We start from the raw sequence: 144,179 nt of genomic DNA on the forward strand, positions 1-144,179 counted from the left end.
TCGGGCAGGGCATTCCACTCCTTGGCAGTTCGCATAAGAAATGTTGAAGCAAAACGCTTCGTGCGTATTTGTGGAATACCTACCATGAAGCGGTGCCGGAGTGCCGATTGTCTGGTAGTCCGATGGTGAAATGGGGACGGAGGAATAAGGTTGTGCAGTTCCTCGGCACACTCTCCGAAATGTATCCTGTAAAAGATCGTTAGGCTGGCAACCTTGCGACGATGCTCCAGACTTTGGAGTCGAGCATTCGTCAGATCGTCATCATTAATGATTCTCTTGGCTCTCCTCTCAACTGACTCGAGCGCCTCAAGCTGGTATTTTGCTGAACCATCCCACAGATGCGAACAGTATTCCACACACGATCGCACTTGTGCTAGGTAAAGGTCGAGCAGTTGCCTAGGTGTAAAATACTGCCTCACCTTGTTGAGGATGCCCAGCTTTTTTGCTGCTAACTGTGCTTTCGACTCGATGTGCGGGCCGAAGTTGAGTTTCGAAGTCAGCGAGATTCCGAGAAGCTCAAGATGGTCGGTTATCGGAAGGGATACATTTCGGAAAGTAGGAGTCAGATGGAATGGACTCCGTTTGGCGGAGATAAGACACGCCTGGGTCTTACTAGCATTGAACGAGACCAAATTGGCTTCACCCCAATCAGAGACTGCCTTTAGTGACACGTTCATGCGTTCGACCATTGTCTCCCTGAGCGACTGTATTTGGACTCCACTAGCTCGTGAATTGGGTATGTAGCTTTCAACAACCGTAGTGTATCTGCATATCCGAACGTACCTGGTTTCAGCAGGTCGTTTATGTGGAGCAGGAAAAGGGTCGCTGAAAGCACGGACCCCTGAGGGACTCCGGCATTGATTGCCAATTGATCGGACGAGCAGCCATTAATGACCACACGAATCGATCGATCCCTCAGAAAGTCTGATACCCAGTCACAAAAACTAGGGGGAAAACCGAAGGACGGTAGCTTGCTAATAAGGCCCTCGTGCCAGACCCTGTCAAAAGCCTTCGATATATCTAGAGAGACGGCTAAAGCCTCTCCATTCTTTTCTCTAATATCCATTTTTTAAATATTCGGTAATCGGCATATTCGGTTAAGTTTTTCAATGTTCGTAGTTAAAGGTTAAAGAGAAGATTTTTTTTTGTTGTTTGTCTGGTTGCAACTCTGTAAAATGTAAGCCCATCCAGAACATTTCAAGTTACTCTCTGCCTGGATAGGAGTCTTCCAATTGTCATTAAAACGCATGACCTGTTTATTTTTAGACAATTGCCTAAGAATTGGTTAATCTTTAGCTGCTAATGCAGGTAATTGAAGCATTTTCGAATGGTTTATTAGAATGTGATAGATGAACCGAATAGTTCGTACGAATACTCGGTTTGGTTAGATTGGAACCGAACATTTGGTCGAATATTCGTATTCGGCAAACTCCGTATTCATCCCATCTGGTATATTGAACCATGTAAATAACATAAAATAAGTCATGTAAACACAATTGGAATACATGCATCTATTTGCTTACTCTTTCTAATTCTGGACACAAGTATAATTTTCATCAATGCACAATAGTATTTTGGTAAGCTAATTTTACCTACATTAGGTTTTATGAACTCAATCTCGGAAAGTATTAGGACATTATTTGACTACAAATATAATTGATGATCTAATGCTCGATCTTCTTTACAAACTATGAGCATAATTACTTTTTCATGTCTCATGCTCTGACAGTGGGTCGCTGTTGTTCTAAGTATGCAGAAAATGATATATTTCTGCTGTAGAGCACTGTACTTTCTAAGTACGTTTTTTCTTTTTTTTTACAATCAGCAATTAAAATTTTGGCTTTAAATGGTTTTATTTTCTGGCTTTCCATTCTTATAATTCCCCCGCACAACCCATTCGAAACAACGATATTTTATTATTATATGTATACTATTTCAGCATAACAATCTCAATAGTCTTAAACACACAACTATACAAACACGCAAATACAAACAACTCCAGTAACTTAATCTCCAGGAAATTCGATCTTTCATGGCTCATTTTACAAAGTTGTTTCACACAAAGACAGTGTTGTATACAAGGAACTAACATTGTAATGTTAGAGTATTGAAGTCTGGATTATTCTGTCAAAAAAAAACCCTACTATTTGAGATTGTGGCATAAATCCTAGATGCACAATGGAAAGGTGAATAGGAAATTCAAGCCAAGTATGCATAGATCAATGTTAATTAGAATCCTGAATATAAACAATCAACTGAAACATACCAGTAACCCTAAGTCAATTTTAATCAAGCCAGCCATATCAAAGGAACTTAGTCTTATAATTATTATAGGACAAAATATAAATAAATATTATAGGCTATTATTACACAAATTGACTAAGTCCCAAAGTGAGCTCAATAAAACTAGTGTTGTGGGTACTTAATTTTCATAGATGATGTATTTCTGTTGCCGCACTTGTCCAGTTTTTTAGTTTGATTTTAATACAAAAGAAATGCTATTCTATTTTCTAGTACAGCCGCCAGATATATCAGAGTGGCCAAGGTGCTCAGAAATATCGGAACACGCCTCTATTGTCAAGGCATTAGAGTGCGTGTTCAGATATTTATGAACACCTCGGCCGAACCGATATATCTGATGGCGACTGTACCTTTGATTAAATTTTTTTTATATGGTAGCCGCTAGATGTGGATGATTGTGCATTTACCTGCGTGCCTTGATCAGCTGTAGGGCTCTTCCTATGCCCCACCGCAGGCGTTCCCGACCTTGAAGTGCTCTGCTGAGATCCTCCACCAATAAGATCAAGCATCGAACCTAAAAATAAAATAAATATTAACTCATGATCAACAATACTGGTGCTAATTTATTTATTTATTGAAAGCAAGAATGTGATGGAACTAAGGAGCCTAACTCAGACAAGCAACAGACCAAGTAAAATGCGTTTTGCGATTTTCGATTGAGGTTAGTTTTAACCCGTTGATTGCCACAATTCATATACAAATAGGTGTTTTAACAAAAATGTGTAATATAAAGTATTTTAAAATAAGACATTATTAAGATGGAAAATGTCTAATTTACATGTTACATTTTTCAAGAACCCATTAATTTCATAATCCGTTTGAATAAAAATGTAAGTTTTATTTCAAATTCAATGTAAAAGTACTCACTAGAATAAAAAAATAAACACAAAATAACGAAAATTTTACAAGAATTAAAAGGATCATTGTAATAACACTCTTTCAGTAAGCCAATGTGGCTTCAACCCTACTTTGATGCCTTATTTGTGACATTCAAGGGGTTAACAAACTAGTTAGTCAAGTTATTCAAATTTTAGTTCTCTGTTAGAAACACTAGTTTATATACAAATGTAACACCGGCACCCTGTGGTACAACTATATTAGTAACTAAGTGAATGTTAGTAGCGGAAAGATTAAGAATTACTTGTGAGAAAAGTTAATCACTAATTATTATTGTTAGATGTGGGTAGACAAATATAATGGTAAAAGGCATTAATTACTAAGTAAGCTAAGTACATGAGCATGCATATCATGATTAGTTTTATTAATGGTTAGTTCCAAAGCAGACACTTGAAGCAGAGAAAACTGAAAGTATCTGCTCGAGAAATTACAAAAATCGCAATGTAGCATCTGTGAAAGCGGTGGCTTGAAAATAATCTGTTGAAAACCTTGGTCTTTCACTTGGTTGTGGTGGACCACTCCCGATCCGATAGGAGCGGTCATGGGCATGTGCTGCTGTGGCAGCTCCACCGATGTCTGCGGAGACAACTCACTCGTCTTGTTGAGTGAAGCGTGCACACTCCCTGGGAAACCAGCCATGGGGTGGTACTGCGGGTACTGGGTCTGGCCGATGACAGGGTGGTTGAACTGTTGCGGGAACTGACCCGGGGCACCGCCGCCGCCGAGCGACGGCGGCACCGACATCTGCATGATGGCTGGGTCATTGGGCAGTGGGGGCACATTGTTCAGAACTCTGATATCCTTGATGTCTGTGCCCCGGAAAAGGATGTAGTCATACACCTGGCTCTGAGGAGCGACTGGGAATTGCGTCTCTCTATCCTCAGTCCCAAAGGATCGCACTGAAAGAGACAGTAATTAGTTAAGACGTAGGTATTTAAAAAACATGATTATGAAAAAAGCTTTTCCAGGATTATGTTTAAACTTAACAATTTAGATGGTAAAATACGAAAGGGCCCATTGGACAAAGGAAAGTAGTTGTTTACGAGGGAACTAACAGCATTATCAACGTCATCAAAGCCAAGCCGCGGTCACTAAACTTAACATTTTCTGAATGAGGGTAGAGTTAACTACATTTGCCACGTTATAAGGCAATGAATCTACATTTTTTATAGGGAAATGCTATTAAGTGCTGTAATTTGTAATTTTGTAGCTTGCCAATAAACAATGATAAGCTTCTAAAATAATAAAGGAGGGAAAAAAACGGAGCTCTCCAAGGTAGTAGGCAAAAGGTCGGACAATAAATTACATCATCAGTATGCTCGAAATACAATTAGAAAGTGATTACGAGATAAAAAAAGGAAAATGCTATGAAGTATAATACGACAACAGAATCCATTTGTCAAACTTACCACTAGCCAAAGCGATGGTACATTCCTGAGGATCGACGGTGAAAAGTCGGCCTTCGTAACGTATGTCGGCTTTAGATATTAGGCTTATTTTGGAGCCCAATTCAGGCATACCAGAACTCATAATGTCACTTTGTAAATTAACCTCCGATGACAAAGATTTTCAATGATTTTGTCAACCATGAAATAGCAGCCACCGAACAAAATGACTGACGGTGACGGACGAAAAGATGGCAACAACTAGCGGCGTTTACAAACAGCTGAGGTAAATACTTATTTTATAACTGGCAACACCTAGATATAACGGTTAAAAAAATTGCTGTTGTTAGGGTCCAAGCGAAACTTAAAAACTTTAATAAATATGTATAAGCTTTTAATATAATAATATTAATGTCTGAGAACTTTTGAAACAAAAATTAATTCAATCTATTTTGTAATTAAAATACGACCCAGAATGCTTTTTATTGAATAATTCACGTTTTTAGGTAAAATGTACGGTCCGAAATAAACTAACAGATCAGCTAATATATATGTGCTAATGTTTATCTCTTTTGTATATTTGATCCAATCTCTGTTTAAATATTAAATATCATTAAAAACATATTTTATCAATTTATATTGCGCGATATAAATATTGTTAAAAAAAAACGCGAGGCCACCCCGCGGCTGAACGTTTCTTGCCCAAGTCATGAAAAATTCGTTTGACAGGCTTGATTAAAAAAAAAGCGTCTGTTTGTGTCTGTTGTGTCCGTTGAGATTTAATTTGCGGATATTATATAAAATATCTTATTTATTTGAAGTAAATGAACAGTACAGTGCATAAGGAACGCTGAATTTTGTAATATCTATGCAGCATGATGGTGGAAAGCCCTATAACATCAACACCAGACTTGGTGCGGTTGAGAAAAAGTCTTAGCGGGAGTAGTGGTACAAGCTCATTGAAGCGGCGTAGTTTGATTCCTCAAACTCGAGCAGCCAACCCTCGGGATGAGGTTTGTGGTCTTTTTATGTGATTTATTATCGGCTTTCGAACTGAGATAGCTTAATTGTAGCTAAATGTTGCAAAGACAAGCAAAATCATTACAGCTCCTATTAATCATCTGTTTTCAGGAACGAAACGATGATGATGCTGAGCGTTCGTCTCTGGTGGCGTCGGAGCGGGCGATCGCCACTTCCACACCGCATTCACCGCGCCGGCCACGAGATACCATGTCCTCATCACCACAGAAAGAACATTTTCAAGGGTGTCTCAAGCTGTATGCTGAAAATGTTAGTAGTCAGCTTATATAAAGTTGACTTTTGTATGCTATTGTGAGGAAACTTGCCATGGTTATGTGGTACTACACTCTCTACAGCTCAAAAACACATAAACCATTTTAATAGTACAGCAATACTAAGCAATTATAGTCTGAAGCTGGTTGACTCAAGTAAAAAGCTATTACAATCAAGATGAAAATTAATGAATTAGAAAGTCAAGTGACAAAGAGTTTGTATTGGAAAGAGTTTTATGAGTTGAGTCTGCTGTGTTTCAATCTTGTAACTACTAAGGGTGTTTTTACCGATCTGTGCATTCTGATAAGGTTTATGTTGGTGCATTGTATATAATAGACATGTCTTTCAATGGGTTACACAGCTCATAAATCCAGTTTACTGTGGCATTATTTGGCAAAAATGTTTGATAGATAAAATAGATTAAACCTTTTCATAGTACAATTTATCAATCACATGTGCCAACAAAAAAAACTGTTTATTGTTATAGAAACACAATAAATTATATATTTATCTAACTTAGAATTAATCTTATATTTTTAAGATTATATGCACTAAGGCAAGGAATAAAATTTCAACTTTAATATTCAATTTAAGGTTCAAATTAGAATGGACTTGTTTTTAAAGAAATGAATAAATATTATAGGGACATTCTTACACAAATTGACTAACTCCCACAGTAAGCTCAAGAAGGCTTGTGGGTACTCTGACAACAATACAATATACAAATACTTAAATACATAGAAAACATCCATGAATCAGGTATTTCCTGTGCTTATCACGCAAATACATGCCCTCACTGGAATTTACACCTGGAAAAAGGTAAAGCATATAATGTAATCACTAATGTTACTGTTTACTTATTAAGTTTTTTTAACTTTATTGCTAACTATAAAAAATAAGTACAAATGGCGGACTCAATGCCTTAAGGCATTCTCTACCCGTCAACCATAGGGCAAAACAGAAATTCTCAAATGTGTAACTGTGTTACTTATACAAACTACGTCTGACGTTTTTAGAAAATAAACAAGGACAATGCATGGAACCTGCAACTCATTGACTTCATGACATCCATGCTGCGGAAGCATGACTCGCGTATGGACAACCTACAGACGGCTTCAACCGTTGTGGATGCATCTGCCAGGATATACTCGTTCAGGGTGGATGCTGTACATTATGATGTTCTGAAGATGGCTGGGGGATTGAGCAAGGCGGCACAGGTGAGGTGTCTATGTTTTATTTAGTTTCTGACTGGCTGTGATATTGTCTGTTGCATGCCCTTCCTCCTCCTTATCTCCATACGAAATTTCATCTAAATTGGTTCAGTGGTTTAAAGCAACACTGAGGTAACAGAGAGAGAGTTGCTTTCACATATATAATATTAGTATGAATTGTACTGCTTTTACTAGTGATGGGCCGTTCTCAAGAAAAAGTATATTATATATTAATAAATGCAAAGAAAAACAAGTCGAACAGGTATCAATAAAACTTGAAAATAAAGGTAGAAATATGTAGTTAAAATTATATTGAAATAGTATTTGAGTTTTTTTTTCATGTATGTTTTTATTTTTTAATAAGAAAAACACTACAAGCAATAATTATACTAAAATTAGAAATAAAATCGCGAAATCAACAGACATCAAAAACATATGCTAAGTTATTACTGTAAATAGTTTTATTTGTATTATTATAAAAAAGCTACAATTCAGAAAATTTACTAAAATAATGAAAAAAATAAATGAACTAGGTACTGACTCAAATTTATAATACTGTAAAACGTTCTATGATACGAGTGCAAAACAGGTAAATTGCAACTCCTGTTGATTTAAAACAATTCTCACCACTCCTTGAAAATTTCCTACTTTTGCACTTGTATTGTTGTGAACTATTATGTATTAGCTACTAGGGAAACACATTACAGGTTACTCAGGTATTCCCTGTAACGCTATCCACACTTACGAGTATGGGCTCACCACATTGATTAATTCCTTCGGGTTTTTACTTTAACCGGACCCGTCAACTCAACTCTAGATCAATTCTAGATTTTTTATGTGTATTCTGATTTCCTAACATAAAACTTCTAATTTAAAATATATCTTTTGACAGTCTAAACGTGGCAAGAAAGATGATGACGGCTGCACGCAAGACGAGGGTGCGGTGGACGGTGACAATGCAGCACCTACTAGAAAGAAGAAGAAACGAGCTAAGGGAGCCATTGCTCCTAACCCAGAGGTGTTTAACGGAGACTTTGAAGCTAATGACTGCATAGGTTTGTTTTGTTCAAATATGCTTATAAAAAAAATTGTAAAGAAAATTGCCAGCCAGGGAGAGTAGCTAGTGATAACTTAAACGCCACTAGGGAATGGATATTAAAACTTAGCTTTTAAGACCATTTAATAATATTTCTTGAGATATCCCATGCAGGGATCGGAACCGGTTTTTTGCAAAAACAACGAAATAACCATATATTTCGGTTTATTTTATACTCAAAATGTAGGACTCAGTTGTGTTTTTTGATAACGACTTCGTATTATTAGATTGTCCGATTAGGAATGAAATAATTAACAAAGAACGAAAAAATACCGTTTTCGTTCCCATACAAAAAATACCGGTTTCCGATCCCTGATCCCATGTTTATATGATTTTTTATTTCAGATCCTTTTTTCGAAAGATTAGCAGCAACGGCTGGTGATATAACATCATCTAATAGAGCCTTCAACGCAACTCTACCCATACATGATAAGACGTTGGGTCTTATTTTAAGGTAAATTCCAAAAAAAAATTGATTTTGCTGTCTTTTTATTCTTTTAGTAGAACATTCCGACTTCCATCACTAGACAGCATAAGATTTTGTTTTTGTTTATGAGTCACCATCAAATCTATATTTTTTTGGTGATTGCAAAGGTTGGCATTAATTCAAACTTGAATTTTGTATCCAAAGACCGCAAAGTATATTCTAATGTCAGTGGGGAGAGTGAGTGGCAAGACTCGGAACCCGTTTTTAAAATACCGGTAAATACCCGTTTGTTTCGGTTTTCCTCCGAACTTTTATAAGAACGCGAACGTTTTAAGAACTTTATTGTAACCTAAAAAAAACCGGTTTTTTTCGACGAGAAACGCAACGGCCGGTTGGCCTGGTGGTGTGCCACGTAAACAAAGGAAGAAACCGGTTTTTATTGTTCTCAACCAGTTAGTTTGACAAGAACTGTTCTTTTAAAAATATCAATTTTTCGAGTGAAACCGAAATTAAAAGGGTTTGCGCCAAGAACATGATAACGGTTTGGAAATTTAACCGGTTTCCGAGCCTTGGTGATTTGTCTGTCCAGAAAGTGACACCTGGACTGACATGATACAACATGCACAACATAAGTCGCTCTCTGACAACGTCTGTTGGTAAGACTTTATCCTATTGTGTTGTGTGTGCGTGCAGTGTTTACTGCTGATGTTTGCCTCTCTCTCACATACTCTATAATCTGTGACCTCACACAGTCACTAATTATTTTCTAACGTTGTTTTTTACTTCAGAACTGATGAGCGCTTCCTTGAAACTATCAAGGAGAACATCCCCGAAGACCTGGACCTGAGTGAGCAGATCACCCTTGCAGCCAAGATGTTGCCGGCCTTCACTGATGATGACCACATCTGCGAGCCTTTCACTGGCTTTTCTATTAGCAATTGGGATCCAGAGACTGAAAACACGTGAGTTTATAATATAAATATGGCGTTATTCATAAACGGGAACTCATGAGCGCTTCCTTGAGCACATTCATGACGACCTGGGTGCGTAGCCAACATGCCAATCTTTTACGCTTCGCAGCGAACGAAATGCAACTGTCATTGTAGCACTAATATGGATGAGTGATAGAGAAAGATGAGTACGCTAGGTTACGAAGCGTTAACGATTGGCAAGCGTTGGCTAAGCACCCTGAACCTGAGTGAGCAGATCACCCTTGCAGACAATCTGCGAGCCTTTCATTGGCTTCTCGATTGGGATCCGGAGACTGAGATGTGAGTTTAAATATATGTTAACTTCATTTCTAAACTAAAAATAAAACTATGTTAACGGATTTATCGCTTCGTGCGTGTCCTGTAATGGTATTAGCGCATCCCGATCCAGAGGTCAATTGAAATTTACACTGTGTCATCATAATTACGTGTAGTGTAAGTTTGAATTGGCCTCTCGGCCAGAATCCTGCCGGGCGCCGCCTGAGACTACGTCCACGCAGCGATCTGATCCAACTACACCCAACGGCGAACTTGCTTACCATACCAAAAGGGGATGCAAAACATTGTCTATGTTTCAGAGAATTTGTCATTGCATATGTGTTTAACACAGACTTACGGCGTAAGTGGCGTACCGCCCGCGTCAAGGGCGTAGGTGGGGCGGCACCTGACCCCCTGGAGCTCAAATTTTACATACAATGTATGACCTTCTGCCTCTCCCCTAGGCCTCCGGCGATATCAACTTGCCCCCTTCCACCCTAGTTCACTGGCTGACTACGCCCTCGGCCCGCGTACAATCTTCCTGCATACACCGTAAAACCGCGCACACCTACAGTATTCAGCTCAGTAGAACTTACTAGTAGTTCCAACCAAACTCAAAATCCTCGCAACGTTAGAGTTGTAGCGTGTCCAAAAAAAGGAACTGCTTTTTTTATAAGGAAACTAAAAGACTTAATCGATGAAGAATGTAATAATGCGGATACAGAATATTAGCAGTGACATTTGGGTGCGTATTGACCGTTGTATAATTGTTCGAAGAACGCCGCTCGCGCTGTGTAAGGGAAGGGCCGCATCGCGAGCTGATCGTCGATCAATAGACTGCGGCCAGAAGGCCCAACCGGCTCCCACTTGGTCGTAATGATACTGTCCACAGCAGGGGTGGGATGTCTGCGAAAAGTGTTACTGTCAGAACATTTGGCATATGCCTAAAATACATATTAAATAAAATAATCTATAGTCAAACGATGTATCTTACCCATGTTTAGCAAAATTGGTAAACAGCATCACCATTCTGTCCCTCACCGTTTTGTCGGTGTCTGATATGTCGTTAGTGGGTACCACGGCAGAAGGCTGAATGTATCCGGAGTCGTCGCCATGGCAAGCGCCAGGGGATGTAATCCCAAGCTTCACTTTTATATAGTTAAGTTTTCCACTATACGAGAACTCGTATAAGTATACTGAAGGGTTACTTCTCGATATCAACATAGCAGAAATGTAAATGCCGGCAATAAAATCGACATCCGAGAAAAAGTCTATCGCATATTCGTCGTCTTCCCCGTAGCGGTTCTCTGCTTCTAAATATATCTTCTTTAGTGTATCTTCAACTTCATTCTTAAATCCGTTATCAATTTCGAAAGGTAAATGGTCCAAAAATATTTTATCCTGCTTTAATTTTTCCAGCAAGTGCGGAGCATAAAACCTCAGTAAAATGTTCTCTCGAGAGCAGAAGCCTGATATGACAGGGACACGTGTGAATTCACCGCGGGATAATAAATCTAGGGGCGATTTATCCAAAAATGGCTCCCATCCACTAGGTTTTTCAACTGACGGTACAAATCCAAAATAAAGTCCACCTTTCCGTTCAGTAGCTTCCAGAGCTGTCATAGACGCCATTATTAAATCTTTACCAGGCAGAGCCTTCAGTATTTGTATCAATTGGTCATCGTTTGTATTATTATTATCTTTCATTTGTGGTAAATTTTTAATAATATCCCTCATATTTTTATTTATGGCCCAGTTCAGTAGTGTGGATCCAGATTGCATGATAGCTTTGTGAAAAAGACCTTTAGCCATTGGTGACAGTAGAAGATATTCAACAGAAGAGCCACCAGCACTTACTCCAAATATGGTGACATTATTATGATCACCACCGAACTTGCTGATATTTTTCTGTACCCATTTTAGGGCTTGGACTTGGTCCCTGAGCCCCATATTGCCCGGAGCGTCTGGGCGATCCAGATTAAGAAATCCAAGAATGCCCAGTCGGTAGTTAAAGCTGACCATGACGACGTCTTGCTCGACCAGCCAATCCGGGCCGAGGTGCGAGGGGTCGGTACCGTTGCCGAACATGAATCCGCCGCCGTGGATGAACACCATGACTGGCAGCGCTCTGGGCCCTCCCGCCTCTGGCAGTGAGGGGGTGAATACATTTAGGAACAAACAGTCCTCGCTGCCTACGACGGTTTTAGACATTTTGTCAAATTGAATGCAAATGTTACAGTCCGTAGTCCCATCCCGGACTCCCTCCCACTGCTCCGGAGGTGCCGGTACCTAGAACAAAATAGTAAAATGTAAAGATGTTATATTTTGCGTTTCGACTATCGTTTAGTATTGGACCATCTCGCCATACGTAACAAGAAAAAGTGCAAGCTTTCAATTTCTATTAGTTATTTTATTTGTTGCTCGTAAAATAATCACTGATAAATACATTAAGCAGTAAAATTACTATTGCTTTAGCTGCCTATTAAGATATTAATTTATCAATTATTCATTTATATTAAGGACGCATTTCAGAGCTTACATTAAGTTACTTTCTCAATGTATAGGGTTAGAGCCGGCGTAGCTTTATTTGACGTTCATAAGCAACCTGTAATATGCCTACTTGGAAAATAAACTATCTTTATCTTTAATATCATCGGTATTCTAATTTTTAATTAACTGTATTTCGGAGATACTTAATCGAAAATTTGTTAGGGCTAGTTTACATATTGATTACTTGATTAGTGTTAAGTATGAGTTTATGCATTTGATACTTAACGCAAGTACTATCTCAGACGATCAATGTTCGAAATGATATTAATATGTCAAAGTTTTCAATTGTTTGGTAGGTTAAATAACATACCCGTGTTACAACAACGCTATAAGCAGCATTTAATTACTTTTAAAAAAAGTAAATAAAAACGAAATGAACTACCTATGCCATTCAGTTTCCTTAAATGTACTTAGCCATACCTCAAAGTTTACGGGGTTAAAACACCGTTTATATTACATAAATAGAATGCACAATCTAGTACGCTTTAAAAGTTGACCGTAAAGTAGAATCAATCAAACAAGCAATCGTTTACGACCTTAAACCTACACCGTGGGCTAGAGTATCCCAACCGTTTTTACCAGACATTCCTGGGGTTATAAGGAGCAAAACATTTTAAATCAACATTTTTTTGTGTGCATGTGTGTATTCTACACACGACATCTTATTTCTTTTTACATCTTGGCAAAAAAAAGCATTACAACGAATAACTAAAGTATTTTTTTGTTTACTGATAAAGTTTGCGACTTTCCTTTAAAACTTTAATGTCTGTCAGTAGGTATATCTAAAACAAATTTTCATTATCTCTAAAACAAACCGATTCCGAAACCCGACTTTGTATGACAATTTAGTCTCTAAATGCGGTCAAGATAAGTAAGTATAAATTATAAGTTTCAGAATTATCATAGAATACTTAAAAGTACGAATATTTTTACTAGAAAAAGTTTTCTAAGAAACTCACCCTGAACCGCAACTCCCCAATAGGTGGCTTGGCGTACGGAATTCCCTTAAATCCATAGTAAATCTTGTTATTAATTTTCTTCTCGTAACCTCGAATCTTGCCTTCGTTTATATCAACAACAAGGCTTGCCATGGCAACGGTTATAACAGACAGACTGACGGAAAACAAATAAATAACCTCAAAATACACGGTGACAAAGGTCGGTCACAAAGTAATCAGTTACCGCGTCGCGGAGTGGGGAGATTGTGTGTAGGGCTGTACCGCTGTACCACGAGAAAGATCATTTGCAGCCCGATCACTAGATGGCGGGAATGTTAGTATTTTTGCTGACGAATATATTGTAAAGGTGTTTTGTGGAGATATTTAAAAATGATCAGCATTTAAATGCATGAATTACATATCCACAATAATCATTTGCACTGAGCTTGTTCACTCGATCATAAGTATTTTGACAAATAAAAATATTTAAGTAATTTCATATAAACAGTAAATATTTAATCATTACTTCTTCGTACTATAAGTCAGCCTGATTAGGCATAGTTTTTTTTTTATTTTATTCTTAAAAGTAAAACTTAAAAATGTCTAATCTAGTCGCTCAAAAGTACTTTGACACGTATAAAAAAATCCCTAGTCTAAGTGGTAAGATTGCTACTCGTAAATAAAAAACTTCTTCAATATTTCGGCATCGAATCAACTAACTTCTGTATACGTTTGTAAGGTATGTTCTCCCACTCTGTCTTAAGAGCTTGGAAAAAAGCCTCTTTGTTAGAGTAATTTCTGCGTCTTATACTGCGGTTCAGTTCTTCCCATAAATGCTCTATTGGATTGAGATCGGCACTTTGACTCGGCCATTCAAAAACCTTCACGTTTTTCCGTTTCAGGAAAGCCTGGATATATTTGGATTTGTGCTTAGGGTCGTTATAGTGCTGAAAAACCCAACGAGGTGGCCTATTATCTCTGGTATAAGGTATCATGTGTGTATTAAGTAAATCTTAGATCTATAGAAAACGGAAATAATGCATTTTTATCAAAGAAAAGTAATGAGACCCATTGATTGGAATTATGAAGGAACGGTTATATGTAGAATTAGTAAGCAATTCAACTTTTTTAGGAGTCCAGATTGACATTCATTTAAATTGGACAGCTCATACAGAGACAGTAAATCAGTAAATAGCAGAAGGTAAATAGCGGAAAGAAAAGTGCTCAGGAAGATCCTAGGACCTGTCCGAAGTGACGACGGCTCCTAGAGGATCCGGAAAAATGCCGAGATCGAAGAGTTGGTGGCTGAGCCCAATATCATAGGCGTAACTAAATCCCACAGACTTCACTGGCTCGGTCACCTACTCAGAATGGGGGAGGATCGCGTAGTCAAGGAAGCGTACTTGGGGCGACCAACCGGCCGTCGACCGATCGGGCGCCCCAGGTACCGCTGGTGTGATGTCGTGGAGGCGGACCTGCGTCGGCTGAATGCCAATTCATGGCAGGAAACCGCGCTGGATCAGGACAGGTGGCGTTGTCTCGTTTCGGAGGCCAAGATTCTTTTTGGATCGCTGAGCCAAAGCAGTTAGTCAGTTAAATAACCGAATATGTACCTAGTTGGTTACTAATACTAAGTCCAGTTACCAGAGTTTACACTGAATAAAAGGAAATAGGTAGCGATTTTTAATTATTAATGTATACAGTTGTAAAGCTGATTATTTTATTAAATTAACGTTTAATATATGTATAGTTTACGTGGGGTTCTTTGATTCCAAGCCTGCCTCCTGTAAAATAGTATAAATCTCGTTATTGTGTTTACACATACCTTTCGAGCCCTTTACTCAACGAAACAGTTTCCTGTTCTTACTTACCACAGTCCGACCGAAGTTTCGGTTTCGGCATAAACATTATGTTTCGGCCGGATTATCGTCGATGCTCTTCGTCGTTCGTGGAAACGTCTGGATGTATTTTAAATTCATTATCCTTTTGAATACTTTTTTTTATTTCTATGGAGGATAGGCAGGCGTTTGACCACGATCACACCTGATGGTAAGTGATGATGCGGTCTACGGTCACTGTACGGTACTGTGTCTAAGAAATCCAAACTAGGAACCGGAAAACTCTGTGTTTAAAAGTGAGGAGGAGGAGGACTGAAGTAATTCATGTGGATTTAGTCCATCGCCAATTAATCGTTTGTTCCATATGAAGTTATTCGTATTACTAAATTAATATTATGATAAAGGGTTAGAGTATGTATAGGAAAGGGGAGCCGTCCTTGGGACTGTTCATTCTGAAATTAGGCGCTTATAGATGGTGTCATTCAAGATGACGCGTGCCTTGATTCGTATTGTCATGTTATTAAAGGTTAGATTTGCCATAACAAGACGACAAGTAAAACTCGAAAATATACTAATACGTCAGACAGTAAATCAGTACTACAAGCGCTATGCAGCGACAAACTTACTTCAGAGCTTATACTCGAATGTCATCGAATACCATACGTAAAATAGTAGGATTAATTACAGGACATAACACACTAAACAAACACCTACACAATATGGGTAAAACAGACAGCCCCATGTGCAGAACGTGCATGGAAGAAAAGGAAACAACAAAACACATCCTCCTAGACTGGAAACAGGTAGAAGTATACAGGAGCAGGGACCGGAAAACCCGTTCATTTGACTTACCCGTTCGAATGGGTAACCCCTTCATATGATAAGCTAATCGTTTGGGTAACCCGTTCAACCGGTTACCCAACAATAATGATTAACCCGTATTATTCAGATTAACCTAATCAAGACCTTTAAAATGAGCCCTAACTCGATAGCATTATTAGTAGTTATCGATGAGTTCCATCGACACCTTCCGATTCCACCATCAGACCCTCTCCACCATGTGTATCGTAAAGAACTCTTCAAGACCTTTAAAATGAGCCCGAACTCGATAAAATTATTAGAAGCCATTGATGAGTTCCACTGATACAGGAGATGTGCACAGACAGCTAACGATAAAGAAAGTGACTATAATAGGAGTAATAGGTACTAAACAAAAATATACCAAAATCAATGCAACGCCTTACCATATTAGGTAATTTGCCTTAAACTTTAGCATGTGTTTTGAAATCTAATCTACTTGACTTAACGTACACTTTTGTTTGAATTAGCAATATTAGGTCGGCAAATTACAAAGCCTTTGACAAATACCGACTGCCGCCGCGCCGCGCCGCGCACTCGCACGTGCACGTAGGGAATGGAACCGCCGTGTTTCGCGTCGGGCGCTACGTTAATAGACCATATGCAGTTCACGTAAAAGTTAAAACAGCTTGTTCGTATTTAATCAGCGCTTGAAGCGGTAACCCTTTCCCGGGTTTTTAATATCGGTAAGCGCTAACCTGAATTAATTCAAATAAAAGGATTAGTTTCTTAACCGGTAAGCCAATCAAAAGCTTACCGAAATGAAGCGGTTTTTGGAACACAGCTTTACAATAACCCGGGTTTTTGAACGGGTTAGGGTAAGCGGGTCCGGTCCCTGTACAGGAGCCAATACCTAGGGACTCTGTGCTCACTAAAGGAGGCAGTTAGCAACCTGAAAGCCTGGCTAGGCTTTGTGGAGGAGCTGGGGTGGTTAGAGTAGCGCTACCACGCAAAAAAGGCACAATGGTTGTCGATTTGCGGAAAATGCCCAGAAGCACAAACTAACTAAAGGTTAGAAAGGTTGGATACGAGCTATAAAGACCTACACAAACCGGCCGAGCGCAGCGCACAGCACATGAAATTTATCAATGTACTTATGTTTTTTCCTATTTGAATCATATGGCGCCATCCAGTCGGCGATATTTTCTTTACAATTTACAAGTTAACAACTCTTCTACAATCAGTAACGCTTTTATATTATTATTTCAGGGATCAGCGCGTCAACAACTGGGTGGAAGACAACAACCGCCTGAACCTGTCGCAGCAGGCGCTCGCTTTCGATGTCAACGCTGAAATCGAACCGGTCCCTCAGGAAGAGGCCCACAATGACCTATTCGGTGAGTTTGAGGGAGACAGTCATATATATTTATCCCAGTCTTTTATTAGAAGACAACAACCGCCTGAACCTGTCACAACAGGCGCTCGCTTTCGATGTCAACGCCGAAGTCGAACCAATCCATCAGGAAGAGGCCCACAATCCACAATGACCTATTCGGTAAGTTGTCCTAGGATTTATTGTTAGTTTTAACAAACTATTTAACTTTATTTTGACATATTAAAATTAACATAACGGTGCATATTTTGTGAGAAACAGACAATTTAAAATTGAACATTTTTTTATAATCATTCCCATGTAGCATTATTTGTTAGGACTGCAGTTAGAGAGTTATAAGGCCGTTAAATAATTGAACGCAAGCGGCGAGCGGCACATCAAAGAAAAATTAGAAGGGTGCTTGCAAAAAAAATAAAAAATAAAACCTGAATTTGCTTTTGAATCATTCTGCCGCCTCGCCCCTGCGCTCAACGACAATGTTCTGGGCGACATCAAGGGTGGGAGTGGTGGAGCCCCGATTCCTGCGCCGCCGGTCGCATACGTCCAGTCCGCGTGTTAAGACTGTTGATCAAAACAAGTCGTAACCGTATCTCGTTTCAGACGACGAGCCCCTCGGCGGCATCGATAGCGACTCCGAGCACGACGTGGTCATGGCCGCGTGCACCGCGCGCGTGGCGCCCGCCCCGCCGCCGCGCCTCACCGACATGCGGCCCGGCGTGGCGCCCGACTCCCGGCTGGAGTACTCCTACTGCGGCGCCATCGTCGGCGCCTGGGCCGGCCCCCGCCACTGGCGGCTGAAGAACAACAGAGGTGAGAGATTGTAATGAAATCGAGCGACCCCAACCATGATTATACAATATGTGTCGTCGCTCACATGTTTGCAAACCTTTTTACAAAAACATTAGTTACTGTTACTCCTGCGCGAGTTGCAACGACTCCGCTTGCTCGCGTTGCGGACGTTTAGTGACATTCTTAATGTAGATGCTACTGAATAGTGACACTATCGTTAAGATTGTTTTTAGATTCAGTCTATTTTACTTCATAATTCTGAGTAGTCATAACCGAATATTTTACGGAATCCCAAAAGCATTCATTTAGTAAATTGACTGCTGACTATGACATATATATATATATATATATATATATATATATTTTTTTTTTTTTTTTTTTAAATCAGCAGTGATTGCGCACCACCTGTCAGTATAAACGATAGATACTATACTAACATTACTTACCATCTTTTCCTTACCATTTTGTATACCTTACATTCAATCAAATTCCAGTAGAATATGAATAGGATTCAGTAGAATAGAATGAAAAACCAACAATATTCAGTAGAATACGAAAAGTTAATCTTAAATCCTCCCTAGCCTCGGAACGCAGCCAGGCCACCGCGACGCGCACGCTGGACGCGCGCAGGCCGCCGCGCACGAGGCGCCAGCTGGACTTCCCCGGCGCCGGCCTGGCCTTCGACGGCCGCGCCGAGCCCGCCGGCGACTACGAGCCCGCGCCGCCCGCCAAGATCATGATCAGCAGGAAGACGCTCGCCACGGGGCACACGTGGAACGAGGCTAACTTCAAAATGCCTATCGACAGGTCAGTAAAGTTACTCTAGGCTAATCCTTAGAGTTACACAGCTATGAATTTTAGTATTGGCCTCCAAAGAAGTGATCACTGGGAGCAGATACGGAAGTCTGGTGGTAATATAAACGAGATATGCATTTATTATGTCACTACATTTTTGCTCCGAGCGGTAATTGAAGCACAATCTAAAGAGTGGGAGAGTGAAAGAGTGAGTGTTCTTTCCTTGTCAAACATTGGTTTCTTAGCTACGAATCTGTTCGTCACTGGTCTTTTTACTTAGTTGTACGATATTTTCAATCACTCATTCATTCCATTCGTCTCATCTCTTGTGAATCGACCTGTACTAACTATGTTGGAGCTTAATAAAAAAAAGTTCACTCATGGTAGCTTGGTTCGACCAACCATAAGTGAGCTTTTCATTTATTTATATTGTTATGTAATGTAAGGTCAAACCGAACCGTCCATTCCTACAATTTTGGAATTTCATACCTTTTTCTATGAACGAAAATGGTTGTTGATATATTAACAAGAACCCTTTTTCCACAGAGGCCTGGACGAGTCCCACTTCCGCAAGCTGTTCCTGCTGCGCAGCGTGCTCCTGCTGCGCGCGCGCGAGCTGGAGCGAGCGCGCGCGCCCGCGCCCGAGCCCGAGCCCGTCGACGAGCGGCCCTACGACTACAACAACGAGAACGACGCTTCCTACTGCGCCAACGCACAGGTCAGTCATTCATTCAGTTGTTGACTGCACAGGACGCATGTAACATGTGCAATCGCCAGAAACCTGGTCAGTATCAGTCAGCAGCGGCCTCCAGCTGCGCAAACGGGAGTTGAAGCGCAACCGAGCGCCCGTTCCGGAGCCCCCGAACCCGTCGACGAGAAGCCTACACCTACAATAATGGGAACGATACTTCTTACTGTGCCAACGCACAGGTCAGAAATCATTCGATAATTATTGTCAACATCTTTAGCTTCATGTCGACGTTTTTGTTCGACAACCAGTCTGACCGATGGTCCTGGGTTCAAGGGCATTTCCTTGTGTTCCTGATTAAAAGCTACTTTTTATGTATTTAAGTATTTGTGTATTACGAGTCTTTTTTACTATTGGGCTTAGTCAACTAATATAACGATGTCCTAATCACATTCTTTATTTACTTATTTTCCTAGTACATACTAGGGGATTCCACACATAATGATCCGCTCAGGGCTGCCAGTACATAAATCTTGATTATACAGTCCACCGTCAAAAATTATACGTAATTCGTTCTGCAGGACGGCGACGAGTGGGGCAACGAGGACGGCACGGCGGCCGGCGAGCTGCACGAGCAGGCCAAGGCCGCCGAGCCCGAGGAGATCGGCGACATGCTCGAGCCGCCCACCAAGGTATTCAGACTGCTCGTGGGATCATCTGTGGTCACCACTAGCGACGTAGTTGAGCTAATATCAGACCTTTTTTTGTGTATTCCCATTTTTCCAGCCTCATGTGACCGCTGCCATACATGAGGCGGGGACAAATCAGAATAAGAGCTCACTCCAGGAACCCCCCAGAAAAGCAGCCTAGCTGAAATATTCTACTATGAATAATACAATGTCTGTTACCTGGCAACCTTTTGACGACTTGGTGCGATCGCGACCTTATGATTACATACATTTAACACGTCCAGTGCCGAAAACCCGACGTTTTTTATGATTTTGTTACCAGGCCGGACGACCCGATACTCGAGATCGTTGTACCTACGGCATTATAAAACTATTTTTTTGTGGCGGATGTCTTGTTTGGCTGCGTAGCAATGCAGGGGTTAAATTACACCTAACCATTGGTGAACCTCAAGTCGTCGCAATAAAGTTTACTAATCAGAGGTCAGAAAAATTACAGCTTAATTCATAAAGAAGTGATGCGAGATTTGAAATGAACTGTCAATATTCTTATATAAGTTCCGTGCCAGCATTCGTGTTGGTTCACTGTTACTACTACTGTCGAAAACAATTCAAACTAGGATTGCAATATACGACGATCCTCTGGAGTATCATCAGGAACTGTATTACCCTTTATGGTTATGTATTACTTTTACAGTGTGTGTTTTCCTTTTTGTCATCAAAGACAAAGAATTAACAAGTCTATTTTCACAGGTGGCTAAAATCTTCATACCCTATGCTATGAGAGCCAAAAAAGTCGACATGAAGCAACTAAAGAACTGTACGTGGAAGATGTTGACAGATAATTCACAAGGGGACCAAGAAGACGTCACAGAAACCACATTCGCCACGATCTACAACAAGCTGCCGAGCAAACTGTCGACCAACATGCGAGAGTCGCTCAGTGTGCCGCTGGCCTTATTATCCGTGTTACATTTGGCCAATGAAAAGGGATTGATACTGCAAAAAAGGGAAGACTTGAAAGACTTCGATATTGTAGGTCTGATAAAGAAGTGAATATTGTTATGGTATGTCTAATGTGGTATCATTCATTTGTATATAGACTTGCATTTTTAATATTTTTTAAGGTCTTACTAAGGTTTTCTAGGTAATGCAAATACCCTATTTTTTGTTTTTTAAAACAATTCAATGATTATAATGGAACAATGTATAAATATTTTATATTTGATTTAATGTATTTCGTAATTTTTTACGGTATTTTGTCGATTTTCAGTGAGGACTAAAATCCTTTTGTTTTACTAGTACAGTAAGCTGGTCTCGTTGTAAATAAAAATGCTATGATTTATACAAAAGTTTTTTATTTATTTTTAAAACAGTAAACAATCGGAGAAATAAACATTTCACAAACATAACTTATGGCTAGGTTCACACGGTGTTAATTTTTACCATATACCGTATACGGGATTTTTTCTAATACCGTAGTGACGCCAACTTACAAAATCGTTCACACGGCTAGACGGCTTCCCCGCATAGACGCCGTGTGAACGATTTTGAAAGTTGCCATACAAGTTTTGCTGCCACTACGGTATAGTATTCGATAAAATCCCGTATACGGGAAAAACTAACGCCGTGTGCTAGGGCTATTTGCGAGTAACTGCTCTCCTGCATATTGTAGCTGCTCTATATAGATACATTTAAGGTAGAAGCACTAGTGCTCGACGCTGTACGAGTACTCGACATGGGCACTTTATGTCAAAGTGACAAGGATTAAGTTCGAATACAGAAAAATCTTCGTTGTTCAAATTTAACCTATATTTCCATGAAATAAAGTGCCCATGTCGGTTACTAGTGCAGCGTCGAGCACTAGTACTTCTACCTTCTTAGGCACAACACACATTGTTCCTTATTGCTAATCATATTGCTTACTATGTGTACGAAAAGTGTATGGTAACACAATGTGCCAAATTTAAATAAAGAACATATAATCGTATTCCTACCTAACTTAGTAAACATTAAACAACGTCGAACGTAGAAAAATACGAGTATTTACAATGTCACAGTATCAAACTTCAAAGTCTTCAAACGTTTACGTAAATGCTATGACTTAAAGAAATATATTGGAAAACAAACAGATAAAAAAATAATGGGACTAAAGGATTGTAAATAAACAAAAAAAAGTTGTCTTTTACACTTGAATGTAACAAATAAATAAAATTTTCATAAACCCGTTACGTAAGTAATCAAGAAACGTCTTAAATCTAGGATAACAAATTTTATAAAGCATCAAAATGTTTAGAGAGATTATCTAAAACTACAAAAGATAAGGCTATTCAGTCTAGTCTCTGGAAGTTGCGATTTAACACGGAAACTGTACGTGGTGACTGATGGAAGTCAATATAAACGCCTATAATAAATAATCTACTACAAAAACCTTCTCTAGACACTTTAATACAATTTTCACAGAAGCAGAGACATAAAGTTAATCCCTTCCTTAATATCTATCACAATCAGGCATCGCTTTGCATTATTAATATTACAATTAAAGACTGAGATTTTTATCGTACAAGACTTAATTTAAAAATATATCTTATCGTTAATCGATATCGATAGCTTTAATTTCTTCGACTTTACTGACGTCATTTGATTTAACGCTGGGTTCAGTATTGTTCTCTTTTGATTCATTTTCGAGTTCTACTATTGTTTTTCCTACTTTTACATCTGATAACAATTTTTGTGTTTTGAGTTCTGATATTGTCTCTCCTACATCTGATTGATTACTCGATCCCTTCATTGGGGATCCGTCTTTGGTGCCATCACTGCTCGTGTAACCAGTATCCGTGTTTATGGAATCCTTAGAATTGTCTCTTTCTGGAGTTTTTATAGTTCCATTGGAGCTCTCCAAGGTTGATGATGAAGTGTCCTGTTTAGGAGAATCTAGTTGTTCTGCTTTATGATCACCGGAGTCGTTTAAGCTGTCCGGGTTCGCTTCAAATGATTTGTTTTCAATTACGGTGTGATTACTTTCTATGCTTTCGTCCAGATCTGGATGCGACGAGTCCAGCTCGTTGGCATCCTCAAATTTATCTTCATCCTCAGTCTCGTTATGAACTTCGGTTAGCTTTTCATTACTACCTACTAATACTGATTCGGCAACTTCCTTTTCGTCCGCTTTAGATGAGTCTACTTCTTCCCGTGTTTCAATAGGTTTTTTTACTTCTGAAGGCTTTACAACAGATTCGGGTAAGTCAACTTCTTCCCGTGTTTCAAAAGCTTTTTCTACTTCTGAAGGTTCGACAACTGATTGTGTAGGTTCTTTGTGTTCCTTTTCAGTTTCCGAGGTTACATTCTCAGAACCAGTTTCTACTGTCTCTTCAGTTGGTGCATTCGTTTCGGCCGAGCCAGTCTCCTCCTCGGGAAGTTGAATATTTTCTGGGGCCGCAGTTTCCGCCTTTTCCGTTTCACTGGGTCTCGAGGAGAAAAGGATAGTACTAACATCCTCCCCGTTAAGAATGAGTCTGACGAGCGACGGCTCCGAAGTGCTGTCTAGGAATTCTATATGGAATGTCGAGTCGTTAGCCATGAGCTCGTCGAGTTTGTTCCTCGCGGCGTCGTCGTCGACGGCTCCGTCGGGAACGGCCAGCCGGCAGCACTTGGCGAGGGGCTCGATCGCCGCTATGTCCTCGGGCAGCTGGCGGAACTCCTCGCATTTTGCTTTGTTTCCGTAATCCAGGAACTGGACGTGGTAGCTCGCGTCGCAGAATTCCAGAATTTTCCCGCGATACCACTGCTCGTCCTCGGCCCAGTAGGCGGCGCAGATCGAGCCGACCTTCAGCTCCGCCGCCGATTCGAACTCGTCCACGTCGACCATCCTCTCGGTGACCTTGTCGAGGTCCGCGGTGTTGTCGTCAAGGTGGACGTAGAACTCGTCCAGCTTGTGCACGTAGCACAGCTTGCCGCCTGCGCGCAGGTCCTGGCCCTCGGGCTTGGGGCGCTCCGCCGGCGGGCGCTCCTCGCACAGCCCCACCAGCTCCTCCGTCACCGACCTGCCCTCCAGGAACAGCTCCACGATGGAGATGTCGCCGGACGCGATGAACTGCACGTTGAAGATGGTGCGGCCCTCGGCGGCGAGCTCGTTGAACTTGATTTCGGATTTCCTCGACCAGGACTTGATGTCCCTCGGCTTCTGGAGCGCGCATTTGCGCGACAGCGCCGGCTTCAGCTTCAGCTCGTCCGGGAGGCAGCGCAGCTCGGTGGCGATGGAAGCGTTGCCGTAGTCCATGAACAGCACCTCGGTGCCCTCGGAGCCGTCGACGATGACCTGCGCGCGGTACCAGGCGCCGTCCTCGGGGTACTTGGCGGCGCACAGCACGCCCTCCTCCTTCGACGCCAGCTCGGGGAGGGTCTCGGCGTCCTCCATCGCGGCCTCCATCGCCTGCAGTTCCGTCGTGGCCGACTCGAGCTGGACCCAGAACTCGGAGGGCGAGTTGACGTGGCTGGCGAAGCAGGAGGGCAGGTCGCCGCACTCGGTGGGCTGCTCGGCCCTGGAGGCGTGGCCCTGCGCCACGAGCTGGTCGGTGAGGTTGCGGCCGGCCACGAACAGGTCGACATAGGTGGTGACGTCCTTGAGCACGATGAGCGCGTCCACGGGCTGCGCCGTGTCGCCGACGAGCGCCTCGAAGCTCTCGCCGGCCGCCTCCGACCACTGGCCGGTGCCGGTGGGCACGGCGTTCACACTGGAGCGGACGCAGAGCGGCTCTATGGCGCGCAGACTGTCCGGCATAGTCTTGATGAGGCCGGGCGAGTTGTCGAGCACGTCGGTGTTGCCGTAGTCGATGAAGCGGACGGTAGTGATGTCGGAGTCGAGGTCGAGCACCTCGGCGCGGTACCAGAGGTCGTCGGCGGAGTACTTGGCGACGCACAGCGTGCCCACGTCGCGCGCCTGCAGGTCCTCGTACTTGTCGGCGTCGGCCGCGAGCTCGGCCTGGATCTCGTCAATTTTATTGACCTTGTCGGCCATCTGAAGCCAGAAGTGCCCGGGACTGTCGATGTGGCTTATGTAGACCTGCGCGCAGCCGGGCGGCAGCGACACCGGCTCGACTGTCTCGACCGCTGGCGCGGGTTCGGGTGCGGATTCCTCGCCGGAAGTCACCTGAGGGGTGGCGAGCTTCTCGTTGACCAGTTTCATGGACAAGTCCACTCCGTCCAGGTGTAGACTGGCGAGCCAGCCGTCGGAGCCAAAAGCGAGCGTGACTTGCACCTCCTTATCTGTAGTCCATTCGGACAGCTTGGTAACCGCGTCCTCGGTCAGCGCGACCAGGCCTAAGCTCGCGACGAGAGCCTGAGCGCACGGCTCATAGAAGGACTTGTCCAATTTCTTAACCGCGTCCTTGGCGACGGTCTCCGAGTTGCCGTAGTCGGGGAACTGCACGGTGACGTCGGCGTCGGCGGCGCTGACGATGGTGGCGCGGTACCAGTTGCCGTCGGACGACTTGACGGCGCACAGGGACTCGGGTTCGAACTCCGTCAGCGGTTCGGGCGTACCTACAAATAAAATAACAAACTTAATCTCATGACAAACCATTCAAAAGAAACAGAATAGATATGAAATCGTTTCAATTTGCTTAATTACGCACATATCAGAGACCATAATCCAATTCGTGCTTTCATTTTGATGTCAAACTGATATCATTTTGTTTTCAGTCACCTGTGCGTTTTGTCGTGCCAGTATATTTACGAACAGGTAGGGGTACATTGCATGCGTGAATAATAAAAAAATTACATCACTTCAATGTCAAAAATATAACTTCGAATTGGCCTCAATATTATAGCCACAGATTCTCTCTCAAAGAGTCTAAAAAACATAGCTCAACACTAACGTAAGGACCACCTCACCTTCATCATAAACATAAAGCCTATATTAGCAGCTGTTGCACCTTCATAGAGACCATATAGTAGCTTAAGGGCTTAGTAGGGTGTTTTCTATGTATTTAAGTATTTATAAATATTTATATATTATATATATCGTTGTCTAAGTACCCTCAACACAAGCCTTATTGAGCTTACTGTGGGACTTAGTCAATTTGTGTAATAATGTCCTATAATATTTATTTATTATTATTATTTAAGACCTTACTTTTCCCAAAGCGTCTCTAACACGATAAGCTCAAGTTTACAATACGCCAGTTACATTTGGACTGGACCCGTACCTTCATCATAAAAAACATAAAGCTTGTCTAACAGCTGCTGCACTTTGTCGATGTCCGCCGACTTCTGCAGGTAGATCTCGTTGAGGTTCTCCAAGTGCTGCACACTGCAGAGGCCGAAGTTGTAGTTGAAGACGGTGCGCGCGCACAGCGCCGCCACGGCCGGGAAGGCGCCCTCGTCGGGCTCGAACACGGCGAGCTTCTGGCCCGAGCCCGAGTCGTACAGCGTGCTCAGCAGGCTGAAACGGAATAATCGGATTATTCTCACATACCACCATGGGACCGTCTGATGGTGAGCTTACCGCCGGGCGAGCCGTGTGGCCTTGTTTGCTCCCGATGTAGTATAAAAAAATCCGCTAAAAAGCAAGTTGCAAAATAAACAGAACATTTTTTTCAAGAAAGTCATGCCGTCATGCGTAAGCTAGGATATAACGAACTAAGTTTACACCTAAAATGCAATACCATCTGACGAAACACAATTGGTTTCAAATCTTTTTCTAAATATAACTGCCAAGGCAACTTAAAAACAAGCCATATGAAGAGAGACTAAAGGAACTGAACCTCACTACTCTAAAGCACCGCAGAGAACGTGGCGACCTAATAGAGACGTACAAAATACTATCTGGGCACTATGACCGCAAGGATTTCCAAGAGATGTTCAAGCGCAACAACAACAACCGTCTGAGAGGTCATCATTTAAAGCTGGAAAGGCATAGGGCTCATAGTAACCCATACAAACACTTTTTCAGCAATCGAGTGGTGAGGGCTTGGAACAAACTCCCAGAAGATGTGGTTTCAGCACAAAATGTGAACCAGTTTAAAAATAAATTAGACAAGCACATTATATCTACTACTCGTTCATGATAACTATCTTTATGAATATTGGTTACAGGTCATATCAGTTGTCAAACTGCCTGCCTGCTTATTAAATAATAATAATAAATTAGCATTAGGCAAGCCCACATAGGAATTTGGACCAGCTCGGTCTGTGTAAGGGCCTCCGCTAGCTGACGCGGACGCCCGGGTGCTATTTGTAGGTGAGATCCGCCGCTCGCGTCCGCTTCAGTTAGCGTCGCTCAAACTATTTTTCGTTAACCCGCTCGTCCGCTCCGCGCACCCGCGCCAGCTAGCGGAGGCCCTAAAAGTACCTTGTCCGTAGTATCATGGCCGCCCGCGTGTTTGCCTATTCATAATTTACAAATCTTACAATTGATAACTTACGGTATCCCCTCACTGTCCACGTATACGATGAACCTGGTCCCGGTGAGGGTTGTCTTCAGCTCTTCGATCGGCATCAGGTTGGGCTCGGCCGAGTAGTTGTTGAGACGCACAGACGGACGGTTTAACACTTACCGGATCCCGTCAACGTTGTCCACGTATACGATGAACTTGTTTCCGGTGAGGGTGGTCTTCAGCTCCTCGAGTGGCATCAGGATTTTCGACTCGGTCGTGTAGTTGTTGAGACAGCACTCCAGGGACTGGTAGTAGTATACGCTCAGTTCCGTTGGCAGGATCATCAACTGTGGGCAAATAATGATAAACAAACATAATTTATGTAAATGAAGCATTGTTACCTTCATTCATCTTTCCTCAGTTTGGACTTAATCTGTGGCAGTCAATGACAGATGACAGTTTAAACGTCAGAATGTTAGACGAAGTTCATAAAAAGTGCATTATAACGATCGCATATAAGAATTATAATTTAATAGAAAATTAGAAATAAATACTTGGTGGAATAATAGCTTTAATGTTGTTTCTCTTTTCAGATGAGTACCTAAGATATTTAGTTAAGTTCCACTGTAATCAATGTGTTAAGCTAGGTATAAGTGATTGTTAATATAAAAACCTATTCTCTTTTGAGAGGAACACAATTTTGTTTTTATTTCGCCTCCACATATCAAACGCACATTATATTTATTTAAAAACACGTATTAAGAATTATTTATAGTTTACATGTCCCTGAACTATTTCAGGTGAGATTGTATTTAGCTATTGCTATTGGAATTTTATTTAACTATGTCAAGATTCCCAGTAAACACTAACTGACATAAACATACATACATGATAGCATAAAATTCAAAATTTATCTTCATGCCTACGGTACAAGGTTTACTATTGCGTTTAAAATGGTTGTAGCAGTTACAGAGGATAACTTTAGTTTGAAGTTATCCTCTGTAACTGCTATAGGCATCTATTTTTATTATTTCCTTTCAACCTTTACAAAATTTCGTTTGAAATCAATTACGATAGAAAAAAACTAGTTTAGTGTACAACAAACTCAGTAATGTGAGCCGTTATTCTTTCATTGCTCCTGAGATAATGACTTACATTGTCCAATGATGTGGTGACAGTGTTGCCATAGTCGGGCAGCACGGCGACCACGTTTTTTGCGTCCGACGTGTCGTTCAAGATGGCGCGGTAGATTCTACCCTCGTGCTTTACTGTGCAGTGGATGCCGTCCGTTAGAGTATCTTTTGTAAGTGGCGTCAACTGGAAAAAAAACATATCCAAAATCTAAAATGAAAACCATTAGAGTCAAACCATGTAATTGGAGAATACCGTGATACGCAACATCAACACAACACACATGATTTTAAGTTAGGTTTAGTTTATCCAATGTCCCAACTGTTACATACTTTTATTGGCCAGTCCCAAGATACAGGCTCAGCCTAGTTTGGGGCTCACCGGACACCTCTTGTGTATGCTATTGTATACTTACGTTATTCTATAAATTTATTATATTCTGCTCTATTACAAAGCGTATTTTAAACAAAGGGGCGAAAGAGCGCCTGGGGTGGTGCGAGCAGATACTTCATTAACAGAACGGAAGATTATGTTACTAAATAGTTATCGGTGAGAGCAGATATAGTAAATTTTGTCTACTGTTTTAGTTTTTTCAGACCACTTGTTTTGGTTACAGTTAGAAAGTTTCAATTTTTGGTATTGTTTCAAACATATGGTTTGGAACATATTATTTACAAAGTCAAGCTCTCGTTTTCGCGTCAATAGAGCTTGTAAATAATTAAGATTACTTGTCCGCATTTGTTGTACGTACCAAGTTGACGTCGAAGTTGGCGATGGCGTTCTCGACCAGCTCCGCCTTCTCCAAGTCGAGCTGCACGTAGAACTTCTCGTACGACTCGAAGTGCGTCACGCGGCACGGGATCTGCTGCCCCACTATGATGGTCAGGTCTATGGCCTCGTCTGGAAAAATGTGAGATGTTATATGAAGTAACTTTCATCAATCATGTGGATGTTTGAAACTTTTACTTAATAAGAACTTATGTACAACATGAAAGCAAATAAACTACTTGAATACTTGATTTTGAATTTAAGGGGCGGTTGTTTTAAAATTTATATTTCAAATACCCGCCGCAAATTTGATTTGGCCAGTCTAATTTGGTTTTTGTAATCTAGAGCCGCAAATGGGCTGTTTTTTTTTTTCATTTTGCTGTATAAAATTTGGCTGGTTTGAAGAGCACCTCATTCTGGGTGGAATTTGTACAAAAATCCCAATTTGGGATATAAAAAATGTACGTACAGTCAAGTGTAAAAATATGGGTGTACACATCTTACTCAAAAATATGTCCCATAGCATTTTATTCCAGTGTAATAAGAGCGTAGTACCATATTTATGAGACGATTTATTCGATACATATTTTTGCACTTGACTGTACCATACGTTTTCGTAACTCAGTGAAATTGCGCTTGTTATGTACAGAATAGGGAACTCCTGCCAAATTTTATCAAAATCTTAGGAAAGCAAAAATCGACAAGATAAAAATCTGCTCAAATACCTTAAGAGTGACAGTAAGCCAACCCCTGTCCTGTGGGATGACTAAATAATGGTTAGTGCAATAAGAGCTTAATTTAAGTACTTAAAATGAATGAGCCAACTGAAATATTTACCTTTAAGTGCAACAGACGATTGCTGCTCCGACAGCACAGCCAACTGTTTCTCCACCAGCATATCCGTAACACTCGCCCCGTTATTCCACAACGACACCTGATACTGCCCGTCCACATACTCCTGGAACACGCACTGATACCGCGGCGCGTTGAAACACAGGTCTATCTCGGGATTGGCCTTCCATTCGCCTTCTATAGGCGCTACGCCAATCAGCGAGCAATGAATCGCCATTTTAGGCAGCTCTAATAACTGCCTATCCAACTGCCATATGTCCTTAGCGTCAACTAGTTGTTTATTCCCAAAATCGATGTACTGGACTATGAATTTGGAGAACGGTTGGACGGAGACGACTGTAGCTCGGTACAAAACTCCATCGGCGGGGTATCTGGCGAGTACTGAAGCGCCAACTGGTACGATTCCTGAGTAAGATCTGACGCCTTTGTATAGCTCTGGGATTTGGTGCATCATCTCTAGGAACTTCGGTTGGAGGGACATCATTTGCGTGTAGAAGCTCTTTGGGGATATAATCCAGGTGACGGATACTTCATGTTGCGCTTCGGATTCGATTGTTGGTTCGTCGAAGCGGGATTCTAGTGGGACGGGGTCGGGGAGTTCTTTATATTGTACTTGTGTGAATTTGCTGCGGGGTTTGTTTCCGGCGCGGCCGAAGCTTCTTTCTGACCGTTTGTCAGAGTCGGAGCCGAAGGAGCGGTCAGCGCGCTCAGCGCGGTCACGGGGTGTGAAGTTGCTCCTGGTTCTATCTCTGTCGCCGCGGTTATTCTCGCCTCTGTCTCGGAACTCCCGCTTCTGGTTCCAGTCTTTCTTCTCGCCCCACTCTCGGCGCTCGCCCCGGTTCTGTCCGAAGCGGTCGTTGCGGTTCTGTGTGCCGCTGCCCCAGTCGTCCTTCTTCTCTTCCCATTCGTCTTGCTTGTTGAATTTATTCTCACTGCAATGCAAGAGTTTTATGTTAATTTCGTAACTGGTTGGTACAGTCAGCAGACAAGTAGCAAAGAGGAAAACAATGGTCAAAATTGTTTGCAAACAAAACGAAATCTTTATATTAAATATATTTTTAGATAAGAAAGTACATAGTATCTACTGCTGACTGTATTAAAAGGGTGTTACTTCTGTTACATTTAGTATTGTCTGTTAAACTGATAACTAGTTAATTTTGTTACAAAGATAAAGACTTATCCCTGTTATTTTATTTAGGTAAAAATAATAAAAAAAGTGAGGGATAAATGCTCCATCTTCTTTTAGTATGCCAAAACCAGCTGGGTATATAAATGTGTAAAATTAGTTAACAAAAAAGGGTACTTCACTCTACTCAAAACAGACCAACTATTAAAGCCCCACCAGGAATATATGATCATTGTCAAGACTGCGATGTTATTCTCATGTATAGGACGAGAGCAAAGAGAATTGATTGTAGTAGAGAGGTAAAGTCTAAGAAAAAAACGTGTCCCTTAGTTTGACATCCAAAAAAGATGGCGCTGAACTGAGCCATATGTTTTGCGGTCACTGAATTGACAAACGTCAACTTTTGACAATCTGAGTTACCGCAAAATGTATGGAGCTGTACAGCGCCATCTCGTTTACCTGTCAAATCCGAAGCACAACATTTTCTTATAGTGTACGCATCTTACTCAATCTATGTATATTTGATGACAGTTAAGTTTAGTATGAAAAATTTTGTTCCAATGAAATTCCGCAATAACCATATTGCGTGATGATATTACTGGTCAGGCTTTACATAGCTATTATAACGATACATTATAAATAAGAAGCAAGTGAAGTATCCCTGAATTAAAGTGCTTAATTATGAAGACGGTGATATTAAACTGAAAATTAAAATATTCTATCAATGAATGTGCAACAACTACAAAACCACAACCAAGCTGCAAAAAAACAACAGTAAACGAAGGGATTAACGAAACTCAGGCCGAGTGCTGGAACGGTGAACTGAGAGCAGCGCGGAGACAGACAACATGAAGAGACAAGTTTATATAGACTGTTAATGCCATATAAGGTCGTGTCGCTAGATATCATTCATAGAAATAAAAGTGATACTTCGCTATCTATTCAAACACTCTTAGGGGCGCATTTTTAAATACACTAATATTATTAGTGCGAAATTTAACGTGAGAAATGGGTCCCAAAGAGGTCAGTTGCGTTGGCGTTACGATTTTTTTTCCACACCTGAGATCTTTTTAAGTGGTGTAAATACCAATTATAATGAGACACTCGACTTTTTATGGCAAATTAGAGTCTGTGCAGAAAGAGACGAGTCGTGGAAGGTGATACATTCTACGACTCTTCTCTTTCCGCACAGACTAACAATCTGTATTATATTGCTCGTCTTCGTGGAGAAAACATCGACACACGTCAAATAAATTCTGTACAAGAACATCCAAGCGTGACCAAGCAAATAGGTCGGGGAAACGAGTGCAATGCCGATTTAATTATAATGCTTACATCGTGTGCGTTCATTAATTTCATTATCGATCACGAATGTTGAATTCAGATCTAAATGCTGCGAGTAACATGTTAACTTCATAAGTTCGACTTATTTTAATAGTTGATATTATTTATTGGTAGGCAAGTGATTAACACATTAAGTACGTGATAAACACTTAAACAGGATTCTATGATTTCTATTCCTATAGATAGCTATAGGTCGCGGAGGCTCCCCTTTGTTGTACGGGTATACAAAGAGCCGAGGGGAGCTCGAAATAAAAATCAAGAGTATTTATGTTAGAATAAGTTTAAAAATCACACTACATATTTAAAATAAGCACACAGGAATAACTAATAATTAAAAATAAATTACTGAAAAAAAATGAGCTCAAGACACAAGGATGCTTTTATAGTTAAATTGCCCATTTGTGTTTTTTGTTATATTTTTATTTATACCTTTTTAATATTTAGCGTAAATGATATTGTAGTTAACAAAGGGAAATGTAATAAGTGTTGGCAAATTATAATACCACTGGCACCAAAATAGAAATTGATTTTATCTAAACTTACTTGATACCATTTTATTTCGTGGCATCACTTGATGCTGAATTTATAATTGGATATTTAATAAACATAAAATTTATAAAATGTAAACTTTTTAATAATTTTAGTTTTATTTATTTATTGTATTCTTTTTTAATGACATATTACTAGTACTTATTTCTTCTATATTGATTATGTATATTACTAACAAAATTAATTTATCATCAAAAATATGTCTCAATTCTTCAGGTTATATTTATATCATATGGGTGTCCAAATTAAAAGTTAAAAGTGCGACTAATTTAAAATGAAAATACTACTCGCAGCGTAAGCATTAAACGATCGGCAAGCAAGACGGTGTAGGTTGCCCCACCCCCGCCGGTACCGTGTGAGCCGGTCCTGCCCCGCGCCCCGCGCGCCGCCGGCCGCCTGCGTGTCGGCCGACGCCGCCTCGGCCGCCTGGCGGAGCCTCTTGCCCACTCCGGCGCCGTCTTTGTGCTTCCAGCCCGGCTTTTGACCCGGCTTTTCGTTGTCCGCTCTAGGCTTTCTTCTGTTGATGTGTGGGGTAAACTGTTCATTTCTTGGCACGTTTAAAATGTTGACAATTAAATATGGTGCCGGTAACTGGGGTTTACCCTATTTGTATGTCCTAAAAGGCAAACTTATTCTAGTTTTTATAATAAAATTTAATCGTATCTATTGCTATGTTTAACCACTTATTACTCCACTTCAGTCACTTAAAACTCTTATCATATCATAGTAAAAAACATTATATATGACTCTGATAAAAGTTGACAGGCCTTATTTAATTTTTTGCAATTAAGATAGGTAGCAGTTAAGACAGACATCTAGGACAGTGATTTCCAAAGCTGACTGGGCTCCGACCCACCTAACAAAAGCTGCCAAATTCGGGACCCACCTTAAATGCTCCGGGCTGTTAACCCGACCGATCGGCATGTCGTCTTATGTTTCAGGGCCCACTGAAATTTCGCTCTCGACCCATAGTTTGGGAAATGCTGGTCTAGGGGTTTAAGCCTGTAAGGGCCAATTGCGACATCCAACTCGGGGTTAACCAATTAAACGGAGTTACTAGTACAATTTAACCTTGGGTTAAGGGTTAATTCCGAGATAGTTGCTAACCCAGGATTGGTGCAAGTGACCCTAAGTGATATACTGATATATTTGGCTATCATAAAAAGATTAAAAATGCGACGTGGCAAAATTGACAAAAAAGTTTTGCCGTTTTTAACTTCTTAGAAAAATAAACGAAATTCAAAATTTGTACAGAAGATTCATTTTACTACTACATTTTTCAAAATTACCGCCATTTTCTACTGCAAAGCGGGTTTGTTATAGTATATTTTACAGATGTAGTATAATTTGCAGCAGAAGTAGCTAGGAAGGTGCACACCTGTGCACAAAATAACTTAAAATAACTTTATTTAATTGTTAAGAGTTTATACTATAGCGTGTGTAGCATTTTGAACATGGCACCAACTTAGCTATTTCTGCTAACTGTACTTATATAAAAATAAACAGATCTTTCTAACACAGATTGCGAGCTGTACCTCTGCGTAACCAATTACTTTACGTCTTACAGAGATCTGACAGGTTGAACCTTATTGCAGAGACATAAGATCCGCCGATGGTCAGTTAGGCGTCAGCGGGCTGCAAGCGGTGCGAGCATCACCGCTGTCGTCAAAAACAGGTTCATTCATTCGCGAGCGGCAAGTCAGGGTTGATCAAAATGAGACTCTCTCGCGTCGTGCGTAATCGGGTCCTAAAGGCTGTCGGTTGTTGGTAGTACCTGTTGTCTCTGTCCCTGTTGTCGCGGCTGTCCCTGTCGCGGAAGTGCGGGCGCGGGGCGGGGGCGGGCGCGGGGGCGGCGGCGGGGGCGGGGGGGGGGGACTCCTCCCAGTCGTCGCCGGCGGGCGCTGGCGGCGCGCTGCTCTCCCAGGGCTTCCCACGTCTGTGCCAATTGGTTATGGTTATGCTACTGTCAAGATCATTATGTTACCTATGAAAAGAACACCTTGTTGTGGATGGGCTTACGAGTTACGATGCGCGCCGTTGCATTTGCATTGGATCATCGTTAATAACGTCATAAATATATAATTTTATCCTTTTTACTTATGGTATAGAAATGTGCAGATGTTTATGAACTCTGTACTTACGTCAAAAATTTAAAAGCTTTATTTTTATTTAAAAGTCAACGAATAATAATTAATAAAACTGAATCACAATTCGTAACAATATTTAGTTAAGTTTCAGCAAAATAATAATAATAATAATTCAGCCTATATACGTTCCACTGCTGGGCACAGGCCTCCTCTCATGTGCGAGAGGGCTCGGGCTATATAATATACTGTAAAATTATATTCGATAGTAACTCATATTCCGCTCTTAAAAATGGAAAACATTTATACATTCCTTTCCTAATATAAAAACTGGTATGCAGAATTTGGAAAGATACTCATAAATCAAACAACTGAAATAACGGGAAAAATGCTTCACATGCAAATGCAACCGTATTAAACATCGGTATTTCCGATATTGTAGAACATAAACAGTTAAACACCCACCTTTCTCCCTTATCTGGTCTGCCTCCAAACTTGTCACTATGCCGGCCCGGCCCCGATCGATCAAACGGCTCTCTGTCTCTGTAATGATAATAATTTCTCGCCATTGTAGTACAAATCACACACTAACACACATTTGCGTAGATATGAACTGCTCTAGAATACGACAACACCTAATTAGACCTATACATCTACACTTGAAGCCGAGTAACCTAGGGTACAGTGAGGACTGCTCTAAAATTCACCCGCTAGGCGAGCAACGGGGTTCAAAGAACCGAATTCAAGGTCAGCCGTGAGTCACGCAAGCCTATTTCACTAAAAAACTGTGGTACAAAAAACTGCTGTTAAAAATATTACAATTAAGTTTCGTTCTCTCACTCAAGATTAGGTGTGATATGAACTGGATCAAATGATTGGATTCTCTTATCATTGTATTTGAGATATAGTTAACCTATTTCAAAATTGATCTGTGTCAACTAGACTAGAAACGATAATAGTTCCATATCAGTGAGACAAATGTAACAAACATATTCATGATTGAGATAAGTCAAGCAATAAAATAGTAAATGCACGAGACTACTAAAACTCTAAGTAATTATGCATTTAGTGATCCAACGTTGCATTTGAAAGCATCGGTGCGTAACGTGCATTCGTTAAAATTACGAGCTAATTTATACACGCACATGCGAACCATAAAGTAAATAAATTAAAAAGTTAGCTGTTGAACGTTATGTAGGTGAGGTTTTCATATCTTTTACATGTAACAACAAAAAATCTAGATTTCACAGTCAATTTCAGTTCAGGAATCACAGGAATGTACAGATCACTTCTACATCATAAAAATAGATTCCTAGCCCGACCAAAGAGGGTATTACTTATAGTTCGTGTCATCCACGATGGCACGCATGTCAAATTTCAGCTTTAATAGCATGACAATAGGAATCCAGGCACGCATCGTTGTGAATGACACGATCCATATTAACCATTTTCATGCATACTATGAATGAGCATCTTGAATGAGCCATTTACTCCGTTAAAGACAGTAATAAATAACAAAGCGGTACTTAACCACATACAATATTTATAGCGATGCTCCTATGAATGTAAATAAATAAATATCATAGGGATAGGGACATTCTTACACAAATTGACTAAGTCAGGTAAGCGAAGCCACGGTAAGGTATGTACTTTAAGCAAAAGTAATAGGTAAACACTGTAGGAAACAAGGACAGGTTATAGTAGATGTATAATTGAATATACAAAAGCGAAATTATCCATATTCGGGATCTCTTCCATCAAACATAAAAAGTTATTAAAATGTACCTGAAGTATTTTATCGGAGAAATACAAACAGTAAGTTCGGTTTCGATAAATCGTAAAATTTCAACAAGTAGTATATTTTGTAGAATGTTTGTGAAAATCCAATAATAAAGAGAATCGTAGTCGAGGACACCACAGACAATTGTCATGATTTTTCTCACCGCACCAATTTCGTTATCTAAATTAAAGAGAGAATGTGCTATACGATTCTGAAAATAAGCCTCAGAGATAAAAGTTTCAGATTATGCCTAACGTCTGACTAAACACGAGATGAGTATTTATCGCTATCTAATTAGGTATTTGACTGAGATTATGTGCATTATTGGTATTTTAATAAATCGCACATAAATGGCAAGTTTTCAATCAGTCTTCAGATTTTCCGCTTCATAACTGTTATACCGTAATAGTCAATAGTAATAGTTGCCAAGCGGGCCAGTGACATTTCTGTTCAGATCATTTTGAATATCTCGTCTGTACATTTACTTCATTTGTGTGAACAAGATTTAAATTTCTTTATATCACGATGAATATGATACTATAAATTTGCTACGTTCGTCAAAAGCAGGTTAATCTTTTCATCATGATCGTCAAACATTACATTATAAATTTAATATAATAAAATTAATTGTGAAAGCATCTTCTTCTTCAGAACCAAACCTATGCTGCCACTTGTTAAAAAAATGTTGGCCCTCAGTTGCACACTTGACCTCATCGGGGTCTATGTTTTTTACAACCAGTTTACCTTAACATGTGCAAGATACGGTACTTCCAAAAGGTTCGAAGAGTTCTCGGAATCATATTAAAAATTAAAAGAAAGTTTCCATAACGGCATCTTTGTTCGCCCTTGATACATTTTTTCATGTGAAATTCAAGATTCCTTCTTCTTTTCATGGCAAAAATTACTTCATTTGTAAACTCTCCGCCGGCAGTGTGGGCACATTAATAGAACGTCTTGCTGCGACTCCATACGCCAAGTCACGTTCGATGTATAACGTAGCTTTTGCTATGCTCACCTCGTTTTTAGCATTAGAATAAGGGCCGATTTAGACGGCACGCGAACTCGCATGCCATTTTAGTTACATTGCGGACTATTGAGGTTACAACTAATTCGGCGACTGATCAAATACCGCAATGTAATGAAACTCGCATGCGAGTTCTCGCACCTGCACCGTGTAAATGAGCCCTAAGGGTAAACAATCTTGACATGTCTTTTTATTAAAAAACGCTTTTAAAAAATTGTAACTATTACTTATAAAACCAAAAGAATGTAAATATATATCCTAGCCACCTGTATAATTGTTACTGTGTTTTCAATAATCGTTGTGTGATTGTTAACCCATTTAACATTAGAAGAAATGCTAAAATAACGAGTAAGACGTACCGACGTCCACACTTAATTGATAAGTACAAAACCTTATAGCAAAGGTAAGGTAGGAGTGTTGCTGTTGCTATTGGGAAAGTAGGAGAACCCACCTATTTCGGAAGCTGCCACCCCGCTGGCCGAAGTCATCTTCCTCCCGCGGCCGCCGGTCTTCTCTGAAGCTCTTTTCGCGCTTGAATCCTTTGCCGTGGTCGCTCTCTGGCGAGCTGAACTGTTCAGGGGCAGCTTTGCTTACTGGTGTGGTCGGTTTAGTCTGGAGAGAAGATAATAATTGGGATCGATCGAGTTAGTAACCCCATATACACACACTGACCGAGATTTGCTGTGGCGAGTGAAGCGATAGATTAAACAATGTATCTCAATCTACCTACCTATCTACGACTACATCATCTTCACTTTATGAATAAAAAGCACTCAATGATATTAGCTGAAAACGTGCCGAGCGCGAGGTGATTTAGGTACCTATATGTAGCTTCGAGCGCCACGAGCTGTGGTAGGATTCGGTATTAAAGTGGACCTATTTATTTATATACATATGTTCGCTTATCTGTGGGGTTAACCCAAGTGAAAATACTTAACACGTATATTTGTTATGTCTTCTTCTTTATCATTAATTTCATAATAGGAAAGCAGAGCGTTTTCACAACTTAGGGTTTGGGGTAAGATATGGTAATAAACCCGCTCCTATTAACGTCGCCAGCATATACAATTATAACTAACCACCAAATACAAATACCTACCATAATCCGACGATCACTATAATATGAACACTATAATGAGAATAACTATGAACATTGTATTGAGAGATAAATAAACTTAACTAAACTAATGCACATTACGAGTATTTTCACCTCAGCGGCTCGAACAAGGGTGCGTTGATTTGTGAAAACAGTGAGCTAATTCGATTTTGCTCACTGCGTGAGACTAAGAATTTCAAATTTCAAATAGATTTATGAGTTGGGTTAATGGGTGTTTGGATATATGGGTAAATAGGTGTTCAGGAATAAGTATATTGGGTGTATTGTATACTTTTTTTTAACTTTATGTTCTTACTACTGAGGTGTAAAGTTGTATATGCACTCGTCCACAATCCTGTCTTGTCACCTTCTTAACTTGCCATTACTGCCAAAAGGTACACGAATTACACGATATGCTATGTATAATTATTCGTGTTTCACGAACGAGAAATCAACTGAAAGCAGCAGTTTCAACCGATTTTATATTTATGTAAGCAATTAGGTACGTGACCGTTAATGTAAATACTAGAATAGAATTATAGATGTCTAGGAAACAAGTAAATTGATGATTTGATGCCGGAAACTCACTGTTGCTTCGTGTTCAGTTTCAAATTTCAAAATATCGCGAACAAATAACGCTCGCCTAATAAATTCAAAGAGAATTTGAAATAGAGGTGTATTGTCAAAGAAAACTTTGTAGCGACGTAAATTTACTGCCATCTTTCGGCACATAATTAAAACTTTTAGAACGCCATTTGACTTTGATCCTTATTATTTTACTGATATGTGTTCAATTTGTTAAATATCAAAAAGTGGCGCCATCTTACAGGGCACCACCTAAAGGTTATGGCGCCATCGCTCAAAACGATGCTGCTGTACTCCTTTAATCTATTATTGGCGCCAATTTTTAATATTTCACAAATTTAACTCATATCCGTAGACGATAAGGATCAAAGTCAAATGGCGTTCTAAAAGTTTTAATTATGTGTCTAAAGATGGCAGTAAGTTTACGTCGCTACAAAGCTTTCTTAGACAATACACCTCTATTTCAAATTCTCTTTGCTAAGATGTAACTTAGCGAACCATATGCAAACTGCTGGATTGATTGGAGTGATTATTTGCCTTCATTATACGTACTTCCATTGATGTGTAATAAAAAATAGTGTCCGTCCCGACCGAAACCTAAGTGTTTGCCGAAACCGAAGGTTCGGTTTGCTTAAGTATCGGCAGAAAGTGAACCCCCAGCCGGACACTACCGAAAATACAGTTTCGGTACGGATGATCTGTTCGGCAGTTTTTTTGGACGAAACATAGGACGGACGATAAAAAAAAAGCGGCCAAGTGCGAGTCGGACTCGCCCATGAAGGATTCAGTACCATTTATGACGTATTAAAAAAAAACTACTTACTAGATCTCGTTCAAACCAATTTTCGGTGGAAGTTTGCATGGTAATGTACATCATATATTTTTTTTAGATTTATCATTCTCTTATTTTAGAAGTTACAGGGGGGGGGGGGGACACACATTTTACCACTTTGGAAGTGTCTCTCGCGCAAACTATTTAGTTTAGAAAAAAATGATATTAGAAACCTCAATATCATTTTTGGTGAACTATCCATAGCAATCACACAAAAATGGGTTTGATGAAAAAAACATTTTTGAGTTTCAGTTCTAAGTATGCGGAAACCCTAAAATTTATTGTTTTTTTTTCTATTTTTGTGGGAAAATCTTAATGCGGTTCACAGAATACTACTTACCAAGTTTCAACAGTATAGTTCTTATAGTTTCGGAAAAAAGTGGCTGTGACATACGGACGGACAGACAGACAGACAGACGTGACGAATCCATAAGGGTTCCGTTTTTTGCCATATGGCTACGGAGCCCTAATAAAAACCGTCAAGTAGACGCAAATGCATTTGCTATTAGATTTATGCAGATAAAACAAACGAAAACTAGACGGAAAAGACAACAATGAAAAGCAGTTTATTTTTATAACGGCCACTCTTTCCGCTGCAGTGTGCATCTATTCTGAATATACTCAAAATAAATGTAAACGAAAACTAGTCACTTTCTATGAATTGTCAATACAAAACGTTTTCATTCCTCTTGAGTGTAGCGCGACAACATGAGCCGTAAATTGTACGCCTAATCACGATATGAACAAGTCAAAGTTCGTTATTTACTAACATATAATTTATACATCATGAGATTCATGAGTCATGGATTGGAAAGTCTTGTATTACGATGACTTAAGAGTTCTTTGAACCATGGCTGGTTACTGGTTAGATAACATTTGTGTCTGGTAGAAAGGTCGCACTTGTGATCAATTGATCATGAAAGTAACCGCGAACTAGACCAAGAAGATGCATTTCTTGGTTTTCCATGTCAAAAGGTTCGTTATGATTATGACAATTGAATAAAGAACCTTTAAACCGTTGTATAAGTAGGGTCAAAATAGGCGAGTGGGGTGGGTTACAATGTGAGCCGGAGGCACAGGCGTAGGCGAACATAATAAAGGAATACACCACGAGCATTTTTTTATACCTATACAACGTTGCATACAATACTTTTTCTATGAGTCAACAAAAATAATACTTTAAACGAATAGAATCGTACTAGATAAAAAAAAAGCGGCCAAGTGCGAGTCGGACTCGCCCATGAAGGGTTCCGTACCATTTACGACGTATTAAAAAAAACTACTTACTAGATCTCGTTCAAACCAATTTTCGGTGGAAGGATATATTTTTTTTAGATTTTTCATTCTGTTATTTTAGAAGTTACAGGGACACACACACACACATTTTACCACTTTGGAAGTGTCTCTCGCGCAAACTATTCATTTTAGAAAAAAATGATATTAGAAACCTCAATATCATTTTTAAAGACCTATCCGTATGGGTTTGATGAAAAAAGATTTTTTTGAGTTTCAGTTCTAAGCAGGGATCGGAAACCGGTATTTTTTGTATGGGAACGAAAACAGTATTTTTTCGTTCTTTGTTAAATATTTCATTCCTAATCAGGTAATCTAATAATACGAAGTCGTTATCTAAAAACACAACTGAGTCCTACATTTTGAGTATAAAATAAACCGAAATATATGGTTATTTCGATGTTTTTGCAAAATCCCTGGTTTCTGGTTCTAAGTATGGGGAACCCCCAAAATTTGTTGTTTTTTTTTACTATTTTTGTGTAAAAATCTTAATGCGGTTCATATAATACATCTACTTACCAAGTTTGAACAGTATAGCTCTTATAGTTTCGGAAAAAAGTGGTTGTGACATAATCGGACAGACAGACGGACATGACGAATCTATAAGGGTTCCGTTTTTTGCCATTTGGCTACGGAACCCTAAAAATGTATACAGTATACATATACCCGAGCATATCTTCTTACGCGCCCCGCTGGCTGATCAGCGACACCTCGTAACACGTAACACGAGATCCTGGTACTTGCAATTTTGACCACAGTAGCCTATGGAGCAACGCTAAGCATTCTTCGTAGTCTATGGATGTTGCTATATTAAGGGTGTCGCATGCGCGTTTCTGACTTATGAAGCAATTGTTTCTACTATACAACCTAATGAATATTATGTAAGTTGGCAGCAATGAACTTGGTTTGAAACTGTCTTAATTTTGTTAGGTTTTTTTGAGGAATAGACAATATAGACTTTTCCTCAAACCTATTATGTATGTTCTTATAATTGGTGTTCATGAATCTATAAATGACAGATAACAGTAGAGGAGTAAAAAAACGTCTACTTAAAACAAATACTTAGCAATAGATCCTATATATGCAGCAGATGAGTAAGCAACAAAAATGTTTATTAAGCAGTTACAATGTTCTAATCTCTAATCTAATGAACTTCTTTTAATAACGGCGATTAATGCATTTCTTTTATAAAGGCATCTAACCCACTTGAAGGCCAATTTTCATTCTTCACTAATCATAACGAAACCTGGTAATTATGCTTAGAAGAGATATCAATCATGTGCCACGTATTACGAACACTCAACAACCATGAGTCGAACGTTCAACGGAACAATGTAACTCTGATCTCGAGATTAGTAACAAATATATGATCGCAGAGCGTATTTAAGGCTTCTACAGACCTTGCAACAAATGGCATGCGATTTTGGGTAATTGATGGCTAAGTATTGTATTGTAATACGGCCGATTTTCCGCAAATCGACGACTGGCGCCTATTTAATCGATCGGTCAAATGCCGCAATGTATTGCAAATCGCCTGTGATTATCAGTGACGTTTGAAGAGGCCATTATATTGGTTCAAATAATCGCTTGACTCGCCTGGGATTGAAAATCGAGTGGAGCAACATTTAACGTTTAAAGACGCATAGTTAACGTTCGGTCACGTCTAGTAAGTATCAGTTTCAGAATTTAATTCTAGACATTAAGGTTGAAAACTGCGCAAATAATTGCACCTGATTGCGAAATGCGCAAAAAGAGGGAAAGTAAGCACATATTATCGCGCTCTATTGCACATTACTAATTATTTGGTTAGAAAGAAACGGCTGCCGAATCTATCTTTGTCTATTGCGCTGTCGTAATCAGAACGTCGATGAATTTTGATTGGCCGTGTTAAATGCTTCGTTAAACTGGTTATGATTGTGAAGATTTTCTTTTGTTGTATGGAATCTATAGGTATTTCTTCTACTGCTTCTTTGCTTTGTTTGCTTTATCAACAATATCAGTTTTACGTCAAAGATGATTTATTAAAACGACACCAAAATTTTTTGAGATCATGTGCTTAGCCCTTATAAAATATACCCTTGCGGAAAGGTCCTGGTCCTGGATTTTCGCAGGAGATATTAAGAATGACTTTTGTTTTTTAATATTAGACTTTTTTTTTAAATATGTGGGGTGTAAAAACTAAAGGTACAGATTGTACAGAATTTCATACTATGGGGTCCTGTCCTAGGAGGGTCTAAAAGTAATCTTAGCAAATCAGACTCATAATCTTACTAATAGTCGTAAAATGATTTCTTACTGTACTTTGATATAGAATACTTAAATAAGTTATTTTGTTAAGGTTATCAGTTATCACCCTACCAGATTTTTATTGTGTACTATTTATAATTATAATTAAGTGAATACTTACAAATTAATTAATGTGGTCCTATTCTGCCTGAAACACAGGAACTCCTAGTTCAGGCATTTGTAAACTTTTCCTTATCCTTAATCCTTAGTCTTTAAGTGCTAACACTGTACTTATACTGTTTTCAATAAAATTATTTGTATTTATTTGTATTTGTATTAGTTAGAAGTTTAGAGCATCCCTGGAGGTGATAATACTTAACTTACCTCAATATTGCTTCTAGGCTGTGACAGCTGGTTCATCTTCCTAGCCACATCCAGGGGTGGGCTGGTCGTGTCATCTACCAGAGATACCAACATGGTGTCGCTGGACAGGACCCCAACAACATTGGCAGTCAGTGTCTTTTCTAGTGCCAGCATTTCAAGCTGGTTTGAAGTCTTGCTTTCTACTGGTTTGTATTCAAAGCCCTAAAAGAAAATAAAAAGTTTAACATGCCATTTGTCTCAATTCCGTTTTATTCTAATTGGTACTTGATTAAACTCCAATTAATATTCAAAAATTGTTTTTAATATAGATCATCTTTTTTGTGTTTTGTTGTTGTTAAATAAACTGTTAGTAATTTCAGAACCAAGCTGATAAAAGTTATTATACTTACTTTCAATGCACATTTCATGGCTTGTGCTGGCAGTTTCAACAGATCTGTAGTAATGGTTCTCAGGTCCGAAACATTAACTTCTTGCTCATTGCCGTAGTCCACATATGCCACAAGGACCCTCTTGTTATTAGACCCCAGAACCTTGGCCCTGTACCATTTGTCATCATCAGGGAACCTGGCACAGCAAGCTGTGCCGACAGGTAACTCTCCGGGGGATGAGGTGCCCTCACAGTGGACTTTCACTGCTTCCATCACAGCAGTCAAGTCGTCAATCTTGTCTGATAGTTGGACGTAGAATTTTATACAGCTGTCTACATAAGACACAAGTACTGAAGCTCTGCTGCCTAATGCAAGCATTTCCATCCACTTGAATTGCAGCTTGTCTTTAACATTGGCTAGCAGCAACTCTAGCACATTTTTGTTGTCCAAGTACAGTTCTCCATACTGTATTAACGGTGGACCTTCCGGAGCAACCACTCGCAGGGTCATCACTTTTCCATTCACAAGTTGCTTGAATGCCTCATTCAAATATGGTCCCTTCTGTAATTTCTTCACACCTGACAAGCAGAATCTCATAGCGAATACATTAGGTTTGACAAACTCTTCTGGGATGTCAAAGATGTCATAATAGGACACCATTTCTGTATCACCGAAATCTACAAAGAACAGCTTGCATTGCGAACCTGATAAGTTCATGACTATTGCCCTGCAAATAATTCGGTCTCCAGACATTCTGCCTAGACATACTGTTCCTATCATAGGAGGTTCAGCAAGGCTACTGTGTGGCCTTCTATTTATGTCATCCATCATATCTTGAAGTTTCTTAGCATCTGTCACTAGCTGAACTGCAAAGAGCTCTGGTCCTTCTTCTGCAAATGACACAAACACTTTGTGCTGCGAATTCACTTCTAATAAGCGGCTCTTGTAAGTTGCAGACTTCTTGGGAGACAAACTCTTGTTAAGGGCTGCTGCTGGAGGTGGAGTGGATACCTGGACAGGGGGAGAGTTTAGAGCCACTTGGGGCTGTCTTATTGGACCTTTTAGGTTCACTGGGCCTCTTGAAGCCTTATTGACTAGCAGCCTCTGGCTAATGGCTGATGGTGGAGGCACTATAGCACCATTGAAGGGCACACTGGTGTTCTGCTGCAATCTCATTGCAGAAGCAGGGTTGGATGGGAAGTTCTGGTTCATCAGAAATGGTACATGTTCAGCATACAGTGTTGAATCAGCTATCAAATTTGGTGCCCAGTTTGGCCCTTGTTGGCTATCAGCTCCCATAGGCTGCAGCATGAGCACTTCTTGTTTAGCTACCGGCACAGCTATACCAAATCTGTTTGAAACAAGATGTGTTGAGAAATCATTTCCCTTGTATTGTATAGATATAATGGGTAGTGTGCGAGTTTGGCCTTCAACAGCAGCAGGGTATTCTGCGTAGCAGAGCAAGCTCTGAAGCTTGAGCAGTAGCGGCTCGTCCCAGCGACCGGAAGGATGCATAATGCGACTCAGGTAATAGTCAGTCGCCTGCCCGCGGAGCTGAAGAAACATCGGATCATACTTGTCCAGAAATCTTATAGCACTGAGAGAAATAATGTCTTTGTTACCGTAATCTATGAAATGGACGCCCACTAAACCGGTAGACAGACTTGTTGTGTTTATGATCTTCGCTCTGTAGTATGTTCCGTCTTTGTATTTGGCGGCACATATTACACCTTCATGGATAGCTGCCGGAGGAACTGCTCCAATGCCCTTTTCCAAGTTTTCGCGAGCCGATTCAAATAGGCTCTCGATCATTAACGAAGACTGTTGGTCGAGCTGGCCGCTTATCTTCAGAAAATGACCCTCTCCGTCCACATGGGTCACATAAAGTCGAAAAGACCTTTGTGATTCGGCTGGCAAAGCCATTGCATAAAACTCCTAACTCACTATATCAATTACAAAATTTAATAGTATGCACAAAATCACATAACTAAATTAGAAAAGAGAAGCGCTCACCGTACTTCAACAGAACTAATGAAAAAAAAACTGCCGCTCTCTTTTTTCCGTTTACGTTTTTCAACAAATATGGCGGGCAGACTGCACAGGCGCCGCACATAGACTACAGTTTTATATTTTTTGTTTTTGTATTTTTTATGCTCGTCGATATTACGAAAGGTGTCAACTTTTTCTTCGTTAAAAACAATGCCTTAAATAGTTTACAGTGTAAAAAGCGTTCAAATACCAGAATGTTGGACACAAATTTCTATAGATTTATTGAATACCCTAGTCGTCAATGTAATTGCAATTTTAAAATTGATCGAAAATATTGTGTGCTAATTTGTTGTGATTATGTAGTCTTACATTTGTTTACTGGTTTCATTTTCGTTTCATTAAATTAAATATTTCTTAATTGGTTGGGTATCTAAGCACACTTTTATGTTTCAGTATATTGGTAGTATTGACTGTCATTGTCACACTGAAGGAAGAGTTATATTTTATATATTTATTTTTGTATTTTGTGACGTGTTGAACAAATGTAGTAAAGAAAAACACTAAAAGTTATGTCTTTATATTTTTTATCTCAACTGAGTTACAATAAATCATCCGTACGATTAAACAATTTCATACTATACATTGAATTAACATTGAACGAATATCCGAACTTGCTACTAAAATGATTGAGACTTGTTCTAAGAAATGTATGCTTTTTGGGACAGTTTCCCTTGGAATGTAAGTGTTTACGCTTTTCAATTCAATGAAATAACAAAGCTTTACTTTTAAAACTGGAATCTCGGAACACAAGTGGTTGTTTAAACGTAAAATACTTGCTGACTTATTAAATACTGCTCTGGTAATTGCAGCCTTATCTTTTCTAATCCTTAACTCTTTTTGCTTTTAGCTTAACGATTGTTATATTGATTTTGGAGTCCCATTTGGCTGACTCACTATCAGGCAGTCACAAGATGAAGAATAAGACATTTCCCACTGAGAACAACTCAACATGCTGGCAGCATCAAAAATATTCCATTATAAAAGAATGTCATCCTTGCTCAGGTAACTTTTTGATATAAATGAAATGTATGACAAACTTAGCTGCAATTGCAACTTTATATGAATACATTACTGGCTAAGTTGGTTCAACAAATTCAATTGAATAATCAAAAGCTGCAATCTATCAAAAACATGCCCTGTTGTAAGTAGAAGTCATAAAAGATTATAGTCTGTTCTTTTATTCCGTAGACTAAAATGACAACAATAATGTGACCAGCTTAAAACAAATAGTGCTGATCTTTGATTTCGGTTTGTGAATAACCGATAAATATTAAAATAATTTTAGATATTAAAATAGATTTCATTAATTGTTTATTTTGAATAAACATCTAATGAAATCTACTCACTACATGATAGGAAGTAAACAATAAATAAAATCTACTCACTACTAATCCACTCAAACATTTAAAAATTGCATCATGAGCTTCGAGGTGACTGTTAATCCTACAATAAAATTGCTTTTAAATTTTAGAATTATTGTGTTTAGACCTGGATACAAACTTTCTAAATGCCTCAAAATGGTGTTACATGCCTATATAAGTAACTCCCAATAGTTTATTTTCAGTTAGTACCGTTTGTAGCACATCGCTATTTATAAGACGTAAGAAACCAGCAACACATGAAATGTCATTTTAGTCTACGGGATAAAAAAATAGACTGTAGGGCTGTGGGAGTAATAAAATTCTGTTAAAAAGCACATTTAACCAATTTGCACGACCAAAGTGAATGATAAACGTGTTTATGGAACACTAAATAGTACTTGGTACCTACTTAAGCACAGTATTGTTTGCATTTGTCTGATAATACTTGATGATACTATTTATTAATTGTTTAAAACTTAATATCTTTTCCAGACTTTGAAATTAAAAGTAAGAGTATAGGTGTGTGCATACATACAAGCTTTAAGGAGATTCTTAAATGTGCAAATGGAGAGACAGTCACCAGAAGGTAATATTGCTATTTTATAAAATATGAGGATGTATTTTTAATTCTTTATACAAAATATATCCATTTAAATAGTATTAATTTGGTACAGATTTATTTTATTTAGTTATAAATGAGAAGACCATTTTCAACTAAACCGCAATATAAATTTTAAATCAATCAATCAATCAATACGTTTATTTGTAAACACAGGTACATAATAGGTCTTATAATTATAGTAGCGTATCACCATGTTTTGCCATTAGGCATACAAATATTTAAGTCAAGATGGAGCATGCAATTATTATAGCTTACATGTAAAATCTATTGCAATTTATAAATATAAAACAAACTAACAACAATTAAGGGTGAAGGTGATTAAATGAAGGGTGTATGTATTGAACCAAATAATAAACTACAAGTTTCCTTTCCAGCTGTGACAGAGTGGCTTATCTAGAAGAAAGGGCCTTCTGGAAATTCACAGTTTGGTCTTTTGTGATTGGATCAGCATCCTCAATAGCAGTCATGTTACGGACCAGGGTCCTGAACTACAGGGCTAGACGGAAGGCCCGGATAGCTCTCAGTAATGGAGCTATATAGCACATATGTAAATCTATATTTATTTATAGAAATAAAAGTCATTAATCAGTCTACTAATATCTTTAATAACTCTGATATCACTTTGATATTCACACTATTACCTAATAATCTGTAGCACTGCTTTATTGATATGTTTTTTGGAAACTCATAGCTTTTAGGAAAAGCCATGAGCTGTGACACTTCTTTTGGAGTGAAAAACCTTAGCTTGAGGTCTTTTAGAGTACTGACAAAATCAGGGCTGCCAACTTCATGAGTATTTGCCTCTTTATAACAGTTATCTACTGTTTCTGGACTTGCTTCTGTGAATACAGAACCAGTGCCTTCAACATAATGTGTGTATGCTTTTGTGAAACAGCATGACCTTCTGGAGTCTTTGTAGCATATGTCAAAAATATTGGCCCTTTTTAGCAACTTGTCAGATATCAAGTACCTCTCTGGCACATTTTCTTCAATTATTTCACTAAGCATAAATGGGTCATCATAATCTTTTGGAAGCCTGTTCATCTGAAAATAAAATACCTACATCAATATTGGTTTTAAAAAAACAATATCACACTTGTAGGAGTAAGCAATTTAGAACTTTAGACATTTTTTATGTGTATAAAAGTATGAAACATTTAAAATGGAATGCTCAATACACAGTTACTTACTATTTCATCCCTTCTTTTAAAATTCCAAGTTGAATTCCGTCTTGCTAAACAATAATACCTAAGTCTTGAATTGGGGACTCCCACAGTAGATGGACAGACAAGAAATTCTTGATAAACAAATTCACATTCCTGTAATTTCTCTAAGAATAAATCCCTCACAGCAGAACATTCAAAGCCTTTTACATTTTCCATTAAGATGTACTCTACACTATCCAACTGGCTCAGTATATCCAGTAAGTATGTAAAAGAGTTAGTTCTTGGATCATTCTTGTCTAGAAACTTTCCGTTTCTTGTAAAAGGTTGACATGGCGGAGACATAAGTATTATGTTAATGTTCATCTTCTTTATTTCTTCTGGTTTGATTGACTGGATATTTCGGTTCAGAAGATTAGTCTCAGGAAAGTTGTGTTTGTAGACATCGTTAGCAACAGTATTTATATCAACTGCGGCGACTGTTGTCCCTGGTATACCAGAATCTGTAATGTTTACATGACACGTTAGCTCGGTAACCTAGATATGTACTGTAACTAACTTGTATTTAATTGAACTACCTTTCCAGGCACAATGCATGCCCCCAATACCACTGTATAGTTCTAATATCCTGTGAGTCATTTTTTTAATGAATATATCAATAAAAACAAATTCAGCGTGTCTTTAAAACTAAATTGTGTTTCAGTAATTCAAGAATGACAGAAAAGACCTTGGTCTGATGTCAGAGTGATAGATCACGATTGGCAATGTTGGCACTATGTGTTTACTTTAATGTTGCCATATAAAACAGTGAAAAAACCTATAGTAAATGAAAAGTTGGGAATCCCAACCTTTCATTTACTTGGGATCGGTTTTTGTTCCTGTATTTCAAACAAAAGAGAGAGAGAGACTGCCGCCAAAAGTAAGCGCCTGAAATACTCTGCCTTGGAAGCCACCTACGACTTCGTGCCCGTCGCCGTCGAGACAGCCCTGGGGGCGGGAGGCGCGTGAGCTCTTCCGAGAGCTTGGCAAGCGACTCAGGGAGAAAGGAAATGACCCCCGTTCTGAGTTATGGCTTGTCCAACATATCTCCATCGCTATACAGCGGGGTAACGCTGCTACTGTGATGGGGTCCTTTGGACCCGGCATGGCTCAGAACGGGTTTTAGCTTTTTAAGGTATATACTTAGTCTAATTGTTATTTCAAACTAGTATATTATTGTAGTAATTAAAAAGAAAATATTTACAAAACAAATTACAGTACACCTATAAATTCTTGTAAATGGTAGTCTTGCAAAATTTTGCAGAGGCATTGTTTTAATTTAAATTTATCTTAAAAATAACATAAAACAGGTTCGTTAAGTTGCAATACGATACTGGCATTTGGTTACTTTTGCATTCATGGAATTTATAAAATTCTGTATTAAAACCAAAAATTGTAGGAATTATCTAATAATGGCAACTCTATGATATACGGCTATGTTTGAGGTAATGTTTAAACCGTCATAAACTATTGCTTAGTGCCAATTGTGACTTAAGATTTCACTAAATTTGTTTTGTTGGTTAACCTGTAATACGAATGTTTTTAGTACGGTGCTTGTGTCTGTACGAAGTTATAAAAATTTTGTGACGTTTGTTTTTGTTGCTGATTGAGAGTAAACGAAATTGAATAAAAAAAAATCAGTCATGGCGGATCCGAGACTCGAGAAGGACGTGTCAAACGGCGTAGGAGATGAACATGCCGAATCGAGGGAGCATGTTTACCTTGAAGAAACATTCTATATTCTTTCGAAAAAAAATTCAGTGTTTCGAGTACAGCTTACGTCCAAAGGGTTAACGTTAACAAAAGAAACAGATGGGAACTCGAAAGAGCAAACGATCCTGCTGCGCGACATCGTCGGCAGCAAGTGTATGAGGAGCAAAAGACGACGACCCGGGGCAGGATCCTGCGTGTGCAGTTTCGTAAGCCAGCAGCAGCTCAAGGTCGTCGAGGAAAACAGCGGTGATCTCGACGAGAACGATATCAGCGCGTACCTGTACATCTACGCCTATATTTTGAAACGGAGCCGCCGCACTATGAAAAGGGAGAGAACAACAATAACGTTGCGGTTCAGATCGTTTGATAAGTACGAAGATAATAACAAAGAGGCGCAGAAGTGGAGATCGACAATAAAGTGTCTGATAGCGGGTCAGCCGATCACTTATGTTCCGCCCGCGAACGATAAGAAGCTGTTGATATTGTTGAACCCTAAGTCGGGGCCGGGGAAAGCGCGGGAGCTGTTTCAGACGAAAGTGGCACCTATTCTGCAGGAGGGAGAGATTCCGTATGATCTCCACGTGACTAAATACGCCCAGTACGCCCGGGAGTTCGTTCGTACGAGGAATGTGTATGGTTGGCGCGGGATCGTGGCTGTGGGGGGCGATGGCGTGTTGTTCGAAATCCTGAATGGAATGTTCGAGAGGCTGGACTGGCAGCAGGCCTTGGCGGAAGTGCCACTCGCGATCCTGCCTTGCGGCTCTGGCAATGGACTGGCCAGGACTATTTGCCATTTATACAAGTAAGTACAACTTTAAGCATGTTGTCCATACATACAAAAAAATACATTGACAATTTTCTGCAGAAAAAGGGAATCCTACAAGAATCCAATTGGATATAATTTTCTACATAACTTTGTTTATTGTTAGCATGAAGACTTTCACTTTTGCTGACAAAACTTATGTAAGAAGCAGCTTAGGTAAGCCTGAACTAAAGTAAAAATGTTTGATTGTAGCCTAATATGCCAGTGGTAATGGCTATAGCCATGCTTTGCATACAAATTTAAGACTTCTGATATTGTAGAATGGCCGTCACTATGGATACTATTGGCAAACACCTTAAGAAAATAGGTAAATTAGTATGAACTATCTTAGTATGCAGTTTACAGATAGCCAGATAAACAAAATAAAATACTATTAAAATCTGCAATATGCACAGAGATCTCATGTTTACAGAGATAATAAGCATAGATCTTATGAGGATAAAGAAAAATAAAATTTTAATAAAAGGTTTGACAAAGAAAACACAATTAGCAAAAAAAAAATTAAACTTACATAATAACAGTTATTAAAATAACTTGGAATACTTAGATGAGGAAAATAATAATTGGTTCTAACAATATTGGCATGTGAAAGTAATGTAATTCAAAAATTAAATATTTAATTAATTTGTTAATTAATATTTCAAACATAGCCATCTGTCATATCTAGCAAAATTACCTAATATTAAAAACATCAGAATACAAACACCAACCAATTGATACAACCTGCTAAAAACGAGCATACCTTCTTCCATCTTCAGGGTGAGCACTTGCAACCCCTCTGGTGTTACGGGTGGCCATGGGCGACAGCAATTTCTTACCGTCAGGCGATTTGTCTACTTCTTTGCCTTCTGTATCATAAAAAAATGTCTTGGATATTAGTCGCAGTTAGCTAGATTTTTTTTTATTTATTTTAGCTAGAAAAAATATCTTGACACCAAGTTGGGTTGATCCAGATTTTGACTCGGGGAAAATTTTGGGTATTACTGTACTGCAGATATTTTTGCTTTTTACTGTAATAATAACAGAACAATCTATTGCAGATGTAAAACTAAAAAAAAAACTGTAACACATAAGTAACCTACCAATTTCCCTAGTATTTTATTATTAGTACCAAGCATTTTCTGTACAATTGAACACAGTCTTCAAGGTCATGGGAAAAAACATATTTAGCGCTGATGTTAGTCACAAAACACATGAATATGCTGTTTGTTTCTTAATGTAAGCATATTTGCCATGTGAGTTGAAATTATGCTAATCAGCTTAACTGATCTCTATGGATACTTAAAGTGTTCTTTTAGGCCCAGTTGACAGTTGAAAGGAATATTGTATAGTATATAATAGATAATTAAGTTTGTTAATTTATTTATATTATTACTTACCTGATGATCAACACACATTGTGGTTCATATAAGGAAGTTGTTTATGAATTTGAAATGAAATATGAACAATGTCAATGAGAATCGTGTTGACAAACAACAGCATTTTCAAAAATATATTTAACAATTTTTGATAGATATCAGAAATACGAAACTTTACTGAAAAATAAGAATATGTAATCTACATAAATCACCATCCATATTGAGTAGTCAGCAGCATCTAGAAATTCAAGGACTTGTGAGAATGAATACTTCAGCATAATGCTTAAATTTAATGAACACTTGTATGCGCAGCTGTGTTGTGTATATCGTTTCACATTACATAAAAACATGTCATGTATATGTATATCAATTATGATATTAACATTAGTTATCATGGTATTCTTGGTCACGTCAAATGTTACGAACAACCACTATTTTCCTTAAAAATCCGTCATCTTTCAATGTCTGCAAGTATCCTAAGGCCGCGAACTGGACGCACGCGGAGTAACGGGCGGCGCGGCAAGCGGCCGTTGCTGGCGTCCAAAACAGATTCATTCAAGTGTATACATTTTGATCGTGCCGCTCGGAGCTAGGCGGCGCCAGCGGCAGTTCGACGGCACGGTGCCCCGCTCGCCGCGCCGGCCTAAACCGGGCTCCATTTAGTTACTTAATCGTAAGATTAAGCGTAAACACTAGGTTTTACGAAAGCGACTGCCATCTGACCTTCCAACCCAGAGGCGAAGCCTACGACTAAACTGAGGCGGTTGATAAAGAAGTGGTTTACTAAGTCAGTAGAAAGTTTTGGAGCTAACAGTTTACATTTACATGGTACACCAGGCTACTACTCATATCAAATTTGGCACAATCAATGATTATTTTCTATAATATTTGACTTGAAACCAATATATATGGCTACATATTTTAATTTAAAATATTTAACATGGCCGATATCGTTTTCGTAATTAAAAAAAAAGGGTCAAGTAGCCTATTTTACTTACTTAACATAAAACACATTAGCTTCATGCTGCCAAGCCTTCAACCACTTCGTAGCTGACCATAATAACTTTTTACCAACCGCCTCAGTTAAACGGTAGACCTATAGATCCTATCATCATTACCTAAGTACCGAGAAACTCAGTAGTACAACCCAGGATTTGAACCCATGACCTCCGGTGTGAAGTACCTAGTAGTCGATGATTATTATATTTAATATTTTTGTTTAAATTCGCGAAAATAATACTTTGCGACATCGATAAAAAAATTAAAAGTGAGACATTATTGCCGTGAACTACAAGTTCGTAACTCCTTAAACAATTGAACTCCCTGAAAACCTCTTTATATACTTCCTTGTACCTTCGTACATAACTCCACATTGTCATTTAAATGAAAAAGCTACCGACATTGTCCGCGTGCAACTCTTTAATTATACAATATAACATCGAGTACACTTAATGTAATAATATCTGATATCACTTTTCTCTGCAGCTGACTGTACCCACTTTAGTAAATGACAAATGTAGCGATGTGAAACTGTAATTATAATTGACTGGTATTATGTAGCGGGTGCAATCTAATTGGTTAAAATTGCTTTGTGTACGTTTGCATAACGAGTAAACGTCATATGCAGACATAGAAGATTATGTGGCACAAACGAGAGTTTGATAAAATGAAACATCGATAAATCTGTTATCGATAAGTCGGTCATAGATTAATAATTAAAAGTTGTAACTTCTACTTGCTGTAAATTACCGAGAAATAACAAGAATGAACATCAAATACAAATCGGTACATAATTCCTTTATTAACTACATATATTTAGTAATTAATAAAAAAACCTAAACTGTAGTAGCCAGTGCCAAAAGAATAGCAAACCACCAATATATCAAAGAAAGATATCGAACGTGTTAAGTATTTCGCTGAAGCTAGGTTCTCATACAATGTTAAAAATATCTATAACGTTAAGGTAATATCGACAATGGACATGTCGATATTTCATTTTGTCAATCACATTATTCTGCCACCAAAACTTCTATGTCTGGTCATATGAATCATGATTTGAGATCGTAATCGACATCATAGGATTCATAGGTAATCATTACATCATAAATTTTCTCGTCTTTGTAGATACAAAGTAACAGACGAAGTTCAAGGTTGCACAACAACATTATCATCATCATATCTGGATTCTTTGAAGAAGACAAACGTCCACATCTGAACTTTGCCTTCCACAATTACCTACCTCTCCACAGTATTCGTTTTCTTGCAGCTTGCATACTCCCGCGAAATTTACCAGATCCATCTTGTCATTCTTCTCCTGTATTTTCTTCTTAGCCTTTTTTTTTTGTAACTGGGCTTTTTAATGCCATTCTTGCTGTCGTTATAAATGTGTTCGAAGTATACATATCTGTCGCCATCAGCGGCGGTATCATGGTCGCATTTTTATCAAAAAAAATTATTAAAAAAACCGACCATCATAGTCCTATACATATGTATATACCGAACGAAAGCCCCGAGGTACTTACTCAAAAGTATTGAAATTACTGGTTACAATAACTTACAATTACAACATTGATTTATTATAAGCTCGGTAGGCTATCTATAATATAGATAGAGGTTGTAATAAGGAATGTAACAAAGGATGTCAGTAGCCGTAAAGCCATACCACGAGTTGGCGTTTGACATTTACGTTAGTGTCTGCGTGAACTCATCGCATTCCCTCTCTATCCCACCAATACATATACATCAGTGTGAACGAGATTGGACTGCGATCGAGTTTACGCAGCTCGCAGTCGCTAACGTCAATGTCAAGTGTCAACTCGTGGTACGGCTACTAGTTCAAACGGCTTGGCTGAGGTACCTATACAATTACAGCAATAGGTATACGTTATATGCTTACTTATATGTACATGTTTCTTATCGCAGGAAATAGCGGCATGTGTAACTTGTAGAAGTCTGACCTTAGATTACGTATATTTCTCACAAATCTACAATTATTCTCTTTGATAAATGTACTTTGGATTCCTATCTCTGACAATATATCACTTGTTATGGAGAGTATCCAAGCCACAAAATGAATAAGTGAAAAGTATTAAAGTTACTCGACTGCGGGTTTTTTTTTACCTATGTAGAATCTCCTACTCAAACATTAAAAATATAGCTTATGGAACACAAGGTATAAAATGAAATATTTGATATTATCAAAATAGGCTAGCTACGCAGTCTTGCCGCTACAGTGAAATACCTACTCACCTACATGCCTACCTACCTTCCTATTAGTTGTCGTCGTACTCGTAGTTAATTTTGTCCGTCTTGTGAAGATAAACATACATTTTGTATGGAACGTCAGAAAAGTGCCTTTTAAATTTACTAGATCCACCCCACTAGATCCTCAGTAGAAAAAAACCGAAAAATGTGTTAGTTTTTCGAAAAAAATAAATGTTATGTGTACTTCTGAAAACTCCCATTTAACTACGGTGCCTACTCTAATAATACAATACAAATATTCTTCATCGCTTAGCACTATGTAAAAGAAAATGACATACAAATTAAGCATATCTGAAACTATGGCAGACATCAGGCGGCCTTATCGCTGAAGAACCTACATATGTAACAATTGAAAACTAGAGGCTACAAGTGTTTTAAAGTTTTTCCAAAATGTACACAAATTACGTCAACTGTCCGTTTTTTAATAACCGGTATTAACAGTTATTTTATTAAAATCCGTAAACAAGATTTTTTGCATGTTTTTAAAGGTAAATGTCAAAGTCCAGACGCGACGCTACGGTCAGATATGTTGAAGCAAATTGTCAGTAAATAAGTACTCGTAAATATGTAAATTTTATTCATACTTATTATTAATGGGCGGCTGACGGATGCAAATTACGTCAAAATAATGTTGAACGATATACGTAATATGAATACGACTAAAATCGATTTAAATAAAGACGACATAATTTCAAAAAAGTTAGTGTTTTATTCTTGAAATAATTAATCATAATTTTTCTTTATTCGATATTTTCAGTCCATTCCTTTTATAGTTCACTATACACTTATACAGGGGAAATGACCTCTCTACATCTACAGATGTAAGAGGTGCGTATTCGTAAAGTGATACTTCATCATTATTTGGAACTTACTGATATAATAACAAAAAATGCATACATTTTTATATATAAATATAACTCGAAATTTATTAAGTCTTATCCATCTTATGCTTTCGTCACCATATTGCATCCATCGGCCGCCCTTTGCTTATTATTTACTCTGTAGTACTCTGTCTGCTAACTTACTAAACAGTTTTTCGGGTCTTATCTTTTGCGATGGTGTTTAAAAACATGTTTAATGAATTGACGACAAACAATATTATATTCTGCGATAGTAGTTATAAATATTCTGCGAGCCCCCATGAATGACCATGCCGGTCGGTGACATCATCTTAGTACTTTGTCATTTTGGTTGACGTAAGAAGAAATGGCCATACGTTGTAAACTAACCAATTTGTCAATTGTTTTTCCGTATTCCACACTTATTTAATTTCTACGAAATTTTATTTTTATTTTCTTTTATTGTGCACAGTCGCACACCTACCCGAATCTTGACATCCTTGACTTGACCCACAAGTCTGATTGTTTACTACTTAATCTAAACTAGCACAAGTTACGGTGTCGCTATTAGGCACACGGTCAATTCGATAATCTTAGTTAATTACAAAATTAAAATAGTAATACTTCTCGCAGTTGTTCAACTTTTGTTTAAGTAATCCTATCTGAATAACTCCCGCATTGATAATGATAAGTTATCTTATCCTGCGACTTGGCTAGTGGCAAGAGAAGGATATTGACTTGATCGAAAGTTACAATACGTTATCAGTATTAATCGATAGGAGCTATAATTACTATTATACTTAACATAATTATCATGTGATTTTAGAACGCATATCAGCGTTGATACTGCGTTTTCATAATTTACCTCTGAATATGTAATGTAAACACGACCATATTATCAAAGCATTAAAATACATTTTTGAAATATTTGGTAATCAAAACACGACCTTGTGTGTTAATAATGCATTGTTCAGGTACTCGTATTTTAAGCAGTTTGAATATAAAGGTAGCTATCTAATATTGTTATTTTATTTTATTAAGGATAACTGACATTACTAATATTTCGTACGAAATAAGTATCCTGTAATGTGGAATTTGTATGTTTGTTGTACAAAATTGTTTTTTGACTTGTACCAGTACGCTACCAATAAAGATTATCTTATCTTATCTTATCTTATCTTATCTACTTGACAAAATGATATTCAGAGAGGATTCATGGAAAGGCCCCTTATTATCGAACTGAAAGCGGTCTTACCGCGTACCCTACACATAGTTAGGTCCATGGTTCCAATTGGTTGACCGTACTGTAAATTCACGCAATGAAAAGTATAATATATTGGTTTTTAGCATGCACGTAATATATAATTACATGTGAAACCGAGGCGAATGAATTATTGACGGAATAAGATTTGACGCAGAAAGCATTGGTATTGCGTGAGGGATTGGATATAACCAAACCTATATTATTGATACACATAGGCTGCCTTTCCACTAAGGCGTAGATAGGTGATGCCACCCAGCGAAGAACCAATAGCATGAAGGTCATCCAAAGGAGAACCAATAGCTTTGGTCGTCATCCAGAGGAGAGCTAATAGCATTGGTCCACTGGTCGTCATCCAGCGGAGCGGAGAAGAGAACCAATACTATTGGTTGATTCCCGTGCGTCTCCTCTCATATCATCATATGAAAGCCTGCCTTATTTTACATCGAATCGTCGACATGTGTAATGTTTGCTGGGCGTAGACCTTTTTAGTAGTAGTTGTCATAAATTATCTGTACTTGATTCGTCAAGTCAGGAATCGCGAAGTATATGGCAAAACAAAAAAGTAACTTCAATTTTCTCTTTTCAACTTCGATCTTTTAGCTAGCTTCTAGTGGTTAGTAGAGGTTCCTAAAAACGCTGACACTCGCCAATTTCTCACGGAATCCTGACAAAGGACCAAAAATCTGATAGAGACTTTCCTAAACTACCGAAAACCGAAAAGTTAGCCCTGTATAGTAGAGTCATTGGCGAATCGAATATTAGATTATTAACCAAGGGATGAAAGGCACTAATTTCTGTCGAGGTATTTTGGCGCTCGAACTTAGCCAGTGAGAGCGTCGATAGTCCGAGACTGAAATGGTGCTCCTTACCCTAGTTAAACACTCTACTTTTCATGTGTATTAAAAAAACCGTGCAAGTGCGAGTTGGACTCGCGCACGTAGGGTTCCGTACCATTATGTATAAAAACGGCAAAAAAATTATGTGTGTTGTATGGGAGCCCCCCTTAAATATTTATTTTATTCTCTTTTTAGTATTTGTTGATATAGCGGCAACAGAAATACATCATCTGTGAAAATTTCAACTGTCTAGCTATCACGGTTCATGAGATACAGCATGGTGACAGACGGACGGACATAATAGGGTCCCGTTTGACCCTTTGGGTACGGAACCCTAAAAACATCACTTGTATTAATTTACATAGTACTTCTTAAGGGTTCTTTCAATCAACAATTTAGGTAAAAGTATCGTTATTTATGGAATGGGGAGTTAAATATTAGAATGGAAATAGTCCAACAAAACTTATCGTAAAATAAAAAAAACGTACTTGGAATGTAAAATGCTTCAGTGCAGAAACGTCATCACTTTCTGTACATTCCATATAACAACAATTACCTATTTTCAGAGCATGAGAAATGAAAAAGGCTTTTGGAGAGAAGTCACTACCGCTATATACTTAAAAACATAGGGGCCAATAATTAGGGAGATAAGACTTTAACGTTTCCACTATATACAGTTTACGTTCATGATTTCTAAGTTCTACGCTAGACTGAAAAGAAATGCGTGATATTTATGGCACGCGTGACTAAAAATTGACCAGCTTTGAACAATATTTATTAGCTATGGGCCATATAAATGTAATCAATGGTTTCGTAAATGCACGAATCAATGCATATAAATTGAAAATAATTGCTTATGTTACCATGTTTCATTACAATCGGAGATATAAAAGGCAATTCAATAATCCTTGTTATTGATTTCTTATCTTATCAAATAAACACTATATCTTCGGAATCCTTAATGGATGATGAGGATGTCCGTCTGAGCAGCTGGCTTGTTTTGGTGAAGTTTCCGTTGTATATGGATTAAGAAAATTTTATTACTATTAGAAAAGCCATTACAGGTACAGTCTTCGATAATATCTTACATAACGGAGGGCGTAAATATGTGAGACGCTCTTATGGCTCTTCCAAGAGTAAGGCCTGAGTGGACGGTGGAGTTGGGCGTGCAGCGGGGCGGGGCGTGCGGCGTGCATGTTAAACAAATGCAAACGTGTAGGAGCCGCCGACGCCACGCTGCACGCGCCGCCGAACGCTCCGCTTCGAGGGAGCGTCGACTCAAGCCTTACGTTAAGATTGCAATGTCATATTAACACCATGTATTTTTGCGTGCTGCGCTGGACAAAATATTATTGCAAATTATTGTACACCTACATGTACATATTTTTATTCTGGGGATTTGGTTGTTTATTATCGCGAGTTGTGAGTAATCTGTAATCTATAGCCAGCTGCTCGATAAAACGTGATTAAAACTGTTGAAGCTGTCAGGAATAGTCAGAACTAGATTACTTAGAAGAGTGTAATTAGGTTTGCACCTTGGAACCTAGAGGAATATAAATGTCATATAATACTATACATATTTATATATTTAATTATAACGGATAAACTTTTTTTTTTAATACGCAAACGGCGTTTGAGAAAAATAATTCCTACACTACTATTTACAGTTGATTACGGGTAAATTAATTGGTTTTGGAAATAATATATGGCAAAATTTGTCGGTAAATGCTTTAGTTAGAAAAATCAGCTATGCCAAATGCTAATAACTCTTAAAATGATATTGCTTTCTAGATCCTGTTCCGTTACTAATAAATCTTAATTTTGATATATTCTAACTTTATACATATTATACCTATTCTATCCATACAGAATACGAAACGATTGTGACCGTCTTTCAAGTGAGTCACCACTATTTTCCATTTCAAATTTCGTGCTGGCCTATTTTCCTTCCGACGCGGCGCTACATATTTTTGCCGTGAATTCATACAAAATCTAACTTGCTTTATCTTGTAGTGCTTCAACGCTTTAGTGTCCTATTTTTTTAACCCTAATTTATTAAGGCAGAGGCGTTTTCGCGACCACACGCGGTACTTCAAAATAATTATTCTTTATTCGATGAGTAGTCCTGGCATTCAATTGCCTTTTTACAAGCTTTTATTTAACTTGCCCTGTTCTGTTAGCATGTATGGGACAAATCTTGCGAGTTAAATTTGACCCACTTCCCGGTTTCCGATGAAGCTGTAAATTTGCATACATATTTAAGTCGGGTGACAATGCAATATTATGGTACCATCAAGCTGATCTGATGATGGATACAGGAGGGAGCCATAGGAACTCTGTGATAAAACAACGGAACCTAATTGTGTTTGGGATTTTTAGAATTGTCTCGATGAGTATTAGTTGCCTGTGGAAAAAAGTACAGTCAGCGATAAAAGCTTGTACCAAAAATGAATTTTTGCCAAAAACTTATTTTAAACTATTAACCAACATTAAGGTAACCCTGTTACTGTTATAAAGTATGTGTCTGAACAACTAGTTCAGTTCTGAATCATTCTTTATTATGTAGATACATTGGTAATAAATAAATAAGATTTTAGTATGCCGAAATCTCAACAGGATAAAACGACTCAATATTATTTTTAAGGTTTTTTGCATACATATTAAGCAAAATTGTTTTTCTACAAAATGAAAAAGTAATACCTATTGTTTTGTCCTTCGAGTTGAGGTACCTACTTGGCCTAACAATTCCAAAAACGAGCCATTTAGATTTTAAGCAAAACGTCTCGATGGTCTCGACATATTAAGTTTGTTACTTTATTTTGTTATTATTTGTCTCATAAGTTTAAAAAGGCTTGCTGACTTTGCATTTGTATCAAAACGTTTAAGTTTTATTTTTATGGTCTACTTGCTATTAGGAAGCAGGCCAATTCCAAATTCTTCCTTATTTAAAATCTAACCGTCGCTAAATGGGGTTATTCCGACTAGTTACCACTAACTTATTACCAGTGGTAACAACAGAGATTATTTTTCTCACTTGCTCCCAGTGGAAACAATTGAGAAAAAATTCCAAGTCTTCCATTCCAAACCAACTACTGGTAAAAATTTGGTGGTAACTAAGTGGGAATAACTCACAATATGAGATGTCATCGTTTTTCAACTGGACCATAGCTTGGACTCACTGATGTCACTCCGTCACTATTAGGTATACCACTATTATTTGGTCGTTGTCTATAATAACTAATATCTGTTTTAAAGGGGCCCCGTCCCCCTATCCTGTCCCCTCCTGAACTATGATTGCGCGTTCTCGTCACTTCCATGGAGCTTTCCACTGCCAATGTATAAACATTTAATACCTATCACTCGTTTTGGAGATTTAAATGGTTTAGTAAGATTTTAGTTTAAGGAGCTCTCCTCAAATGTTGGTCTCTAGCTGTTTTGTAATTCTTCGACGTATGATTTTGAATTTTAATTACGACGATGGTAGGATGGTACAATTTTGAATTTAAAGTCAACGGCACTTGGGCCTAAATGGCGATGTCAAAAGCATGGTTAGAGATTAAAAAAAAGTTTTTGTAATAAAATATTTGTATAAAAAATATATTTAAATATTATCAAAATTATACCGTCGTCCACAATGTTAACTATCCACCGCCGATGGTCAGTTAATAAGTTTGCTGTATTAGACAACATTAGTTTATTTTGGAACGGACAGTAAAATGCAAATGGGTTGACGATCCTCGGTAGAATATTGCCAATAATTCCATTGCCTTTAAAACAATGTCAATTGTTAATGTATCAGTCAATTATTCTCCATCGCAATATAAAGACGCAACAATGATGGACGTTGACATTACTATAGACGATTAATAGTAAAGATTATTTATCTTTATACAAAGTTGCGTTTCTCACCATTGTTGTAGGCAGATGGCGCTTCTTCCATTGCTACTTTCTTTTTCGTTCGGATTCAAAGAATCGATCACAGGGCCTACCGCGAACACCGAGTTCCTCTAATTATGGCGTAATTAGAGTGACAGAGATAGTTGCTCGAAATCTACGAAATTAGATTTTTCTGTTATAGCCCAGAGACAGACTTAGGTGGCGTTGTTTCATCACAGACTCCCTAAGGTCACCTGTCTCCATCATCAGATCGGCTCGATGGTAGCATAATATTGCATTATCATCCGACTTATAAATATTTATACAAATTTAGCTTCCATTTGACCCACACACTAACGGCAAGGTAAATAAAAGCTTGTAAAAACAGATGGCCGTTTACTATAAGCTAAATAACTAGAATAAATTAAAACAAAACAATAAATAAACCAAAAATTCCTCTATCAGAATACATTACTGTTTCTGACATTGCGTAACACGGAGGCGCCTGCTGTGATAATCTATCAACACCTTAATTAACAATAGATAATATATGATACGGTTATTCGATATTATTGTAATACGTTTGGTTCTCATTCTGTTTGAATGCACATCCGGCTCTAAATCCTATTTTTTTGGCGAGGCAAGCGTTCAATTAAGATAATTAGTAACTAATATGATAATATAATCATCACGCCTAATCAGACACGAAACTGATTTGCCATGACTGGTAGCCGTACCACGGGTTGATAATTGACGGTTACCTTAGCGACTGCGTAAACTCCATCACAGTCCCACTTGCTCACACTGATGTACAGTCAGCGTCAAATACTTCGTAGCAGTCAAAGTGGCCAAATAGTTCGGTACACCATACTAAATATATGGTGTACCGAACTATTTGGCTACTTTGACTGCTACGAAGTATTTGACGCTGACTGTACCTATTGGTGCGATATTGGTAGATGTGCGATAGAGAGGGAATGCGATTGAGTTCACGCAGTCGCTAAATTAATTGTCAATTGTCAACTCGTGGTAGTCGTGTGGTTATGGTAACTGAATCAAGCGTAGGGTTTCTGGTTTCTCGACTTTTTTATTTCTCGAGGCACGGGAATTATCGACCAGGATTTCTTGAGTTTCTCGAGTAGGTATCTCGAAAAATTTTGAAAGTCTCAAAATACATGATGTTATTTTCATATTTTTTTGCTTTAATACAAATTGGATACATAGGAGTTGTAGATGAGATCAATAATCATACAAATGGTAAATTTTTAATAAACATTATTTTATTACATTTAAATAAACATTATATTATTACACAAACACAAAATTGCACTTAATAATCAAAAATTCAACAACCAAAAAAAAAAAAAGCTATAGGTGCAGGCGTGCGCGCCGGCGATGTAATATGCTATAGTTTATTTCTTTAGGTATTTAACAAAATGTATACAAATCACAATATGGTGTTTTATTAGGCAAGAATATTCAAGTGAATTAATTTAACTCGAAGTGACAAACTTACAGAAGATTTACTACGTAATATACTTACTCTATTTTGTATTATTTGATTTATTGAGAGTAAATTAGTTTTGTAATATTTGTTATTCGTCTTTTAGCATAAGAAATAAGCTAAGCGATCTAATGACGTGTCTTTTTATTGAAAAATACGTTTGAAAAATAAGTCGAGGCAAATATGGAACAATTATAAATCATATACGATTACTTACATTATTTTGCTTTCATAAGTAATAGTTACTATTATTTTAAGCGTTTTTAACTTTGACGTTTCTAAAAAACCCTGACACTTGCCAAGCCTCCTCTACAATCCTGATAAAGGACCAAAAATCCTGACATGTGACGGGAAATCCTGACATATGGCAACCCTGGTTTTGAATGCACTATTACACCTGAACCTTGCTTTCCGTTTAAAGGGAAAATTCAGTGCCTGAATGCATTTTGCTCTTTCATTGTTATTAAGTGAATTAGATATTCAAAGTAATCACACCAGCTGATAACTGGGGCGCTAAAAGATTTCCAAAGCAATTAGCCATAACGACGTAAAGGAAACTCACCTTGTTTCCATGAACCTGATTGACCAGTTAGTGCATTAAGGTAAAGGCAAACGCCATTACTATCACCTACGCCATTGCTAAATTATCTTTGTTATCTTGACCTTTGCAGTATTATAGTCAAATTATTTTATTTTTATGCACAAATATAAGCATATACCTATTAAAATTGATAAACAGTCGTGTCACGTCAAAATATCTATAAGGCGAAGAGCTGTCTCTTAGTATCTACCCGTCAAAACGAAGAAAATGCTTTAAAAAAATACGATAGATTTTAGGGTATAATAAGTTGAACTCTGCGTCAAAAAACCGGAGCCGGACACACCGTTTGCCAATGCCTGATGGGGCAGACAGGCGGACACGTAAAATTCTGGCTCGACTAGACCGTAAAATCTTTAAGATGGATAATTGGCACTCTTCCACAAATGTATGGTGTATTGGGGAAATACGAAAACGAGGCAATTTTGAAAATAAGAAATTTATACTACACTAGAAGCATTTTCTGCTTTAGCAAAGCAACATCAGTTAGCAAAATTACTTGGTAAGCGTTTTAGTATTAGCGTAAGCTGCGCAAGTGTTGCCAAATTACCCCGTTTTGAAGTTGCCACTGAGCCCCTTAAAAGTGTCATCAATAAAACCGTGCAAATATCTTGACTATTTTCAATGTCATGGTTCCACATTGGCCTAGTGATTCACCTGGCTGATTGTATCTCATTCTGGCAAATTATCCTATTATGCTCGAGCGCTTTATACTATGACTGCTATAAGTGCACCTTTGTTTATAATTAGACGTTGAACTCTGTGTAATGATCACATCCAGCTGTTTTAACTTTAATCGTTCTCTATCATATAAGCATGACACGTCAAAATAGCCGCTAGACAATGCTCTCTTTGTGTATATTGAACCTTAAATCGAAGTGGTAAAGTAGGAATTATATTGGTCAATGTAGTACCTACAAATCCTACAATACCTACATACTGTGTCTGCAAAAGGGTTATTAAACAAACTATAGGCCTTTCGTTGTCTCGTTAGTCGTTATACGAGACAGCTTCTCTCGACACAAATACACACAAAAACACAGACTTTTGAATTTCTTTGCAGGTTTCCCGGCGATGTTTCCTACACCAAAAAGCAACTTGTAAATATCAAATGGCATATCATTATCATACCTAAGTTTTGGCAAACTCTTTGGAACGAACCGGGGTTTGAATTCGAACCCACGATACGAACCAGAAGTATGGTCGCATGAAATACCAAAATTTATACAGTATGTTACGTACGAAAAACATAATTTTTGAGAGGCAATCGTAGGTCAGTTCCTCTGATCGTCATAATTGTGAAACTTGAGTCAGCAGGTCATCTATCTTATACACCCGGTTGTTATGTTTGTGTTGCGTACTATTTTGCGTTATGATGATACTCGTCTGGTATGACTTCACACGAAACTGTCGCGAGTTTTTCATAAATGTAGCAATATGTGATTGTACCTATCTCTACAGCAATTTGCCTGTATTGCGCATTGCATAGATGCATGTAGTTACGGCAAACGGCCAAAAGTATGTGTGATTTAGACGTGAGTCTCTACTTCTTTTCGTAACTGACCTTTGATAATTAATTATATCGATCGATCAAATACTTGCGGTGTTTTGGGGCTTTATTCTCCAAAAATGTAACGTAATTTTTTACATGCTTTATATTAACTTGCAATGTACCTATGTATGTACAGGTCAAATCTTGCAAGTTAAATTTGACCTACTTCCCGACTTCCACTGAAGCTGAAAATTTGCATACATATGGAAGTTGGGTGACAATGCAATATTATGGTACTATCGAGCTGATCTGATGATGGAGACAGGAGGTGGTCATAGAAACTCTATGATAAAACAACGCAACCTAATTGTGTTTGGAGTTTTTAGAATTGTCTCGATGAGTATTAGTTGCCTGTAGAGAAAAAGTACAGTCAGCGATAAAAGCTTGTAGCAAAAATGAAATGTTTACCAAAAACTTATTTTGTATGAGATTAAGTTGTGGTGGAATTCCCCTTGCGATTGCGAAAGGCGCTACTACATACATTTCAGGGCAATGAAAACAAGTAATTTTTATGAAAATATCCATAAGAAAATATAGTTACTCCAATAGTTTGCCGTGTTTGGACATATTCGCCGGGTTCGAATAGTTATAGATGGTTTACGAGTATGTATATAAGTATTTATATACCTAATTATAATTGATTGTTGATTTATTATTTATTTATATTGTTTCAGTGAACCATACATCCCTCAGCACCTGACCGGGATGGCCATGGCCCTGTCTCGAGGGAAATCGGCGCCTATGGACGTCGTTCGAGTAGAAACTAAGACACAAGTATGTACAACTGTTATCTTAGCGATAAACCGCATGTATTATGGAAACGAATTTTCATGCGTGCTTTAGGCTTGTTAGGCGAGAAAGCTACAAATGATCGACTATTTTCTTCTGCAATAATCAGACAGGTGTTCACAAGTTCGCGCTAATGGCGCTTTTTCTAACAAAAAACAATCGCCCGCAAAAGAAGTAAGTAAGTAAATAATTTATTCTGCATTAAATGTGGTACATAAGTTAGTAACATGAAACACAGGGAACACACAATTTCAGTAACTGGCATGCAAAATAAACCAAAAAATAACAATAAGGCACAAAGTTTAAAACAGAATCTAATATACTACAACTAGATATTAAAAAACGCTATTAATATTATTATACAAAACGCGGAAAACGATTATTATAAAAACGCACTTATCGCTGATTGCTACCGTTAGTCAGAATTGGTACGTCTTCGGAAATAGGTTGAATTAGTAACTACAATTGTATAGCACTTTCTATTAAAAAGTGAATAAGTTATGCATCGCCGTAGCGCGCGGGGCGTTCCATGGCTGAAATAGTTATATTTACGAACATTGCTCTAACTCGTACAACAATGAAAGACGATAGCAGAAACCAACTTTTCTCTCAGCGAGAAACCGCAAGCGATTGTGGAAACAGTTTGATTAAAGCAAAGGCAAGTAAATATTAAAGAACGCAGACCGTTAGTCACTTCGCAATAATTTTCTGTATTGAGCTAGGGCCTTATAAGTATCGCTGTTAATGAACTGTGAAACTCAGCTTATTGATTTTTTTTACCATTGTTAGGTTTTCATAAGTTTTCTGGTCTAAAATATTACCATTGTACTTAAGAGGGTAACTTTCTTACTCACTATTAAGATCATAGTTGAAAACGCAATTTCATAAAAAATATGCATTCCTTAGTAGTTTAAGCTTTCAAGTGACTTACTTGATTGAGTATATTGAACCTAATTGACAAAACGACCGCTTCGTTAGAACTTGTCCTCTTACTCACCGAAATATAGGTAGTAGACTACCTATATATTTCCTCAAATATATTCTAGTTTTCATGACATTTGCCCTTGATCAAAACATGTCAAAATTCAATACACATAAAACTAAAAATCTTAAGAGGGAAGTATATCACGTACTGTAGGCCTAGCACATGATTGGCGCGACAGTATCTCGCGGCGAGATAGACTACCCGTCCCTCTTTAATTAACATTGTTAGAAAAAGACGGGTAATCTATCACGCCGCGAGATACTGTCGCGCCAATCATGTGCTAGCCCGGCTGGTCCATACATAAAGAGAAAATGTTTTTCCACTTCTAAATATTTTCTATGATTTTTAGGGTTTTAAACAGGTACAAAAGGAACCCGTATGGTGCGACTCTGTCCGTCCGTCCGTCTGTCTGTCTGTCTGTCACATCGCTAAATATCTCGAGAACCACTTAAGCTATCGATTTGAAATTTGGAATAGTTATGAACAATAAATGGAGGGCTATAATTAATGTTCTTTTACCTACAATTAAGATAAGCGGTTAAATGTTTCTTACCGCGTAAAACTAGTTCAAAAATGTTAACAATTATATGAAGAACAAGGTTAATTAATGTTGTTATATACAGGATAATTTACTTTAAATGGGGCTTTCGAAAACGATGAAAGTGAGTTAAATGTCGACAATATTAACTTGGTAAATTAAAACGAACGTGGAGGAGCCGCGCGAAATATTGTTTCATACAAACGTAGGCCTCATTTTCCTTTCTGGATATTAACATTATTAAAAAAGATGGACACAATTCGTTGTATATCAACCACAACTATGCCCCAGGTCGGGGATAGTGCAATACCGGGTAACTAACAAATGCAGTAAGGTTCAATTACCTTGTACATAGTTTGAATTTCGAAAAAAAACTTAGGGCCTACGTTTGATTTTTTTCGATTTTTTCAATATTATAGGAGTTAGAAGCATTTAAAATTTTATGAAATCTGTTTTTCGCTCCTAATTTTTATAATAATACAAAACTCAAACATAGGGCATAGCTATCATTAATATACATCAAATTATGTATAAATATTTTCCAAATATCAATAGAGAGGAAAATGGGGACTACGTTTGTATGGAAAATCGCCCGTCATCTTCATGTCATCTTAATATATATCTGCTTTGTTATATAAAAAGGCTTTGTAAAACTAAGCTGTAGCTGTAATAGGGTTGTTTCCAATTTTTTGAAACGCTTGTAATACGTTCTGTATTAACTAAAAGTTGCCCTAAAATTCAACTTTTATACTAAAAACGGCTTTAAATATGTTAAATTAACAAAATATATTTTGACAGATGCTTTCGCGCCCAAAACGCTCTTTGAAAATTGTGTGACGTCACAGTTTACGGTTTGACACATAACTACATACACACGTAGAAGATACGAACTGGCAACTGACATTTGTCATTTGTTCTTTATCGCCTAACTGTCAACAGTGTCAATCCGAGAGTTGTGACGTCATCAGAATCTTCAATAACGTTTCGAGTTTGGTCACGTGACGTGTGCCAAAAGATATTTTAAATTCAATATTTACAAAAATATGGTCATTACAGGTCCCCTAAAAGTAGTTTAACATGTTCTTATAATTCAAAAGAATTTATTGGGATACAATTCTGCCCTAAGATTTGTAGATGGATTCAACCCTATTATTACAATGCAATCGGGAAAACGTTTCGGAAATCTCATCTGTAAGACGAGTTGAGGAGTACAAGGATTTTCAAGGAGCAGGAACTAGTATATAACCTCTAACCATCCTTACTAGAACTGAGGACCTACCGCGAACCACGTTCAACGTGTTGCCTCTTTGTCGCACTTGTAAATTCGCACGTAAGTGTGACAGGGAGACAGCACGTCGAACGTGGTTCGCGGTAGCCCTTCTGATCCAAAGATACTCCTGGTATTACATAACGGTACGGATAGTCCATTCAAATTACTTCACGTGCATCCAATTGAAGTGCTATTACGGGTAAGATCCTCATAAACTACTTATAAGACAGTACTAATCCTGTCATTGTGGATAAATTACCGTTTGACCCGAAAATAACATTCAATCAAGGCACCCCTAAAACCAAATATAATACTATGTTTACAGTACATATGGTGCTACTTTATAGCACTAGTGCGAAAATTAGCATATTACGTTACTGTGTCGAACATTTAAAGGGCCATATGTACTGTAAAACGTTGTACGATACATGTGCGAATAGGTAATTCGCAACTCGTGTCGATTTAAAACACTCCCTTCGGTCGTGTTTTAATTTGTCGCCACTCGTTTCGAATTACCTATTTTTCGCACTTGTATCGTAATGTACTATTACGAGACCTGATGTGCCGTAGGAAACTTTCTAAAACTGCTAAATTTCCTCATAGTAAAATTTTGGAAAGTTATTTTATTTTTGTATGGGAATCTAAATATTCCATTTTCAAAATGAAAGTTTCCTTTGTTCCTGTGATTTTTTTCTGAAATTCCCAAGAACTTTTTGGAAACTTCCCTAAACTTGTATTATAGTACCCTAAAATTTAATCAATACATTGATTTTAATCTAAAAATAATCGAATTATCGGTTATGAAACTGGATATCTATTTTTAATTCCAGCATGACACTGCCATTTAAGCTGGTAAAACTTTGTTAGTTCTACGCGGATAATGTTTACAAAGGCAATTGCTATAAGTTAAACACCAAACTAAATGCGTTAATCTTAATCGTGTAATCTTATCGTTCATGGTTTACACGGACTAATTATGATTTATGTGAAATGGGGGTCGTAATGCAGGTTGTTAAGCATTATTAAGATCATAGCCATCGTCAGATATGGTTACACTATTCAATTGAGTGTGTCCGCTATAAACAAGTACCCACCGTAATGTTTACGGATGCGAGTAGACCTATATATTAGACGAGTAAACCTATATATTAGACGAGTAGACCTATATATTAGACGAGTAGACCTATATATTAGATTTGTATACTCCTCGTCGCTCGCTCCGAGCTTACCCAGTTGTATCCTAAAGAAGCACGGGATCCATGGGTTGAGAGATCGGGCGGCGTCACTTAAAATGTTCAACATAATGTGAACGCCAAATCTTAATTTATTGACGTGGGCTTATCCAATAGTGTCGAGTTTGTTTGCCAGCCCATTCGCAAGGAGGCACAATTTATAAGAGATTACTATTAGTATTTTAATTATTTACTTCACAATAATCTCTTGTATTCTTATTACCTGAATTTGCGACAAAATAAGTCAGTTTTGGGAAAGCTATTGTTATATACGTACCTACGTACTAAAAGGTATACAATGTCATTTCCGACCAATATTATCCAATGCGCTATAAATATATTGCATCACTACAATAGTCCTAAATACCTACCTACGTAGAGGCGGAATTTCCTATTACGTGTTTCTAATTATATGTATTCATTTCCAGATTATGTTTTCCTTCCTATCGGTCGGGTGGGGCTTTCTATCGGACATCGACATCGAAAGCGAGCGGTTACGGGCCATCGGCGGGCAGAGGTTCGCGCTCTGGGCGCTCGCCAGGATCGTAGGGCTTCGGCGGTACAAAGGCACAGTCAGCTACGCGCTTATCAAAGATATTAGTAACCTCCCCAAGCCCAAACACCCTTTAGTGCTCAGCCACAGTATCAGTCAGGACGGAGCGTTAGATTCGCCCGACGCAGAAGCCTTCATCGATTGCGACGAGCACGACTCTAATATGTGGACGAGCTCCGCGGGCGGACCGGGCCGACACCAACGCGTAGACTCCTGGTACTCCGTCAACTCCCGCCGCAGCGCGTTCTACAGCACACGAGGCTCCGAGTACCACAGCGTGACGAGTGCCGGCTCTGAAATGCGATCACCCGTCCACGCCTGCATGCACGGGCCCGCGCCCCATCTCCCGGCGCTCATGTCCCAGCTGCCCGCGCACTGGACGCACGAACAGGGAGAATTCGTCATGGTACACGTTTCCTACCAAGCGTACATCGGTGAAGATCTACTCTTCGCGCCTCGCTCGCAGCTTTCAGACGGAGTGATGTGGATGCTCATCATCAAAGCCGGTATATCTCGATCTCAGCTCCTGTCGTTTCTACTGGGCATTAACAATGGCAACCACGCGGAGAGCAACAATGAGTACATAAAGCTGATCCCTGTGAGTGCGTTCAGGATTGTACCGGAAGGTCCGGGAGGTACGCTCACGGTGGACGGTGAGCTGGTGGAGTACGGGCCCATTCAGGCCGAGGTGTTCCCCAACATAGTCAACGTCCTCGTCCCCGACCTCAAATAACACCACAAGTATTAGCTACTTAGCGGATTGAAAATGACTGATTTTAGTTACCTAAACTACTTAACCGAGCCGCAGTGTCGACGCTCACGCAGAAAGTATTCGTTGATGGTTGTGTTAAGAAAATGTCTAAATTATTCCACACCAAAGCCTTTATTTCAATATGGACATTCCAAGAACTTAAGTGATTTAGTTTTAAAGTACGCATAATGTTTTAAAATTGGTTCCACGGCTATATGTGATAATTTCTTGCATGTATCAGTTGTTAAAAATTGCAACTAGTCAATGTTTTCGAATCTTCGAAAGTAAGTGCCAAAAGACGTGCACTCTAAATGTTTTACTTGTGGTACTTTCTATGGAATTGATATACAAGTTTGCTCAAGAATTTTTATAGTTAAATAATGAGCAATTGATAAGCTAATGGAGTTAACTGCAATAACGGTAATACGTCCATCGTTACTATCTCTCATTCCAAGTTTGATTTCAACAAGGACCAATTTATTCGTATTGTAAAAATAATGTGTTTTACAATTAATTACATGTAATGTTTACTTGCCTTTTTTGTAGATTTTTATGTTGTTTTAAGACCTAATTAAATTAATTAGTGCAATGGTTTGGGTTGGGATGTTTGGGAATACTTAATTTATGTTTGTAATAGGTTTGTTAAGTGTAATTTAAACTATTGTAATGTTTAAAACTTTCTGTGATAATAATGAATTCTGCCATAATGATTTATTCCAATCGATGTGATCGATTACAAGTTGCCGTGACAGCAGCGGGGAGAGCCACCCCAGTTAGACGCCTAATTTATTTATTAATTAATCATATTACAAATTATTGGGGGCTTAGTATTAGTTTTTGTAACCTAATTATAAGCGCAAATGTATTAAATTAAATATTAGATTATACATTAATAAGCCTATACTTACTTTTTGTTAGTTTTTGTAGTTTAATCAGCTTTTCTTATTGCCACAAATGAAAGTTTTTTTAAATATGTTTTATTTTAAAAGTAATCAAAGTATGTCTGTATTGTTCTTGCTGAATTAACAATAAGAAACAGTCATTAATGAACTTAAATTCATTTATCTACAAAGTACCAAAACTGTTTGTAAGTTTTAGAAAAGCAACTAAAGCATTTCTTGATACATTTCCTTAGAAACTTTAAAGCACTGCTATAGTTCGTGTCATCCACGATGACGCGCAGATTATCCAAATCTAACCTTTAATAACTTGGCATTACGAGTTAAGGCTCGCGTCTTCGTGAATGAGACGATTCACTAAGTATTTTTTGTTATGTTTTTCCAATTTAAATTCTATTCCTCATGATTTTAAGCAATGTTTAACATAAGGATGTATAAATAAGTAGAGTATGAAGTAAATGGGTTTTAATAATCTAGTACAAATACAAAACAATGCTACTAAAGTGAAAAATGCATAATGCTCCGGGATCTTTGTTTACTGATCTCCTTGCCGACAACAATTAAATCCTTATGCCAGTAACAATAAGGTCTTATTTGGAAAGCAAACAGAATCTAAGCTCAACATATGTATTTTTGACAATTATGACAAGCCAAGTTTTAATGTAACAATAATTAAGGCTTAATATCATTAGATTTTTATAAGAAATATAAAACAATTCAATTCCAAAGGTATGTTAAATAAATTATAATGTTAAAATGGTAAATGGGTTTTGTTCATCCAGAACTATGGATGATTGTCATCCAAAAAGATTGGGATTACAACATCAAAGTCATGTTGCCTTTGAATTGTAATTCCTCTATTAAAGAAATATCATTAAATTGTTATTAATCAAGAATTTTAAACACCATCGGATTTTGTGAATAAATGTTATTCAAATTCCAAGTTTATGAAACTGTTGTCAATAAATTATTATTCAAAACTATTTCTGAGTTTGCTTCATAAGTACTTTGACGCGTATCGCGTAGTCACATCAATATTTACTTTTTAAGTCATATCAAAGAGAATTTGAAATAGAGGTTTATTGTCAAAAAAACTTTTTAGCGACGTAAATTTACTGCCATCTTTCGACACATAATTAAAACTTTTAGAACGCCATTTGACTTTGATCCTTATTCTTTTACTGATATGAGCTAAATTTGTTAAATATAAAAAAGTGGCATCATCTAATAGATCAAAGCCCAAAGGTATAGCAGCATCGTTTCGAGCGATGGCGCCATAACCTTTAGGTAGTGCCCGGTAAGATGGCGCCACTTTTTGGAATTTAACAAATTGAACACATATCAGTGAAAGAATAAGGATCAAAGTGAAATGCCGTTCTAAAAATTTTAATTATGTGTCGAAAGATAGCAGTAAATTTACGTCACTACAAAGTTTTCTTTGACAATACACCTCTATTTCAAAATTCTCTTTGGTCACATAGATAGGGAGTTTTGGTTGCAGCGCCATCTACCGAGTAGTTTTTAAATCCAAATAATCCTTGAGGCAAACTTTGTGATGTCACTTTAATTTCTACCCGTAAAAGACACTTGGTCATAGGTGGACTGAGAAAAGAAACATTGTGCAAAACTCCCCAAAAGTGTAAAAAAAAAACGGTAAGTTTGTTAGAAAAACTGCCTCAATATTATCCTAAGTTCAGATCCTAATAAATAATAATTTAATTATCTATTTTAAAACATGTACAGTTTGTACCAAATAGATAGTGGCGAAATAATATATCGTAATGCATTTTTGTTACCATGGAAATAAGGATGTGTTCCGATATATTTAGCCACTTTTACGCTGTCACAATCACTATCAGCTGTGTCAGTCACTATCTATTTGATACTGACTGTCCACCAGAATAGTTATTTCGGTCCCAAGGGAGGAAATGTAGGAAATTGCGTGCCGCGTGTTAAATTGTTACCCGAGGGTGGCAAACACGCAGGATGGAATTTCCTGTTTCCTCCCATGATGCGCATACTATTTTTCCGTCCGGAGGGCAGAAAATAACATTTGCAGTCATATATGCATATATAAGTTGATTGGTTCTGATGAAATCTTTTAATTTAGATATCAGGTTTGATTGAAATAAAAATCATTTTGCAATTTAATAAATTCAAAAACTTTATTATTACAATGTATTTATCTATTAACAAATTTTATTTACGATTAAAATAACTATAATATAAAATAACATTATCCCACTTCAATGTTATTTAAATTCATCCGAAAATTTACTACACTCTAGTGTACAAATAAAAAGTAATCATCAAACATAGGAATCCGTGGGGCAAAATTATTTGACAAGTAGGGAGTTTGTATCGATAAACTCGACTATCGATGCTAGTTCTATATACTAGTGATCACTCAAGTTTGCTTGTAAAAATATGTTTTTATTAAGATTCAAAAAATAATTAAATAACAACTCAATATACTCTTCTTTGTTTTTAAGACAAGACCAGACAATTTTATAATTTTACTCATCCCAATTCCCGAAAATATGGAACAAATTCTGGTTGTTTACTTTAATAATAGTAAATGGGACATTCACGAAGAAAAAAATTGGGATGAGTAAAATTATAATATTGTCTTGTCTTAGAGCTTATTTTTACAAGCAAACCCTTGAGTGATCACTAGTATATAGTGTATTGATAGTTGAGTTTATTGATACAGGAACTCCCTACTTGTCAAACAATTTTGCCTCACAGATTCCTATGTCTGGTAATCATACTTATAAATAGTCATCTTCACCTAAATTTGTAGCATTTCTTAAAACTTCATTACTTAAAGATATACATATAATTGTTATCATAAGGTCAGACTTACACTTGTAAGTTTTACTAAAGTAGGGCCCAGAAGACTGAATATCGAAAATATAAATTTTATTATATGCCTCGTATCATTTCAATATGCTAGAGCAATATGTTTAGATTAGATTGTAGCCAATCCCAGTGTTTTCCCACTTTGTAGAGGAGAGCGACTACAAACAGATAACCAGCCAAGTGGGTTCCTGGCTCTCAATATTTTAAAGAAAAATTAGCCTAAAATTTTATAGCGTTCGCCCAATGGTAAATGTCAAGACCCATAGAGACAGCTATTTTTTAGAAGGAGATAACATTATTCATCTCTCATTCTAACAAATTGAAACCTACAGTAGTAAAACTTACAAAAGTAAGTAGGTAAATAAATTCTCTACCAAGTAATTTATGCTTAACTTACCTATTGATCATTGTGTGGAGTTTTTAGCGTGAAAAGCCATTGTGGTTTTGGGAAGCTCCCAAAGCTGATGGAACTTAAACTCTTAGTGAAAGTTGCCTCAGATGTTGTATAGCTACATGTAAAATGCAACTTTAGGACATAGCATGTTGTAATGAAACTGACATTTAATGTGAAATTACACAACAGTAACATGTTTTTAATTTAAATATACTATTAAATTAGTACAATATCTTAACACCCACTCTATTAGCAAGTTGTTGGATGGATGTTAAGATATCTTTGAGTGTGTCTTGCAATACATGAAATCAAAACAAAATTATCCAACTTATGCAAATGCATGTCCAGATATTCAGACCTTTAGCAATGGTGAGGTACTAAAATAAGTGTGAGATCAAAAAAAAAAATACAGTTCATGTAAGTTTGTTACAGTTGGACCTCATACACTTGTCAATATATTATTGAACATCTTAGTCACACTATTCTACTGTAAAATTGTGAGCTCATGTTAGGCAGTAGTTACCATTAATTTGTAAGCAGTCTTCAATCTTATTCTGTAAAGTAATTTTATCTGAGCTTCAAAGAGTCTAGACTGTCAAGTAGATTCTGGACTTCGCAGTCAACTTGTTCCCGAGTGCTGACGCGTTCCAGCCTCTCCCGCACAGACTCCAGCTCGCCAGGATCAGCTTTCTGCATCCTCATGAACTTTAACATCATTTCTACCACCAAGCAGATGTCAGCAATCAATTGCCTGGTTTCCTCAAAGTGTCCTGCAACACTGGGACGCATCTGGATCAGCTTAAGCTTGCTCTGTGCAAGCTGGATAGGGTTGCGCCCATTATTATCATGTGAGCTGACATCAGTACCTGCATCCAGCAATTCTATCACTACTTTCACATGATTCATACAAACTGCGAGATGGAGAGGAGTGTTGCCCAGGGTATCCTTGATATTCGGGTTAGCGCCGTGTTTTAACAATGTTCTCACCACGTCCACGTAGCCGCGGCACGAAGACAGGTGCAGTGGGCTCCTTTTGAACTCATCTGACGAATTAGGATCAGCCCCTAAGAGCAACAACTTCTCTACGAGCTCTGTGTTGTTTGTGGAGGCGGCGAAACGAAGTTTCTGGTTTCTAGACGAGCAGATTGTCCCACCGTACCGATACTTAAGCCTGCAGTGTCTCCCTTTGGTAGAACACTTGATTTTACCGATGTGATCGTGTGGATTGGGTTCACTTAAGAACTCCACGGGCATGGGCTGCCCCGCGAGATTGATGGGTATTGCTCGAGGATTAAATTCCAACACACACTGCGAATGGTCGAAAATCGGGTTGTCGCTACTTTCATTGCTGGTATCTACTCCCGAATCAGCCATAGTTCACAGTTGTAATTTTCTCGATTATGTTAATTTCTCAAATGGTGTATTAAAACGTGACCATTTATTACTTATTCAAAAGAAACACAAATAGAGAAATAACACAAAACTTGTTTGCTTTGCTTGCTTTGTGAATTTCTTCTGTCAATCGTCTGTCATTTTGACGTATATTGTGGGTAATTTCCAGAATGGGTCACCAAACCTTGCACGATCTCAAACAGCTTTTCAAGCAATTACTAAATAAATAAAAATGTTCATTCAAATGCACAAATAATTAAATGTGATTTTCTAAAACACAAAAATTGCGTAAAACACGAAGTTACATGTCTCGTTGATGGAAAACTTGGCTGTTGCTTGGCTGTCATTTCGCTAGATCTAGTCTATGATCTGCGTCAGCTAGCCGTCATTCGTGGTGCTATACTGCGTGCTCTTGACAGGCTGACAGCGCAATCGGCCTCTGAAAAAATCCAACGATATTATTTTGTTACAAAGATAATTTCACAACGTTTAAAACAAGTGTATTGTGAACATAATATAAAATGCAGCAATTAACCATATTTATGGTAAGCATTAACCGTGTAAATGATTTTGTGCGACTGTTTTCATATTGTTAACCTTTAATATTTTGCCGAAAGGACATAGAGAGTTCTCGGTCATATATCGACGAGTTGTACTCCACCGAAGGCGGGAAGATCGTGGAAGCGCTAGTGACGTTGAAGAACACAGTGATCGGGAGTAATCGGCAGAAGAGTTCTGTGATCCAGCAAGGGATCGTGCCGCGCTTATTGCAGCTCATGGCGGACGAGTCCCTGGATCCAAACATAAGAGTGGAGGCTACGATCACTATCGGTATGTTTTACACCGCAATTTGACTTTTTACCTATCTTTAACTTGTTTAAACATAGTTTGTCTAGACTATGAAGGTTAGCTGTTTGGACACCTTGACCCATGATTTGTTTTGACATGAAATACAACACTTTCAACATTGAGACTATTTCTAGCCATGAGTTCAAACATTTCTTTTCCACTATAGCCGGTAGTTTTATTTTGGTAAGATTATTTCTTTGAAGCACCACTGATAAAATATCTTATGTTTACAATGTATAACCTGATTATACAATCGGTTATCAATTACATATAGATAAATGTAATATTCAAGTTAAATCGAGAATGTAAGTGGGTAGTTTATTGTAAACAAAATTTTGACAGCCCACACTGTGGAAGTGTTATTTTAAACATCAAACTTCTTTGAAATAACACTTGCACAGTCTGTGCTATCAAAATTGTTGGAGAGTTATCTTGGTCTAACTCTATCTTGCATGTGTGTATATAGAGTGAACCAACTTATACACCATAAATTGTATTTATAAATTCAACAAATATATTTATGACATGATTAACCTGTCATCTACCCAGAACAGATACTACTGGCCAAAAAAAGCCAACTACATTTGATTTGTCAACATTTTGAGAAAAAACATATTCTCTATCTACTGCGGCAGGAGTTATAAAGCTGCTTTTTGACTGTAGAATATTTGTTAGGATGCAAAAAAAAACATAACAAATCTGGGATGGCTTCCATGGGTGGGGAGTGGGAGACAAGGACAACAAACAATTGTCAGTAATCAACACAGCTTGGTAGACAACAGGTAAGTATGATTTAAAAGAGAAACCCTATTAGTTTATTACAAGATAAGCATTTGTTAATTTTACCTATTGTAATATTAATTGTTTTATTTGTAATGTTGTCTATAAGTAAAAATAAATCCCACCAAAAATATACATGTGAAATAGAGCCAAGTTCAATATTAAGAATATGAATATGAGTCAAGTTCTAATTCACTTAGGATGTAATTAAAGTTCAGGATTTGACTTGGGTGGATATGAGGATGTGAAATCTTATATACATGTTTAACACTTTCAGTGCCAACCGGCCCATTTCCAATAGGCAGGTCCACACAGAGCGAGCAACCTCACGAGGCAATTTCCTCACACACAAAACGGTCAGTGTAGACGTGCCTTCGTATTTACGTCTTATCATTGCCACACCCAATATCTCCTATGATTCCTTCTTTTCTTCCTCTTTTTCTCTTGAATTACAGAGTAACGACATGTTGCCGAGCAAATTGGCTCGGGTAAGGCAAATGTGCTGAGGCAAAAGTTACTCGAGCACACGGCCGCGCGAGGCCGGGCATTTGCCGCGCGAGGAAATTTCCTTGCGAGGCTGCTCGCTCTGTGTGGGCTTATACTAAATGACCACAAAGAATGTTCATGGCAGTTGATATGTTAAGCTATTTAAGTATAATAATATTGTGTTTCACCATTGGTGGTAATTACTTGTTCAGGCTCTCTAGCAAAAGGCACAGCAGAAAACGTAGCAGCATTAGTTGAGCAAGGCACAGCAACAGTACTGGTGGAGTTACTGAAAACTGTCCCTGTGGACTCGAAGCTTGCAGAAGCAGTACTATGTGCCCTACGAAGTGTGTTCCTTTACCCTCCTGCGCCTGTGGCAGCCTTGCCGGCGGACATGATGCTTTTGACGAGGTTGACCCGTAAGTAGTATGAATAGTTTGTAGAATATATATTTGTTTTTTTTTTAGCCGGGTCCACACAGAGCGAGCATAGGCGCGAGGCGATTTCCTCGCGCGTATGCTCGCTCCGTGTGGACCCGGCTATCATGTACTGCATAAAGTACATAATAGCCAGGTACAAAACTTCTTTAAGTTAGGGTTTTTACAATTTTTTTTAAGAAAATATAAAATAAAAATGCATCTATCTATCTAGACGACACATCCTGTGTAAGGGGTCATTCACACGTTTAGGGGGTGGAAGGGGGTAAAAAATGTGAAATGTTGTGACAAGGGGTTGGGAAGACTCAAAAACTTTGTGACGTCACTTCATCAGTAACCGAAAATTTGTTTAATTTTTAAATCGCAGTACAGTTAAGTAACAAGTTCTAGGAACGATAATCGTTTTTATCCGAAGTAGAACCCTTATTGGTTGTCTATAATCTGTCTATTTCGTTGTGCAGAGATAGCCCGCGAGGGCTCAGACCTCGCTCGCGGCTGCGTGGTCCGCGTGCTCTCTCTCTGGTGCATGGGCACCGCGGAGCAAGAGGCCCTGTGCGCCGCCGGCGCGTGCGGCGCCGCGGCGGCCTTGTTACACTCCGCGCCGCCACGAGCGTTACCAGCTCTTGATCTACTCGCCGCTATGTGCTTTGAAAACGCGAATGTTTCACAGCAGGCTATGAACACCAGGTGAGTGTCTGCTGCAAGCATAAGGCTGCGTTTACACCAGACATGAGCGAGGATATGTACCGAGGGATGTGATATCATGAACCAATAGAAACACCTCATTTACCTATCCTCGCTCAGTGCAGCTTTAGTGGAAACGGCTTTAGCGCGGTTACAAAACAAGGGAAGGATGTGTTCTCAGTTGCCCTCGCACATCTCTTTTGGAAACGCAGCCTAACAGGGCAAGGAGTACTACAACTAACATAGTACATGCTGCTACACCAAGAATGTTACCTGCACTTGATCTACTGGTATATGCTTTGAGAACGCCAATGTTTCACAGCAAGTCATGAATACATTAAATACGTCTGTGTGAATTTATTGCCTTTGTTTGCCTGCTTCGGTGAGTCTACGCTAGTATTGGTAGGAACTCGAGTCTTATAAATCTGAATTTGAAGAACTCGACTCGTTTTTACGAAACTCGGCGCTTAAAAAACTTCTGAGCCTTTTAAGTCCCGAGGCGAGTCATTTATTGAGTCTTTTTTAAGAGAGCTCAAAAGGACTGTATTAAAAAACGTCGTTCGATACACGTGCGGAATTATCATTCTTCACTCGTCCCGAATCTTGTCACTCGCCTACGGCTCGTGGCAAGATATCTCGGTACTCGTGAAGTAATTACATACTTTCCGCACTAGCATCGAAATGTATTATTTCTGCTCGTAACATAATTGGCCGTGTACATACCTGTAGCGCCCGCCCGGCGGCACTCACATTATTACACTTGACATATTAAAATGTAAGCCCACAATAGTTCTCATATTTGCCACTCTGTACGTAGTGTACGTATTTGTGACGTTTTAAACTAAAAGGTTACATTGTCGGTTGTCGATAAGGTTGATTTCAAATAGAAGCTTTATGGAAATAGCGCCTTATTGACAACCGACAATACATACCCTTTTGGTTGAACAGCACATTTGTAGCTTTAGTGTCCCCAGTAATAGGTTAGGTTGCTTCGTGCGAGAAAACACGAAATAACAAACGGCCTCGAGCACAAACCGTGCTGTACCAATTTTCGGCCTTTGTAAGTTTTATTGGTATCATTAAGAGGGAAGTATACACATGCTCATGTCATGCATGTCATGACAAAAGGCTATAATAATAATAATAAAAAAATACACATGCTGGTCCTTAAAAAAAGAGAGTTTTTCTATTTCTAAATATTTTCCATTCTCCATGACTTTTAGGGTTCCTTAGCCAAATGGCAAAAAACGGAACCCTTAGGGATTCGTCATGTCTGTCTGTCTGTCCGTCCGTATGTCCGTATGTTACAGCCACTTTTTCCGAAACTATAAAAACTATACTGTTGAAACTTGGTAAGAAAAAATAGAAAAAAATAACAATAAAATTTGGGGGTTACCCATACTTAGAACTGAAACTCAAATTTTTTCATCAAACCCATACGTGTGGAGTATATATGGATAGGTCTTAAAAATGATATTGAGGTTTCTAATATCATTTTTTTTCTAAACTGATTAGTTTGCGCGAGAGACACTTCCAAAGTGGTAAAATGTGTCTCCCCCCCTGTAACTTCTAAAATAAGAGAATGATAAAACTAAAATCAATATATGATGTACCATGCAAACTTACACAAAAAATTGGTTTTAACGAGATCTAGTAAGTAGTTTTTTTAATACGTCATAAATGGTACGGAACCCTTCATGGGCGAGTCCGACTCGCACTTGGCCGCTTTTTTAGTTTATTATTGACACAATGAAAAACTAGGTTTATATCCAAAATGGAAATTTCATAGAAAAAGTAAGTACCGTTATTTCATTCTTCCCTTTATGAGCGTCTATCAACAGCATCACTAAATTCTAAAACCGGTCCCCGATTTCGCCTTCGGTATGTAAATGGTTACTTAAAAGTTCTTTATACTTTCAGGTATAACGACCGAGCAATACCAGAGCTCCTCACCTACCTAGTATCCAGAGACAAGCCTCTGCCGGTGGCCATGGGCGCCGCCCGCTGCCTCACCTACATGCACAGGGCGGGCGCGCTCACCGCCGACGACAGTAGGTGAGGGAAACTGTGCCTTACGGCTGTGTGTTAGGGTCTACAATACCAGAGCTCACACACTTAGTATCCAGAGACAAGCCTTACGGGTTTACGGTATAGTGAGAGTGATGGTGCTGCCATCTATGTAATGAAGGATGGAGGATAAATGGATGGAGGGCTTGATCACTTTCCGTTGTGTATAACATCTATTTCAGTTTTTAATTGATATATAGTCGTGTGACTACTTAAAAACGCACATCAAAGTATTTTATAAAATAAATGTCCTTGACTACTTCCCATCACATTTATGATATAAAAGCTGGTGTAACATTTTGAACCTTAAATGTATTGAAATAGAACCGATAATCGGCCGACCTCGTGTTTTCCTTGAGAATTTTCCAGTGATTATCTTTATTCTATTACAGAGTGGTCTTCGGAGCATTGCCCTGTCTCGCGCGTCTCTGCACAAAGGAAATGCCGGAGGAGATCAGGGCCACGGCGGCGGAAACATTAGCATATTTAGCAGAAGTATGTACAAATGACTAACTAATGTTATAACCAATTAGGATAGTAGAAGTCTAAGTAAAAATCGTGTCCCCTAGTTTGACAGCTGAAATGGATGTTGCTGTACAGCACCATATATTTTGTGGTCGTCATCTTTTGGTAACCAGCGTTACCACATATTTTTTTCTTAGAATTTACGCATGTTATACAATGGATGAATCTATGATTATAATTGAGCCATTTTACTTTTCCCAACTTTTCCATTCTACTCTGCCTAAAGTGGTTCTGTAACACTGGTTCAATTCCGGTCTCGGTCACTTATTTTTAGTTTATAATTTACATTTATTTTCCAGGTAGACACGTCATTACAAAGGCTAGCAGCGATATCAAACCACCTCATGAGCTCTCTAGCGGACATCGTCAACTGTAATAGTGCTGCGGCCAAACAGGGCGCGTTTAAATGCTTCGCTTCCCTCGGTGCAAATGATGAAGATATTAGGAAAAGGATTATTGAAACACATGGACTCATGGTACACGTGGTCAATGGAATGAACAACCCGGAACCTGCGGTAAGTACATTTAAACTGTCGTAATCCATACTAACAGTAAACTAATTTGGTAAGGTATGTAAATAAAATACGAGAACGACTGGTGAGAGCTAACAACAAGGCGCTTGCAAGTGCTTCGCCTCGCTCGGCGCTAATGATGAAGATATTATTTCGTATATATATTTTCAGACGTGACTGTACTACTGATTTTATTAGTATGGTATGCTCACTCTACTAAAGTGGAATCCAATAGAAATTGCAAATAATATAAACAGACCAATTTACTTCAATACTTTTTAATCACGCACTGTTTGACAACAATAATGATCTTATTAACAATTTATATATATACGTAGGGTGTTCAATAAGTTTTGTCGTGTGATCATATAAATTTATATTTTTTCAAAATAAGCTTCACTACAATTAATACATTTATTCATACGCACAAACCACTCATTAATCCAACCCTCCCACTTTTCTTTATCAATTAATTCTAATTCTTCCTCAAACGCACCAACCAACTGCTCGTCCGTAGAAAACTTGCGCCCTTTCATGCGGTTTTTCACAAACGGAAATAACCCGAAGTCGCATGGTGCAAGGTCAGGACTGTAGGAAGGGTGTTCCAGTACTTTAATGCCAGATGCTCTCAGAAATCGCGAAGTACCGCCAGCTCTATGGGCTGGTGCATTGTCGTGATGTAGGAACCACGATCCTAGTCCCGAGTTCGGTCGTCGATTTCTCAGTTCTTCGAACAATTGAGACAGGCAAATGTCAGTATACCATTCACTTGTAACGGTCTTCTGTCCACTAAGCATCACTGATTTTACTAATCCTTGTTTGTTAAAAAAAACGGTCATCATTATTTTTTTCACCGATTTCGATTTCCGCTCTTGTGTTGGTTGCTCTTCGTCTTCGAAGACCCATATTTTGCTTTGTGATTTAGTTGGCACGTCGTAATAATAAATCCAGGTCTCGTCACCCGTGATAATTGAACTGACACTCTTGGATTGGCCATTGTCAAATTTTTTCACCATAGATTGCGCCCATTGGACGCGTTGTTGTTTTTGGTGCTCACTTAAGGTGTGGGGTACCCACAATGTACAAAGTTTTTTTACATTTAAATGTTTCTTCACAATGTTGTGCAAAGAGGATATAGGAATATTTAAGAGTTCTTCTAACTGACGATATGTGATACGGCGATCTTCTCTTATAGCTTTTTCCACACGAGTTATGTTTTCCGGCACTTGTACTTCCGCGGGTCTTCCCGGTCGCGGGTCGTCGTCTAGTTCAAATTCCCCACGTTTGAACTGTAAATACCATCGTTCCACAGTCCTTACAGAAGGTACTTCCTGACCAAGAACAGAACACATCTCGTCAAAACATTCTTGTTTGGATAAACCGCATTTGAAGTTATAGTAGATAATAACACGAACGTCTCGTTTATTCAACGACGTCATCTCAATTTTTTAAATGTTTTCCTTAAACTAATATATTAATTGTAGGAAGTGAAAACAAACGTGTTAACGCTTGTAATTGAGAACACTTAATAATGGACACAAAAACTGTCGCTGTACGCTTATCGTTTGCAGACACGTCAAGACTTGTTGAACACCCTACGTACTTAAATATTTTATTTGTATAAATTTTTTGTTCAAATATATGTTAGTCCATAATAATCAGAGATCGGACAAATTAGCGTCATTGCTCGCAATAATGTGGACATAACTCCAAAATTGATTAAAAAAATAATCTTTTTTTTTTCAAATCGAACTGTTTTATGTTTATTTCTGTACAATTAATGGATGTATTTATTAATCAAGTAACATAGTATATAACTAAAAAAACGAACAAAATAAATAAACTAATTATTAATATTAAAACTAAAATATAATAGAACTTAAAATAAACTTATACTTAAATAAAAATGCTCCCCAGGTCACCTTCATGCATTATGGTACCCAGAAGGCTGGCAGCGTTTATTTAATTTCTTACCTAAGATTTAATTTTGATTCTTTCTTTTCTAGTCAATAAATAATACAAAGATTTCTTATAATGTAGATTTATAAAAGAAAATAATCAGTAATTTTTCAAAATTTTCTGATAATTAAATGATTAATTTTTTAATCACTTTTGAGTCATATCCACATTATTGCGAGCAATGACGCTAATTTGTCCGATCTCTGATAATAATACAGTGAAATCAACCCCTGTAAAAAATTTAGGTTAGATGTCAAATGCCAACAAAAGCTGCCATATTTGTTTACATTATTCGCTTTTTCTATTGGACTTCGGTATACATTAATTAACGTTTATTTTAGGTGCGGCTAGCGGCAGTAAGATGTTTACACTCACTATCAAGATCTGTTCAGCAACTACGGACGACATTTCAGGTAAAATTCAAAGATAGATTGAACCGCATAAATCTTGATTTAAAACCTTATTGCAAAGGCATTAAGGTACATCAAATGTTGCTTAAGTACGTCTTTGTTGTGTTGATTAACGCTAAGTACAAGTGGCTCTGACTTCGCAAATCCCCAAGGCACCATTAAATTTATTTTCAAACGGAATCAAAAAATAAATTCCGTGCAATTATCGAACCTGCTGACTAAATTTCTCTAACTAGAATCGGTTGAAAAAACGACCTGTAGAGATCAGCCGGAGTAGCTCAATTTTCTACACAGTACTGTTTTATTGCACGTGTAAGTCCTAGTCGCGTGTAATTGTAATGCTTTCATAATCTTATACCTTTAAACGAGCAATTCTTGTACATATATTTCTGTGATCTCGGAAACGGCTCTAACGATTTCGCTGAAATTTGGTATATGGGGGTTTTTGGGGGTATACAATCTATATAGATTAGTCTTATGTTTGGGAAAACGCGTGTTTTCGAGTTTTCATGCGTTTTTCTTTCGACGCAGAATATGGTCCCTAATTTCGTGTTGCCGGCCACTGTCCGTCTGGTCCAGCGGGTTAAGACGCGGACTGCTAAACGAGTGTTACGGGTTCGAATCTCGCCCGGTGACTAACTTTTGTTTTTTTTTTATTAGTTCAAGTTTATATATATATTTTAATTTTTATTGTTTTAGACAAGTTTAATTTAGTAAAAAAATGTAGTTAAAATTATCACCTATACACCACCATATTACAATAAATAGTTATAACCGAGCAAAGCTCGGTCGCCCAGGTACTAGTCACATTAAGTCAAGAGGTAGGTACGTTAGAGCCCCTTCTGGTAAGGTTGAGAAGGAAATCCATTGGGAAAAATTACACTTTAGAGAAATAAGGGACCAGGATTTACGCATGTACTAAATTTAAATGTTGTAAAAATATAGGCCTGGTTAAAAAAAACCGGACAAGTGCGAGTCGGACTCGCCCACCGAGGGTTCCGTACTTTTTAGTATTTGTTCTTATAGATGCAACAGAAATACATCATCTGTGAAAATTTCAACTGTCTAGCTATCACGGTTCATGAGATACAGCCTGGTGACAGACGGACGGACGGAAGAACAGCGAAGTCTTAGTAATAGGGTCCCGTTTTACCGTTTGGGTACGGAACCCTAAAAACTAAATGGGGAAAAATGCAACAGGAAACTTTGCTACGCAGAACAAACGAGTTTGATCTAGTACTCAGGAGTCGATGCTCATCAGTCGGATATATGAAAGCATTTCTGCTGTATCTGAACCTGAGACGCTTCGCTCGCACTCCGCGCTCGCTCAGCCAGTAGAGTAACTATTTTAAGTAAAACAATTAAATACAAGTTTTCATCAATTTTTTTTTAGGACCACGCAGTTTGGAGACCTCTAATGCAACTACTGAGTGACTCGCCCGGCACTGAACTGCTGACCGTCGGCTCGTCCACTCTTTGCAATTTGCTGTTAGAATTCTCACCTGCCAAGGAGCCTATGTTGGATCAAGGTACCTGTAATGATATGTACTAATTAAATGAATAAAAACACATCTTTTCTAACTTCCTTTAGCAAAAAGTAATCTTTTCTTTATACTACATCGGTGGCAAACAAAACACGGCCCGCCTGATGGTAAGTAGTCTCCGTAACCTATGTACGCCTGCAGCTCCAGAGGAGTTACATGCGCGTTGCCGACCCTAACACTGCACCCTCATTGAGCTTTAGCCACCTTACTCACCGGCAGAAACAAAACACTATGAGTAGGGTCTAGTGTTATTTGGCTGCTGTTTTCTGTAAGGTGGAGGTACTCCGCCAGTTGGGCTCTGCTCTAGATCTGGAATGACATCCGCTGTGCTGGGCCCTACCACACTAAGCGAGATTACATTCACAATGCCCATACCTCTCTTTTAGACGTAGTTTAAAGACGTACCCGGGTCCGGTAATTGTCCAGATGTGACTTGCCCTAACAATCTTATGTAACTACTTAAAGTAATCAAAACAAAACATCGAACTAGAATGCTTTACAAGAGAGGCATCGTCCTGATTGGACGTGACTTGTACTTGCCCTAACGCCGATAATGAGTGAGAAACGAATACAGATGTAGTGCTAGTGCATAATTATTTTCCATCGTATTTTCACGAAAACGTACGACGTCTTGCTATTTCAGTCAGTCTCGGTACAAAAAGTACTGAGGTAGACTGAAGTAGCATGACAAATACGAATGGATGGAAAACAATTATGCACTATATGTGTAGCGAGTTTTCTTTGAGATCTGTGCATAAAAATACGTTAGGTCATGCCAAAGAAAATTACTGTAATAGAGAGATAAAGTCTAAGAAAAAACGTGCCCCTTAGTTTGACATCCAAAACAAATGGCGATGTACTTAAATCCACATATGAATCGATCTTTACTTTAAAGAACTATCCCTTTTTTCCTTATTTTTTCAGATACTGCTTTTTAGGTCCTTCACCATTATTATATGAATGTTTTTTATTTTTTATTCCAGGTGCTGTAGAAATGTTGTGCAACTTGACGAAAAGGCCAGAAGCTGCTTTAAGACTGAATGGTATCTGGGCATTAATGAATATGGCTTTTCAGGCAAGTCCAAAAGGAGTTTTATCTTGAGAGTAAGCTTAATTGTATAAATAATTCATCTGTCAGAAGTCAGCAGAGAATTGAAATTTCGTTTTTGTCTCTCTATACCTCCTCCGTATTCATGCGATAGAGAGGCAGATAACGAATTTGATATTTTCGTTTTTCGTGGTAGCTCCCAGCAGCCGGACATTGTTTGAATCCCAGCTGGTTTCATCATGTATTTTGGAACTGATGCTTGGAATGTCATTATTTCACAGTTGCTTTTCGGTGAACTCGTGAACGGGTGCTGTTTGTGGAGACCGGTCTGTTTAAGCTTACACGGGGTACAGGTTATGTTAAAGTATGTAACTTTACTTTTGAGTGACATTAACGTGAGACACTTCATTCGGTTCTTGTCTGTTTAAATTTTTTTGTCTTTTAATTATTTATATAAGAATTCAAGCCTTGGCGACCCTCTACATCTCTAAGGATAATTTAATATATATTTTTATATTTTATCTCTGACACTTAGAGACTTATACATCTCTAAAGAATTTTAGTATTTTATGGTTTTATTTTTTTATCATAGTTTTTTTTTGTGTAAATTGACATTTAGAGACAGTATACATCTCTAATAAAGTATTTATTATTTCATAGATTCGATATTTGTAATTGTTTTTTTTTTTAATTTATTGTTTGTAAAAATGGACATGTAAAAGTGCCCCTGTGGCCTATTTGCTGAATAAATGTTTGATATTTGATATTTGAAGGAAACACCATGCAGAATTTACACTAATGCCAATATGAATGTTTCGCTCATGGGAGCAGATGGGTTGGGAGGTCAGATGGCAGATGTTTTGTATAATCTCGTGCGCCATCTTTTGGCATTCAGTGACGTGAATTTGTGGATCAGGATAAAAAGGTTGTAGTGACATCCATTAGCTGGTATTTTGGGCGCGGAAATGTTCTAGATTTGCCAAAAAATAGGTAAAAACTGTAATGTCTATCCAATACCGAAAACAAAATGTCAATTAAAAACTAACAAAAATCCTTACACTGTATACTTATATACATTATTATTACAACCAATTTATAGTGTAGTAAGGGTAGACCCTTAACTGGCTTAAGGAGCCATTTGAGGGTAGATTTTGTTTACTTTTATTGAAATACCTAAAGATACAGAGTATAGGCGTGGAGTCGGCAAAACGTGCAACCACGCTTCCGACTCGGGCCTGGATATTGCCATGAGGCGCGCCAAGTCAGCTCCAGATTTATTTTAAGAAATGTTAGCACATTGGAAGCTTTCTACCTATTTTCAATTTATAGTGTTTGTAACTATTGTACAATAAACAAAGTTATAAATACTCGAACCCCCTTATACACAAAACTTTACGGGCCTGATTTAGTTAAATTATGCTTTCTCCCTGTCTGACAAATGAATAAGTCAAATTTACAGATAAAGACAAATGATTCATAGCTAATTCAGGCCAGTAACGCATTTATGACTAATGCCACAAATCATTCCCGCACTCAAAACCTCGGGGTTTTGTTTTCAGTTTCTGACATGGTCATGTCATATCTGGAGCTGAACACAATAGCAAAAAACGAGATGGATGGCCTTTACTGACAAGAACTAAATGTCATGATAAGGTACGATTAACGAAAACTCTTATTTCAGGCGGAGCAAAAAGTGAAGCAACGCATCTTATCCTGCCTCGGCACCGAGCAGATGTTCCGACTGCTTAGCGACGCGGACACGCGGGTCATCATGAAGACGCTGGGGTTGCTACGGAATTTGTTGTCCACGAGGCAACACATAGACGCTATTATGAGCGAGTATTCCTCGCAGGTTATGCAGGTAATATTTTTTTAAAGAATTTGCAAGGAGAAATCGTAGTCAACAAGGGTATTGGTGGTTATATACGGTGCAGTTAAACGGTTCCAAGTAGATTGTTCCGGTGAGTTTTCTGAATTTAACTGCATTTGTTAAAAAAAAAAAATTTTAGTGCAGTAAAAAAACACTTTTGTAAATTTGTATAATTATTTCCGAACATAAGTAATAGTATACTCTAAAACACGTCACACAAAAAGAAGACCATCCTGTCTGCTCTTGTCGAAGGAACCTTGTCACCAAAGTGCCATCTGTAGTCAAGAATAGGGTTGGCATCAGTTAAAGGTTCTTATAGATTGCGATTGCGTAGGTTTTACCTGTCTCTAGTTTTGTTCTATGAGACTTGGCTTAAAGGACTACTATCCACGCTATAAAACTCCAAAAATAAAACAATAATTTGAATTTATTCGTAGGATTGACTAGTAAAACCTATGCTGGCGATATCTGTAAAATACTTCGACCGGCCAACCTCATTAGTAGTAGGGTTTAAAAGTGACAGTATCTGATATTTGTTATTGTTTACAGGCGGTGATAGTAGTACTGGAAGGCTCGTACCCGGCTGAAGTAAAGGAGCAAGCGTTGTGTATACTTGGAAATATCGGCGACGGCGAGAAAGCCAAGGACCTTATTATGGCCAACGAGGATGTACTGAGGAAACTGGTGGACTACCTGGTTAGTAATTCAATGAAATTCTTTCTTTATTTACATTTATCAGTCGGTGATAGTAGTACTTCGATGAAGTAAAGGAGCAAGCATTATGTATACTTGGAAATATACTACAGGAAAAATAGCATATTTTGGCGGCAATATATGTACATCCATGAAACTTTGTTTGTTATCTTTATCTTGGTACTAGAAATGAGGATCTGCCGAGTCCTAACAAAATTTAGGTGTCCGACGCCCTTTTCGTGCAGGGGGTTCAATTTAAATTTTAAAATATTCACATTTTACAAACTAGGCGAGTGAGGTGTCATTTTCGTGTAATTTTTTGCGCTGAATCGAATGAGACCCTACTCATACTTATAGGGTCAATATTTTGTGAAATATGTATGGTTTTTGTCGACGCTATTAAATATTAATATTGTAGGATAATTTAACCTTTTGAACGCCAAGAGCCACTAAAGTGGTCGTCTGCTGTCGTGCCTACCACGCCAACGACCACTAAAGAGGTCATGGCAGACGCTGTCAAAGCAATTTTACTGTTGACAGATAAGGTTTAAATTCGTTTCTCAATAGTTGACATATTGGCGTGTATGCCACATTTTGATGCGAGGGAGAAAGCGTTGAAAAGGTTAACACAGATCGACTAAGTCACACATCAAGTTTAGCAAGACGTGTGTTGTAAGTACTAGACGTCGGATATATAGATATAACATAAAATATAAAACATCTATGACTCAGGAACAAAATAATTATTTGTAATAAACAAACTAATAAATGTCGTTAACAGCATCCGAACCTACCGACTAGGCTAGGACGCTATTGATCGAAGCGAAACAGGTAGTCAGGGATATTGGATGGTTAGGACGCGGCAATGTGTTTGGGCGAGGTGTGAGTGCACTTGCCATGGGCGTGGCACGACAGTTGCTTCCCGCGGCGAGGCAGCTCGGTCTTTGTCAATCCGCTTGACCCGGAGTCCCCGGCTTTGAATTAGTACAAGATTGCTTCCGGGAAGTTTGCCGGGAAAGAAGGACTTGCCGGATTGGTAGGTATAGACGGCCGAACATAGGGAGGCCGGATAGCGACATGAAACCGGTAAGCCCTTTTCACGGCCAGGCATGTATAGGTCTTTTAAAAAAAATAAACATATGCAATGAAATAATAAAATACACGACTCAAAAAACAAATTTCTCCTTCGACTTTGGCGGCAATAACTTGTTAATTGCTGATTCTACCTCCGCCCTCAATTCCGGCGGAGTACAATTAATTCGCTGTTATCATCGGAACTAATATTGAAATTTTATTTATAAATATGAACCACAAATATAAAATCCACCTACACGACAAAAGTTTTTTAATTTTCCCTCCAATCCCGCTATAATGTTTTTTTACGGAAGTTGTCCGTATTTCGCGTGTGTAGTGTTCGAATAGACCCTATTAGGGCTATTATACACAACCTGATAATAAGAATCTATGATAAATAAAATAAATGCAGAGGATATTAAATCTTGTCTATGGTCTCTGGAGACTTACGTATAGAGAATATTTTAAATTTATTCATCAGCACATTGAATTATACACCGTGTTTTTTTTGATTTGCGTTAATTTCGAGGGTGCATTCCTGAGCTTAAATTAAGTAACTTTCTCAAAGACACCGATATTCTAATTAACTCCATTTCGGAGATAATCAATCATTAATTTTTATCTTATAAGGCCCTTACGAGCGTGTACACTTGCCTTAGGGCCTGTTTACTTATTGATTAGTGTTTAGTGCGAGTTCATACATTTGCTACTAAACGTAAGTACTATCTCGGACGATCGACGTTCGAAATGACATTGATATGTCACAGTTTTCAATTGTTTGGTTGAGTAAAATGTAATGCCCGTGTTACAACAACGCTATATGCAACATTTAGTTACTTTTTATAAAAATAAATATTGTAAAAAAAAACAAAATTTTTTTTTTTTTTTTAAATTAACTATGCCATTTAGTTTTCTTAAACGTACTTACCAATACCCCGAAGTTAACGAAATTCAATAAAAACACGGTGTATAGATTCGTATTCTTAATATCAGCAAAGAGAATTTGAAATAGAGGTGTATTGTCAAAGAAAACTTTGTAGCCACAGCAAATAGGGGATATTACGCAAAACTCTGCGTAGAGGGCTTACCACGAAACACGAAATTTCGTAATCTGCCTCTATCACTCTTGCGTATTCGAGTGATAAAGAGGTCAAATTACGAAATTTCGATTTTCGCGTTTCGCGATAGGCCTCTATAAAAAACCTGAGGCCATGGGCGACCGCATATCCCGAGCAGTTTTCTAAGTGCACTTATTGATGGACTCAACAAGATCAGATCGTCTGCATAACTTATACTATTGATAAAAGTACCGTCAATCGAGCACCCAACTCTGGTCTTGTTGAGTTCATCAATCAGCATTAGACTGAAGAGCTTGGGCGACGTCAGCCCCCCCTGTCGCACGCCGCAATTCAGCCTATACGCATCGGAGCACGTACCTGCCCATCTCACACTATTTGACTGATTGGCGTACAGTCAAGGTATTAAATATCGATACGGACAAAGTGACAAAAATATGTACACACTACCTTAGTACATAGGCAATAAGGTCGTGTATACATATTTTTGGCACTTTATCTGTATCGATATTTAATACCTTGACTGTACCAATATTTAAACAACTCTGTGACTTCATCCGGAAGATCCGCCCGGAGAGTGCTGCTCTCTGGCGGCTGCTGCACAATCACATTGTATATCAAAAAGTTGCGCCATCTAATAGATCAAAGGCCAAAGGTATGGCGACATCGTTTCGGGCGATGGCGCTATAACCTTTAGGTTGTGCCCGGTAAGATGGCGCCACTTTTACTTACGCAACTTATGGCGCAACTTTTTGATATTGAACAAATTTAACACATATCAGTCAATGAATAAGAATCAAAGTTAAATGGCGTTCTAAAAGTTTTAATCATGTGTCGAAAGATGGCAGTAAATTTACGTGACTACAAAGTTTTCTTTGACAATACACCTCTATTTTCAATTCTCTTTGATATCAGTTTACACACGAACTGATATACTATATACATGTTCGAGAAAAATATGTTGCCTATTCTGAAGTGTTGTTACATTTGTAAATAATGTTTGATTTGGCATGAATGGTCTATTGTTACAGGCGCACCCCGAGAGCAAACTCCAAGAAGCAGCTCTTTTCGTGGCCGGCAATCTCGTGTGGCGCGGTGAAGCCGGCGCGGCGGCGCGACAAGCGCGCCTCGCCTCGCTCGGCGTGCTGCGCGCGCTGCAGCTGCTGCGCGCCCGCCGCGACCACCAGCTGCACGACAAGTCAGTTTATTTATCTACACACATATTATAAACCCTCTATGATGCCTTCAAAATCCGTGAATAATGGCCAACATTACGATAAACTGTTTTGTTATAACGAATTTCTTATCCGTGAAAATGTTGTTATTGCTTCATTATTACTTACATCAAAATCGATTTGGTAATGACATTCAAATTTGGAACAGCTCTAAAAAAAAGCAATTCGATTTGACCTCTATTCTTATATCAGTCGAGATGCCTTTTTGTTAGAAATGAAATGTCAATTGCATACAATTTTGACAAATCTCTCATGTTAATTTCTATCGAATGATACGGAAATAGACTCCTGACTCTAGTTTGTCTCTGAAATAAATAAAAAAAACTAGGGATGCGTGACATGCGTGAAAAAAAATTCATTTACCGCCATTTGACGTACAGTTTATCTTTCAATTAGTTTTATGTATAAAATAAATTTGTTTTGTTGTTTTTAACGTAACTATAGCAAAAGTTTCGTCTAAAATGAGCGATAAAAATATTTCGGAGACGCCGCCACATTTCCGCGAGTTCCGCCAAGAGAGCAACGATGCCCCAACGTTGGCTGTAATTTGGGTTAGTGGATATATCATAACAATATGTGTGTAGAAAATAGTGTATGTAACTTACATAATTAGGCATTACAGCACTCGTGTGGCCCTTTTAAGAAACTCACTTCGTTCGTTTCTTAAACCCACTTTTAATGCCTTTTATTATGTAGCAGTCACATAAACTACTGTTAAATGAATTTGCTGATAACCCAGAACTGATTATGAATATTAATTTTCGTATCCTCAGAGCTTCTTCTAGACACTACCAACTTTTGTCATTTCCACCGACCAAAACCAACTACGGTCCAAATTCACACTGTGTCCGAGCTTCAAAGTCAATGAATGAACTGTGCCATAACAACGATCAACTGAATCTACATTTAATGAAACCCACAATAATTAAAATTCTCATGGAATCTAGTTTCTTTGCTCCCCTGCCTGTAGAAGATTAGCATAGGTCATAATTTAATTTTTAATTTAAATAAAAAACAAACTACTTCTTTCATTTCTTGTAAATGAATATGAATGTGAATAAAAAAATAGCAGTGGCGGCGAGATAAACATAATCAGTAGCAAGCTTGAGCAGTTTGATCTACTTTTTCTTTAACACCTGTAAAATGGACAAGTAACTGTTCAATTGGACGTTCCGCCTGTGACTTATACCGACCGAATGTATCGCGGCAAAGCAGGCGCAAATGCCAAACAACGTGCCGCTAGTGCAACCATAAATGACTAAGGGCCTGTTTGACAATGTCCAAGTAAAGTATTGGATAGTTAATTTACAAATAAATTAACTGCCAGATAAAACTTCCTACACTTACTTAGTCAGGTCATAAGTTCTGTCAAAAAGGTTGAGACTGATAAAAAAACTATAGGTACAGATCCCTTATTATTCATATATATATATGGGATATAAGCTTGTTTAATGCTGAATTACTTACAATATAATTTAACGTAATTTCCTGTCTCAGTTTTGTATAAATCTATGTAATATTCGGAAAAATGTTTTAAAAAACATGCAAAAAATACGCGACCGGTTCAAGGTGATATTGATCCCAATTTTTTTTTACATGGTTTATTTTATTGGTATTATCAAAATTGCAACGTGTTTTGCCACTCGTTGGATGGCAGTCAAAACTTAGCGTGTCACTGAAAAGTACCCTAAGTTTTAAGGGTATTAGCGGAAGTACAGACTTGTCGGAGAACTGAATGCTGGTGATAAAATAACGTTCTAATAAAGCAGGTTCATACTAATAAGCAATTGTATCTATTTTATTAATGTGACACAGATGTTTACTCCCTTTTGTAAAGAATAATTTTTCACAATCCAGCTGCGTATTTGCGTCTACTTAACGACAATCCTAAAGTAAACAAGTAGTAAATAAAGACGCGAACTTAATTTTAAATTAATTATATTACGTTTGAGTATAAAACAAGCTTTCAAATCATGGCTAACTTTTTTTTAATTAAAAGCTTTGTATTACATTTTATCAGTCAAAACCTTTGTGACAGAACTTATGACCTAATTAAGTATAGTAGCGAACGAATCCTTGAATGTTATCGGCAACCCACATAACCTATCTCTACAAAATGTTCATTTCTTTCATTGAAATTGGTAACATCACCACAGACATTAAAATAGTCGTTTGATCACAGAGTGAAGACTGCCCTGGCTCAGTTCAGCGATTTCACATAATACCGCCGCAGCCCGAGGCGCAAGCGACCGCGACGCGAGTAACTCGAGTCCCCAGTCCTGTCTCGAGTCTCGAATCTCAAGCCGCGACTCCCGCGCCGGAGGTCCACATGTGATAGTCCACGGACAGTGAGTTTTCCAGTCATACAGTAATTTAGTTCTCAACGTTAACATAAGCTAAAGTAACGACGCTAAACACGTAGAATTTCGTACATTGACTCACCTGTTTTACGCATAATGATTGTACAGTCCAGCCTGCACAGTGGCATTGACTGCAGGAGATATAGTCCGTTTTTTAAAAAGAAAATAAGCGATTTTGACGTATCTTATTATTGAAAAACCCTTTGGGAAATAAGACTCGGCAAATATGTAACAATTATAAATCATATACAATCATTTACATTATTTTGCTTTCACAAGCAATATATGCATGATTGATTTTTAAATTTCAATGTCAAGATTGTTTACCTTTTTTCTAATGCTAAAAAATGACCTATACAGTGTCTATGTACGAAATTCTTTGTGCTTAGCGTCCTTACATTAACTAGGACTTTAAGGTTTATTGTACATAGCTAAGTTCGCTTAATTGTTATCTCGTCTTATGAAACGTTATTGACTATTTATTTTTAATATAAAGTTGACATTGAATGTCTACTCGAACTTGATTCGATAGGACCATTGCCGAGGTGTTGAAAATTAAATTAAATTTATTGGCTTCAAAATTAATTAATAATCAATATTAGATATGACACTGGTTTTTTAAACTGTGTGAAATATCGAATAGTACTTTTCACGTGTCCAATATACACGCTTTGAAAATTTTACTAAATTAAATTTTTCGTACATAAAATTTTTTAAATTAAAAATTTGTTTTTAACGAAAGAGGTGCTAATCCCTCGTGTACTTCAGGCTGGGAGGTACAAATGATTGTCAGTAAAAATAAGCAAAAAGTCATTAACAAAAGTACAGTTACTTTAAATTAAAGTAAATTCACTTTGCAAGTTTGTCAGGCGAACGTAGACTCCTCAATGACAAAATCTTCTATTTTCAAATCTTTCACACTCTTCTTTCCTTTTTCTCTATATGTTTTTTGTCTTTGCTAGTTTGTTATATTTACTGACATTTTTTTGTCCCTAGCATTAAACTTAGTGGAGTAAACGTAGTCAAACTACAGTAGTGTAATTTTTTATTAACTTAGGTATTGTTGGTTATTGGATAATGCAAGTGACTGTATTTTGGATAGCTTTTGATAATGTGGAGTTTGTCTATACGACTGTACTTGCTAAGCTTTTCTAGGTGTACAACATCCTACAAGAGTGTATAAAAAGTTAAGCAAAATGTACAAGAATCTATGGTGACAATTGCATGAATGACCAATTGTATTGGTATAGTGTTTTTCAAACTCGAAGGGTAGGCTGACATTTGTTAGAAATTATAGAGTTGTGACAATGCAAATTAGAAACGTTTTTTACGATTCTCGATTAAATCTGCAAAGGCCATGTTATCGATTCTGTTGGTGATGCTGATGAATTGATGATTTATATTTTTAAGTAAACATACCTTCACAATTGAACGCAACTGAAACAATGTGACACGAGCGGAATCGATTCGGTCGATAAGTAGGGTCAAACTCTATTGCACTTGAGTTCTGTTTTAAAATGTATCTCTGTATTTTTATAGCATAATAATATATATTTTTGTGATTTGTATCTCGTATAGTGAGATATTATAAGTAACGAACATATGTATTTATTGTCCTATTGGGATCCAAGTTATTATTGTTAAAAAAGGATTGGTCTGAAAACTCAATGGCTTTGAATGAAAAAAAAAAAAGTCAGCCTATTCTTCCCGTTTGAAAATAGTACATTGTGCAACGAGGGGGGTAAGTGAAACTTTGGAAGCGAGGGTGGTAATACCCCCGGAGTTACACACAATGTTTTTCATCACACTTGCGAAGAAAAAACAAAATTTTAAGCGAAATTTTTCTTAAATACGGTGACATATCAAACATTCGTCCGCCATTTTGTAATTTCTTGACAGGTTAGTCATCGAAGGCACAGACCTATTCGGTATTCAGCCACGATTGAAAATTATTTTAAACAGCTGTTAAATTAATCAAATTAAATAATTTTAAACATAAACAAACATATTAAATTATATACGTCAGTATTTTATAAGTAAAACTCATTTATTCTATTTGGTTTGTATGAATCAGTGACATAATAAATAAAAAAAGCTGTAACTCCCTAGGGAGTTATACCTTTTTTTTCACAATCCTTAACTCCCGCGGAACATAATAGGCCTTTGTCCTTCAGTACACCTGCATGAAATAGGATCTTTTTCGAGCAAGTGTGATGAAAATACTATTATTGGTATGAAGAATGTATAGGTACTATTCTCTTTGTGAGTCAAGAAAATTGATAATAATTCGCAACTATAAGGAACTACAGTAAAGCAGGGTTAAAAGTTTCGCGGATAAAATACCGTGTTAAAAAAACTAAGCCACTTCAATCCTAATACGACTTAATTTCAGAAATTCAGAGCAAGGCGTAATGTTCCTTTCTGTCCGTGGATCTTTTAGCCCCGCCCTACCTTATCATTAATTGATATTAATAATAATGGCCTCTTAATAATACTCTATGTTACCAAACATTGTAAAAATATTCGTTTATTTACACTAAAAGTTGTTTTGAAAGCTCAGTTCACATATTTATGTCATACACATGTGCGTGTGTGTTATTTAGAGCTATGGGACATATTTTTGAGTATGTTGCGTGGACCCATATTTTTACACTTGACTGTATTGTTCATAGAAGTGACCTTTTTGTAAAATATGTTTGACCCTCAAATACTATGACTTTAAAAGGGTATTTGCAAAAATAACTCGAGTTAACTGACTGACATTGACTAAAATAGACATGCTGTTTTTGTAACTTGTGTTTTTATTGCAAACATTTTTTCAATTTAACTGTAAATAGAAAAGGCATGATAGTCATATGCATGTTTTTTTTTTCAATAGATGTTGAATTGGTCATTCGACAGAATAGTTTTATTACACCCAAACTTATTATAACAGTAATTTGTAGAACAAGTTTTGTAGTAATTTTTATTCTGAACAACAGTCAGTCTTGAGATTGTAAGACCTAATTCCCTAATCAATGATTTTACTTGCAACGGATTTTGTTGATATATATGGATATGATTTATAATATATTAATTAATTGATTGATCATTTGGTGTTAAACGCTGATATCAGTTTAGTTCCTTTTATCGTTTATCTGCTTGTAAGGTCAGAACGGATTAGTGTGTCTGTGGGGTAAGTGTGGCTGGCCATCACATTGGGGCTGTTCATTACACATTGATAAGAGGATATTGCGATTTCATACATTTTCCAATAAATGTAAGTAGCAAGTAGCATATATAATATAAACTCGCAATAAACACTAATTAATGTGTGCTGGCCTAACGAATAAACTTCAGATCTTCGTCAATAAGCCCCTCAGGTCGATCCTTCACGTTTTCTGTCCAAAAACCATTCGAAATGAAGACCTATGGGGTTATATCCCGGAAATTGCAACACGGAAATGGAGATGGATAGGACAGGACATACTATTCGAAGAAGAGAAATTAATAACTCTACCATCACTTTCAGTTGGAAACCGCCGAACGGAAGCCGTGGCTCCGGGCGCCTTGTACACTCTTGGCAACGGTCTGTCATAAGTGAGCTACGAGCGGTCGGGTTGAGCTGGAGCCAGGCCAGAAGGGTCGCTGGGCGGGGCGCTTGTGAAGGCCCTTTACACCTCTAGAGTGCTTTTGGTCAACAACAATGTGTATGCGTTTAGTGGCAAATGTATGAATTCGCACTAAATAGATGAGTATTGACAGCTGCTGACAATTTGTATACAGCCCCGGCATAAAGGCCAGTTCCACTTATCCCGCAGCCACACTTATCGATATTGACCTTGTGTTATCCTTTTAAAACTGGTCGGCATTCAATCGGCGCGCTGATTTTTTAAGCATTCAATCAGTCCGGAGCTGACGTAACTTCCTATCAACTCGTTAAACGGTACACCTGTAAACACTTGCAATCACATTGTAAACCGTTCGTCTGTAAGATCAATGAGGGCTAACGCGTTTAATTTCGCCGCTAGAGGTGCTAGTGTAGACGGAGGTCTTTCAAAATGTCAAATGCATATTATTTTTGGGGGTTACAAGCTTTCCTATCGCGAATTTTCACTTCTTATTTATAACTGCGGTATTTTATTTTATATTTTTGATTATTAATTGTAAACAATTTCAAGGATTTTCAAGGTTGGTTTTAAAAACTGCCAACTAAAATATATGCAAAATTAAACAGGTTTAAAAAACGGCATATTTAGGTTTACTTATACTTTTGTATGCCGTTTTTTAAACCTGGACCACTCTATTATTGGAACGTATTATTTTTTTAATTAGCATAACATAATTTTGAGACCTGTTTTTCTGGACCACCATCTACAGTGGCGCCAACTGACACGCACAAAACGGCAGCCCTCATTACTAAATAATCATGTGATTTCCTATATGTTTACATTATACTGTGCGTGAGCATCGTTATTTTTATACCATGGTTTGCAATAAACGATTATGATTACGATTACCCTAAATTCTACAGTGCCAGACGAACAATGTTGCCTGTCGATGTTCTTTTATGGCTCAGTTTCATTGGTCGATAACTCGGTCCATATGAAGCGTGCGGGGACTCCTCGAAGGCGGTATAACGACTAATGGAACTCATAAGTAGATAGTTCGGTCGATAAACAGTATGCGGGTGACTACCAGGGCAGGCCAGGTGGTAAAGTGGTATAACGACCAGTGAAACTGAGCCATTACAGATGCAATTTACCAAAATAATGTGTTCAAGGTGATGGCATAGAAAAGAAAAAGTTGATTAGTAAGTACAACAGCAGATGTATATTTCGTTAATATTATTGAAAGTGCTGCGACACGTTAACGTTTCACGCGAGACGACACATGTTATCCAGCGGTGGCAGTATGGTTGCATTTTTATCGCCTGTCACTTTCGCACTTACATACTTGTTAGAACGTGACGGGCGTGTTGACTGGTGATAAAAATGCGACCGTGTTTAGCTCGCAGGTACGACATCATACTGTCTAATCGTCTAAACTGACAGATACTTCAATTCTTGCACATAATTTGTCAGAAATAAACACTGGCTGACGTGGCAGCGTGTATTTTTGATTCAATCACAAATTCTACGGTTAGTTATGGTACTGTTATAACTTACAAAAATTTACGACCTTTATTTGACAACTGTCACAAGTTATGAGTTATGACTACGCAATACATTGCCGCTCGCGAAATTTTCAAAAAGAAACTATGCTCTTTTAATTTAGGCCGAGTAAAAAATTCTTTATATCTCGTTTCTTTGCACTAAAACTAGTTTGTTTTTGCGGTTTTATTAAAAATACACGCTGTGTAATTCATGCTATGAAAGAGCAAATATAAACCTTATACGAAAGCAAGAAGGTTATTTGAATATTGTAAGCATCTTGACGATGTCTAATTTAATCTTGACGAAACCCCTCGCGATATCGCCTTTTCATACAAATCTAGTTCTCATTTTCCCCTCTGGATATTAACATTATTGAAAATATTTTGACACAAAGCTATGCTCCTACTATAAGAGTAAGGCGCATTTAAAAAATTGTATGAAGTCTGTTTTTCGCTCCTAATTTTTACAGTAATAAAAAAATCGACAAAAGACAAACATCGGGGCATAGCTATTGTAAATATACATCAAATTCGTAACACTATTTTCCATAATTTCAATATTCAGAGAGGACTACGTTTGTATGGAGAAACGACCGTTCTCTTTCCTCTTAATTCGACAGAATCCAAAATACTGGACTAACCCTGAGACCCGTTATTTGCATTTTTTCCTAATTAGAATCATTACGACTATTGATTGCCAAGGAGGTTGAACTCACGACCTTGAATTTTTTGTGTTGATTTGTGGAGCTATTTTTGGCGCTGTGAGTATAAATACTTACCTATACTTAGCTTGACCTTTATCCTTGCCAGTAAAGGGTTATTGTACCTAAAACATAGCAGTTACAATTAAAGTAGTATCGCACTTAAATATGTATCGGCTCAAAGCATGATTTTCTTACACTAGCTTTTTATGTAATACTTGGCAAACTATCCTATGCTGACTGTCGGTGTTGTTAAAAAGTGTTTAATTTAGTCTATGAGATCTAAATGTTAAGAGGGAAGAATAGCTTTGCGATCCTAACGAAATAACGGTACTTTTTATAAGGATACCCATTTCGGGAGAAAACGGTTTCAACTAACTAAATCTTAACAAACCACTTTGATTTTGATGTCGATTGCTTCAGTATATATATTACTCGTATATTCTAGGATAGGTTTCGCTTAAAAAAAAATGTAAAAAAGAAAGACCTAGTTTTTCATTGTGTCAATAACATACTAAAAATAATGGAGAATGGAAAATATTTAGAAGTGTAAAAACGTTTTCTCTTTTTGTATGGACGAGCAGGACGAGTACGTGCTATACATTCTTCTTAAGTAAAGTATCTTAAATTCTTCTAATTTTTATTTCTAAAGAATGTTTTATATTTATTACACCTATCTTAACCCGAATGCCAATATAGGCTTCAAAAAATTACGCAACTACAGCTAGATAGACTGAAATAGTTTGCCAAGTACAATATTTCATATTGTAAACTGGCAATTCATAAATGCATAAGTACGTTAATAGTGTTGCTGTTTTATGTATAATTTGTGAAATTGGGACTGATTCAAGTGATAGCTATACTTCTGCCTCACAGTTTGATTGCTGTACATACAATTATTATTTATTTTTGCTAAGATTGACATTACGGGAGTCTCGAATCATGATTAATGTTACATTTTCCATGTTAATATGAAAATATTGCAATATAATATTGTAGTTTTATTTCTTTAACCTTTTACTTGAAATCTACGAGTATGTTACTTTTAAGCCGTTTTATTTAGTCTACGGCTAGAACGGCGAGCGTACAGCGGAGCGTTCGGACGGGCGGGCAGTGTGGTAAGCGGCGAAGTTCTATGTGTCGAATGCGATTGCATTTGTTTAACCTTTTAACCGCCGTAGTCGTATATGAGATATGATATGAGACATACAATATCCAGCTCATTTCGTCGCAGTCTCATAATTGATAAATAAGACAAAACTTCGTGTAACTTCGTACCGGCGGCGGCGACACGAGCACGCTTGATGAAAAATGTATGGCGACATCGTTTTGAGCGATGGCGCCGTAACCTTTAGGTTTTTTTTTTTTTAAAGGTTTTAAGTGTCAATTGAAGACACAGGGCCCTCGCTAAGGATACGGGCGACCCTGTGCCCGAGGTGACATTTGCGAAGGTTTTGTATGTTTTATGCGATGCCGGGTCCGGCATCACCATCAGTCGAAACAATGGTGATGCTCAGTTTTTAGAGACCCGGCGTTGTTTTTGTGTTTGAGCTTTAATGGACCCATGGTCCCCGCAATGAGTACGGGCGGCCATGGGCCCTGGTTGAGATTTGTTAACCTTTAGGTTGTGCCTGATAAGATGGCACCACTTGATATTTAACAAATATAACACATATCAGTGAAATAATAAGGATCAAATTCAAATGGCGTTCTAAAAGTTTTAATCATGTGTCGAAAGATGCCACTACTTGGCTATAGTTTTCTTTGAAAATACACCTCTATTTCAAATTCTCTTTGCTATAACAAACCCGTGTCAAAGACAAATGCGCACAAACATGACCTGTTTTCAAACTGACCCTTAGCAAGGGTCGGTAATGACCTCTGGGTCACTGTCATAAAACACTGGAACATGACACTTGGCTATTTATAGCGTACACCGGTCCCTGCTCATTAGTGCGCGTCGGAGGCAGCGACCGCTAAAATAGGTACAAAAGATAGAGGTGGCATTGTAATGCCGTGTTATAAGGTGTTGGATGTCATTATGCAATAAGTGTAGTTGTCATGCAATAAATAATATTTGCTCTTTTTAAGTTGTACCAATTACCAAACCAAAAACACGTCTCCCCGTAATTAAGATGTAATATTAATGTATCGGGGAAGCCGTCTAGCCGTGTGAACGATTTTGTAAGTTGCCGCCACTACGGCATTCGAGAAAAATGTAACTCCGTGTGAACCTAGCCATAAGTTGGTATTAGACTAATATTATTAGTCCACGAACTGTCAATTCGTATGGGTTACCATGACAACACACTAATAATATTAGCCTAATATGGTTCGAGAACGGCCTACACTAGTCTATAATTAGTACTTCAGTCTGCATCTGATACGAGCTAGGCCGGATTAGATTTCGTAGCACATTCGAGTAAAAGCGTACGACTCGGTTTAATTAGCGTATGTTCCGTACACTGCGAATGGACTAATGTACATACACATCTTCAATAAAGTGCACTTGGGGTAATCAGTTTCCCAGATCTACTGGGTATCTCTTTTAAATTAAAGTTAAAGGAATGCTTGGAGGAGAAAATATTAACATTTTGTAACTGTACGGACTAGGGGGAGTCCGAGAGACTTGTCCAGTTAAAAAAAAAACTGCCAAGATTATACAATTTCTTTTTTTCCCATGCATATGCCAGGCCCGATAGGTATTGTTAGGCGATATTGGAGTGCTGATAAAATAAATAAAAACAAAATAATTTTGTCACCTTTTTTCATGGTGCAAGTCTTTCTGATTCCTAGCTTAAATCGTAAACTATGTATATCAATACCTAACAGCCGTGACGTGACAATCGAACGAATCGTATTGCAATGAAAGATTTTGTTTTCTTTATATGCGGTACCTATCTAGTGTTGACCTTGTCATGACGACCTTGCCCTTCCAAGTCGTCGCTAATACCTATACCTCCGTACCTACACTGTCCGCTAAAGGCCCGTAAAGGTCGGCGATGCAGCGCCATCGAGGGCCTCTTGAACTTTCCCGATCACTCAAACAGATATGTAGGTAGCTATACTATTAGGTAACATAGTTAAAGATAAGCAGAGGTAGGGTCGCTAAGACAAACTTTCCAAGCAAAAGGTCCCACTCCCACTTTGTCGCTTGTCATAAGGCCGCTTTTACAAGTTATTTGTATAATGAGACAACATATCTTATCTCGTCCTTATGCAAAGTGGGACCTTTCACTACATTGATTTTTTTAATGATACACGAGGCGAATGAGGAATCGCATCGCCTGATAGAAAGCAATTGCTATGGCTCATGGACACCTGGAACATCAGAGGTGATGCAAGCTAGTACGCGCTTTTCTTGAACGATCATATTTGAAGGTCGTATCGGTCCGGAAATACCGCGGGCGACAGTTTACTCTACAGTTGAGATATGCGAGGCAGAAAATTTCTGGAGAAACGCACAATTGAGGACGACCAACTCAACCATCTATCTATGTTTTGTTTTAGGCGACCCTACCTCTGTATATCGGTGAACTCTGTGGGTGGCCCTTCTAAAACAACGCATGAGCGTAGCGTAGCTCAAGAAAAATGTTGGCAGTGTATATGTTAAAATACAACATCTCCCAAAATGGTTTTGAGATCATTTCTGTCACCGTGCCCAAGCTGTAAGTTAGTGCCCAAAATTATAGTAACGAAGCGTTTTCACTTTAGCAATGCTTTGCGAGTATTAAGGGATCAAGTTTTTCTAAAAGAGACAAAAAAGCGCCAGCAGCCTTAAGGCGAAAGTGGAGGATAGTGGTTAACGGCTATGTATGATGAACCCTCGTGGCCGTCAGCTGCCGCTCCGTGTTGAGGAAAGGCAGCCAACGCACCAAGTAAAAAAAATTGTCATCGCCTCCCGTTTGATACTTTGTCAGATAATAGTTCAGATGCTATGTTAATAAAAAAATTGTCAGCCAGTTATATTGCGGTGGTAAGAACGTCAGCTGGTCGCATGGACATGTAAAAAATAAATGCTTTACCTTGTTATGATAGCAATAACAAATCATGAAACTTTGCATGTAGCATTTCATCAGGTGAAATGCTAATGGTGAAATGCAAGGCGCGTATTTTTTACATGTTAATTTTATAGCTGACGGTCTTTCCACCGCGATACAACCAGCTGACAGTTTTTTTTATTTAAAACAGCATCTAAACTATTCTGACACAGTATCATCCGGGAGGCGATGACTGACGAAATATGCTTCTGGCCAGCAGGCTAATACAAACGTAGTCCTCATTATATCTCTGGATATTAACATTATTAAAAATATTTTGGTACAAATTGTTGTATAACAATCACAGATATGCCCCTCCGCCTGATTTTTTCGATTTTGTAATTATTATAAGAGTTAAAAAGCAGCATTTAAACATCTGTATTAAATCTGTTTTTAACTCTTAATTTTTACACTACCTACTCAAAAAATCTAAAAAAGTCAAACGTAGGGGCATAGCTTCATAGCTATGGTTAATATACATCAAATTATGTAAAACTATTTTCCAGTGCCAATCGTAGTGATTACATGCTCTTTGGTGCCAATATCCGGTGTAATATGTGTGTGATAGAAAACTGGAGACTACGTTTGTAGGGAGAAGCGGCCGTCCCCTTTCCTCTTAACATTACTCCGCTGAGCCATCTCGTACGACTTTTGAAATCTGATTAAGGGCGTTATTCGGATCCTGACCTCAAGATTTGATGTATCAAAATGGTATCGAAAGCATATTGATTATGATGCTGAAGGTTTAGAATGGACTTTGTTTTGAGAATTACGTAATAAATTGTTTGTTGACTCGACCTAATTTTGTGAACATGTTCTGTAATTATATGGAATCTTGTCGATTCATTTTTAGATTTTTTCAAAATGGCAGAGGCCAGGGGGTTCGCGTCAACAGCGCACTAGTTCAATAATTTTGAAACAGCACAATATACGGGAAAATTTCAGTTTGTTCATTTCACCATCTTCATCAGTCATCGAGACTTCTGACACCATTTGGTGAAAGAAAGGGCTGGATCTTATATTAAAAACTAGTTTACTTAAGAGGAGCAAAATTTTGTCTAAATCTTGGATCGAAAAGTATTGCTATAACATTGCAAAAAATAAAGAATTAATAAGAAATAATGTTTATTATTCTGTTCACGCGGTTGCTAAATAGTTCTTGCGTGTATCGACGTGACTAAAGGTCATACGGGGTTTTTTGTGCGGGAATGTTTTCGTGTATTTATAACATTGTTTATTTTAAAATAATTACCAAACTATGAATTAAAAATAGATAGTAAACTTCAAATGCGCTTAGAAATATTGAAATAGTATCGGTTTTTATAGTTTATACCTGTTATTCGCCTAGAGTAAAACATTCCCGCACCAAAAACCCCGATCTAATGGTGTGTTGTGTAGGTACGTAACATACCGAAAGTTATATTAAATACGTGTCTGGCTGCCTGTCCAAGTGTCCACTGAGGCGGTGACACGCGGAGGTGAGAGGAATCAACCAATAACATAAGTTGTAATCCACATCTCTGTTCTGCTTCACTGGATTAGATTCCGCTAGTAAGGGCAGCCTTACCTAAATTCTGAACGCGGCCGACGTCTTAACAGCGCTCTGACGAGCGATGCACTTTGCACTTACAACGCGCTACGTGAGTATTCGTTTGCTTCCCTAAAGACTAAAGAGCTACTTGTATCGTCGTGCAAAAAATCTTTTACATGCAGAGGACCTAAGTCGTACATGGATGATTTTGTATTGATAACTAGAATATTAGTTTATTCTTTAATCGACCACCGGTCTGGCCTAGTGGGTAGTGACTTTGCCTATGAAGTCCCGGGTTCGAATCCCGGTAAGGGCATTCATTTTTGTGATGAACACAGATATTTGTTCCTAAGTCATGGGTGTTTTCTATTTATATAAGTAATACGTACTTATCTATATATTTACGTATGTAAATCGTCGTCTAGTACCTATAGTACAAGTTTTGCTTAGCTTGGGGCTAGGTCGATTTGTGTAAGATTGTCCCCAACAATTTATTTATTCTATTATGAATCAACATTGAGTCATTAGTAACTGACTTTTTTGGTTAATGACTTGTAATGCTTGTAATTTTAGGTGAATAAATTATAATATTATAATTTTTTGTTTGCTCTAAATACAAAATCAGCAAAAGTTTACTTTCTTACTTTGTTGCACAAATAAGTTAGTCCCATCTTTACCTTGTTTGTATCAGAGCTAACCAGTTCGCTCGTAGGTTTCTTCGATCTAGTCTAGCAAAAAGTGTATACAGCTGTGTACTCACTTCGTTCCTGTAATAGAGCCCGCGCCGCGGCGCTAATGGAGTGAGACGTCGGCGTCACAAAGGCTGTTAACCGGCGCGTAATCTGACTGGTGTTAAAAGCGAGTCGGCACAGATGCACCAAATGAGTTTAGCATGAAACCGTCCAAATTTGCATTGGAGCGAATTGTCGCCTTCCATAAAATCTATTACGAGCAGTCCCAACTGTATAAATCGTTAGTCAATCCGTAATACTAATATCATATATAATACGATAAAACTCTTTATGTTTGTCTTTTCGGTTACATCGCTGGACCGATTTGCACGTACCTAGATGCAATTTGGTATGGAGATAGTTTGAGGCCTGGGGATAGTTTTTATCAATCATCATCATCATTCCACGCAGACGAAGTCGCCGGCAGAAACTAGTAGTACTTAATATAATCCCAAAATCCAATAGTAGGAAAATTTACCATTTAGGCAAAAAAATCTATCTAGTAATCTGTGGACGATGTTGTTGGTCTCACACTTCATTATTCTTTGTATTTTATTTTTGTGTCTAAACCTGTGTGTTACTGTTTTTTGTCCCGAATAAATAAAAAAAATAAAAAAATAATAATAACAGTTTTCCGGCAGGTTACGGTCACACAACTAGTTACAGGACGTTAGTCCTCCACGTTCCAGTATATGAATAATACAATATCCCATATTTAAAAGGTCATCAAGTGAAATCGAGTTAAGGTAATGGCTTTCTAAATGAGCAGAACGCACGTGCCCGGAAAATAAAAAAATAACGATTACGCGCTTAGCGAGTCAGGACCAATTTCCTGGATGAATATTGCATTTTTTGCCTACAAAGAAGCTGAGATCGAAGAATTAAAAGCATCGCGGCAGGCCGCTGGTTTAGGCGGTTACACACTGTGCGATGAAACCCCTTATGACGCATTTTACAGTACAATTTTTATTTTATAATTCAGCTTGTTCACAAAGAATGGTGCGTCACGCATAAATATATACTTACATGCCGCGCTTATGTTTGTATACGGACAAGATGCACGGAGATTATAAACTAAACAAAATATTTTTTTCGACCATTTCTTGAGCTAATCGAGATACATTGTTTCGTAAATGTCTTATAGATGTGATATTTATGAATTTTATAAAATACTGATTTTTATATTCGTAGTTCTTTTATGTAGATGGAGTTAATTCTTGTGTGTGTCTTTCGTCTTAAAGGCCTGTGCAATTGTGCATAACAAATACATACACGTGCACATGGGCGTTATATTATACAGATCCTTATGAGAGGCGGCACACTGCTGCGTGCACAGGTCCAACATTTTAGTGCACGCGCACGTGTACTCGTAGGTACGCACACGTAGCCGGTGTGCTCTAGCCTTTACATGTATGCATTTAAAATCTGGCAAACCTATTTGTCAGTATAAAAAGGCGCGCAATTCAAAATGTGTATGGGAGGCCAAGCAAATTTTTCAAATTTGTCGTCTTTTTCTGTTGATAAAATTGGCTTTTCGGACTATACTTGTCTATACGTATCAAATCCATTAAATATGTCTTAACGGCCCCACTAACTCAAAGAACTACCGCTTCCAGCCGGCTCGTTAGCAGCTCCCCTAACTCTAAAGGCTATTATAACGACCAAAGAATATTTTTAATGAGCTTTTCATATTACTTTTCGATGGTCGAAGTTTTCTTTGAACTTCGTAATGATTGTTTTTCTTGGCCTAGTTCAACTAAATTGCCCGTTATTTCTTCACAGGGAATTCTGTGCATTATTTTGATTTATTCTGTTGCATAGAGTAGAAAAGTTATAAGCTTTCTGCATTGTATTCTTATTAAAGAAGAATGGAATTTTAAATTGAAAATTGATTCAGTTCTAGGGCTTTTGAAAGCGAGCTATATTCTGAATATTTAGTACCTACATATTAAAAGACTTTGTGATCTATTTCTCATTTTCTTTATATAATGAGAGTAATATAGGTATTATCATCAGAAATTGGGGTAAGCACTAGTTTTGCCAATATGACATTCCAACCCAGAGGGGAAATTAGGCCTTATTGGAATTAGTCCGGTTTTCTTCACAATGTTTTCCGTCACCGAAAAGCGACCGAAGTTCTGAAAAACTCATTGGTACGAGACGGGGTTTGAAACTTTGAACCCGCAACCTCCGGATTGAAAGTCGCATGCTCTTACCGCTAGACTATCAGTGTTTTTGTTTAGTCAAAGTCAAAGTCAAAGTCAAAATATTCTTTATTCAAATAGGCCTAGCAACAAGCACTTTTAAATCGTCAAATTTTACAAATATCATCTTAATCTAAATATCAGAGCAATTTATTGATGCAGTTATTATTGTTCTAAAAAAAACATTGAACTATTATAGATATGGTAAACTTAATAATAAGAATTTCACAAAAAGATCGTCAAACATCAAAATTGTATAAAAATACTAGTCTAGAACCTTTCTAGAATAAAATCTAAATGTCAAAAAATACGGTATCATTGAATTATCAATTTCATCATTAATAACATAACAATAAATAATTTATGATTAAACAAACTTACCTGAAGTGACGTTTGATCATAATTATACGAGACGTTACATCCGAAGAGATTTAATTTTGACTAGGTAGTACACTGTTTAATGTACTAGGCATCCAGCACAATATTTAGATATAAGAAAATAAAAATGTCAATTGATCCTCTCGTTCTCTCCGCTGCGCCCTCTGTCGGCGCGCGCGTCACCTCATTACTTTAGAGAGTTAAGGCATCTACTCTGCGAAATTTTGGGATGAATTGAATGGTAAGATGTAACAACTAACTACCATTCAAACAGGGCGGGATGGGACATTAAATCTCTTCGGATGTAACGTCTCGTATAATTATGATCAAACGTCACTTCAGGTAAGTTTGTTTAATCATAAATTATACTATCGACGTTACATCCTCGAGATTTAATTTTGACTAGGTAGATGTTTAGCGCCCTTTCGCAGAGTTGGGTAAAAACTAAAGGAAAAAACACTACTGTAATCACATGGTGTTTTAATTAGTTTCTGTCATTATATGTGTATGATTATATAATATATATATAAACTATAGGTAAGTACAATCAGACATTATAAACTGCTTTAGCAAAGGCATTGTCGGCATTTGCTTCAGTTGTTAGGGGTCTATTGTACAATTTTGAGAATACTAACGAATTCCCGGACCGGCCTTCTGTCTTCTTAATTCTTTCAACTGACAGGCCTTTGCGATTGGCCGCTGAGGTAGCAGCGTGCCATGTGCTGTGAGCATAGAACAAGCTCGTACCCAATTCCAGTGTCAGACATCGTGTTTTATCAAGAAACTAATTTGTGCTAGAACTAGCGTTATGTATTAGTCTTTTATTGTTAATAAAAGTCGTTCTATGCTGACGCTATTTTTAAGAGTTTGGGTCCTATCCATGTATGCTAACAATGTCCTGGCTGGGCAGATTTTTACTTTATTGGGGAATAACGGAATAATGAGACATGGCATTGTCCTACCGGGATCGGATGTTTTTATTATATCATCAACAATGATTTTAATGTTATATTTATATATTTGAACATTGGGAGGCTTAATCAAGGATAACGACTGTACTCGTTGTGCCGTCGACAATGCGAGCAGAGTTACGGTTTTTCGTGTTAATAGATCCAGGCTTAAGTATATCTTCCTTTGGATATAAGGTAGTTAAGTGATCCAAAACTATATTCGGGTCCCAAGTTGTTTGGTATTTGGGGAAACAGGGTTTGGTTGCATAAACTCCCTTTAAAAACATAGACACATGTCTCACTCACATCTTTAGTAAGCGACTCTCCTAAAATTAATGATAGAGCTGAGCGAGAAGTATTTAGACTTGAATAGTTAGCTCCACGTTGATATTGCTCCGTTAGAAAATGTAATACTATGGATGTGTCCACTGAGAAAAAATCTAATTTATTGTTTTTACAATGCAGCCACCACTTATACAATGCACAATTATATTGAAATAGAAATAGAAATTATTTATTGTTTTAATGAATTTGCAGATAAAATTGAAATCATTACATCAATCGTTTGGGGCATTAATGACTGCCTAGAAAATGCTTTCCTGATAATAGCATCGCCACCAAAACTTCCTCCAGAGTGGATGGTAAGTCCTAAAAGGGGATAGGAGCAAGTTAATATTAGGTACCAGGAAAATAAATTCTGACGTCGACAAGGCTGTCAGTAGCGAAAACCACGGTTGGCTAGGCCAGTAGGGAACAATTATTATGCCAGTTGCTTTATAGGCAATTATCTTATTTAAGCATCTTAAAACTTATGAGTAAACGCATCAATATTGAAGGCACTTGGATCCGGGAACCAACAGATATATTTCTGACATTTAGAATTAATTCGAGTGGCGAACATATCGATGTTAGGGACACCAAATTTGTCAATAATTTGAGTATCCGTATCCTCTGATAACTCCCACTCTATATCGATATTGGTGCGCCTGGAGTCTTGATCGGCCTCCTTGCTGTCTCTTGATTTTTATATAAGTAGGATGCGAAAATAAATAGCTTTCAAATTTATATTATATTAATATGGTGTTCCCTATATGTAGCGTTCCAAAAACCGTGAGAACGTTTACTATTACAATATATGCCCCAGCCAATGAGTGATGAGTCTAAAAATATTTCCAATGCGTATGCGTGATCGGATCGGGTTTTTGGTGGTCATTATGTGCCTTCACTTTAAGTGTGGTTGAATTTTTTCATTTAATATCATATTAATATCATAATTATCACCTGAATTCCTTAACGCACGAAATTTTTCTTTTTAAACGTTTGGTGTATAACCAACCATAAAATACTGCCAAACAAGCAGAGGTAAGAGAACCAAGAAAAAGTAGCAAATTCTCTGTTGGTTAAAACATTTTCTTTGGAAATATTTTTTGACTGATCATAGATATGTTTTCGTTTCTTGTAGGGCAACTCTAGGCTTATATTGCGAAAATTTATAAATCAAATCCTAGAAAGGTACATGTCTGTTTTGGCTACAATATACTTTTCTTGTCGTTAATCACAAATCCTAATTTCTCTAAGAGGGATACGGTTTCTGGCATTCGCTATAAGGACGACATATACACAATATATCGTCTAGATATATTACAAGCATTAAGCCTTTACTTCCGAGATGTGTAATAACTGATGGTTTCATAAGTTTAGTAAAAACAGGCTTGATTCGGAATTAAAAAATATGCCTCTTTAAGGTCAATCATTGCTAGGTATCCTGATTTAGGTACCAGTTTTGTGTGAATATCTTTCAATTTCTTGTACAACTATTGAATTAAATGGGATTTTGTATCCAACAACATACTGCAGAACAACCGGATCATCTGTGATATCACGCCAATTATCAATGTAAAACTGGAGTCGACCTGAGTGCTGCTTTACCTCTATTGATGTTTGCATGGCTGCCGGCTGTCTCTCTTGGACAACGAAGGCTGGTACTTCTCCGAGGTCGTCCGCCGGGGCTGCCGAGGAGAGGCGCGAGTCCGGTACCCACCCGGCTTGTTTGTTCGCGAACCCTGTTACCTGGGTTTTGTGATCCTCCAGTTTCCCTGGCGCGAGGTTTCTGCTACTGGTATTCCCAGAATGAAGATCAGCTATTAATTGGCTAACATCGGCCATCTGCTTTATGATAGCAAGCTTTTCCATGTTTTCTGAAATTAGGGAACCTGTGAGCTTGGATAAACCTGCAATAGCCAATCCTAGTTGGGTTTGGGCCGTTCCCATTCTTTTGTCTCTTTGCCTCGATGACTCAGACATTACAGCTGCAATTTCAGCATTCAGTTTAGGAGCTTTAAGTAATTTAAAGTTTTCCGGAATAAGACATTTCTCTGAAAGCTCCTCCTTTTCTGTTTTGCCTACGCCCTCAACAGGTATTCGCCCCAAACGTTTAGCGATCCACCCAGTGCCTCCAGGATATTAGCTGGCAACTCCACAGATGGCACTTCCGGCGTTAAAGTGCTTGGGCCTTGCTACAGGACCAGAGATGGGTGTTTGTGTAGCCTGGGCGTCTACCGAAGTTTTAACCGGTATTACTACCGATTTAATTTCTTCTGCATTAGAGTAGTCCGATGTCGAAGTTTCTGATACTAATTCATAGTCAGACTAGTAATTTTTCCGCTGAAATTTTCCATTCGGAAACTGTAATAATGAGTTCCCATGCAACTAAAACAACTTCGAGCAAGTAGGTATGAGCATATATCGATCAGACGTTGATGTGTGCGTAAATATGAAGTGCATACCTCGACATGAATTTGTATTTTACTTTGCAAAATTGTATTTTAAATAAGGTCGTAATTGCATTACGATTCAAAATAATTATAGACAACAAAAAGTTAGGACCGTAATCGCATCACGGTTCTAAATAACTTGTTATAAAAAAGTGGAGTTATGAGGGCTAAGAATTAAAAAGTTTGTTGCCAAACTTAACGTTTATAGTCATTGATTGCAATCTCATCGCAATTCTAGACTACGGTTATTGACCGTAATCGCATCACGGTTCTAATAACTTGTTATAAACAAATCATGGTATTAGGGCTAAAAATTAAAAAGTTTGTTGCCAAACTTAACGTTTATAGCAGGGATCGGAAACCGGTATTTTTTGTATGGGAACGAAAACGGTATTATTTCGTTCTTTGTTAATTATTTCATTCCTAATCGGGCAATCTAATAATACGAAGTCGTTATCTAAAAACACAACTGAGTCCTACATTTTGAGTATAAAATAAACCGAAATATATGGTTATTTCGATGTTTTTGCTAAAAACCGGTTCCGATCCCTGGTTTATAGTCATTGATTGCAATCGCATCGCAATTCTAGACTACAGTTATTGACCGTAATCGCATCACGGTTCTAAATAACTTATTATAAACAAGTCAAGGTATGAGGGCTAAACATTAAAAAGTTTGTTGCCAAACTTAACGTTTAAAGTCATTGATTGCAATCGCATCGCAATTCTAGACTACAGTTATTGACCGTAATCGCATCACGGTTCTAAATAACTTAATTTATTGTGTTCATTGCACATACGATATCCATACATATTAGGATTTGCAGCACACAACAGCGTAGGGCTTAAAAACAGTTACATAAGGACGAATATTTCATTATTAACAAGGTTATTTATGTAACACATTCATTCTAATAGCCATGCATGTCGATCCGTGTAAAATGCGCCTAATTACATTGGTAACTGGTTCATATACGAACCGTGAAGCACTTGATTGGTGTGTTTACATTTTTTAAGATGTGCGGTAGGCAGCAAACAGCGGAGGCTCGCCGTCGCCGCTCCTGCACCATAGTGTCCGCGCAATCAGCTTTAACAAATTTACTTTGTAACAATAAACTCACCTTCATCGTCACTATAATAATAATGGCGCCGATCCACACTGCGTTTTAGTCGTTTGTTAATATATTCTGAGCGACGTCTTCTTCGTTTTCTCATGTTGTCGTGATATCCTTTTATACGTACGCGGTAAGATTTCACTTATTTTCACAAGATTTATAATTTAAATTGAAAAAACTTGAACGAGAGTGTACTGCGATGCCCGCACAAAAAAAGCGAATGAGGTGACGCGCGCGCCGACAGAGGGCGCAGCGGAGAGAACGAGAGGATCAATTGACATTTTTATTTTCTTATATCTAAATATTGTGCTGGATGCCTAGTACATTAAACAGTGTATTACCTAGTCAAAATTAAATCTCGAGGATGTAACGTCGATAGTATAATTCATTCTTTACAATCACACTTAATCCCACGGTGTTTCATCATTCATGTAGTCTTGTGTGCTATAATAGGCTTTAGAGATAAGCTTACGTTTTACATAATTTTTAAATTTACTAACAGACAATTCAGTTATAATATTAGGAAGTTTATTGTAAAATCTTACACAATTACCCATGAATGATTTCTTAATTTTATGGAGCCTAGTGAAGGGCACTGCGAGCTTATGCTTATTTCTAGTATTAATATTATGTATTTCACAGTTTTTCTTAAAACTGGCAATGTTTTTATGTACATACAGAATATTCTCATAAATATATTGACAGTGCACTGTCATTATGTTAATGTCCTTAAACTTATCTCTAAGTGTGTCTCTATGGTACATTTTATATATTGCACGAATAGCCCTCTTCTGCAGAACAAAAATGGTATTTATCTCTGAAGCACTACCCCATAGTAAAATACCATATGACATAATGCTATGAAAGTAACTAAAGTAAACTAATCGAGCTGTTTTCACGTCTGTTAACTGACGGATCTTGCTCACTGCAAAAGCTGCAGAACTCAGTCTATTCGAGAGATTAGCAATATGGGGACCCCATTGTAGTTTAGAATCTAAAGTTATACCAAGAAATTTAAGTTTAAGTTTATCTGTCTCGTCTAGTCTACATCGTCTAACATTAGCATGTATCTACTTAATCCCTCTGTTTCACCAATTCGTAGGTATCATGCTCTTTTGTTTTCTATTACAGACGCGTCTGAATTACTAACACTTTTTGACCCTGTTTTTTCTTCCCTGGTCGTGAGGTCACGACTGGACCCTTATGTTAAGCAGGTTGTGTTTTACTGTTAGCTATAACATTGCTGAACCACTGCCGGGAGACCCTTTAGGTAAGGACTCGTAAATAATTTAGTAACAACCATGTAGTAGTACAAATAAAGAAAACAAGGTATCATGAATCAACATAGGTATCTATGTAGATATTAAAGTTACTTATGAGTATTGAATAACATAGAATAACTTAAGTAACGTATAATTTGAGGGGGAGGGTTAGGGTCGGCAACGCACATGTAACTCCTCTGGAGTTGCAGGCGTACATAGGCTACGGAGACTGCTTACCATCAGGCGGGCCGTATGCTTGTTTGCCACCGACGTAGTATTATAAAAAAGCTCTTCGGACACCAGTGAAGTCGACCACTCTTTTAGTAAGGTTTTTAAAGAGCTGAAGAGCGTTAAGAACCCAATAACTATAGTCTTATTTGAAATAGCCCGCAAGAGTCGGCCGTAAAGAGGTGGAGAGAATAACTTTACATCTATAACCATGAAAGGTGACGCGACGGAACACGACACTGACGCGATATGGAAAACAAGTTTTATCTAAGGAAAACGCGTTTACGGTGAAAACATCCTTTACATTAAATGTAAATGTTAGATGGTTTTCACAGGTTCACCATGAGTATTCCCGAGTTTGTTGTATTTATTGATGAAAGTAAGACAGTTTTTTTTGTCATTAGATAATTTTATATCAATGTTTACCGACAGATGTCCTATGGCTCAAAGTGTCCGTTAGCTATGTATTCATATAGCTATCGTTCTCCTATTAGCCATTACAGCTACTTGTATTACCTTCCCACATGAGCCTCGTAAACTCTCCGTTCCGCCAACTGAACGATGTCAAACCTAAACTATTTATGCACTCCTAGTACCAATTTGTCACTTCTGTCCAATATTAGGTAGTTTACAAGCGCCAATTTTAAGGTCGACCGCACATGTCAGGTTTTCGCGCCGGGTTTACGATTGCAATTTTCGAATTAGGGTAGGCGAAGCGGCAGATAAGTGAACGGCCTCAGTGGCGAGCGTCTAGCGGAGAATTCAGCGGGGTGGGTAGCGGGGCGTCAAGCGGAAAATTTGTGCAGCATGCATTGAGGTTGCCTGCATACATGGGCATTTATTTGTTATAAACGGTGCACTACCTGCGCTGTTTTACGCCCCGCTGTAGAGCTCTTAAAAAAAAAAAAGTCAAAAAAAGTCAGTTGTCGGGTGTCAGACCGTCACGTTATTTTCTCGCGGATTAGCAAAGTAATATTTCTTGTTTTAATTAGCATGGATTTCCGCAAAGTAACGCCTGATTCTATTCATTATTTATTATTTATTAATTAGTAGAGCTCTTAGTTTGCATTTTGCACATGGTAGTTGATGTCTCGTGGCACCTTAGTACATTGTGACCAGAGGGCATTAACTTACCTTGAATCAGAATCAGAATCATTTATTTTGCTAGAACATTACGCAGATATTATTAGACTTTTTTAATTCCGCTACCTAAAGGTTGTCTGGAAGAGATCGCTTTTTAGCGATAAGGCTGCCTGTTGTTTACCTCTTCTTTATGTGTTGTATTATTTGTACTGTTTCTGTATTGAGGTGTGCAATAAAGTATATTTGTATTGTATTGTATATTACAATTTGTCATGTCAGTAGATAGGTTACATGAATGCATGTTCTGCCACACTTGGCATGCAAAACTTACACTAGGTAATACATTTAGCCTAAGTTTAAGATAACAATAAATTTCTATAGCTAATAATTCGATAATTCTGAAGCTAAGAAAAGTATTACGAGTATTATACAAATTTAAATAAAATATTATTATTATTCATACAGTTTCTGGAAATATTCCTGCAAGGAGTAATAAGGTCTGTTTATTAAATAACATTTTAGCCTTCTTGTGAATTCATTTAAATTAGTGCACTGTTTTATGTCATTACTTAAAAAATTATAAATTTTGATTCCATTGTACTCAAAACTTCTTTTAAAATGAATATAATTATTTGATTTTGGTAAAATAATATCATTGTTATTTCTTAAGGCATGCAACCTGTTATTGGATTTACACTGGTAATTAGATTTGTTTTTGTAAATAAATATGCTAATTAAGAAGATGTATAATGAAATGACGGTCATTATCTTATGTTTAACAAAAAGTGGGCGACAGTGTTCCAGGGGCTTAGCTTTATCAATACATCTTACAGCTTTCTTTTGTAATATTAAGATGGTATTGATTAGAACACTGTTACCCCATACCTCCAGACCATATCTTAGAATGCTGTCAAAATGTGCAAAATAAACTGCCCTCAGGTCTCTTGGATTCAAAATCTTGGATAGGTTTCTTAACGCATAACCAACACATTTTCTTAGCACATCTATTTGGTTTGACCAGCGCAATTGATTATCTAATTCAATACCGAGAAATCAGATGATCAGAGAATAACCCTGGCTATACAAAGAGGCAGCGCTGCCAGCCTTCCGGGCACCATAAAACATAAAGGCGACCTGGAGAGCAATTTTTGATTTTATTTATGAGTTTAATGTTTGTTGTTACTGTAATTGTACATTGTTATTGTATGTTGTTCTCTAATAAAGTGGACATGTAGTGAATATTGATTGTTATCCAATGAAGAACTCGATAACGAAGTTTTTTAATGGAAGGTTAAACTTTTTTTTTATACTACGTCGGTGGCAAACAAGCAATCGGCCCTCCTGATAAGTAAGCAGTCTCCGTAGCCTATCTACGCCTGCAACTCCAGAGGAGTTACATGCGCGTTGCCTACCCTAATACCCCCCCCCCCCCCATCGTTGAGCTAAACTAAATATTTATAGCACATTTATCAGATTTTCAACATGTTTTGAGAGATTTTGGAGTAGGTACTCAATGCTGAAACTTTACGAGGCCTTAAACAATATAAATGGAGCTCTTATCTAACTCTCTTGAACAAGACCTTTTACTTTAACTTTGAAACTCGGATTGATAGACTAACATCTTGGAGTAATCTTTGCCTACTATTCTCAACTAGTAATGATCGAGTCTAGACTTAGGTATTTAACTTTCTACTACCTACATTATTTTGAACATTGGAATAAGTATTCAAAAGTATTGACTTAACAAAAAAGTTTATTAAGAGCCTTGAAGTTATTTTTACCTATATCTTATAGTTTTCGGGTGAAATAGCTGTGATATATGGAGTGACATCATGACATGACGAAATTTTAAGAGTTCCGTTTTTGCTATTTTGGCTAAGGAATAATAGGCTAGGTTAGTCTGCAGGAAAATATATTTTTGTAGAAGTCGTTGATAAAGTTGGTGCCAAAATGATTTCACTGCATAATTAACTGAAATGGTTCCTTGCTTTTAATACTTTCTACTAAATCTACTTAGAATTATCTTAAAATCCACATACTTATAAATCCTTGTCAGTGCTAGGATAACATTTGTTTAGCATTTGTTTACAGCACGCTATAATGCGGGATGCGGCTGTGTACATAAATATCGTCGGCGTATACCCATATAACTAAATGCATAGTAGGGATAGGATAGGATGGATGCGCTTTTATCATCTATTGAGTCATTCGTCACCCTCGCACCCTAAGCGTGCACGTGACGACACTATGGCAAACGATGAAATTGCTAAAACTTATTTATCATAGGAGAAAAATATTTTTTCACCTCATTAGCTCGTAAAGGCTTTCTTTATTCTTAAAAAACTGACAAGAAAGTTGCTTTTTATCCACAAGAGTGGCAAAGTAATTTGATGTACCTATGTTGGTCTGTTAACTCATGTTGAATGCTATAGTGACTTTTAAGTGATGATTTTGAATGATAAATATTCAAGAAAACGTTCATTTGGATTTGGTTATTAATTTTTACGATTATTTATTTTCCTCGCTTTGGTGTGGTAAATTCTGTGTTTCACTTGGCAGCAAAGTATGTTTATCCCTTGTGCTTTGAAACCCTCACAACGCTCTAGATTATACTTTTTGACTCGTTATGCTCGTGGTATCAATATTAGCAATAACTTTATCCCTTTGTAACAAATAACTACAATGATAAAATTAGTCCATATATCGCGCGGTATGTGCCCAGCCGGCCTATGATGGTTTTGTCATTATATCATTAATCATTTAATGCTTGGATTGGCGATTATCTGATAAGTGACTTAATTCGGTATAAAGTCGCGAGGGTAACCTATAATTGACTAATAATAGCGCGACATATTTTGAGGTTTTGAAAAATGAATTTTAAACTCTATGCCTTAAGGCGTATTTTAAAGAATAGATGATTAAATCACATTCTACCACTTATCTTCATATGACATTAACAGTTAAAAATTATCCATGGTTTGTGCTTTTGAAAAATAAATTGTAAACAAGTATACTTAAAGCGTATTTTAATGAATAGTTGGTTAAATGACATATTACCACTTATCCACATTTGACATTGATAGTTAAAAGTTATCCATGATTTAAGAGTTTGCAAAATAGATTCTTATTGTGTTTAATTAAGACGTCTTTTAATAAATAGTTGGCTTAATGATAAGTTGTGTCTACAATTCATACATAGCAAATGGGGAATCATTATTGCTCGCTTAGATTTGAAGGCACGTTTTAAGGTTTGAAAGACAGGCAAATGTAGTGAAGCGTGTAAGGTGTTCAAAATTAAGCGTGTAGATCATTTCCAACATTTCACACGATGAGTTACTTTTGGTACGGACTGTGCCTATTGAGTGAAATTAACGTAAGGCGGACTTCACACTGGCGTTGCACCGCATTCCATTGCGATGTGGATGATTAAGTATACGGCAGAGTTCGCTATAGTTTTCCTTCAATAGTTTTTCGCCCGGAACTGAGAACTCGCGGTTTGCCAAAAATTATGTATAGCGATTGCATTTGTTGCACCTACTTACTCGGAAAATGATAAACTCTGGTACAGCAACTTGGTCAGTAGAAAAAAGGCGGTAAATTTTTAAAAATATAGGCGCAAAGGGTCTCCCATATAAAATTTAAACTTTGCGCCTTTTTCTACTGCCAAACTGGGTGTGTTTGAGTATAGTTTCAAGTCACCATAGAGATTTAAAAAGACCGTATCTGTGGTAAACGGTTACGTTTCTTGTCAAATGACTATATTATGTAATTTTGAATTCGTTTATCTTGCTAATTATGTAAAATGGTACATTTAAAAACAATATCAAAAACGTGTAAGCCGGGCTTTTTCATTTGATACCGCCGACCACACTTTCTTGCAAACAAGTTGACTAGAATAGCAATAAGACCCCTCACAAATAGCTTTTGGGTTTCTAGGCTCTTATATAGCTCCAGAACCCCTTGATTGAGCTTGCTCATAATTTAATTTAAATTAGTACAAAACTAAAGTTATTGCATACCAAACTATCCTCTGAGAGCTCTTAAAAAAAAAAATGTCGAGACCTGCCAATAGCCAGTCGTGTGTTCCAAGTTGAATGTATGATTTTTTGTCATATTATTTGGTCCCAACATGGTTCGAAAGTTAGAGGGAGGGACTCTTCTTTTTTCTTTCTTATATCTATTATAATATTATCTTTATCTAAAAATGGTCATGAAAGACCCATATTTGTTTTAAAAGACCTATCTAATGACAGCCCACACCGTAAGTTAAACACTACGGTTTAACTAACTCACGTTATTTTTGACACTTGTGCGACATGTTTCGGAGAACCTATTAGGTCTTCATTTTCAATCATGTCTAGTTCATGTGAGCATTCACGCTAGTCATATTTCTTTTTGGCTAAAGTTAGACTCACAACCGTTTAAATTCGATCCCATGCCGTGCTTATTGTTAGCTTGGCTCAGTTAACTATGAACTGCAACATCCTATGTATACCTTATATTTCGTAAATGAATGACTTATGACGTCACAAAGTTTATGACTTCCCCTCCCTCTAGTTACAACATGTCAAATTTTCTTGACCCCCTCTCTCCCCCTTAACGTGTGATCTAATTAATGGATGACCTCTTGGGGCTAGTCCGGTTTCCTCAGAATGTTTTCAGGAAGGTAGTGTTAATGAACATAACAAAATAAAATAATACTAGGCGAAATAATTATTTATTAATAGGGCACGCTTCTCTGCATGTAATGCATCCCTCGAGCAGCGCCCCCTTCCATTTCCGCTTCAGGTTCGCCTTTTATTGGAAGATTTCTGGAAAAAAGAAAAACCTATTATACCTATAAAGTAAAATAATCAAAAAAACTTTTTACAAACCGACTTCAAAAAGGATAAAATAAAATATTATACTTTTTTAAGTATATGCATTACCAACTAATATGTTTGAAGTCGGTGCCTTATCGTCAGTTTATATTAAAATTTCTGATCACAATATCATATTGTTGCATTAAAACTACTTTGATTAAGCTAATCGCAAGATATAAGGTAATTGCAGCAAAAACAATTAGAAGTCTCACAAGTTATTTTCTCAACACATTATGACGTTAAGATTTTATAATTAAGTGAATAGTTAAAAAAATATTCATATTGTCCATTTCTGCCTGAAACACAAGGAATCCTAGTTAAGGTATTTGTAAACCACTTTTCTCTAATAACAATTCTTAGTCTTTAAGAGCAACCAACGTAGGTACAATACTTTTTCAATGGATATGGTAGGCAGCTGCCCCCAGTCTCCCATTTAAAAAAATCCATGTACATGGGTATGTGTTCGGTCACCGCAGAGAAAATTTGAGGAGTGGAGCCCTAAACATGGTAGGTAAACCTAAATTTAATTTATTCATAAAGTGTCCAATGTCCATGCAATTTTGCAGATACATCACGTAAAACTAACAGGTGACTTGCATGGAACGACTCTGGGTATCTATGTACCTAATCGCGGAAAACGTCAAACATTTCACAAATATTTATACTTAAAATATTATAACAACGGTTATATGTATATGTAATCTCTTAATATTTTAGAAATTACAAAATAGTATTTGACTACCTATTTGTATCCGATTTAGCAGAATGAATGATAGATGAGTTGTAACAAAACGTACTAATCCCGATTCAAAGTAATCCCCATTGGTGTTGTCAGGGATTACTTTGGCGATCTTACGGTTTACAAGAAAATATCGATTCTGTCCATCCATTCGATTTATTCTAAAATTTCTAATTATGATTTTGCAGTTATTACATACCAACTGAACGTTTAGCGAATGAATTCCTTTTCTGTTTAGAAACTGTACGCCATGCGGTAAAGGTTATGGAAATATTTTTACTTGGGTGCAGTCTACTGTGCCTAAAATGTTAGCAACCCCATATGCCTCCTGAACACCTCTCATTTTCTGGGAAGACTATCCAAGTGTCCTTGAGTCTGTAATCAATCCAACACTTTCATGATTTGGTACTTTAGCTACACGTAGCATTGAATAATACTTACATAAAGAGTGGTAAAGAAGTTGCATATAATAACAAAAATAAGGTATGATTCTGCATCGAAATATTTAGGTAGAAATATTTCAAATACAAATACCACAAAAATCCACATTCAAGCCTCATTTGTACTTCATGGTCCCTAAAAAACTACGTAAGAAAATAAATATAAATATTTTGTTACTGACTGCGTCTTTTTGCCTTCATATGTCTCACTGCACATCCATACTCGTGTTTTTTACCTTCTTATCTCCGGTGTCAGTGGTATTCTGTACCAAAATGGACATACCTTCTATTCACCACAATTACAAATTGATCCAAGTACCGGCTGACGGTAGACTGAGCAATGGACAAGCCATGGTCTTGTGCAGTTCCCCGTTAGTAACTACCGTCAGCCAATAGGTGCAGTGATGTTAAAACCTAAAACAAAGACTTGTAAGTAGGTATATCATTATGAAATAATGATTATGATCAAGGTGGTAAAGGTAACGGGAATGATTTGAGGAATAGTGCAACATTATATCTTTACTTTAAGATGTGCCGGCAATCCATCGCCATGTTGAGGCTTGAGGTCAGCGTCAAGTTCAGCACACATAGAGTGCTAATTCTTTCCGCACCCTATATATGCGCCATAACTCCTCGTCGGGCTTATCAAACGGGTTGCATGCATCCCTTATGGCCCGGCGTTGAAGTTTTCTGTCTTGTTTTTCTTCGATAGCAGCAGCTGCCAAGAAGAAATGATATCTTGCCATCCCTGAAAAATGTATTGATGATTTATGATTTATGATTTATTCAAGTAACCACAAAATGTAACAATACAGGGCTAGCCTAAGACATTACATTTCTTATAATTAAGGTCATTATAATTATATATGTTAAAAAATACTAATAAAAATAAGCTACACGTCATGTCATAAAATACATTAAACATTTAAATAATTAAATCAGGTCAGTAACTCGCATATTTTTAAACAATCTTTCTCAATAACCGTCCAGCCGTCCGCAAACAAATCGCAGGAGTGTTGCACAGCAGCGAGCTTATTGAGCGTGTAGTGCAACGCTCGACAAACGGGCGAGTTGCGCCGCGAGACCGTGCGGGCGGGAGGGACCGCGAAGAGGCGCAGGCGGTCAGCACGAAACCGGGCACGCCCGTCTGGGACAAATAGTCGACATGCCTCGCCAACTAACTCAGGACAGTCCAGACGACCGCGCAGGATACGAAGCACTGTTACCAGCTGGTCGAACAGTCTGCGCGTCGCTAGTGCATTGTATCCTAGCGCACCCTGCAAGTAAGCCGTCGGATACATGAACGGATAGTACCCGTACATTTTCTTGAAGAGAGTACGCAGAAAACATTTTTGAACCTTCTCAAGCATAAGCATGTAGGTCGTCTCGTATGGGCTCCATACGCACGAGCTTGCTTCCAGTTTGGATCGTACCAGAGCAGAGTATAAAACTTTGAAGACACCAACATGCCTAAAGTCCTTGCAGTTACGTGTAACAAACCCCAAGCGCTTAAAGCCTTCTGCAACCAGAGAGCGTATATGGTCATGAAATGTAAGACCAGGATCAAAGAGCACCCCCAGGTCCTTCATAGAATGAGTGCGGGATATAGACTTGCAATCGATGAGGTAGTTCGAGAGTATGCCCAGCCTAGCCCGGGTGAAACTCATGACATGGCACTTGGCCACATTAAGGGAAAGGCGGTTTTTAACGCTCCATCGATATATCGCATCCAGGTTATGCTGCATGTCCTGGCAATCTGACGGGGTTTTGATATCTACCATGACTTTTATGTCATCGGCATATAATAGAAGTTTACCGGAAACCAGACAGGTCGAAAGATCATTCACCATAATAGTGAAGAGAAAGGGACCTAGCAAGGATCCCTGACTAACACCAGATCTTGTTGGGTACAGATCGGAGTCAAAGCAACCGAGCCGAACGAATTGTTTACGATCCTTCAGGTAGCTGGCAAACAATTGAAGGAGTGATGGGTCAAAGCCTACTGCGGACAGTTTTTCTAAAAGGATATCGTTGTCAACCTGGTCAAATGCTTTCCTGAAATCAAGGTATGCAACATCAACCTGGCATCCTTTGTCCAGTTTATCCGAGACGTGGTTTACGAGCGAGAGAAGGTTTGATAATGTTATATGTAAATAAATGAGTTTGATTGTATATATAATGAAAAACACAGATACTTACTGATATTTAACTCCAAAAATTTGTATTTTGCACCATTTATATAGCACAAGAGCACTTATCGTGACCCAGTGAGCACTAGGATAAAATAATCAAAGTCTAGCCGTCAAAACTCGACTATATATTTAATTATTCAACAAACGTTGCCATTTACCGTCTATCGCTGTCAAAAGTAGACAAAACGGTATAAATGCTATAAAACGATATAAATCTAGACAAGTGTCATTTATATCATTTAACTTATCCACTTATCAACTAAGTTTAAGTCAGAAATTTAGACAAATGACAAATTATCCACCGACCATGTTATGCAGTAAATCATTTAACATCTATCGCTGTCAAAAGTGGAAAAGACGTCAAATCAATAAAAACTGGATAAAATGTTAGTTATATTATCATTTATACAGCCATATCATTTATAAAATCGACCATAATAGCCCTGCAGGCGACAGTGGTACATAAATCATCGACGCCATAAATACACGCGATAAGCCAAAGTAGGCCAGCCAAGACACCTTCAGCTGCCATAATAGGCCATTTTCAGTTCTTATTTAGGTACCTACTACTGAATTATATTGAGACAATTAGAAAATGTACCTGCTTATCTAGTGGCCATCGCGTTCTATAACAATAATGTATGCAAGTGTAAAACCCAACACGAGAAATATACGTTAAAAACGCTACTTGTTTCATATCCCAACTTGTAGATTTTTAAACGCATTTTTCTTGACCGAATTTCAACTCAAATATTTTATGCGTTAACAATATAGAGAGAACCGAAATTCCAACTCAAATATGTGACTTTTATGCCTTAAATAGTAGATTGTCAACCAAGATATGAAAGACACTCATGTATGGCTACTGAAACGGTGCCTATCATCTTTCATCCGAGTTAAACAGTCTAATTTTCATTTCGAATACGAGTAAAATAAAATACATGTGTTTTCAAAACACGACTGATTATAAGCTTTTATATATTTTTTCAATTCTGGTTCGAGCGACATCTTGATAGTCACGCCACGAAAGTGTAGTGTAATATAATATCGATAGCTTATTATACAGTAAACTAATGTCGTAGTGCGCAGTGAATGGAGAATTATCTAATCTTGAAACGCGTTTAACTATCATCTTAGAGTCAATGGCCGGTAGTCCACGTGGCCGGTAGTCTGGTAAAGTCCAGCTATCGCTTTTTTTATAAGTATATCGAAAATTTTAATTGTTTATCTTAAAAATAAAAATAAATGTACTTAGAAAAAATACTCTAGATCATAAACGTATCATTTTCTGCACACTTTTTAGAACAACAATGACCTACTTTCAGAGCATGAGAAATGATAAATGTATTTCCTATTTAAAAGCAATTTTTACACAAGATTGTAACCGGTATTTCATCGCAGTGCAGCTATCTGCGACTCTTAACTAAGTTAAATATGATAGGGATCGTGGGTTTTACCTGTATATGTATTGGAACTATATTTAGCCCATATTACATGCACACCCATCGCCGTATACAGCGTGTTCAACAACGCAATACACGTGTAGTGGTCACACGCGCGTGCCACTGCATTCTATAGAGGCACGTTTGCTCCTGGCCGCGCATCACAGACAACCCTAGTTCTTAGATTTAAAACAACACTAGATCTGAAACAATTTCAATGGAAATTATATCTTAGCTAGATGGGTTTAGAGCTAAATATAAAGCGGTCCAGTTTGTTTTGTTTTTAAATTCGAATTTATGCGTTTGCGACTCGTTCCAGATAAACTATGGTGTTCATCATATATTTAGGAAGGGTTAGCGTGTGAAAAATGTGTGTTTTAAAAAGTATCTGGAGACACAAAGAGAGTTTTTACTTGTTGGAGTTTTTTAGGAGGTAAATATTGTGAAATATCTTTGTTGTAAGGTTTGTTGTAACCATAAGAATTCCATAAAACATTGTTAGTACCATCGTTATAGCTACGGGTTAGTGAGTACATTAAAATCAAATCCAAACATAATATGAATAATAAATAAACAATGAAATCACGATTCATAGTAAAATAAAAAATAGTTGAAATAATGAATACAAAAAGAATTAATAAATTAACATGTTAAGACTGTCACCTCCGGATTAAAAGACGGATGCCTGAACCTCTCGACCACAGCCTTTAGAATTTTCCTTATTTAACAGAATTACATTTAATGTTCCCCCTCTTTATCACAAACGAGTCAGTCATAACGTTTTACTCGACCGCTTATCACTTTACAGGGCACCGATTTCTCTTTTACAAAACAAAACCTTTAGGCCCAATCTGAAGGCTTTGTCTCTTTTGGTTATCTACGAGCTGGAGGCCAATTCTGTTATGACAATTTGATAAGAAATTCATGTTATTTTGATACGACCTTAAGCAGTGTCATTGGGCATCTCATCTGCAGCAACAAGTGCGAGCGAAACGAAGGATAATGACACGATCCTGGATTTGTTAGCATTTCGTTAGCACCAATCAGCGTGAGACGCTTGAAAATGTTTTCACATTGTCCGTTACGATATCGGATGTTGGATACGACCTCAAAGAAGTAATAGTTATTTGTTTTACAATGGCGCAAAGTTGTTGTTCCGCTCGTGCTAATATTGATACCCGAGCAAGCGAAAGGTTAAAAAATAGAACCACGAGCGCATCGAGTGGTTCGAGAAGTAGAATATTGAGCGCTTCGAGGGTTTCAATGCACAAGGGTTTTCACCAATTTTATGCATTACCAAAAAATCGAACCAAATTGAATCCAAATGAACGTAATAAAAAATTTATCATTCAAAATCATTTAAAATCTATTCTACCAGCTATCATAAGAAAACAAAATTTGCATCTGTTTACTTTGCCCCACACGTGGATAAAATGCGAATTATTCATTAGTTTTTGAACAATCAAGAGGGGTCTCTATCAGTTGCTTTGGTGAAAGCGCCTTTTTCTATTTATCTATTCATTGTTTAAATGTTAATTGTTCAAAAGATAATCTTAAACCAAAAAAGGACTTGATGCCATAGATCAATCTTTCTGTGTTTCTCCAAGGATCATAAATCCGATATCGGATCGGACACTCCGAAAACACTCGATGATTGGTGCTCACGGTGAAGCTCGTATCAAAATAACATATCAAATTGTTAATACAGAATCGCCCTCTTTTATCTTCGAGCTGTTATCTGCGATGGACCATTACGGCCCTTTGTGCTTGACTTATTGCTAACAGCTGGAAATTCTGAGCAAAAATTTGGATAAATATCCTCATTGGCTTTGAAGAATGCCCAGTAATTTCTCTTATGTGTGATTCCAATAAAAGTCAACTTTATCTTAATGGAAGAAGATTGTTTATGTTGGTTTATGAAATACGATACAGTCTCAGTTGTTGAATAAAAAAATGCGAATAGCAGGAAGTTTCGTAATTGGCTTGTAAACTATGGTACGGGCAGCAATGATGCGAAAGTCAGTAACCTAAAAGTTTAAATATTGTCTTACAATGTTACTTTTATGATTTTTTTTATTACGAGTACAGTTACAGAATTTGAAGGTTTGCACTGAAAATAATATGAACTATCGAGCACACATTATAGTGATTTTCATTAAGAATACTTCATACAATATCAACAAATGTTTGAAAATCAGTAACGTTAGCTGTTTGAACATTTCTGTATTGAAAAAACGATAAAAATAAACAAAAGTAACTACATTTTAGCTACTAAAACCAGTAAAATTTACTGTCTTTTTGAAACAGTATAATTTACTATTTTGTTCGATAGGCTCATATGAAACTGCTTAAAGCATTAAACGTTAATGCATTTTTTTTCTCAGTGTCACTTCTCGATTCTAAGTAATCGGATTAAGGTTCGATAGTGACAATAAACCTTCAAATTCAGCACAGATATTTGTTCCTGAGTCATGGGTGTTTTCTATGTATTTGTAGGTATATTATATATATAGTTGTTTTAGTACCCACAACACAAGCCTTCTTGAGCTTACCGTAGGACTTAGTCAATCTGTGTAAGAAAGTCCTATAATATTTATTTATTCATTTAAAAAAATGTACACTTGTACAGTGAAGTAGGTTTACCGGCTGCACTTTTCGTTTCTGCCATACCTTTGAATATCTAGAGTAAGTATAATTACGTAAATAGGTATGTATACAACCAAATATCTGCGCAGTTGTATACTATACTAAGATTAATGGTCGTATATAGACAGCATGATATCGACATGTTGGCCAATATGTTGATATCGAGGATGCATTGTCCAAATATTTGGATATGTCTGCTCAGTATTGGCAGTATTGCTCGATCGCGCTCATTGTCTCGGTAACGAATTTGAACTACAATAGATACAGTCAGCATCAAAAGTATCAAACTACACGTCGGTGGCAAACAAGCATAGGTACCTCGGGAGGGAGTTCATTCTACAGCCGGAGCGTGAACGGGAGGAATACCCTGTTAAACCGCACAGTCCGTGACCATTTAGATTCTAGGGTGTGAGGATTGTTTATTGTATTTATAATAGGATGAACACCCTGCTCATGGCATCATGTTAAACAATTCTTCAGAGCACAGCCCAGCCCAAGGGGTAGAAGTAGAAGGACACACAAGGAGGGAAAGTCTCTCCTTATTCAATGTCGCTTGTGAGTTTGGGATTGTCGACAATTCGTACCGCGCGCCTTTGGACTGAGTCGAAGGGTCCAAGCTGCCTCCTTCACAAGGCCAGACCGGCCGTCAAAATTAGGTATGACATATTATTGATTAGTATTTATTCCAAGTTTAAACATTTGCTACTTATGTTTAGTGGAAAATGTATGAGCTCGCAATAAACACTAATAAACAACCCCAATGTGAAGGCCACAAACCCCGTACTGACCTTACTAGAACTCCTTACGCTAGTCTCTAACTCCAGCATTTTGCGTACCGTAGTGTTTGCCAAACGTTCATTAGAATTGACCATTACATTACAAATTGAACCGTTCAATTCTAATTAACGTTCGGCCAACACTGGTTGGTAAGTACATTCCTATATTTCCTATTTAATTGTAAATACAACTTACTCTGCTGTAGAATTTTAAAACACCGACACTACGTCTTCATTTGCATTTCCCCGCTTCGCTCGGCGAATTCAAATTCAAGTACGTTTTAAGTTTCATGAGTCGTTCGAATCGCGGAACCCTCCACCCTTGTCCGTAATCCTTCCCGGGCTAGGCCACAGAACAAAACTCAGATGATCCACTATTTATTTACCTAGTATAGGGGTAGCCAAACTTTTGAGAAGAAGAGCCAACCGCAGTTGAAATCACCAATTTTAGGTTTTTCAAAGAGCCGCAAATATTGTTTTCAGTGATAAGAATTCTATGTTTGTTTTTTTGTCCCTTGAAGAGCCACAATTTTACCTTCCTAGAGCGGCTGATGAGCCAAGATTTGCGCCAATACATGTACTTAAGTTCGAATTGGCCTCCAGCGCTTTACTTTACGGCGTGCGGCTACGGATGGCAGAGTTAGCGTGCTACGTCGTAGCCCAGTTGCCCAAACCCAAGCCCAAGATCGCAAGTATCGCAACTGGTGCTAGCTACGAAGCGACGGTTCTTGTATCTTGATTATGAGCGCGTTTTCTCATATAAAGAATAGTACCTGGGCGACCGAGCTTTGCTCGGTATAGGGACTGCTATGCGTTGTCAGCATTCCGCGCGGCTACGGAAGGCCCGACGCATAGCTCGCTCCTCAGTTGTCTCCCGGTCGTGATTGGTAAAATACACGTCTTAATTAAGTACTGCCGCATTTCTTATTATAAACTCCCAGATACCCTATAGTGGTGACCCCGACGTGATAGGAGGACGTTTGGTGGACGAGGTAGGAGCCGAAGGAGGAACCGCAGCCAGGGACGTGCACGTAGTCGCTCACGCAACAACAGCCGCTCTTGGAGGACCCCTAACAGCCCTGATTGGTTGTGTTTCTACCATTACCGATACAAGACCAAGGCCAATAAGTGCGTGCAGCCATGCAGCTGGAAAGGACAGTCGCCGACGGGAAACTAGACACCGTGCAGACGTTTTCGGCGGAACCCTGCACCTTGGTAAATAATTATCGCCTGTAATAGATAGAAACTCTGGTTTTAAATTTTTGGTCGATACAGGCGCAAATGTGAGTGTGATTCCAAAAAACTTTAAATTTGCGAAAGACTCTTTACAATCCGTTAGAAATTGCAAGTTATACGCCGCGAATAACACCGAGATTAAGTCATATGGATACGTCATATTAACGTTAAATTTGAATTTGAGACGTACTTTTAAGTGGAATTTTATTGTATGTGATGTTAAACAACCTATTATTGGAGCAGATTTTTTGCATAATTATAGACTCATTGTGGATTTGTATGGCAAAAAGTTAGTTGATAATTTGACAAGTATTTATGTAATTGGTACGATCATAAACCATACTGACTCATCAATTAATTTAATTAGTACGGATAATAAGGCATATCATTTGTTGCACAAGTACCCAGAACTTTTAAAGCCGTTGTCGTTTATCGAGGCACCTAAACACAATACTTATCATCATATAGAGACGACAGGGCCTCCGATACATCAAAGAACTAGACCGCTGCCTCCTGATAGGTACGAAAAAGCAAAAAAGGAATTTCAAACAATGGTGGAGATGGGCATTTGCAGGCCATCTAAGAGTCCGTGGTCTAGTCCTTTGCATATTGTTCCTAAAAAAGATGGAGAGATTCGTCCGTGTGGCGATTACAGAGCTCTGAACGCGGTCACGAAACCGGATCGTTACCCTATTGCGAGAGTACACGACTTCACCTATCTACTAGCAGGTAAGTCCATATTTTCTTGTGTAGATATTCGTAGAGCTTATCATAACATCATGGTACATCCTGAAGACGTGGAGAAGACGGCCATTACGACTCCGTTTGGGTTGTACGAGTTTCCTAGAATGAGTTTCGGCCTAAGAAACGCTTGCCAGACTTTCCAGCGTTTTATGAATAACACCGTTTTAAGAGATTTTGATTTTGTGTATTGTTATTTAGATGACATACTTGTTGCTTCTCTCTCAGAGGAAGAACACGACGGTCATCTCGAACAATTATTTAAAAGGCTTAGCGAATTTGGTATCACCATCAATCTACAGAAATGTACGTTTAAAGAGAAGAAATTAGAATTCCTAGGTTACGAGATATCAACTGAAGGTTTTAGACCACTGGAAAGTAAGGTTCAAGCTATTAAAGACTATCCTAAACCGCAAACAGTTAATCAGTTGCGAACATTTTTAGGCATGATTAACTTTTATAGACCACATTTGCCACACGCTGTACAACATCAAGAATTATTACTTAGGTACATTCACAAAGCTAAACGCAACGACAAAACACCTATAGTGTGGACACAGGAAGCTGACGAAGCGTTCCGACAATGTAAGATTAGCTTAGAAAATGCTGCTATGCTAACATACCCACTTGCCACGGTACCTATTTCTTTATTTGCAGACTCTAGCAACACGTGCGTTGGTTCTGTTATACAACAATATGTTGACGGTAATTGGAAACCCTTAGCTTATTTTTCTAAGAAGCTAACTTCTGCACAAATGAAATACAGTACTTACGATAAAGAACTACTAGGTATTTATTTGTCTGTACAACATTTTAGGTATCTGCATGAAGGCAGAGAACTAATTATTTTTACAGATCATAAACCTTTGATATATGCTTTTAGTAAATTGAATAGCGACAGTAACAAAGAGATTCCTAGACGAACAAGACAGTTACTTTTCATAAGTGAGTTCACTACTGATATAAGACATATACAGGGTAAGGACAACGTAGTTGCCGATGCATTATCTAGAATAGAGACTGTTGCTCTTCAAAATATTGCGATCGATTATTTCATGTTATCAAAGGCACAGAAAAACGATGACGAGTTAAAAACTTTATTGCAAAATGATAAATTACAATTTAAAGAGATAATGTTGCCTAATTGCACTTATACTGTTTACTGTGAATTATCTACAGGTAATGCGAGACCGTACATTCCTGAGCAATTTCGTCGCGATGTTTTCAAAAGTGTTCATAATTTAAGTCATCCAGGTGTACGAACGTCACGTAAGATGGTTTCTAACAGGTTTTTCTGGACAAACATGAACAAAGATGTAGGTCTTTGGGCCAAAACCTGCGTTGCATGCCAGAAATCCAAGGTCGCGCGACACACCAAATCGACTCCAGGTAAGTATCCAGAGGTAGACAGATTCGAGCACATACATGTAGATTTGGTCGGACCTTTACCAACGTCATCTGAAGGTTGTAGGTATTTGCTTACTATAATAGACCGTGCCACCGGTTGGCCTGAAGCGTTCCCATTGCAGGACATATCGGCAGAAACAGTAGCACAAACAATATATGACGGTTGGATAGTGCGATTCGGGTGTCCAGTTACGTTAACTAGTGATCAAGGTAAACAGTTTGAAAGTAACCTTTTCCGACAGTTAATGAAGTACATAGGAACGGAAAAGCTTAGAACTACACCATACCACCCGCAGAGTAATTCTGTCCTTGAACGCTGGCATAGATCTTTGAAAGCAGCGTTGCAAGCACGGATTAATAGTACCTCATGGGTTACTGAGCTAAACACCGTTTTATTAGGTCTCTGTACAGTACCTAGATTGGATACTGGTGTTAGTGCCGCTCAATTGGTTTATGGTTGTTCCATACGTTTACCAGCCGAATTTTTTTGTAATGTCGATAAAAATGTAACTGAACCACATTCCATGTTAAGTAAAATTAAAGAGAAAATACGGAATTTGACACCGAGACCATATTGTCATCATAGTAGTAATAACAAATTCTTTGTTAGTCCTGACCTTAAAACTTGTAGTTATGTATTTGTTCGTCGAATTGTAAAAACATCCTTACAAACGCCTTACGAAGGGCCATATAAAGTAATTTCAAGGAATGACAAGGTTTTCAAAATTCAATTGGAAGACCGTGAAGTAAATATGTCAATTGACAGGTTAAAACCTGCGTATTTACTAAATGAAAAAGTGAATTCATCACAAAAAAGAATTACTCCAAGTACACCACAAGCGAGTAGCGGAATCGCTCCGCCTATGCCTAGCGTCGCACCCTATGTGACGCGTAGTGGTCGGATGGTTAAGAAATCTGTTCGATTTTGTGATGAATAAACTTAATCAGAGTTAGTAGGTTATATTTTTGCAATTAAGTATTTTAATGTAACAACATGTAATTTAGATTGCATGATTTTATTAGAAAATATTCATTGTGTGTATAAGTGTCAAAATTATTGTGCTAAAATCATTTTAGTTTTAAGCCAATGAAATTCTATTTTAAGATTGGTATTGAGTACTTACCTACAATTCATTGTACCTATTCTAGAGTCAACTTTATTACAACATTGTACTTAATAAACGTAAGTAATCATGTTACATTGTGTTCTGTTATCGCTCGCTCTTGAATTCCAGGTAGGAGCAGCGCGGTATTGTTTAAGAGGCACATTTTTATTTAAATTAAAAGTACAGTCAGATATAATTTAAAATTGATAAGTGGTAACAGACACAATAAAATTAAAAATAAATTAGATTCATTTATTGGTTTTTTCACATTGTTTGACTATTTAAAAACATAATTAGATATCTTTAGTTTAAGGTTATTTTTGGAAATTTTTTGTAAAAATTTTTTTTTGGGGGGGACGACTATAGGGACTGCTATGCGTTGTCAGCATTCCGCGCGGCTACGGAAGGCCCGACGCATAGCTCGCTCCTCAGTTGTCTCCCGGTCGTGATTGGTAAAATACACGTCTTAATTAAGTACTGCCGCATTTCTTATTATAAACTCCCAGATACCCTATACTCGGTTATAACTATTTATTGTAATATGGTGGTCTATAGGTGATAATCTTAACTACATTTTTTTACTAAGTAAATTAAACTTGTCTAAAACAATAAAAATTAAAAAAATATATATAAACTTGAACATATAAAAAAAACAAAAGTTAGTCACCGTGCGAGATTCGAACCCGTAACACTCGTTTAGCAGTTCGCGTCTTAACCCGCTGGACCAGACGGATAGTGGCCGGCAACACGAAATTAGCGACCATATTCTGCGTCGAAAGAAAAACGCATGAAAACTCGAAAACACGCGTTTTCCCAAACATAAGACTAATCTAGATAGATTGTATACTCCCAAAAACCCCCATATACCAAATTTCAGCGAAATCGTAAGAGCCGTTTCCGAGATCACAGAAATATAATATACATATATATATACAAGAATTGCTCGTTTAAAGGTATAAGATACGCTCTTTATAGTTACCGATATACACGGTGAAATTAAACCAGTGATCAAGAGTTGATAATTATTAACTACCAAACTAAATATAATTCAATACAGTTAATATTTCATAATTTTAGGTACAACTTAAAAAAAAAACATAATAATAATAAATTATATACTAAGATATTAAAATTAAAACTAAAATATAATAGAACTTAAAATAAACTTATAAATAAAAAATGCTCCCCAGGTCACCTTCATGTATTATGGTACCCAGAAGACTGGCAGCGTTACCTTTTTGGATGGCCAGGCTTATCCTCTGGCCGAGATAGCTGCCAGCCCTCCGGTCACCTGAGGTGTCTGTTAGGCGCTGGGAAATTTCCTTGAATACAGTATATATAATATTAATGATATCGTTAAATTTAACAACCACTAGATACAAGGGCAATTGAACACCCCACTTTAATTTTATTGAAGGGAAATAGATGTGAGTCAAGTGCCATCACTTTAGTTCGGCGGGGAATTTAGCAATTTCACAATGACAAATTGACAACTTATTGCTGTTATGGCTGTTACTTCGGAACGATGTTTAAAACTCTTTGAATTAAAATTTCATTTGAACTTTCAAATTTGGTAAGATAAAAAATATAATTTGTTGTTAGTGTTATTTAAATAATAATACTGAATTAGAAAATCCTGATCGTCGACTAAATTTCACCGTGTGCATGCAGTGGACTTTTTTCTCCGACTTAAGTTACAGCAACCCGTCCCACAGTTGTTCCTCTATTTGTACCAAAGCAACATGTTTCTATTTACATATTACCTATCAAGAGCCGGGAACGTGAGCGTTTCCGGTCTCTTCTATTACATCGTTTATGATAATGATTTCAAGTTGCGTTGCGTTATTGATTCATAAAAATTGTTATTACGGTTAGGTCAGGGCAGGGTTGGGAAACGAACATAAAGACTTATTATATCTATCAAAATATATCAAATGGTCAGTTTTTGGACAATAATGCCGCAATTATACCTAGAGAGCTGCATCAGAAGAATATCGCGCCTTTTTGTACTATCTGAAAGGCCAGACTCAACTTTCAACATCCCAGAAACTTTGTAAACATAAAATAAGAGACGAATACAAAATTTTAATTATATTTTGAAAATTGCTATAATGTGTACCAACATGATGAATTTAATCAAGGCTATATATATTTTACAACCTAGGAACACAACGGTGAAATTGAGCTTACTAAATTTCTGAGAGAGCTTACACGAGTAAGCAAAGATTTCTTCAGGGGCTCATTTCCAATACGTGAAGCTAGCCCGAACAGCTATGTAGGTACAGTCGTATTCACAAAAATCTTTACAAGCCAACATACCAAACGTATGTGTCGAAGTCTAGTCAAAGGCACTTTGTCGCTTACAAAGTGGGATTTCTGCTTGAAAATTATACATATTTTTACACGACCTTCTTGTCAGTCTCTTAGAGGCGTGAAAATATATTTTTGGAACGTTCGTTTGTAAAAATGTTTTTGAACTCGACTATACTATCCACAACAGTCTTAACCATAAATAGAGCTTATATCTTTGAATTGAGCGTTATATTAGGTACCTCGGGTATAGCCACGGACTTAATCGATGGTTCATTTACGGTTCAAGCTAATTTGGGTGTCAGTACTAACGGTATGTAATGTCCAATGTAATGTAAACCCTAAAATCGTTCAAAAATTAAATGGCAACCTTAAATGGCTCAACAATCAAAGTCCGCGACTGTACGAAATATCTTGATATAAAAGAATGTGCAACGATTGGCAAAACTATTTGAAGACATTTACCCCCTTATTCATAAACGTGTACTAAATTTACGATGCCGCTGATCATCGTTTGTCCCTTTCCGACGTATTGGTATGATGGAAAGGGACAAACGATGATCGGCGGCATCGTAACTTTAGTACACGTATATGAATAAGGGGGTTATTAATCATTTACTATGCGAAAATGACTTTCTTTTTTTGAAACAACATACAGATATTGTTTCGTTGGAGCCAAACACACAATTCTGTGCCCGATTCAAATTGTACAACTTGGTACGGTTTGAAGTGGTTTCGTCTTGGTGATTGGTTTGCATCGTATGCACGACTTTAAGTTCATTTCCACCTTCAAGCAGCCTTTTTTTTTTTTTTTTCGACGGAGTGGGAATGCATTTACGCACGACCTTCAAGCAGCCTTACCCCGCCTTAGTAGTGAAAAACTGACATATTCGCTCTATACAACTCGCTCGCATTTTAATGCGAGTACGAGCGACATGCATTTGCTAAGCGGTGGCTTATATCGTGTTAATTCGTACGTCTGTTCGACGTCAGATGTCAGATGTGACCGATGTCAGCGTAGGAGGAATTTAAGCTTAAAGCGCTTGAGGCCAGTTGGAGCTTACATTTTTATATCAAAATGATATCTAAATTATGTCATTTTGTTATCATTCGCGTTATTATCATTGTCTTGGTGAATGGTTGCACATCTCATGTACGACTTTCAGTTCATGCACCAATCAGTGATCTTCAAGTAGCCTTACCGCCTTATGGGTGTCGGAAAACGGACATATTCGCTAACGTCTGCGTAACTTACTTTATATACATCTCGCTTGCACTAAAATGCGAGTACGAGCGACATGCATAGAAAGCCAGTTACGCACATGCTAGGAAATATGTCAGTGTCAAACTAGTGGTAGCCGTAAAGGTCGTATCAAAACCAGTTTAAACCCTTTACAAGTTGATAAATCGGAATCGGGTTCCCTGTTTTTCTATTCGATGATCATAAGTCATAAATTCTTTCTTTTTCTAACATTTATCATTCGTGTTTTTTATATCATATCATATAATTTATTCTATTGAAATCATCTTCATTTGTACATTTTGGTCTTATATATCTTATAAAGTTTATATGGAATCTATTAGTCTAAGAAAGATGTAAGTATCGGTTTTCTGTGAGTTCTTTTACGACACAAAGGCTTGAATTGCTTGTAACCGCAGGGGTCCCAATTCACTCTGAATCCACCGTGGGCACTGAACACTATTTGGGGCCATTTCATTGGTCAATAGAAGCCCGCATACTTCGTTCAAGACGGTTAGATAGCAGCCATTACATTTATAACGCAGCTTTTAGTACGAGTATCCTTTTAGTAACAGTATTTTACTTTGAGGTATGTTTTAAACGCAAGCCCTTTGAAAGCCCGGACCTTAACTAATTCCGAGGAAGTGCTAAAAATGAGTTTTGATTAAGTAATATTAGTAAAGAACCTAATTTTTTATCAAGCAATCCGGAGGTCGCGGGTTCAAATTCAAACCCCGGCTCGTACCAATGAGTTTTTTGGAACTTGTGTACGAAATATCATTTGATATTTACCAGTCGCTTTTCGGTGACGGAAAACATCGTGAGGAAACCGGACTAATCCCAACAAGGCATAGTTTACCCTCTGGGTTGGAAGGTCAAATGGCAGTCGCTTTCGTAAAAACTAGCGCCTACGCAAAATCTTGGGATTAGTTGTCAAGCGGACCCCAGGCTCCCATGAGCGGTGGCAAAAATGCCGGGACAACGCGAGGAAGAAGAAGAAGACCTACGTTTCTATTGTAAGTTACACCCAAAAGAATACTGAATCAAGCTTCTGTTGCTGTAACTATACCTTTCTACTAGTAACTCTATGGTCTCCTTTGACAAATACCTGTACTGAAGCATAATTAAAACTGTTCGTGTTGGGACGTTTGGGACCTTATCATAATTAATCAACATTTACGCCGCACTTTCCGGGGGTAGTTGATAGAATTACGGGACATTTTAAAGTAAATATATTATTGTCCCTTCGGCGAGGGATGGTGTAATGCAATACTGTCGCCTGAATAATGTTTCATGGGGGACCACCGTGACGGGACTGGCGTCTTTTTGCTTACTGTTGTAATAGTGGTACTTGGAGGCTCTTAGCATATCTATTGTGTGCACTACTACAAATATTTTTATAGAATGACCCGCCCCGGCTTCGTACGGGTAGAAACTTAACAAATTATACACCTAAATCTTTCTAAAAGCCCGACCAGAAATATATGATCATTGTCAGGATGGCGCTGTTATTCTTATGTATAGGGTGACAGTTCAGTTTAGTACGAAAAATTTAGTTCCAATGAAATTCCGCAATATGGCGCGTGAGCATATATTACTGGTCAGGCTTTAAAGAATCACTATATT

At 37.8% G+C, this 144,179-nt stretch overlaps 8 protein-coding genes across 10 annotated transcripts; 4 read left to right on the plus strand and 4 right to left on the minus strand.

The window, feature by feature from the left end:
- Positions 1-5,310: 5,310 nt before the first annotated feature.
- LOC133523352 (condensin complex subunit 2) lies at positions 5,311-21,513 on the plus strand. Its single transcript, XM_061858875.1, has 12 exons — positions 5,311-5,596; positions 5,715-5,873; positions 6,893-7,093; positions 7,980-8,142; positions 8,529-8,637; positions 9,399-9,572; positions 17,251-17,378; positions 17,975-18,184; positions 18,745-18,970; positions 19,505-19,676; positions 20,228-20,338; positions 21,086-21,513. Exons 1-12 carry the CDS (start codon positions 5,459-5,461, stop codon positions 21,386-21,388), a joined length of 2,094 nt encoding a protein of 697 aa, XP_061714859.1. The 5' UTR covers positions 5,311-5,458; the 3' UTR covers positions 21,389-21,513.
- LOC133523357 (juvenile hormone esterase-like) lies at positions 10,548-13,803 on the minus strand. The gene is made up of 3 exons (XM_061858879.1): positions 13,367-13,803; positions 10,852-12,146; positions 10,548-10,763 (listed from the first exon to the last, which is right to left on the minus strand). Exons 1-3 carry the CDS (start codon positions 13,496-13,498, stop codon positions 10,586-10,588), a joined length of 1,605 nt encoding a protein of 534 aa, XP_061714863.1. The 5' UTR covers positions 13,499-13,803; the 3' UTR covers positions 10,548-10,585.
- A 160-nt stretch (positions 21,514-21,673) lies between the features above and the next one.
- Positions 21,674-47,274, minus strand: LOC133523351 (maternal protein tudor-like). 2 transcript variants are annotated; one of them, XM_061858873.1, is made up of 12 exons: positions 45,172-47,274; positions 44,783-44,983; positions 38,818-38,978; positions 36,028-36,105; positions 35,253-35,414; positions 33,831-33,995; positions 30,445-31,391; positions 29,591-29,739; positions 28,864-29,025; positions 27,889-28,055; positions 26,539-26,774; positions 21,674-25,873 (listed from the first exon to the last, which is right to left on the minus strand). In XM_061858873.1, exons 1-12 carry the CDS (start codon positions 47,071-47,073, stop codon positions 22,926-22,928), a joined length of 7,278 nt encoding a protein of 2,425 aa, XP_061714857.1. In that variant the 5' UTR covers positions 47,074-47,274; the 3' UTR covers positions 21,674-22,925. The 2 variants fall into 2 exon arrangements, with proteins under 2 accessions (XP_061714857.1, XP_061714858.1); XM_061858874.1 differs by lacking the exon at positions 33,831-33,995.
- Positions 47,275-47,604: 330 nt separating this feature from the next.
- Positions 47,605-49,775, plus strand: LOC133523362 (protein JTB). Its single transcript, XM_061858886.1, has 4 exons — positions 47,605-47,877; positions 48,047-48,201; positions 49,053-49,146; positions 49,557-49,775. Exons 1-4 carry the CDS (start codon positions 47,822-47,824, stop codon positions 49,720-49,722), a joined length of 471 nt encoding a protein of 156 aa, XP_061714870.1. The 5' UTR covers positions 47,605-47,821; the 3' UTR covers positions 49,723-49,775.
- Positions 49,768-51,507, minus strand: LOC133523358 (tRNA (cytosine(38)-C(5))-methyltransferase). Of its 2 annotated transcripts, none has more exons than XM_061858880.1 (3): positions 50,924-51,507; positions 50,556-50,848; positions 49,768-50,226 (listed from the first exon to the last, which is right to left on the minus strand). In XM_061858880.1, the coding sequence occupies exons 1-3, from the start codon at positions 50,982-50,984 to the stop codon at positions 49,768-49,770; spliced, it is 813 nt and encodes a 270-aa protein (XP_061714864.1). In that variant the 5' UTR covers positions 50,985-51,507. The 2 variants fall into 2 exon arrangements, with proteins under 2 accessions (XP_061714864.1, XP_061714865.1); XM_061858881.1 differs by having other exon boundaries at positions 50,373-50,848; positions 50,924-51,012.
- Positions 51,508-51,706: 199 nt separating this feature from the next.
- On the plus strand, positions 51,707-76,011 carry LOC133523355 (sphingosine kinase 1-like). The gene is made up of 3 exons (XM_061858878.1): positions 51,707-52,899; positions 68,686-68,785; positions 73,254-76,011. Exons 1-3 carry the CDS (start codon positions 52,028-52,030, stop codon positions 74,109-74,111), a joined length of 1,830 nt encoding a protein of 609 aa, XP_061714862.1. The 5' UTR covers positions 51,707-52,027; the 3' UTR covers positions 74,112-76,011.
- Positions 76,012-77,166: 1,155 nt separating this feature from the next.
- Positions 77,167-79,803, minus strand: LOC133523359 (ankyrin repeat domain-containing protein 54). Its single transcript, XM_061858882.1, has one exon. The coding sequence runs from the start codon at positions 79,656-79,658 to the stop codon at positions 78,852-78,854; it is 807 nt and encodes a 268-aa protein (XP_061714866.1). The 5' UTR covers positions 79,659-79,803; the 3' UTR covers positions 77,167-78,851.
- Positions 79,804-80,070: 267 nt separating this feature from the next.
- LOC133523353 (armadillo repeat-containing protein 8-like) lies at positions 80,071-106,111 on the plus strand. The gene is made up of 14 exons (XM_061858876.1): positions 80,071-80,221; positions 80,294-80,507; positions 82,004-82,210; positions 82,690-82,915; positions 84,833-84,967; positions 85,372-85,474; positions 85,804-86,019; positions 88,317-88,388; positions 89,779-89,914; positions 90,913-91,004; positions 92,659-92,838; positions 93,397-93,543; positions 96,722-96,888; positions 99,108-106,111. The coding sequence occupies exons 1-14, from the start codon at positions 80,198-80,200 to the stop codon at positions 99,145-99,147; spliced, it is 1,959 nt and encodes a 652-aa protein (XP_061714860.1). The 5' UTR covers positions 80,071-80,197; the 3' UTR covers positions 99,148-106,111.
- The last annotated feature ends 38,068 nt before the right edge of the window (positions 106,112-144,179 follow it).

Source organism: Cydia pomonella, chromosome 12, assembly GCF_033807575.1.
Source record: "Cydia pomonella isolate Wapato2018A chromosome 12, ilCydPomo1, whole genome shotgun sequence".
Taxonomy (NCBI): domain Eukaryota; kingdom Metazoa; phylum Arthropoda; class Insecta; order Lepidoptera; family Tortricidae; genus Cydia; species Cydia pomonella.

What these genes read in the sequence shown, in the direction of transcription:
- LOC133523352 (XM_061858875.1), top strand. Translation starts at nt 5,459, where the DNA reads ATGATGGTGGAAAGCCCTATAACATCAACACCAGACTTGGTGCGGTTG. An exon ending in ACGTTGGGTCTTATTTTAAG is followed by an intron (nt 8,638 to 9,398) that starts GTAAATTCCAAA and finishes TTTTTACTTCAG; the next exon opens with AACTGATGAGCGCTTCCTTG. An exon ending in TGCTCGAGCCGCCCACCAAG is followed by an intron (nt 20,339 to 21,085) that starts GTATTCAGACTG and finishes CTATTTTCACAG; the next exon opens with GTGGCTAAAATCTTCATACC.
- LOC133523357 (XM_061858879.1), bottom strand. Translation starts at nt 13,498, where the DNA reads ATGGCAAGCCTTGTTGTTGATATAAACGAAGGCAAGATTCGAGGTTAC. An exon ending in TTGGGGAGTTGCGGTTCAGG is followed by an intron (nt 12,147 to 13,366) that starts GTGAGTTTCTTA and finishes ATTTTGTTCTAG; the next exon opens with GTACCGGCACCTCCGGAGCA. An exon ending in ACCAATTTTGCTAAACATGG is followed by an intron (nt 10,764 to 10,851) that starts GTAAGATACATC and finishes CACTTTTCGCAG; the next exon opens with ACATCCCACCCCTGCTGTGG.
- LOC133523351 (XM_061858873.1), bottom strand. Translation starts at nt 47,073, where the DNA reads ATGGCTTTGCCAGCCGAATCACAAAGGTCTTTTCGACTTTATGTGACC. An exon ending in CCAACTTCGACGTCAACTTG is followed by an intron (nt 29,026 to 29,590) that starts GTACGTACAACA and finishes TTTTTTTTCCAG; the next exon opens with TTGACGCCACTTACAAAAGA. An exon ending in GACAACGTTGACGGGATCCG is followed by an intron (nt 26,775 to 27,888) that starts GTAAGTGTTAAA and finishes ATTCCGTTTCAG; the next exon opens with CCTGCTGAGCACGCTGTACG.
- LOC133523362 (XM_061858886.1), top strand. Translation starts at nt 47,822, where the DNA reads ATGATTGAGACTTGTTCTAAGAAATGTATGCTTTTTGGGACAGTTTCC. An exon ending in GGGACAGTTTCCCTTGGAAT is followed by an intron (nt 47,878 to 48,046) that starts GTAAGTGTTTAC and finishes TTTTGCTTTTAG; the next exon opens with CTTAACGATTGTTATATTGA. An exon ending in GGAGAGACAGTCACCAGAAG is followed by an intron (nt 49,147 to 49,556) that starts GTAATATTGCTA and finishes TTTCCTTTCCAG; the next exon opens with CTGTGACAGAGTGGCTTATC.
- LOC133523358 (XM_061858881.1), bottom strand. Translation starts at nt 50,984, where the DNA reads ATGACTCACAGGATATTAGAACTATACAGTGGTATTGGGGGCATGCAT. An exon ending in CATGCATTGTGCCTGGAAAG is followed by an intron (nt 50,849 to 50,923) that starts GTAGTTCAATTA and finishes TAAACATTACAG; the next exon opens with ATTCTGGTATACCAGGGACA. An exon ending in TTAAAAGAAGGGATGAAATA is followed by an intron (nt 50,227 to 50,372) that starts GTAAGTAACTGT and finishes TTTTATTTTCAG; the next exon opens with ATGAACAGGCTTCCAAAAGA.
- LOC133523355 (XM_061858878.1), top strand. Translation starts at nt 52,028, where the DNA reads ATGGCGGATCCGAGACTCGAGAAGGACGTGTCAAACGGCGTAGGAGAT. An exon ending in ACTATTTGCCATTTATACAA is followed by an intron (nt 52,900 to 68,685) that starts GTAAGTACAACT and finishes ATATTGTTTCAG; the next exon opens with TGAACCATACATCCCTCAGC. An exon ending in GAGTAGAAACTAAGACACAA is followed by an intron (nt 68,786 to 73,253) that starts GTATGTACAACT and finishes ATTCATTTCCAG; the next exon opens with ATTATGTTTTCCTTCCTATC.
- LOC133523359 (XM_061858882.1), bottom strand. Translation starts at nt 79,658, where the DNA reads ATGGCTGATTCGGGAGTAGATACCAGCAATGAAAGTAGCGACAACCCG.
- LOC133523353 (XM_061858876.1), top strand. Translation starts at nt 80,198, where the DNA reads ATGCAGCAATTAACCATATTTATG. An exon ending in CTCACCGCCGACGACAGTAG is followed by an intron (nt 84,968 to 85,371) that starts GTGAGGGAAACT and finishes ATTCTATTACAG; the next exon opens with AGTGGTCTTCGGAGCATTGC. An exon ending in CATTAGCATATTTAGCAGAA is followed by an intron (nt 85,475 to 85,803) that starts GTATGTACAAAT and finishes TTTATTTTCCAG; the next exon opens with GTAGACACGTCATTACAAAG.